At 45.0% G+C, this 140,844-nt stretch overlaps 10 protein-coding genes across 15 annotated transcripts in view; 3 read left to right on the forward strand and 7 right to left on the reverse strand.

Moving 5' to 3' along the window:
• The window catches only part of LOC119212439 (cGMP-dependent 3',5'-cyclic phosphodiesterase), a 111,217-nt gene extending 110,994 nt beyond the window's left edge, over positions 1-223 (reverse strand). The window contains exon 1 of the mRNA XM_037462830.2: positions 1-223. This exon is cut by the window's left edge and continues 237 nt beyond it. The gene's annotated coding sequence lies outside the window, so the exon portion shown is untranslated.
• Positions 224-20,948: 20,725 nt separating this feature from the next.
• LOC119209412 (arf-GAP with Rho-GAP domain, ANK repeat and PH domain-containing protein 1-like) lies at positions 20,949-56,634 on the reverse strand. 4 transcript variants are annotated; one of them, XM_037458763.2, is made up of 34 exons: positions 56,498-56,634; positions 51,159-52,311; positions 47,329-47,540; positions 46,284-46,372; positions 46,121-46,203; positions 44,397-44,549; positions 43,722-43,791; positions 43,096-43,216; positions 42,757-42,941; positions 42,394-42,500; positions 41,281-41,480; positions 41,021-41,106; positions 40,296-40,478; positions 34,734-34,908; positions 34,421-34,555; positions 34,168-34,303; positions 33,835-33,937; positions 32,958-33,150; positions 32,546-32,591; positions 32,209-32,372; positions 31,712-31,924; positions 31,047-31,152; positions 29,591-29,738; positions 28,760-28,843; positions 28,569-28,646; positions 27,949-28,066; positions 27,127-27,240; positions 26,903-27,042; positions 26,726-26,808; positions 26,399-26,458; positions 24,727-24,790; positions 24,345-24,420; positions 22,678-22,715; positions 20,949-22,218 (listed from the first exon to the last, which is right to left on the reverse strand). In XM_037458763.2, the coding sequence occupies exons 2-34, from the start codon at positions 52,235-52,237 to the stop codon at positions 22,189-22,191; spliced, it is 4,872 nt and encodes a 1,623-aa protein (XP_037314660.2). In that variant the 5' UTR covers positions 52,238-52,311; positions 56,498-56,634; the 3' UTR covers positions 20,949-22,188. The 4 variants fall into 4 exon arrangements, with proteins under 4 accessions (XP_037314660.2, XP_037314651.2, XP_062417104.1 ...); XM_037458754.2 differs by having other exon boundaries at positions 24,262-24,420; XM_062561120.1 differs by lacking the exons at positions 20,949-22,218; positions 22,678-22,715 and having other exon boundaries at positions 22,724-24,420.
• Positions 56,635-59,311: 2,677 nt separating this feature from the next.
• On the reverse strand, positions 59,312-69,195 carry stard10 (StAR related lipid transfer domain containing 10). Its single transcript, XM_037467345.2, has 6 exons — positions 68,348-69,195; positions 63,909-64,056; positions 63,667-63,770; positions 61,154-61,274; positions 60,739-60,791; positions 59,312-60,219 (listed from the first exon to the last, which is right to left on the reverse strand). Exons 1-6 carry the CDS (start codon positions 68,504-68,506, stop codon positions 60,013-60,015), a joined length of 792 nt encoding a protein of 263 aa, XP_037323242.1. The 5' UTR covers positions 68,507-69,195; the 3' UTR covers positions 59,312-60,012.
• A 2,595-nt stretch (positions 69,196-71,790) lies between these two features.
• On the forward strand, positions 71,791-97,102 carry clpb (ClpB family mitochondrial disaggregase). 2 transcript variants are annotated; one of them, XM_037462746.2, is made up of 16 exons: positions 71,791-72,489; positions 72,761-72,812; positions 74,979-75,065; positions 80,393-80,496; positions 81,844-81,972; positions 85,906-86,003; positions 86,961-87,075; positions 91,016-91,093; positions 92,939-92,994; positions 93,245-93,289; positions 93,629-93,790; positions 93,911-94,067; positions 94,238-94,311; positions 94,423-94,542; positions 95,639-95,743; positions 95,853-97,102. In XM_037462746.2, the coding sequence occupies exons 1-16, from the start codon at positions 72,018-72,020 to the stop codon at positions 96,048-96,050; spliced, it is 2,052 nt and encodes a 683-aa protein (XP_037318643.2). In that variant the 5' UTR covers positions 71,791-72,017; the 3' UTR covers positions 96,051-97,102. The 2 variants fall into 2 exon arrangements, with proteins under 2 accessions (XP_037318643.2, XP_062417106.1); XM_062561122.1 differs by lacking the exon at positions 91,016-91,093.
• A 7,584-nt stretch (positions 97,103-104,686) lies between these two features.
• Positions 104,687-107,672, forward strand: phox2a (paired like homeobox 2A). Its single transcript, XM_037465479.2, has 3 exons — positions 104,687-105,352; positions 106,615-106,802; positions 106,960-107,672. Exons 1-3 carry the CDS (start codon positions 105,130-105,132, stop codon positions 107,452-107,454), a joined length of 906 nt encoding a protein of 301 aa, XP_037321376.2. The 5' UTR covers positions 104,687-105,129; the 3' UTR covers positions 107,455-107,672.
• A 1,840-nt stretch (positions 107,673-109,512) lies between these two features.
• Positions 109,513-128,825, reverse strand: inppl1a (inositol polyphosphate phosphatase-like 1a). The gene is made up of 27 exons (XM_037465465.2): positions 128,265-128,825; positions 123,360-123,423; positions 122,565-122,712; positions 122,399-122,480; positions 121,376-121,522; positions 120,975-121,065; positions 120,028-120,117; positions 119,528-119,623; positions 118,186-118,336; positions 117,688-117,794; positions 117,200-117,302; positions 116,818-117,014; positions 116,561-116,678; positions 116,052-116,148; positions 115,804-115,942; positions 115,616-115,715; positions 115,395-115,483; positions 115,223-115,304; positions 114,980-115,069; positions 114,549-114,662; positions 114,005-114,181; positions 113,760-113,915; positions 113,373-113,457; positions 112,894-112,980; positions 112,020-112,767; positions 111,720-111,853; positions 109,513-111,569 (listed from the first exon to the last, which is right to left on the reverse strand). Exons 1-27 carry the CDS (start codon positions 128,465-128,467, stop codon positions 111,464-111,466), a joined length of 3,801 nt encoding a protein of 1,266 aa, XP_037321362.2. The 5' UTR covers positions 128,468-128,825; the 3' UTR covers positions 109,513-111,463.
• Positions 128,826-131,938: 3,113 nt separating this feature from the next.
• folr (folate receptor) lies at positions 131,939-134,022 on the reverse strand. The gene is made up of 5 exons (XM_037465362.2): positions 133,862-134,022; positions 133,222-133,352; positions 132,903-133,091; positions 132,509-132,644; positions 131,939-132,386 (listed from the first exon to the last, which is right to left on the reverse strand). Exons 1-5 carry the CDS (start codon positions 133,884-133,886, stop codon positions 132,112-132,114), a joined length of 756 nt encoding a protein of 251 aa, XP_037321259.2. The 5' UTR covers positions 133,887-134,022; the 3' UTR covers positions 131,939-132,111.
• Positions 134,023-134,723: 701 nt separating this feature from the next.
• anapc15 (anaphase promoting complex subunit 15) lies at positions 134,724-136,734 on the forward strand. 2 transcript variants are annotated; one of them, XM_037478969.2, is made up of 5 exons: positions 134,724-134,805; positions 135,163-135,284; positions 135,383-135,442; positions 135,588-135,728; positions 135,878-136,734. In XM_037478969.2, the coding sequence occupies exons 2-5, from the start codon at positions 135,165-135,167 to the stop codon at positions 135,923-135,925; spliced, it is 369 nt and encodes a 122-aa protein (XP_037334866.1). In that variant the 5' UTR covers positions 134,724-134,805; positions 135,163-135,164; the 3' UTR covers positions 135,926-136,734. The 2 variants fall into 2 exon arrangements, with proteins under 2 accessions (XP_037334866.1, XP_037334857.1); XM_037478960.2 differs by having other exon boundaries at positions 134,733-134,852.
• Positions 136,735-137,065: 331 nt separating this feature from the next.
• tomt (transmembrane O-methyltransferase) lies at positions 137,066-138,226 on the reverse strand. The gene is made up of 4 exons (XM_037472404.2): positions 137,965-138,226; positions 137,689-137,885; positions 137,399-137,521; positions 137,066-137,263 (listed from the first exon to the last, which is right to left on the reverse strand). The coding sequence occupies exons 1-4, from the start codon at positions 138,224-138,226 to the stop codon at positions 137,066-137,068; spliced, it is 780 nt and encodes a 259-aa protein (XP_037328301.2).
• Positions 138,227-139,346: 1,120 nt separating this feature from the next.
• Positions 139,347-140,844, reverse strand: part of sfrp2l (secreted frizzled-related protein 2 like) — a 2,507-nt gene continuing 1,009 nt past the window's right edge. Inside the window, exons 2-3 of the mRNA XM_062561614.1 lie at positions 140,715-140,794; positions 139,347-140,511 (exon numbers count right to left, since the gene is read on the reverse strand). Of these exons, the coding sequence (XP_062417598.1) occupies positions 140,092-140,511; positions 140,715-140,794 (500 nt within the window). The 3' untranslated portion in view covers positions 139,347-140,091. The remainder of the gene's footprint in view (positions 140,512-140,714; positions 140,795-140,844) is intronic.

Consider the following 140,844-nt stretch of genomic DNA (forward strand, 5'->3'; position numbering starts at 1 on the left):
TGTGCCGCCTCCTCGCGGGGTTGTGACCGCGCACGGGGATTGGTCGGGACCCGGTAACTGATACTCGAGCAATGGTGAGCGAGGATACGACGAGGGCGAGAGGGTGAGAGAGAGAGAGAGAGAGAGAGAGACCACACTAAAACGCTCCACGCCACATGGACACATCAACAGTCTGAAGAAGCGTCAGTCAAAACGGAGCACGTCACCATACGTGCGCGCGCTGACAAAATACCCCCCCCCCCCCACCCCTCAGGTCACGCATGTGCTGTCCCATGAGTACCGAAGATTCATCCGTCGGAATGAAAGTCGTGTTGTGGGAATTCAACTTCCACGGTCCAGCTTCACGCACCAGCTGCGCACTTTGACACAACTCCCACGGCGCGCGCGCGCGTCTCGCTTTCTCTTCATGCGGCACGCGCGGCTCTCTGCGGGACGCGACGTGAACTTCTTTCCCCTCCCGAACAGAGGAGACCTTATCGGTCCGTGCCGCCAGGGTTTCACAATAAAACCACATGTTGCACTAGACTCCAGTGTGTCTATCACGGGACACGGGTCTCAAGGTCCAATACAGAGCTTCTGACCTTATATGGCTTTCCCCGTGTTACCCACACACACACACACACACACACACACACAAAAGGGTTTCACTACAAGATAACTGCCTGGTGAAACAGGAGCCTTTCAAATGTTCGTTGACATTCAAGGCCTTTAAATATCCCCGAGAGGCTTCAGATGTCAGTCGTTTTAAACTCTCGGGGCCAGGTGTGCATTTTTTTTTTACAAAATATATTGCGTAAGACGCAAACAAAGCATCTGAAAATATGAAAGCCCCCGGTAGCCTGGAGCCACGGTGTACCGACACAGGCGTTCGCGATTGTGTTTGCTGATTAGACCTCTACTCGTGGCTGACAGACTATACGCAGACTGTGATTGACAGCTCGTGTCACACGTGTCACACTGATTTGTTGTCATCTCCGTCATTATTAGAAGCTTTTGATTGGCAAACCCCAGGAAATGTACACCAAATAGCTCCCGCGTGAGCTAATCAGCCGATCAGACATAACTGCAAACACCTGTGTGTTGTTTGGAATTAACGCCTTTAATCCACTACTACTTTGCTACTGTAAAACAACGTTTTCCCTAAATGTGCTCTGTGTTCCGGTGGTGGGGCAACAATTAGTCTGTTTTCTATACTGCTCTATAGATTATTGCACTAGTCAATGGGTCAAGAATGAAAACTATAAAGGTACATTCAATCTAACTGTGAAAGACTGAGGCTTGATTGCAAGTCAAAGTCTAACATTACAGTGCAACTAACATTTGTAATGTGTCCATTCAGTGTTTTGGTAAGGTATGCACGTACTAGGGTGCCGATATGCACAAGAGCCTGAAACAGGCCGTCATTGTTAATATTATCAATTAATCATCAATGAAAACGCCCGCTGTGTAAAAGTCATGTTGCAGTGTGAAGCAGCTTCCAGTGAATTACAGCAGGTCTCTGAACCACAACAATATCTCTGACAGGCTCCTGTCAGGGGTAAAACCAGCACCTAGATAACGAGGGACGGGAATGGACTTTGCTTACATCGGCGGATTACTCATTCTAAATGTGTTGTATATATTTAGCATCTCTTTAATCATCTCGAGACCCGTTGCGGAGGTCCTCATTCTACCGCTCGGTCAAAACCCCGTTACAGCATTTGAACTGGGATTTTCTACATCTTTTTTTTTTTTGTTGCCTTACATGGTTTGCTTGTCTACACGTGGGTTACATTTGATTACCCTGCAGGTCGTTTATTTGATAAAGTGTGTGACGAAAAGAACGGATGAGCTCCACATGACTGTCTAAACAGAGACAATCTGATTTAAGCCAGACGATCTCACTGTAAAAGAGAAAGACCAGAGGGAACCCAAAAATTAGATCTGTTGATGTAAATTTATCCCAGCATCTCTGTCCATCCCCAAAGCTCCATATGCAGCTGCGGTTCTTGATGTAGATTCATCATCACATTCAACCTTAGTAATAATTGATAACAGTATATTAGAAATAGAAAAAAAATGTAAGACCAATGATGACTTTGTCTTTCTCTGAGCACGTAGGGAGCTACCAGCCGGAGGTATACAACACCTCATTTTACAAAGCCCTAATCAAGATAATGCAGAGGGACAATGCGACGTGTCAAAAACGCCCTGAGCATCTTAGGTCGCCTCACAGACAGGAAGCTGCCAGTTTACAAGGGGGGACAGCGAGAGAAAAAGAGAGCTGGGAGGCGAAGAGTCAAATGGACAAGTGATGTCACGTTGACGACACCCGTTTCCTACATACAGTCTACGGGAAGAACTTACCCCGATGCACAGCTGATGGGAATGGCTTTGGTTTGTCATCCTGTAAAGTAATTTCACTTGATGATGGCGACAGAGGAAAGGTCAACAAGATCCACGGACGATCAATGCCTGTGGTAAATGTTGTGGTTTTCTATTCAACAGCTGAGATATTTCGGTCAAACCAACGTTGCCGGCATTACACATTACATTTTATTCATATTCATTTAAACCTTTAGCTTAAAATTGTTCATCAACCATTATTTCAGTGAATAAAGCTGCTATATTTTCACTATAATCTCAGAAAAAAAAGCAAAAGACTGAGGTACGTCGGATTCAGAAACCCCCACTAAGAGGCAGCAGCTGTAATGTGACAGCAGTGTTTGACCAGTGCTCTGCAATAAAGTGCGGTGAAGCTTATTTTTATGAGAGCTGAAGTTCCTGTTGTTCCAGCCTCTCCTCAAACACACAGAGTGGAGCTGCTGCTTCAGATGAGATAAGACACAGCCGCAGCTACGCTGACGATATGTGACAGTAACTGAAGCAACCTATTCATTCAAACCCCTCGAAACCGGCCTTTACTCATTAAAAAACAATTTCTTTGTTACATAAGTTTGGAGACATTACATCCCTCCGGGCCCCAAATCAAAAAAGTAGACACGTATCACGTTTTGGGTCTTTCAGTGAAAAGCCAGAATCACAGCGCGAGATGTGATTCAGTCTGCGAGCTCAGTGGGATAAGTGTCACCACCACTCTCGGTGTTCGCCTTCAGCGTCCCGCGGCGTGCTTTAATCAAGGCCTGTGAATCAGAGGAGAGAAGAGCAAGACGAAACGACTCCCCTGACACCGACACGTGGAAGCTTAGTGACCGTGAAAGTAAAAAAAGCACTTGTGGTGACTTAACGAAGCTGTGCGGCAGAAAAGAAACCACGTCACGCTTCGGTTGATTGAGTTCCCCAGTTGCTCCCGTATCAGCTCCTTGAGTTGATTACATCAGAACCTGATTAGACCTTCTGTCCTCTACCTGGAGTGTTTACTGACATTTATGGGCGACCAAACCCACCAATCGTTAATACTTCCTGGAATTTGAAAGCGCGGACCGTACAGAAGCTCAATTATTTATGATACTTTCTGTGCCCGTGGCCTGATTGGTAAACAACTCTCTGTTGAGCCATAATATCAGTGATAATGGCATCTTCCGACAAGCTGTGATACATAAAACTAGGTTTGCGACATTGCTGTGAGCTATTATGGCCTGCAGCAGACATATGGAGTGACAATATGCTTGTGAGTGTTGGGCTGTAAGGCCAAGAGAGGATTTGGGGGAATTAAAGCGTTTTGAAAGCGGTTGGTAAAATGTAACCTGTGCATCTCGGCTCCTACCTGTCATGTACTGTATATAAAGATTCATATGCTCATGCCCCGGCCTCCATGTGGTATAATGGAGTAATAATTCATACTAAATATATATATTTTTTAATGTAAGTGGGTTTTTTACACAAAAGAGACATGAATTATAAAACACCAAGTTAAAAACACACAATTTGAATAAATAAATAAATGCACTTGAGCTCCTGCTTTTACATACACACTAGCTAACGTTAGCTTAGTTTGTGCAGCTAACGACAGCTAACAGCTAACTTTGTTCATTCAGAAACATTCATTAAAACATGCTAAACTGGCAGAATTCGGGTAAACGGTCATGTGGACATCTGAAGATATCAGTCATGAGAGAGGAGAGGGACACAGAGAGAGAGAGAGGCGATAGAAACAGAGAGGTGAATACACGTTACCGCCACTAAAATGCACTGTTTGTATTCCTATCTGTTCTGCGCGTGCCACTATTTGTTCTTTAAGTGGTTTGTGGTACTGTGTTTGAGTCATTTCAAATTCCCCTTTCTCAGACGATCAGTCGTGACTATAAATGGTTAATTGTAAATCAGGGCGTTTTCACACCTGTAGTTTGTTTAGCGGTCTTCCGATTCAGGATTAATACACAACTTTGCAGTTTGCCCTTCACTCTCTGTCATTGGTCCAATTTAAATGCAGCAATAAATAGATTTCTTTTTTTGTTTTTATTTAAGTGTAGGGGATTGGGGGGGGGGGCACGAACCCATTCGGGATGTAGAAGAGAGCGCATGGCCTAAACAGTTTGATAACTCTATTATGAACTCAATGATAATACGTTTATATTACAAGACTTTAGCTCAGATTTTCCACTCGCCAACAAGAAGCCTTATATTCTTTAAACCCTCGAGCACCACGTATGTGTGAAAAAGAGGGGTTTGCTGATGTGTCCCAAACGCTTTTTAGATATCCAGCATGCTGTTTGCCGTTGAAACAGCCAATTAGAGCGTATGAAATGTTGTTTTATAAATGTCCAAGCACCAAAATTGTCTTTTCCAAAATGCTGGATACAAAACCGACTGCCCGCAAAAACAGCCGCTCCAGTTGAGCAAACATGCTTTTCAGACATTTCTCACTTTTTCTATTTATCCCTCCTTATCTTAATCCGCTCCTTCCCATATCTGTGCCCCCTCCTCCTCCTCCTCCTCCTCCTTCCTCCCTCCTTCCTCTCTCCTTCCCTACTGTGATTGCTTTACCCCCTTCCTGTAGCCCAAAATCCCTCTCCATCCTCCTTTACATCCTTCCCTTCTCTTCCTCATTTCACCTTCCATTCCCCGCCACTTATAAGCCTCGCAGCATTAACTCGAGAGCCTATGGGCGCTGCCATCTTCACTTGATCTTTCCCGGTTTTATCTGAAAGAGATGTAGCTCAGTGTTATTCTCATCCAAAGGCTGAGTTTTCCCAAAACTAATTAAAACCCTTCTCAGGGTGTTCATCCTCCACACTTAAATCCAGTTCAAGGCCAGTTAGCTTCAGGCTAAACCCACAGCTGGTCCACTTGTCTTTGTGAAACTGTCCAGATTGACGAGTTCCACATGACTGGTTCTACGTTACATTATGGTTAAAGTTTATTTCATCAGCCTCCACGGCGAACAGAGCACCAAGCATCCTGTTTTTTAAAGATTGGGTTGTATTTTGAAATGCACGGACACGTCACATAATGTATGCACGTGTTTGCTGCGCCGTGCATACGCTACTCCTGCAAAATTTTTCCCTATCATCTTCAAACGAGCAGACATTACTCCGACCCTTCTGACTACCCTGGAGAACATTGAGTTAATTGCATTATGTCAGCAGACACAGAAGGAAACACACAGAGGAAAGCGATGCTTTGGCGCGGCGTTATACTGTCTGTGAACTGTTTTCTGTTTGCATATTTTAATAATTTCACTTTTGATGCATAACTTACCAGAAAGGACAAGCAGAATAGCAAATCAAGTCTCAGGCTAAGCTAAACTTTGCTAAAATACATCTCAAAGCAGGACACAGACTAAACTTAAATATGGATTTCTTAATGCACCCGTCATTTCTGTTTCATTTTTCTCTGTTGGAGCTGATGTTTTATTAATCTTGTTTTTCGTCTGTGCTGTCATGTATTTGCAGTTTGTTGTTGGGGTTATTTATGTATTATTTTTGTTTACCTTTAGCACAGACCAACAAAAAGTCCAGTCATTGAAATAATTAAATGAAGTCGACTGTAACAACTCTGAGTGTACGTTCTACACTAGACAGTTTTTCTACTCATTTATTCACGCTCACAGTCTTTTTCGTGTACCTTCGGATGAGTCACACGCAGGAAGGTCACCGATTCTTTCGATAGCGAGAGACTGAAGCTCCTACCTGGTCAGGATCATTAGGCGCTGTGGATTGTACAGTCGCTCAAATGCAACCTGCTGACTGACTGGTGTGTGTGTGTGTGTGTGTGCGTGTGTGTTGGAAAAGGGAGACCATTGGCATAGTCAAACGAAGCAATGTCACACAGGCCTCCTTTTGAAATGGAAACTTTTCTGAGCATGTGCCACGGGAGACTTGCAGAACATTATTCAACAAAACCTACAGTGTCCGAGCTTTACGTCAGCACCGAGCCGGCTGACCTCGCTTAGTCATCTGCTGAGCCGCTCGATGACACAGCCCTGCATCTTTTTCACGGCTCTAAGGGTGTTACATCTCCTTCTCTTTGCTCAGCTTGAAAAGCATTTTCGGCCACGGCGCCACGTGTTGTGCTGCTGGTCTTTAACATGTTATCAGGGAAATCATTTGAACCCAGCAGAGTTTCACCCCGCCATCACCAGGAACCCAGAGGCTGGCGTCTGAGTTTATTTCATTGTCGTCCCCGATGGACGGGGCAGGTTTGGTGGACTTATAGCCCCCCCCCCGAGAGGCATTTCGAGAGCCTTGGATGGTTTTACAAATGCCTGGAAGACAATAAAATACACAGGACTTGATAAATGGCTCTATTCTGTGGGCCTGCTAAAAGTAGAGTGACCAGGTTTTTGTCATCACTTCGTCAGTAGTGAGTGTTTGTGTGTACGTGGACGTGAGCGAGTATGAGCGTCTGAATGCTCCATCAGCTGGGAGTTATGGTCCAGCCTGTCATAATATCCTGACTGCATGCCCTCAGATTGTCATTCCCACTGAGTTTGGTTTGGTGTGTGTGTGTAAGTGTGTACGTGCGTGTGTGTGTGTGTGTGTGTGTCACGGGGCACCAGATGGCTGCTGGCTGACTTAGCAGCATAAATTAAAGGAAATCATATGAGACAGTTGTGCTTATCTTTCCATTAATACACTTCAGAACGAGTGAATGCACTCACACACACACAATCGCACACACACACACACATACATACACGTGCTGTCTGCATGTGCATCAGGTTTTTATCCTCTTCTCCACATTTGTTATTTTATTTGACAGCCTTATCTCTAGCTCATTCATTTTTTTGTTGTTGCTCGTGATTTTCACGAAGCCAAATTCATGATTATTGATTAATTAGATTTACACAATCATACAAATGAAAAAACAAGCAATGACTCTATTTTCAGTCTGTTATTAAATCTACTATCTCTATTGTTGTATCGCCTCATCACTCATGTCAATACAATATGTTCTTTTTGGGCTAAACCTGATCTCAATGTGCCCATTGGCAGACAGTTCAGACCTTTTCCTCCCTGCAGTCTGCATCTCAGCAGTCAGTGTTGCTTTTTCTGACAAAAGAAAGTCATTCTGTGCGCTTCGGCTCTTTCTGCAACAACGAACACTTCAGAGCCATCATTGTTTTCCAGTTGTTTTCAGTCAATATTTAAAACCCAAGTGAAAGAAGGAAGAAGGGGTTAAAAAAGTGAAGTAAAATCTTGTAAAACAGTTGACTTGTCTAACAGATTTTAAACTTCTTTCAGTATTCAAGTTATTTATTTGTTCGCAGCACAGTTTCATAGAAGCAGCCATTGGCAATGGCAATCCTAAGGAATAAATACTACAATATTTAACATTGCACCGTTGTAGCCTTCCTCAAAGTCCCAACAATTCATCCGCATCAAATAATGAAAGTAGCAATGATCCCTTGAGTAGAAACACGACATCCGCAGCCATGCAACAGGGACCCAGTATCGCACAGATGGAGGCATTTGATGGGAGAAAAACTGATATGTCTCTGCGGCTCAGTGGAATCCTTTTGCTTCACACGTCCACCAGTGTGACGCATGTGCATGCACACCCGCATTAAGACGGCGCACAGTGGAACCATCAGTGACGTCGGAGGAGAGAGAGAGAGAGAGAGAGAGAGAGAGAGAGAGAGAGATGGATCATTTGTAGAAAAGGCAAATGAGGATAGAAAAGAGGATTATGTTGCGTCGAAAGTAGTGCCCACATTAATAAAGTTTGGTGATGGTCATCATGGGAATGGGCTGATGATCCTCCCTGCGTGCTTCACAACGTGTGCAGTCCACAGTTCAGTCCTTTCTCCAAATAGCTTACGTAACTCAAGAGAGCAGAACCCAGGAATACGCACGCACGCACGCACACACACACACACACACACACACACACACTCTATGAAGGCCCTGTGGCGACATCGTCTGCACAGTCTCTCTATTTTCTCCCTACTTCGGAGCCAGTGTGGTTTTGTGCTCAGAGGGGCGATCCTGCTGCAGACACAGTGTGCGTGAAGGCTTTGTGTTTGTGTCTTATTTTTTAGCAACGCGGCTCCACCACAATCTCACGTGTCGTGATAATGTGATCGAGGCATTTTATGAAAGATGCAGGTGGAAAGAGGCTCTGTGAGTCATTGAATGAATGAACGCTTTATTTAGTTGTATTCAGTCAACAGTGCATCCATCCAAGCAAAGCCGACGCCGTCCTGTAAAAAAGTGACCGTGGGCTGTACATGTTTGTTATTGTCATTCATTACAATCTCTTGAAGTATCTCTCAAACACAGTTAACAAATGTTTTTACTCAAATCGATGCCCCCCCCCCCTGAACACGGAGCACACGGCACACAAAGTTAAAATGTTAAAACATGTGACTGCATGTAGCTCTTAAACAAATGATACGTTACATTCATTTTGTGCCCCTCGCTAAGAGAAGCCTATCCACACTTCTGTGTGAAATCCATGCATGTCCAATTTTCGGGGGACTATTTTTGGACAATGGAAGGATTAAGTGTTCCTTTATGGGTAACTTCTCCTACTTCTTAAGCTAAAGAAGTCCTTAAACCCCCTCAAAAGATTAAACAAATGTTTGGAACAAAACAGTGACACTATTGATGTTACCAAACGTAAACCTTCCCAAAACCAAATAAGGATGCAATGATATGTGATTTCCAATTATTGGGAAGGGTCCAAATCGGATTTCCTGCCCTCTTTCATAAACACTTGTACAGATTCATTGTGAGTATGTGAGAAAGCCTGTGAGCACTTGACTGCACAGACTTTGTGCCAGCATTAGTTTGTGATGACAGTTGCTGTCCTGCGGTGTGGAGGCGGGGGCCAAAAAGGGGTTTTAGACGTCAGACAAACATGCAAATTGTATTGTTTCATTGTTCGCCCGAGGAGGACAAAATAAGGAAAATAGGATAAAAAGGATGAGAATTGAAGTAATTTGCTTTTGCAATGTTAAAAGAGTAATTCATGCGATAGTGTCAAAGGGATAGAATAGATAGAATGTATCTGCTGACGTATAGATGACGCCACTACAGCCACAGCTGCCTGTACAATACAACGCAGTGACATCATCGGCCCTGCAGTGTGTGTGTGCACGTTCATCAAGTCAATCAGGTTTAATTAAACTATAGTGATTAAGGGGGCAAATTCCTTAGTCTGTCAGCGTGTGCACATCCCGTTCCACCCTCTTATAAATTCATACACACACACAGTGTGTGAGTGACTGGTGTGGCACAAGCCCACAGCATCTTTAGAGTGACTAATCTACTATTAGCACTGGTCTCCCAGGCCCTCCCTTCCTCCATCCTTCTCACCACTCCCTTCCTTCGCCCCCACCATCGATTTCAGCCCGAGCGGATTCCTGATGGTTAGGGTTTGGCATCTTTTGGAAAAGGCTTGTTGTCAAGTGGTGTATTGAAAGGACAAATTCTGGATTCATTTTTCATTTATCAATCTCTAGCCTTCTTTCTTCTTTCAGGCTAATTTGCAGCACATTTTTGGCCTCAGTATCATTATTATCTCAAAGTGAATCCGGGCTCCGAAGGCTGGAGGTGGCCACTGATGATTATTAAGATGCGGGTGATGGATGTGTTAGCGGTGGGGGTGTTGTATCAAACAGGGCTCTAAAGACTGGGATGAGTTGGTCCTAACGGTCCCCTGCCTCCAGGTATCTGGAAAACATGACAAACGACACATCAGGAGTAAAGGACAGAGGTCATCACTGCTTCTTCCTTGCATTTCCTCACTTTTGAACCGTTGTTCACCTATTTTCCTCTTCTTCCTCTCTGTTCTGTGCCATCTCTTAGCCCTTTTACACCTCTACACTTTGCCATATTCTCCCTTTCGTTCATCTTTCTGTAATTTCTTCGCTTCCTCCCTCCAATCCCCATTATTCCCCTCCGCCTCCTCCTCCTCCTCCTCTCGAGTCTCCGTACCTGCATGGTGATTGTATCTGTTAGATAAGCTGGGTGTCAGACACAAAATGTTCTCCAATTTATTTGTGTCTGCTGCTGGTGAGCAACAGGGAGACTGAAAGATAAAGTGAAAGAAAGACAACAAGGCTTGGTCTCGGGAGGGAGAAAAACAGGTGGAGGGGACAACTAACACAATTCATATCGTAACACTGTAAGCCATCACTCATCGAGATTTGATTGATTATATATATATATAAGTCTGCAGAAATAGCTTGAGATTTGGGGATTTACAGGTATTTGGTTTCTTGCAGATAGTCGGGTGAGGATATTGGAAGCTAAAGTTAGCTTCGCTTAGCACGGAGATTGGGAACAGAGTGATTTTGCCCGATTCAGCCCAAAGTTTAAACTTCCAAAACTGGACAAAAATAATCTTAAAACTGAGACTTTGAGATGCCGGTTTATCCCATGTTTATAGTCTTTTTTTTCTGCTAAGCTAAGCTAACCAGCTGCTGGCTGCAGCGTCAGATGGACTGAACTGGACTGCAGATGTGGTCCCATCCAACTCTCTCAGCAGCAAAGTAGAAGATCAGGCCATTCCTTAAATATGCAACAGTCTAAAGATCAGTACATGGTCAGGATAAGCAAAATTTTGCGTAACATTAACGTACCATTACGAAACAGGGCATCTACATTTCGTCAGCATGATGGTTTGGTTTTGTCAGTTCAAACAAGCAGAAAGAAGGCACCGAGCCTGCGAGGTAGCTTTAATATCTGGTCCCTGCACCTCTTCTCTTTAGCCGGACTGGAGCCGGGCCACGAGAGAGACAAAGTCTGATTGACTGCGCGGAAATGAGGAGAAGAGCTGTTGCCATGGGGACAAAGAGTGCGGCCTTTTCACTTTTCTTTTCACTTCGGGCAACAGTAATTGGTGATAAACTCGAGGGGAGCGGCTGCAAGGCGGTAATCGGGGAGTGTGTGTCTCAAAGTCCGTTTGTGGTTAAAGGAAGGGAAAGTGAAAACTGTGTGTGTGTGTGTGTGTGTGTGTGTGAGAGAGAGACAGAGGATCCCACAAGTTCACTGCAACTCCATTTTTATTTACAGCCTGCAGGAGGAGCTACAGGAATAACAAGGATTACACACACACACACACACACACCCTCGCGCACACACACCTAGGAGCCGCGTACAAACAACTGATAAGAGGAACATCATTTTGGTGTCAGAACAAGGAAACAAAACAGCTACACAATATACAGTATGTCCCTGCTGGCCTTTTTGCTGTGTGCTTTTGTCATTTCCCTTTAAAATGTGCTCCAGATTGAATCTTGAATGTCAGAGAGCACGCAGCCAGTCGTTTACTGCGTTCAGGACGTAAATGTCGCTGCTTAAAAACCTGAAAATCCTTGGCTTTTTCTGAGATTCAGGATTTTCCTGCGAGACATTCGAATCACCAACTGTTTTTGACAGAGTAAATGACATCACAGGCCATTTATTGCTGGTCTATTCCTACAGGCACGGAATCAAGGTCATGATGGAATCCATTCAGGAACATTGTGTTGCACGTTTCCCCGTCTGTTTCTCTCTGCCGAGAACAAAAACGCTCAAGCTGTGATGAAAGCGCCCAGGGAGTGAGGTGTTGAGGAAATCCTTTAAGGCACAGACACTACAGGTTAGCTGTTCAAGCTTCTATTTCTGCATATTTCTGCAACATTGCTGCCATTTTTGTGTTTGACACTTTTCTAGCGACAGTGTTTCCAGTGTTCCTGCAGCAAATATGAACGGTCCATAATTGCTCCACTTAGCACATACATTGTATTTTCTCTTGGTAAAGATGTCAAATTCTTAATAATTTCACATGCCGGCTAACTTGAAGGATGTTTGTGTGATTATCTACTGCGCACATAAATCATAGTCTTATGTAAACATCATTTGGCTGATTCCTGCATCAGTATTTTGCTCACTGCCAAGTGAGTCTCTTGGGATGACCTCCCTTCCCTCTCCTCTCTCAAGCTGCTGCCACCTCTCCTCCATCTTGATAAGGCGTTCTCGTGATGGTGATTTTAAAGTGGCTCCAGACGTTTGTTTTTTTAAAATCTCAAAGGCCCTTTAATTGAGGGGATAATGGTATTCACCTCGGCTTCGTTTAAAGGCAGATAGCCACGATTTGGAAAAGGAAGCATCATGCGGACACGTGTCAGAGATGTTGTACACAGCAGCCTGGACCCACCAATACAATTCCATCTCTTAACGCATTAACGTAATGAGAACACGACAGACGACAGCTCATTCTTGTCATCCTCTTCTTGGTTATTCGAGGATCTGGTGCCGCTTCATCCGACGTGTGACGCAGACCCACCAGAGACTACGAAGAGGCACATGCGACTTTAGAAATGCGTGAAGCTCCTGATGCAGTTTGACGCAGCCTACTGATCTCAAGAATAACATTAAGTAAAACACAGCATGGCCTCTGACAGTTGGGCCTTTTAAGGTATAATCAAAATGCTGCCGAGATCAACACCTTTGATCCTCGATCGGCTGGTTTCCGTGACAACACAGCACAAGGTTTCTAAAGCTGAAAGGATTTGGTCAAAAAAAGGGGGAAAATGTGAAATGAATATGAACTGAACAAAGGTGTCCAGTCTAAAGCTCACCAGTGGTGGAATTAGAAAGTCTTACAGAGGATGGCAGCGTGAAAAAAAAACTCAGAGGTCAAAGCAATTATACAAAACTGGACTGATGCCTCATGCGGCTAAATTTAGATTTACAAGAAGCAGTGAAAGACACATGGTATGATTTTAAATGGCACGCCACTGATGGGTGGAGCACAGTGCGTGATGGTAAGGCTTTGTAGACAATTAAACCACTGCTCTGTGTGGAGTTTTGTTTGCTTTTAGAAGGGGGACATATATAGCTCCACTTGTATTTTGGTCGCTTACTAGACGATGTGTACATGAAAACAGACGAGGTCTACATTTCATACTGTCTGTCTGAATAAATCTGTGTTCACCCTGTCAAAGAGCTTTAGTGTAGAGCCTGTTCCTTTAAGCCCCAAACCCCGAAAAAAAGCCCAGTCTGCTATGATGGCTTTTCTAGGAAAACATAGTGAAACTTGTTTGCAAAGGCACATTTCAATCCTTGATTGGAGATAGCCAAAGGAGTGCTGGGTGTGAGTGTGTTTTCATGAGGGTTACTTGATGTGACATAAATGAGAATGACTTGTTGAATCATGTGTTCTGTGCAGCACCGTGTGTTTGAGTAGTCGGAAGCAGAGCAGATACCCAAACGCATGTGCACAAGCGCTGAAAAAGGGGATTTATCACAGCATGTCCCCTTTAAAGACCACTGCATGGTAGAGAAGAGAAGGGGATTTCACATTAACATAATAATTACACAGTTTGAATGAGCAATTGACAATGAATATAAATGCTAATGTGACATGAATTACGGATTATTATCAACAGAACCAATTCTCCCTTCCTCGTGTAAAGGTGTGTAACAGGTGGAGGACAGGGAGAAACGTTGTAACAGAGGCAATTAACCTGCAAGCAGCCAAAATCTGTGAGGTCTCAACCCCAGCGTGACGGCAGGAGGCCACTAGGGGGAGCCGAAGAACGCGTCCTCCGGAGTCAATCACCGGAATTCTAAACACCTGCGAGAGAGAGATACCTATAAAAGCAGCCCGACGCAGCGGGCTGGTTGTGAGGTATTGAATGTACACTTCTCTGCTGAACCGCTTTTGATTATCTACCCCTAAACCCCTTAGAACCTGTGACTCGACCTTCCGCCTGCCTCTGACCACGAACCTGCCTATTCCCCTGGACCAGAACCATCTGTTGCCTCCCGCGTTGCCGACCTACTGCCTGTCTTCGGAATTCCCACTTAGATTTGTCCCAGAACATAATTACTACCTGTCCTTTAAAATAAAGAAAGATTGGAAGCTCTGATCCTGAGTCCGTATCTCCTTCCAGGGTCCAGACGTGACAGAATACCTCACTCGTATTCAAATGGAACCATCGGAGCTCCAACTTCGGCTCGCCCAGCAGGAGGAACGAATTGAGGAGCTATGCCAGCTCCTACGCCAGTCCGCCACACCGGCGGTTCAACCCGCCATTCCTTCGGCATCCACCGGACCCGCCCCGATGGCTATGCCGGGAAAGTATGATGGCTCTCCTGGCAAATGCCTGGGATTCCTCATGCAGTGCGGGATGTATATCGCCCACCACTCTGCAAACTACCAAACGGAGAAGGACAGAGTCGACTTTGTCATCTCCCTGTTAACAGGAAGAGCCCTCGATTGGGCAACGGCCCTCTGGTCAGCGGGAGCCCCAGAACTTCTGTCTGAGCAACATTTTCAAGCACAGTTTAAAGAGGTGTTTGACCACCCCATTACCGGGAAAACCACGGGAGATTTGCTGTGCGAAATCCGGCAGGGCTCGCAAACGGTGTCAGATTACGCCCTGAGGTTCCGGACCCTCGCCGCGGGCAGCGGGTGGAGCGAGACCGCACTCCTGACCATCTACCGTCGCGGTCTCCGTCCTGAACTCCAGGCCGAACTGGCGTGCCGAGGGGATGTCACCCAGCTTGGCGATTACATCCGGGTGTCCATTAGCGTGGGACACCTCCTCGAGTCCCGACGATCCCCGCGAGCCAGTTTTCCATCTGAGCCCACCTTTCCGGTAACACCTCCTCTGGCCGACGAGGGACCGGAGCCGATGCAGTTAGGTCGCCTGCCCCTGTCTCCAGCGGAGAGAATAAGGAGGATCAGGGAGCAGTTGTGCTTGTATTGTGGCGAGGCGGGACATCTCCTTCGGAACTGCCGACTCCGACCCCCCCGTCAGAAGGATGGCTGGACCTACACCTCTGCCAAGGTAGGACTGTCTCCAGTGTTAAACATGTCACGTCAACAACTAACCCTACCTACTGTTTTATCTTTGGGGAAAATGAAGCAGGAGGTACGTGGGTTGGTGGACTCGGGGGCGGCAGGGAATTTTATGGACCAACACTTGGCTCACCGTTTAGCTGTGCCCCTCATCCCAGTGCGTCCTCCACTCCGAATCAACGCCTTGGATGGGCAGCCCCTGGGCACCGGAATGATTATGCACCAGACGGCTAACATCACTCTGCGGGTCGGAGCGCTGCACGAGGAGGACATAAGGTTCTTCATAGTGTCCTCTCCCCGGGAACCTCTGATCCTAGGACACCCGTGGCTTGTGCTCCATGACCCTGTGATTTCGTGGAGACAAGGTGAGTTACTGACCTGGTCTCCTGAATGTATGTCCAGATGTCTGAACGTCACCTGCCGAGCCACCTCGGTGGAGGCAGCCACGGCTACAAAGACCCAGGCAGTACCCCCCTGCTACGAGACACTCCAGGAGGTATTCAGCAAACAAAAAGCCGCAGAGCTGGCTCCCCATCGACCATGCGATTGTGCTATCGAGCTGCTGCCAGAGGGACCGCTGCCGAGGGGCCGGATATACGCGCTGTCCCTACCAGAGGAGGAGGCCATGAACCAGTACGTCGAGGAATCCCTGCAGCAGGGCATCATCCGCCCCTCCACGTCCCCGGCCGCTTCAAGCTTCTTCTTCGTGGGAAAGAAAGATGGAGGGCTCCGTCCTTGTATCGATTACCGGGCATTGAATGCGATCACAGTGAAGAACCGGTTCCCTCTGCCCCTCATCCCCGCGGCCTTGGAACAGGTAGGAGGGGCAAGCATATACACTAAGCTTGATCTCCGTAGCGCTTACAACTTGGTGCGCATCCGGGAGGGCGATGAATGGAAAACTGCTTTCCTGACGGCAAGAGGGCATTACGAGTACCTGGTGATGCCCTACGGGCTCACAAACGCCCCCGCAGTATTCCAAGCCTTTATGAACGAACTCTTCCATGACATGATAAATCGGTTTCTTATTGTGTACATTGACGATCTGCTCATTTACTCACACAGTATGGAGGAGCACGTCCAGCAGGTGCGTTTAGTGCTACAGCGTCTGCAGGCCAACCAACTCTACGTGAATGCGGAGAAAAGCCTGTTCCACGTCTCAACGCTCACCTTCCTTGGATACGTGCTTTCGCCAGGAGGGGTCGCCATGGACCAAGGCAAGGTAGACGCGGTGCACAACTGGCCTACACCCAACACCGTAAAGGAGCTCCAGCGGTTCCTGGGGTTCTCCAATTACTATCGGAGATTCATCCGGAACTTCGGGGCAATGGCTGCTCCACTTACCGCCCTTACGAGCCAGAAGAAGGGCAAACTCCCATGGTCTGACGCAGCCCAGAAGGCGTTCGACACCCTTAAGCTGGCGTTCACCTCAGCTCCCGTGCTGACCCAACCGGACCCCGACCGCCAGTTTATTGTCGAGGTGGACGCCTCCGAAGAAGGGGTGGGGGGTGTTCTATCCCAACGCACGGGGAGTCCCCCCAAGGTGCACCCATGTGCGTTCTTTTCAAAGAAACTGTCCCCGGCGGAAAGAAACTACGACGTGGGCAACCGGGAACTGCTAGCCATCAAACTCGCCCTGGAAGAATGGAGGCATTGGCTAGAGGGAGCTCGGCACCCCTTCATGGTCCTGACTGATCACCGGAACCTGGAGTATCTGAAAGGGGCAAGACGGCTAAACCCGCGTCAGGCCCGGTGGGCCTTGTTCTTCACGCGCTTCCAATTTACCGTGTCGTACCAGCCCGGAGAGAAGAACGCAAAGGCGGACGCACTCTCACGACTATACGGATCTCCGGCGTCTATGGGCGATCCCGAACCCATCCTACCGGACTCATATTTCGTCGGCCCCATCCACTGGGAGCTCGAGTCCGTCATCCAGGACGCGCTCCGCACAGACCCAGCACCACCTGACACCCCTGCCAACCGGGTCTATGTCCCCGCATCAGTGCGACCTCAACTCGTCCAGTGGAGTCACACCTCGTTGGGATCAGGACATCCAGGCATTACCCGAACCACTCAGCTCTTGTCCCAGAAATACTGGTGGAATTCGTTGGCCTCCGACGTGCGGGACTACGTGCTATCCTGTCCGGTCTGTGCACAAACTAAAACCCCCCGTCAACTCCCCGCCGGGGAGTTAGTACCGCTGCCCACTCCCCAGAGACCGTGGTCCCATGTGGCAGTGGACTTCCTCACCGACCTACCGGCGTCAGAGGGGTTTACTACTATTTTAGTATTAGTCGACAGGTTCTCTAAAATGTGTCGCTTTATACCCCTGTGTAACCTTCCTTCAGCCATAGAGATGGCAGAGTGTCTGTTCCTCCAGGTGTTTCGACCGTTCGGCCTTCCAGAAGAAATCATCTCCGACAGAGGTCCTCAGTTCACGTCTCAGGTCTGGAGGGCGTTCTGCAACCGGCTGGGAATAAAGGTGAAGCTGACGTCCGGATACCATCCAGAGACCAACGGCCAAACCGAAAGACTCAACCAGGAACTGGGGAAGTACCTTCGTGGTTATTGCTTACAACACCCACATGATTGGTCCCGGTACGTGGCCTGGGCAGAATACGCACAGAACTCAACATTCCACTCGTCATTACGATTAACCCCGTTTCAGTGTGTGCTGGGATACCAGCCCCCATTGTTTCCCTGGGACACTAGGCCTGGTCCCGTACCGGCCGTAGAGGACTGGTTCCAACGCAGTGGCGAAGTCTGGGAGACCGCCCATCGTCACCTCTGCCAAGCCGCCAGCACGCAAAAGAAGTTCGCAGACCGACGACGCCGGCCCGCTCCCAGCTACCAAACGGGTCAGAGGGTGTGGCTATCCACGAGAAACTTGAAGCTGCGTCTGCCCTGCCGGAAGCTGTGGCCACGATACATCGGACCATTCAAAATCACCCATCGCATAAACCCGGTAACCTACCGACTGCTTCTACCTAAACATTATCGAATCTCAGCATTTCACGTGTCTCTTCTGAAGCCTGTCCATGCTAGCCCTCTCCATCCATCTCTACCGACACCAACGCCACCTGCCCCACTGGAGATAGATGGGGGTCCGGCATACGCTATCACGGCGGTGCTGGATTCCAAACGTCTGCGGGACGGCCTCCATTACCTGGTGGACTGGGAAGGATACGGCCCTGAAAAACGATCATGGATCCCGGCCCGGGATGTCCTCTCCCAAGAACTAATAGAGGAGTTTCATCGGATGCGCCCGGATCGCCCTGCACCTCGCCCGCGGGGTCGCCCGCCGTCTACAGTGGCTCGACCGTCAGGAGCCGGCCGTGGAGGAGGGGGCTCTGTGAGGTCTCAACCCCAGCGTGACGGCAGGAGGCCACTAGGGGGAGCCGAAGAACGCGTCCTCCGGAGTCAATCACCGGAATTCTAAACACCTGCGAGAGAGAGATACCTATAAAAGCAGCCCGACGCAGCGGGCTGGTTGTGAGGTATTGAATGTACACTTCTCTGCTGAACCGCTTTTGATTATCTACCCCTAAACCCCTTAGAACCTGTGACTCGACCTTCCGCCTGCCTCTGACCACGAACCTGCCTATTCCCCTGGACCAGAACCATCTGTTGCCTCCCGCGTTGCCGACCTACTGCCTGTCTTCGGAATTCCCACTTAGATTTGTCCCAGAACATAATTACTACCTGTCCTTTAAAATAAAGAAAGATTGGAAGCTCTGATCCTGAGTCCGTATCTCCTTCCAGGGTCCAGACGTGACAAAATCCTGCAAAAATCTAACTCCATACTCCCACCACAAGCTAATTTAACGCTTCAAAATGCAACAAAAAGTTACCCGTGGACAACCATTTTTCTTTTATTCTCCAGTGAGTAAATCTGCTCCAGATGTGCTGTCGCCGCCTCCATTGATGCCCCCCCCTTGGCCTTGCACAACTGGCAGTGGTGGTTTTAGCGATGGATTCCCAAGCATCATTGTATCCTACAAACCAAAGCGCTCCCATCTAGTGGTTAAAACGCAAACTGAATTACGATAACAACAACAGCAACATGACCCGTAAACGTGACTCTTCAGTGTTTGTTGTGCCGCCGCATTAGTTGTTGGTCGATATATTTTGAGGACGCGGTTGAGGTATCAGACACCGCGCATGCTTTTACGCTGCTGAACTTCCCGCGAAGGAGGCCTCCCCCGTCTGTTGTTGCGCTGGAGAACACTCGAAGTGTCACTCACTCACGCTGCTGTTGTTGCCGCGTGCTGCCCTGTGGGGGACGAGGGCAAACTGTCTCACGCAGGTGGACGTCCAGACCCCTGCCGCTCGGCTGTCTCGGGCCATTGTGGCGCACAACGGAAATGCCCCGCTTTATTTTTGGGAGCTGGCAGGCGGCCGGGTGCACCATGCGGGTCCGGCACCGAGGCATCATCTATGTGGTCCATTCATGGCCCTTCTCTGGATTGCACTCATCTGTCTTCATCCCTCTGCTTTATGCCGCTGCTGTTGTGACCTATGCAGTAAAGGCCATTGGATGTGTGTGTGTGTGTGTGTGCGTTCCCTCCCCGATGGGTGCTGCGTGTTTGTGTGTGTGAGAATGGTATCGTGGCGGTTTTCCTGTGTGCGATTCCCTCTCGGGGCTCCACGGTGTGTGTCTTGAGGTACAGAGTGACCCTGATGTGTCAGCTCTGCTTAGAAGAATGAACAGAGCTGGTGGACCACTGTGACTCACACACACTCACACACACACACACACAAACACAAACGGGAGACCTCCTCAGGGCTCCCACTTTGATCGCTGTACCCCACACACAATCTCCTGACATTTTTCCTAGAAGCACATCTATAGGCTTCCATTTTAGAGATGTAGCATGACATGCTGAGAGTCCTTAAGGCCTCTATAAATATTTGTGTGTGCAATCTATGTAAATTTGATGTTATGTGTTTGTTTTCACAGTTTGCCCGTGGGGTCGACTGGAGCTGGACTGTGCGTGTTTGTGCAATATTTTCATAAAAGCACAGAAGAAAAACAAGTAAATTACCACCAGGGCGACGCAGAGCTGCAGGACATCGACCTTTTGCAAGAGTAAAATTAACTTTGTGACCAAGTAACTTTATGCCTATTCAGACTATGAATGGCTTTATTGAAAAGAGGATCAGAAAGAGGCAAAGGGAGAGACCTCTAAAATGTCTCTTTGTTACTGTTCTTCAGTCACAGATCTTTGGGCAGTTATCAATGTAAAAAATATTTCTGCTGTTTCCAATATGTTAAAAAATATACATAAAATAAGTGCTTTTAGAAGTCAAATATTAAATGTACACCCAATCCCCCCCAAAAAATGGAAAGAAGTTGAGTGTAAAAAGGGCAGAAACTTCTTAATGATGGCCAGAAGGTATAAAGGTATGAAGCTCACTTTAACATTGGTGAAGCCAAATGGATCGCCAGCCTCAGAAGTTGATCCTACATCTGTGTTGTGACATCAAATGGGCCAGTTTGAACTGAATACTGATCAAACTAATTATTTTGTGATTCCCATTTGAAGCTAATGTTCTGAGAATCCGGGGGAAGTGGTGCACCACCCGCCGAGATGTCTGGAATGAAGAGCTCTACAGCACATCTAGCATCCTCTGCTGTCCAAAAAAGAAAATCTTAAAAATGAACAAACGTGACTGTGCAAGGAGGGGAAGATGGAGAGTTTACGCTGGGGTGGTAACTCAAGTAAAAGAGTTGCTTCATGGACAAAGTGTGTCACCAAGTAAAAGAATGATAGACCAATAGACTTTAATTTGTTTCTTGTGCTTCCAGGTTTTTGCACAAACTGTAGCAAACACAAAGTCACAACAATTGTGCACAACAAAATGTCATAAATACTGCTGGTTAGTGACAAGACTGCCCATGTATGTGTGGATTTACGGTCATCACGTTCAGAAGAAGGCGCTGTGGGAAGCGGTCGGCTCGGGGAGGACGTTGTCTGGTGCAAGCGGTTTGAAACATGACCTACTTAAGATGCTTGATTCAGAATGTGCTACAATGGTACATTAAGAGTTGCTTTTAATTGATTATGTAACGGTGTTTGGCCATGGTTATTTTGCACTACATTGGTCCTTTCCTCTTTCATTAAAAGAAGGAGGAGTTAGCATAAACCTCCCATTCCAATACTTCCCAAAAGCAACGACGTCAGGTGAGATAAAACTCGCACACTCAAAGGTGCACCTGGACACATTCACATATTCTGTATGCACACATGTAGCGCACAAATATGCAACCCTGACCAAGGTTTTTACACAGTGCAGGAAAATGGAAAACAGGTCCATCACTTGTCTTCTCTCAGCTTTACCTCTCCATCCTCGTCTCAGGTCTCCGTGGAACAAACTCGGGACAGAATCGGGTCACGAGCGTCTGTGACATCAGCCGTGCTTACAATGGAACTTATTCCATTTTGAACTGCAGGAAGATCCTGACAATTCTCTGAGCAATAGTGCGGAATAAAAGCTGAAAACTTTACACAATTACACAATACATAATACATACAATAAACTTTATTTTTCTATTTAAAACAAAAAGAATTGAAGCATTCAATGCTAGTGCCTGGAATAACTTGACCCTTAGCACTTTTCTGAAATACAGTGAAGTATTGAAGGTTTCTCTAAGCATCATTTGTGCTTCCGTCCCGTAATGCAATGCAGAGTTTGAGTTACGTGCCACTGATCATTGAAAACAGTTGGGCATCAGGTGAAGACTTGCCGCACATCCATCATGATCCTTCAAACGGTGCTCGTTTGAAGGTTGAATGCCACGGCGCCCGGCCGCTTCCACTGCACAGCGAGTCAAGGAGAATGGATTTGTGCGTGGAGGCTTACATTTTCAGGCCGTCCCGTTTGTCCGTGTTTTAGTCAAGTTCATATTCAAAAGGGCTAGATGGCAGTTTGAGGCAATAATCCACATACAGTAGTGTCCATCATTCTGCTCCTTATGATCGAGGAAAGATGATGTTACTGGAATGTTCAGAGGTCATCTGACGCTGCCTGCCCCCCCTTTGAAGAACACAAATCCACAAAGTTAGGCACTCAAATTGTTTTCCTTGTCAATTAATATGTTCATTATTTTAAAAACAATGGATTCGAAAAATAAAATATAAATTGTAGTAGTCATAATAATAATTACAGAAATAAACATTATAAATACAAGGCGGCACCTCTGTCTGCCATTTATAATCACGTCTGTTAAATCTATATCCAACATCTACACATATATTTTAGAAGACTTTGCTTTGCTTGACTAATTCACTAATTGTTTTACCACTGTTAACTACTCATAGAGGTATTACTTATTATTATTGATTCATTGATTATGTATAGCTTCTTTTTATTATTTACTCCATTCCTAACTGCGTCACTAGTAGCCCATAAGCTCATCTTGTGTTCATCATGACATGTGAATCCAAATTCCTTCGGTTAGAAAGTGGTGCATCTTATCAAAGTAAATGATCTTACCGTTGCTGCAGCGATCATTATCGAACGTCTCTTAAGAACTGAAAGACAGACAGCACAGAGGTCATGACAGGGAGGGAAATTGAGAGGTGTAGAAATAGACAGAATGATAGACTGAAGACTGGAGGCGAAGAGCTTAAGAGGCAAGCAGGTGTTGATGGTATCTCTAAAAGTGAAGTGTAAAGAAGGCTGATCAGGGCAGAGAGAGATGTGGTGAATGTGTGATAAACATTCAAAAAGGCACAATAAACACCACTAGATTCACCTCGGCAGTCATAAAACAGAACCAACTGTCACCCCACACACACACACGCATGCACGCACGCACAAACGCATGCACGCACACACTCTTCACTTCACGTTGAAAATTGGGCGTATCAATATGCAGTAAATCTCTCCTCCACCAACAAACACCTTGCATAAATCCAGCTTCTACTGCTGCCCCATCACCAAAGCAATCACACCGCCTCTCAAGCTCTGAACATTGTTTTTATGCAGTCGACTGAAAAGACAAGGATCAGTAGAAAAATATCGCGGAGGCAAAAGCCACCCTGGAATTGCTTTTTCGCCGACGGAAGTAACAGCAGACGGTGTTGAATTCTTATGTCGCTGCCGCAGTCTGCAGCAGACTAATGAGAAGCATGTGATGGCCACAGAAACACCAGGAGACAACTGCATCCTCGTATTGTGGACATTTGGTCCTGAGACTGAGAGCGGAGTGAATATCTGGGTGGCTGCACTCAGTTTTTCTAGAAAAATAAGCAAACAGATGGCGAGGCGTATATTGACGTGGTTGAACTTGTCTGGATTAATGTCGGTGTGTTTAAACGCAGCCCGACAAAGCGCCGGTGATGGCGTTTGTCTAACTCTCGCCAGGTGTACAACTGGATGCTGATATGTCAGGATCACAGCTGTGAAAACATAAAGTTGGCAAGAGGCCATACTTTGCCTGCGGGCATGAGTTCCATTTAAATGTTTTATTCTTAGTTTCCGGGGTGTGCGAAGCTCTAGCAGAGCCTAATCAGATTTACTATCGCTGTAATTCCTGTTTTGTTTTCAGTTCTAACATACAATAGGAAGATGCTGTCATGTGCTCCTCATCTGGATTCTTAAACATATTTAAATGCAGAAAAAACCTGGTAATTTATTCCCCAGTCTTGGAATCCAGGCAAATGAAAACACTTTGGTCTATTTTTATGTCAAAACAGCCAGTTTAAGAACCCAGATCCTGTCATAGCGATTAAATCAAAGATGAATCATGCTACAGAGATCACTGATTCTGCACAGATGTAACCCCCAACTCCTGTCTTGCTTATGGCGGAAGTGATTAACAAGAAGAGTCGACAAATCTTGAAGCACAACCGAATGTGCAAAGTACAATTTTTCTTCCAAACGGATAGCACATATTGTACAACTATTGGCCATGACTATATGGCCATTACAGATTTGGTCACCTGTCCGGTGAGGATCAGGGTCGAGGGTCTGGACCACCTGTTCAGCATTAATGTCTCTGATGAGCCAGTAGCTTTACATTGAGCTTCCTGGTCCGACTTAGATTAGTTCCTGGTGATTGGTAGTTTCACTCACAGCAAGCGAGTCTTGGCTGAAAGCTGCCACGCTGTTCCGCATCTCATTCTCGCTGCCACGCAGCGGTATCAGTGACACATTACCGTGCCGCGTTTCTGGCAACGCACGGCCAGCTTGTGTCTGCTGGAGTCCGTCCTGAGGCCACACGTTGCCGTCGTACTTTACCGAGGAGTGAACGTGAACACAGGGAGGGAGGACGAGAGGGGAGATATTTAATTACTACAATATAAAAGGTTAAAGGCGGTATGCATGTGGAACTTAAATAGTCCTGGTAAAGTAAACACAGACAGTGATATCGCTGATGCAATGGATCACTGTTTACAGGTCTTACAGATTATTGGTTAAACGGCATAAAAATTCAACAATCTAGATTTATTGCTTGTGTTATAACAACAGCATACATATATCAGGTGTATGAAAGCCAGTAGACATAGTGTGTGTGTGTGTGTGTGTTTGAGATCGCACCTGGATACTTAGAAAAGTGGCATACCACTCCCTCATGTCTGACAGGGACTCACAGCAGAGATACCTGCAAACAAATAGAGGAATGTTAAAGTAAAGGAGGTGGGGTGTGTGTGTGTGTGTGTGTGTGTGTGTGTGTGTGTGTGTGTGTGTGTGTGTGTGTGTGAATACTCCGTGGAAGTGTTCTGGTCTGAGTAGAGAGTAAGTCAGAGAGGGCCATTTGGAGAACCAAGAGACAGAGAGATTATTATTACAAGCACAATTTGACATATTCTGTAATATAGCGCCACGAGCGTAAACACAGAGTGTGAATCCTAATTTAAACTCCCAACGAAGAAAACACACTGATTAGAACCCTCAGTGTTTGGTGGGTGTGCCCGTGTCAGTGAAAAGCGTGTTTGTGTGTCTCTGTAATGTCTGCGTACAAGTGGCTGCATAACTTATACCCCTCCGAGTCATCAGCGATGCCGTGGGGCTGGATAAATAATCTTTATTCATACAATCGTTATTGTTACGAGCAGATTTAGACTACAACAATTATTCAAGTGCCCTCCGCTGAGACACAACAAAACACCGACAGACTTGAGAACTTAATAGGATACTGTATAGTGTGTATAGCACACGCATCCTCCCTCTGCCTAGTTTGTGTTGGTAGGGCCAAGAGAGCACAATGGTGCTCATTGGGTCTCAGGACAGTAACTTTGTTCTGTCGCACACACCTACAGTACAGTAGCCGTTCATGTTCTAGAATACATTTACTTCCAATGCAATTAACTGGGCCACTTATTCAAAACATTAGCAGCTGGAGAAGAACAAATGCTGCTCATTAACATCTCCAGTTTTCATAAAATAGCACAGAATGAAATTTACATAACATTCAAAACCTTTAAGTAACTTAAGTGCAGTGACTGCAAGGAGGTGCCGATAATACTAACAGGTGCTGGAGCGTTTTGATGGGAGGGAAGCATTAACAGAAGAAAACTAAACAACGGTAAGTGTTGGTGGGTACGATTGGGAGGGAGAACGTGGGCTTCTTCTCATCCATTCATTTCTCCATCATTCTAATTTCTACTTTATCTCAAACCAGTCTTCTCCTCAATTTTCATTTACACACTTTATCTCCCTGGTACTTTAACTCTCATCCACATCCCCTTCCGTTTTGCCCTGTCGGGTGTGCGTTCTTCGCTGTGAGCAACATGCGGAAGGAGTGGAACCGAGAAATGTAATGCCCACACTGAGCGTGCAGCGTATTCACACACACAAAGGGATGCACATTATTATTAGAATAAATGCATGGTTACAGGTGTACAGGCGTGTGTCACCCCCCGCCCCCAGGTGGAACCGAACTTTCACACGCCTCCTCCAAACCCTGACACTAGCACGTTGACTGATTGGGACATCAAAAATTGTAGTATGACCGCGGTAGGAGAGACGTTTAAAAGATTTATTTAAAAAATAATAATAATAATAATATAATCTTCAGTTCTAGCCAAACTGAGTGACAGTCACACTGTAAAATTGCTGAGTGAAAGTAAAAATCTTGGAATAAACCACATGTGTGCTTAATGAAAGGGACAACATGAGCAGGACGAGCCTAAGCTTCTATGAGTACTATTACAGCTGTGTGTTGTATATACAAAGGTCAAAATGTAGTGCATACTCAACACCTACTCACCACTGCTGCCTCTCTTGCTTATCTTGTTTCTTACACTCATACACGACAGTCAGTCCCCAACTGGAAACACAAAAGCAGAAAGATTGTGATTCTTGAGCTCAGTCTCCCCCTAGTGGTCATTGTGTTACCAACAGATATTTTATTACTTTATTTTTATACTTCATTATTTGCATTATTCAACACATGCCTAATTTAGTGTAAACAAATAATATATTAGCTTATCTTCATCCCCAGTGGTTTTATAAAGTTTAGAAATTAATACACAAACTCTACAACAAAAGCGAGCAGGATAGAAATCAGCATCAGAGCCGTACTGCACGGACTCACCACGTAGGAGGACGGACTTTCTTCTTGATACCCAAGTAGACCTTTAGGTTTTTCACTGGCCAGTCACGTTCTGTACGGTTACTCTGAGAGAGAGACAAAAAAATCCTGAAGAGCCGGCAGGATAATGGGACATGAAAATTAGATATTTTTCCCCCTGAGTAGATCCGTCCATCTTACTCTGATTTCCTTGTACATTCTTAGTGAGCTGGAATTGAGGATGAAATATCTGTCATGGAAACTTGAGAGGCCCAATCCCAAGATGCTTCGCTCCTCTCTGAACTTCATCATCCCGTGCTTTGATGGCTCGACTTTACTGGCTGGAAGGCAGATTATTAAGAAGAAGGTGACGTGGATGACTAAGAACTCGACGATTGAGGGAGGCTGTTGGTTTGTCTGTTTACCCAGGTACACCAACATCGCCTCCATGGCCAGGTGCTTCTTGATGAGCAGGTGTGAGTCTGTGCCAAAGGAGTGGAGGGTGGGAAGGACTCGCTCCTGATAGTGCAGTGGACGTTCTGAGGGAGGCACAGCAACACACAATGCAGGGTCAGTTTAAAGAATCGCCATAATGCTCAAATAATTTCCCCCCGATCAAAGAATGAACCTCTTGAGCTGTTGATTCCCTGACTGACGCAGCACAAAGACTCCAATTTTTTTTTGCGGTTTCTGTATCCGCAATAACAATAGAACAATAGAATGCAGATTTGCAATACAGCATTGTCGCTTGTCGTTCTTGCGAGCAGTCTGTGCTTTGACTCACCCCGTCATACCAATCTTTAAAAATTGCTTTTGTTATTGTAACAGAAAAGCAACGTCCGTATCGAGCAAGTGGCAGAAAGAATTCCCTCCCCCGTATCATTCTTCCTTCTGCTCCTGTATTCAGCAGATTAGTTATCTGGCCTGTGATGGGAAATCTGCCAAAACTGTTGCGAGTTATATAACCCACCTTAAGGCTTCCAGGTGGGAAACTTGGTGTACTACATACAACCCCTAGCATGCAGTCACATGGTTGGCAATGATCTTTTTGCCCTCTGGGGTTACGTGTCGAGGAGGTAATGCTGCATGTCAGGTGGAGGAAAGCCTCAATTTTGGTTTGCTGCTGGCTTTTTTTCATGATATCTTTAGATATCAATACCCAAACCAAATCAACCAGTATGTGAGCCAATGAAGAATCTGCATCAACATCTTGCCATCTTCCTCTGTCTTTCTCCAATCTTCCTCACCCATTTCCTCCTTGTCGCTGACCTCCCAGCAGTTCCAGTAGTCTTTGTCTTTAACGCGAATCTTACGCCGGTCCAGGACCTCACAGGCCAGCTCCGCTGCTGTCATAGAACCTGGGATCTGAGGGTAAAGAAACAAAGTTACACCACAGTCTGACTCTCTTGAGCAAAGAGGGTTATCGTGGCTGTGCACAGATGTACCAATTCATCGTAAATTGGAGGCGTGTGTCCGTTTATTATTAGCAGCATGCATGCTGTGTGCAAATACCACCAGAAAAAGGCTGTAAGAACTTCACCAACTGTGAAATTGAGTGACTGTTGCATAAACTTGAAAACGGAATGGAAGCCATTCAAAAGATCACCACACACAACAACGAGGGACCTATAGCATTTCTTTAGTCCCCATATTGACTGGGAAAACACAATGGTCTTTTTTTTGTACTGGTACAGAAAGAGTGCTCCCGACAATTTGTAAGATGTTCTCTTACCTCAGAGAAGAGCAAGAGAAAAGACACTAAAAAAATAAGAACAAATCGTGGATACGAACAATAATGGAAGGAAATGTAGTCTTGTATCACTTCCGGGTTGAGGCCAAATGTGTGATCTGCTAAAGTTAAGGTCACCTTGACATGTTGCTCTGCTGTGTCCTTCTTTTCCTCCAAGTACACTGTACAGATGAAGTGCCCTCCAGGCTCCGTACTCTGAAGTGTCCCCCCAAACAAATGTCAGACGAAAAGAAGAATGCATTAAATATAAAAAATAAAAAAGAACACAGCAAACAAGTGCTTGAGTAGAAGCGGCACCGCAGACTCACGGGAAACTTTGTATTGAGTTTCTCTCGCATTTCGATGATAGCCGTGATCTCGTCCAGCTGCTTCTTTAGCTGTTGTTCATCCACCTGTGAACAAGTATGAACACAATCAATCCCACACACCAACAATAAATCAACAAACTAAAGAAACACTTTAATTACAGCATAATGCTAATCCTTAGATCCCTGGTGGAAATCTCCACCAGCGTTTCAACCCTCTTTGTTTACTCATTCCTCGCTTTCTGCAGATGTGGGGTTGCCTTGTGAAAGATACACATTTTGACAAGGGAGGCAGGGATTTAATTCTAAACTCATAAGAGGCATTCCCATCATTATGTATCTCCTCAATCTCCCTGTCTCTCCTCTAGTTCTCTTCTCTACTTCTCTATCAAATAGAAATAAATAAAGTGTTCCTTATCAACACAAAGTCATTTAATGATATTAGTTAAAATAATAAAATGGGAAGGACTAGAATCTGTTCTTGAAGGCTTTCTGTTTTTTTGGAGCTTAATCTTGCAACAACATGCTCGTTCTGATCATTCAAATTTTCGAGCTATGCACTCTGTGTTGAGTTTGCCATTTTCTGATGTCACCCGTCACTTGAGATAAATGACTAAGCTTAGAAAACACATTCGTTTTACGCTTCTTTTATCCCTCTATCTAACAGTGAGCAGGACTGCTTTTGTGCCCTCAAGTCTCGCAAGTCACGCTGGGATTTTTTACATGATATTTGAAGATAAATTGAGACTTTTGCTCCCACTCCAATAAAACAGAGGGACATAGAATGGGAAATAGCCCAAAACTGAACAGATATAACATTATATTGAGTCTGACCTGAAAGATGAATGTGTAGTGCTGTATGAGGTCCTCTATGGCGCAGCCAGCAGTGAAGTCTTTCCCGTCGCACTGGAACAGTGTGGGACCAAAAACTATGGCCAGATTATGGACGTTCATCTGGTTCAGCTCAGAAAACCGCTGCACGCTAAAAACAGGGAAAATACACATGGGTATACACTCACCGGCCACTTTATTAGGTACACCTGTCCAACTGCTCGTTAACACTTAATTTCTAAGCAGCCAATCACATGGCGGCAACTCAGTGCATTTAGGCATGTAGACATTGTCAAGACAATCTCCTGCAGTTCAAACCGAGCATCAGTATGGGGAAGAAAGGTGATTTGAGTGACTTTGAACGTGGCATGATTGTTGGGGCCAGAAGGGCTGGTCTGAGTATTTCAGAAACTGCTAATCTACTGGGATTTTCACGCACAACCATCTCTAGGGTTTACAGAGAATGGTCCGAAAAAGAAAAAACATCCAGTGAGCGGCAGTTCTGTGGGCGGAAATGCCTTGTTGATGCCAGAGGTCAGAGGAGAATGGCCAGACTGGTTCGAGCTGATAGAAGGGCAACAGTGACTCAAATAACCACCCGTTACAACCAAGGTGGGCATAAGAGCATCTCTGAACGCACAGTACGTTGAACTTTGAGGCAGATGGGCTACAGCAGCAGAAGACCACACCGGGTGCCACTCCTTTCAGCTAAGAACAGGAAACTGAGGCTACAATTTGCACAAGCTCATCGAAATTGGACAATAGAAGATTGGAAAAACGTTGCCTGGTCTGATGAGTCTCGATTTCTGCTGCGACATTCGGATGGTAGGGTCAGAATTTGGCGTCTACAACATGAAAGCATGGATCCATCCTGCCTTGTATCAACGGTTCAGGCTGGTGGTGGTGGTGTCATGGTGTGGGGAATATTTTCTTGGCACTCTTTGGGCCCTTGGTACCAATTGAGCATCGTTGCAACGCCACAGCCTACCTGAGTATTGTTGCTGACCATGTCCATCCCTTTATGACCACAATGTACCCAACTTCTGATGGCTACTTTCAGCAGGATAATGTGCCATGTCATAAAGCTGGAATCATCTCAGACTGGTTTCTTGAACATGACAATGAGTTCGCTGTACTCAAATGGCCTCCACAATCACCAGATCTCAATCCAATAGAGCATCTTTGGGATGTGGTGGAACGGGAGATTCGCATCATGGATGTGCAGCCGACAAATCTGCGGCAACTATGTGATGCCATCATGTCAATATGGACCAAACTCCCTGAGGAATGCTTCCAGCACCTTGTTGAATCTATGCCACGAAGAATTGAGGCAGTTCTGAAGGCAAAAGGGGGTCCAACCCGTTACTAGCATGGGGTACCTAATAAAGTGGCCGGTGAGTGTATATGCACTGAGACATGCACAGAGGTAAAAGGGAATTGAAATATGCGCATTTCTCACCAATAGAGGTGGTTGATGAGGGCTTGTAGTGTAGCCTTGTTGACACAAGGCAGTCTGTTGAACAGCTGCTGGTACTGGGAGATTTTCTTGCTTCCATCCTGAATACCTGCAGAAAGAGACAGAGAGAGGGAAAGGAAAAGAGACGTGTGAGGAAGGGTAGAAAAGCACAGAATGAACGTGTAAAAGAACAAAAGGGAGAGAAACGGGATGGATGAGATGGTAGTGTCAGACAAATGCAGCAAGAGCAGAATAAAAAAAGACAAGCTCCTGCTAGAGTTAGTGTAGCGGTCTGAGACGTAGTAGTGATCTGAAGCTATATTCAAACAACTTCAGAGGTTTGTACGGAGTTCTGTATGAAATCATAAGCGGCAATATCGCATCTGGCTGCTGAAATTATTTTTCTACCATTATTTACCAATAATAAAACCTCCAAAGGCCGCAGGTCTTCAAAGGTTCTGGAAGTGAAATTGACTGTGTTTTTAGGACATCTCTTGCTACACCGATATAATGTTACATCTGTTCAGTTTTGGGCTATTTCCCATTCTATGTCCCTCTGTTTTATTGGAGTGGGAGCAAAAGTCTCAATTTATCTTCAAATATCATGTAAAAAATCCCAGCGTGACTTGCGAGACTTGAGGGCACAAAAGCAGTCCTGTGAATCTTACCAGCAGCACTGAGCCAGCTGCCTGCATCCTCTGATGTGAACAGTCCCTCCCCCAACTCCCTGAAGAAGCGCTTGAGCGTGTTGGAGACGTCGTCCACCTGGTGCTCTCCTTCTCTCAGGCGGACACTGCGAGCATCACAACGAAACCTCTCCAGCAGCTGTGCCACGCGGGAGTTCACGCCACTCTTACGATATATCCCCTCAGAGGTCAACCCTGGGGAAACAAAAAGACCAAGCATACACAAGAGAGTGTTACAAATGTCTATGCTATGCTGTGCCTCTCAGAAAACACATGCTGTAGGATTAAAAAAAACTTTTAAATTCAACTTTCAGAACTATAATAAAACATAAAAGCAGGTTGACTAATTGGTATACAGACTCCTGTAGTCCAAATGTGATGTAAATGGAGCCATGTGTGTGTGTGTGTGTGTGTGTGTCCCGTTGTATACAAACACAGCGTGTGAAGTAAATGCATTGGATCCCTCATCCGTCTCTCACCGCACTGCGTGATGTAGCCGATGCAGCTGTGTACTATGACAGGTATGTCCGTCTCCGTCAGCTGCTGCTGGCTCAGTGTGTCTCCTCCACTCCCCGCTGCCGCCTGGATGGCAGCACACCACCCGGAAAAATCCAACTTCCTCTCTCCCTCTATGTACAGAGTTCTGAATAAATGGAGTGAGCGGAGGAGAGATGGGGGGAAACAAGGTGGAGAAAAAACGGGTAAAAATTAAAGGGTTGGCATTTAGATAAGACCAAACATGATTCTGAATACAATTTAAAGGATACCAATTACTTTACAGGGCACTATACAAATCTATACTATATATGTCCTTGCCTGCCTTTCTCCACCAGAACCAGCACCTCATTGTCTTGTTGAATTGCTGTAAAAAAACATACATACAGAATAATTCCATCATAAAAGCAACACTGTTAAACCAAGTAACCTTCACAGTATGTTTGTCCTTTAAACTTCTATGTTTCATACTCTTATATGTTGGTTTTTATTCAAATTATGTTCTGTAAATCATCCCTCGTCACCGTGTGTGTACAGATTACTGTACAAGTGCAGTTAGACATACAGTCTGTGCATCTTGTGACAGTCTGTCGAGATCCGTTTTATTGTTTTTGGTTTGGTTAATTGTTTCTGGGGTGCCAGCCAGGTCTCTCTCCTGACATATAAGATAAGGTGTCGGAACTATGGCTAAGTTGTAGTTTAGTTTTAGGGATCTCCGTCAAAACTCCCTTACAGAGTTCGTTCAGTTTGCGCAGGTGGATCTCCTCTCCCTGGCTGTCCTCCAGGTAGGCGTGAAGTGTGGAGCCCACCAGAGCAAACCAGCCGACTTTGGACGTTTGTAGGTTCAAACCGTCTTTACATTTCAGCCGCCCGATCCGCTCAAAAGCCAACTTCAGTAGCGGCTCTACACCGGCCGGGATAAAGGTCTGCAAATGAAAAGAGGGCATAAAGGCTTTTCAATACACCACACATTAATCATTGTCTGATTTCTCTTTTGTAAAGACAAAATACTTCACCTACATTACTAAAACCCCAACAAAAAAAATAATACTAATTGAATTTTACAGTCTTTTAATGACTGCGGTTGTTGTCTTGGTGGCTAGACTTGCCGGAGCCATAGATGTGTGGAAGGACAATCTACTGTCCTGCCCTTGATGTTCCTTGTGTTGCTGAGTAACACAGAAACAGCCAGGAGATGTAACTCATCATAATCTTCATTGATTCAAATTTCAGATGCAGCATCACTTGACTATAACTCGCTGCAATTATTGTAAAAATAAATGATTGTGACGATTTACAACATTGACTTTCAGCAGTTTGCGCAGAGCGGAAAGTTGCCGCACTTACTCATGCTGCTGACAATGACACCAGCTGCAAAGCATGCTGTTCTGAATGAATAAGAGGCACAGAGGTGAGTCGTCATTAGCTCGCCATCTCATGACCTTTTGGCGGCATTTTACATCTCATCATAGCTGAAACTGCACACCTTCCCCTTACCAGAGCACTCCAATTTCACTACAGAAAACGTTCCCTCTATAAGGCTCCACCAGAGGAGGAAGTCAGGATTTGTGCTTGTGTCTCCAGACCCGAAAAGGGTATTTGGTAGTTACCTTGGCAATAGACTTGACCCATTCCTTGTGGCTGTCTGGGTCATCGGTGCCGAACAGATAGAGACGCTCTGACTCAGAGTAAAGTTCAAAGGTGTTATCGAACCTGTGTGTTAGAAAGAGAGATTATGATGAAGTGAAAAAAAGGGATTAAAAAAAGACATATGGGAAAGGAAAGCGCGATAAAGAAAATAGATACAAGAAACTATCTGCATGGTGAACACATAGATTGCAAATATTTTACTTGGACAGCTGACAGAAAAATAAGACTGATTCAGTCTTGGTTCTGTATATGATTTCAGATTTTATTAGCGATAGTGTAGAGCGTTTGTGTACCCGTGTCTCTGAGGCACGTCAACAGCCAAGCAGACTATGTCTGAAGCCTTCAAAGCGCCGTTAGGGTTGGAGTTCTTGTCACTCTCGTAGTAGCTGAAGGTGCCATCATTCACAGTGCACCAGCGACGACTGAACTCTACACGGACAGACGAGCAAAGCACAATATTAGACACTGTAGTGACTAATTCTGTAGAACTACAGCACAAGGAGGACTCCAAGCAAGTGTTAGTGTTAACTGGGTGGTGTTGAATACCATCTTTGCTCTTGCGCTCTGTAATAGCCCGAGCCATGGATGCCGTCTTGAACAGGAAGCCATTGTGAGAAACACAAGGCGGAGTTGAATAATGTATCGCCGCCATGCCTTCATCCACCTCTGACCGAGGTAACTCTGCAGAAGAACCAACAGATAAGTCATGTCCTCTTTTTGTGTTCAGGAGAAGTGTGTTTACCAAAGATAATTGATAAAGATGTGTTATACAACATCAGGGAATGGCATGGTTAAAAAATGTTGCTGGACGGGATCAAATTAAAAAAAGCTTCCTTGTACATGGAGCGTCTTGCTCTACCTGTGTTGAGATTGTGGCTTATTAACTCGGCCTGTAAGGGTTGCGAGTGTGCGTTGGCCAGGGAGAGAGCAGTGGGCCAACTGGCCATATCAGTTGAACAATTCACATCTGCACCGCAGAAAATCAGGCTCAGCGTTTCCAGCACATCGCTGCACTGGACGTTTATACAGAGAGCCTAGGGAGAAGAAGGGAAAATAAAAATGACACAGTGAAATGTTGCTCGGGGAAAGGATTCAAGAGAGTACAGGATGCTCCCATCAGACCTATGTCAAATATACTTTATGTAAAGACACCATTTGAGCACAGAGAAAATTAAACCAAAGGATTACAGCAAGTCAAACTACCACATTTGGGGGATTGATTACCCTTTAAAGGTTGACCTACTTTAATTACTTAACCTAGTGACTCTAAACTTGGTATGTTAAAATAAAGACACATCATTGCTACTATTGGATCACGCACTGGAAGGGGAAAAGTAACAAGGTGGTAGGGACAGACGCAGTAAAAGTGTGGCAGAGAACAAAGGAGATAAAATGAGCAAGACAGACACTAAACGGACAACTTTTGGAATGTGGTGGTGCAGCAGCTGGCCTGGATTTAATCATGTCACGTGACTGTCAGCTTTGTTGAGAAAGAAACAGCCAAGGTCAAACTGTGAGCCTGTAAGGGTTATTATTATGACAAAAATTACTTGCATATGGTTCTCAAGTTTTTTAAGGTCTGTGCCAATTGCAGAGTTCACTCAGAATCCACTATATGCACATTTAATAATACAGAAGCCTGCAGTCATTTTAAAATGATTAGTCTGTAAGACCCTGCAAACCTTTTGCTCCACTTCAGAAAGGAGAACCAGTCACGTGCACACTGATCTAAGAGCAGATGAACAGTCTGATAACTTTTACTGCTCTTGTGTGTGGCTGCACAATTAAAGAGGTTCAGATGCGATATTAAAGATTATTCTTTTAATTATGAATTGTAAATTGTATTTTATTTTATATTTCCCTAAAGGAACTATTGAGGTATTCATAATATTTCTATTTCATCTAAGCAGACTAATTACAACCTGTGCAACACAAATCCATGTTACAAAAAACAAAAGTGAAGATGGAAATGCACTCAAAGTTGTTGGGTGAAGACTATTTGTCTTTGGAGAAACAAGAAAAGGATTGTTATGAGAAGAGAATGCAGTGTTTTTACAGCTGAGAAACTAAACCGGATTACGCACCCATCCCCCCCCCCCCCCCCCCCCGCCACACCCACCCACAGACAGAACACCCTCCTCTTCTCATACACGCAAATCAACAAAAATTACAAACTACACAAGATGCCTCTACGCCCACTAAAGACTTATACAGCAGTGAAGACATCTGCATGACAAGCTGGCCAGCAGAGTGGTGCCCATCCACGTATGTGTACTGTACAGTTAAAAACAGATTTAACATAAAATGCAAAGCACATGTCTTATTGCTGCACTACGTTGTCATTATTGTACTGTCTTCCGTCATGCACCGACCGCCAAGTCAAATTCCATGTATGTCTAACATATAATGGCAATAAACGTTTCCTCATTCCTGATTCCTGAAAGGATTCACAAAGTAATTAATGTTCATAGCAAAATCTTTGATTTTCCACTTGCGTGAGAAAAAAGCATCCTGGGCTTTAACAAGAATTATTATATGTTGAGAGTTAAGACGTTTTTGAAATGTATTAAACATCTGTCTTCTTTCAACAGGTTCGTCTAAATCATGAATTGACTTACATCACATATTAGACAGTATTCACAAACATTATATTGCAGCATGAAAGGAAGAGAGAAAAAAGGTGTGTTGGAATAGGTGTGGATTGGGACGCACCAATCCAATACTACTAATATTGGACATTATGCTGATTGTGTGTCACAGCTGAGTGGAAGAGTGAGGCAACCAAGGTGAGAGGGTGCAAAAGACTTAACTCGGTCTGAGTACCTACCACATGAAATAGTGGGAAAGTACATGCGTGGCAGAATGCTGATCCCTGGGGCGGCAGGGGAGCGGTCGATCGATACTTTGTGTCTCCACCTTTTTCTACTTCGACACAGCATCACATTTTTTCTTTTCCTTTGCCAAAAACCTACATTGTGTATCTCTCCTGCATTGTTCCACTCACTTTGCAATACTTTTTTGTGCTTCACTTTCCTGCAAACTTTTTCCCCACAAGAATGAACTAACCGTATGTTGTCGATTGGGCTTTTTCTGCCTCAAATTTGGAAAAAGTGTAAACTAAAAATAAAGACATCTTAGCTTAATTTATGTCACTGGAGGCTACATAAAAGATGTTACTTGTATTTCATCCCCTATCCCTGCAGACTGTTGCATGTAGGTCAGTGTCCTGTGATGAATCAATAGCCTACCGTGTGCCTTCTGACTAAGACAATTGCCCCAATCAGAACAACCACAAGGAGGAAAATCTGTGTTGGAAGACCTCACGCCCTCCAACATCTGCTGCCTATGAAACAGGGAGTACTAGAATAACAAACAGACACACACACACACACAGTCAAAGAAAAAAAGAGAGAAGAGAAGGGAGTTCAAGAATCTTACCGAATCTCCCAAGAGAGATTTTATCTGGGTGTGTCTGAAAACACAAGCCTCCATCTGGCCTTCCAGTTATATTGGACAGAAATGGAGGAAAAGAAAGAGATGCAAGGAACAGTAAAAAGAAAATATTGTGAAAGGAAGATGAAAGCATTTAAGTGGGTTACATTGATTATAGGCTAATTGCACTTGGCTACAAACTGAAAATATTACACACTCAGACCTCCATGTACTACCAAAAATACACATTAATACATTGTGTGTATGCACGTCCACATTAAATCCAGATGAGAAAGAGTTATTCCCATATGTTCTGTTATTACCTCACCAGGATCAGTATACAGAGAGATGGAGGTAGAGGTAAAAAGCCGCACTGATAAAGCAGGGGAAAGAAAACCAAGAAGACAAACAGACACAGAAAAAGACAAAAGAAAAAAGAAAGCAGATCCCATCTCCCTGTACAATTGAAAATGATTCATGACCTAAAAACTCCATTGTGACTGAGAAAATAAGAAAAATTAAACAAGTACAGTACCTGCAGGGACTGTGCAGAAAGAAAGGGGCGATGGATCTTTCCTACTAAGAAAGACACTTAAAATCACCAAAACAAGCTCATAAAGAGTTCTTACAGCCTCTCAGCTGTGTTTGCTATAACACATAAAAAATGAGCATTGTCACCGGCATGACGTCATCATAGCTCCATAAACAGAAGCTCTGGGACCAGTCATTGGTTGGGATATTAACTCATACTCGCGACATTAATGGCGGATGGGTTTCAGAATCCTAGGCAGACAGCTTTGCTTTGCATGCATCACAACACATGCAGAAGATGTATGAAAACAAGCTGCACACAACTGTCCATAAATGAACAGGCGTTGGACATATACTTTCTGCCAACCCTTCGCTCTCTGGTGAATAACTGCCACCCCCGCAAACAACAAAACTATTTTAGAAATTTGACATATCAATCAAAAGGTTGAGTTCTCATGAAACATTTTCTCCAACACATATTTCATCAAAACATGTAAAACACTGTGTCTGCAGGATGATGCAAATCCCAACTAATGAATGAAAGAAAGAATATGGAAAGCATCAATAATAAGTACCTAATGCAAAAGAGAGCGGCCACAAAAGCGAAAGGGGACCGCGTGAGGGAGACAATGATGTCCATTGACAGAGGTGAGCGCATTGGTCTGCTCCGATTCCACAGAAAACCCATGGACACACACACACACACACACACACACACACACAAGCAGGGACAGAGAGCAGCACAGAGCAAAAACGTTTTTTAAAAAAGGCAGAGAAACATGCCTACACACACATTAATATGCATGTTAACGTATTTCAGCCCACTCCAAGTGAAAACCAGACGCACAAAAACTTCTATGTGCTCTCTGGCGTAAAGCCACAGAAGCAGTTCAGAAGTATTCAGACAAAACAGACCCACAGACACGCAAGTGTGCGTTTTATTGCACGGAGATAACCTACTGTCAGAGATACAATGTCCATTGACACGCATTCCTATACATGAACTAACCTAAAAGTGATTTTACAAAAACACAAGATGACAAACAACACTCACACCAGCCTCCCCTCACCAGCACAAGTACAACCTTACTTGAAAGTTTTCAGTTCCTTTCCTGGCTCTGTCTGAATGTCAGTCGACACTCAGGCAGGCAGAGACGTCAGCCAGAAAGTTAAGGGAACTTACGAATGAGGAAAAAGGAGCCAGGAGGGAAGAGATTAACTTTCGTGTGCAGTTGCAGCAAACAATGAGGAGGGGGGGAGGGAGGAGGCGGAGTTAAGGCACATTCCAGCTGAAGCAGTGTGTAATGATGTCACATTCAAAAAGAACAAAAAACAACCACAAGAGAGCCTAGAAAGGCAGGACTTGAGAATCAAAGTTGAACGTGAGCCAGAGACGGCATCGCTCACATGGGACACGTCATTCACACACCGCGCTGTTGTAAAAGGCTCATTCCATAAATGCATGCTTGACACTAACCAAAGCACAGTCCCTGTGGACGGTGTAACAACGCAGATTTAAGGAACTTCGAGCATTAGAATCCAAAAGAACAGGTAGAGCAGCATCTGTTGAAAACGAGGGAACGTTCTGAGTTGAGAAATTGTCACGACAGAAAGACGTGTAGAAACAGGAAAATAGAGAAAGCCATCCGGGAGAAGGACTAAATGAGGGCACGACTGGTGGCTGAACAAAAATGCTTTACACCAAAAGAAGAAGTCAATAGTGTCCATGCCCATAATACAACTTCCTCTATCTTCTTCTGCATATCCAAAACACAGTGACTAAGTCTCACACAAGCTTGACCGCTTGGGGGAGGGAAAATAGAGCTCAGTCAGGTGCTAAATTTGACACACACACACACACACTCACGCACACACTCACCCACTCCACATTGTTTGCAGTAAGTGGGTTAAGCAGCTAATGAGTCACCCAGCAGGGGCGGACACACAGCGGAGCCCCAATATAAAACCCCCGACAGGGACACATCAGGTTCACAGGGAGTCCATCCTGAGAAGGCAGTTACTACTTAAGGGACCGTAACTTTATTGTAACATTTCCCAAAGACTCTCTAACACCACTAGAGTGAGTGTGTATGTTTACCAAACACTGAGGATCATCTAGGACTGTGACACTGAGTGATATGCACACAGCTGATGGAATACCAGGAGGAACTGTTTTGTAATGCAAAGGGAGCAGTCGATACTATTGGTAAATTCACCAACGCAAATTAATAAATGAAGTAACGCGTCTTTGGTTAAACACGACAATTTAGCGGATTGCTAAACCAACCGTCTCAGTTGCCTGTAAATCCTTCTTAATCCTCTATTTCCCAAGGTCTGCTGACTGACAGCATTTCCAATGTAGTTTTGTGTATTTAATCTCTATGACTAGTGTGTATATCAAATCCAAATGCTGGGCTAACAATGAAAGCTAACGATGAAAACAGTGATGTGGACCCACATTGTTGAGCTCCCTCTGGTTTCCGTACAGAGGGTGGTACTTCCTGTATTTGCCCTGGCGGTATTTGTTGGTGATGAAGCGCCGTCTCTCTTCGCTGCAGCTTGTGGGCGACAAAGCTTCACTTGGCGGGACGTTGGCTGCCCAAAAGCTGTTGACCCGCTCGTTGCCCAGCAACAGAAACACCTGCATCACAGGAATGATTTGGGATGAGTATTTCCACACCAAGAGGGACAACAAGCATGCTTAGAGGTTAAGAAGTGCACTATTGTCTCAGCACACACACTGTGCAAGTTTATCAAGACTGCCTGAACATTTTCAGCATCATTATTCTTATTTATTATTTTAAAACAAGGCACATACTCTACCCGTATGTTGAGTAAACCAATATAATGAAACAACACCACTACCAGAGAAATGACCATAGTTGAATTTAGCCACTGACAAAGTGTTCACAAAAACATAACATTCTGAGCTTTACACTACATGACTATTATATATTAGACTGCATTACGTTATACAAGTGTCTCAAATAAAAACCCTACCTCAGCATGAATTAATCTGCAGCTCTATCTGGCTGAGGTGCCAAATGAATTGGTAGTGAATAAGTAAATTGGGTCATCGTAGGCATACCACATGTTCTTTTGCTGTGAACTGTATGATCTTTTATTCTGAATAAAAAACTCTGGTGTGTGTGTGTGTGTGTGTGTGTGTGTGTGTGTGTGTACCTGTATAAGCTCCTCTGTCCAGATTTTCCTGTCCATCTTCAGACTACGAACCTTTGAAATGCTAGGACCCAGTCCTCTGTGCTCTCCTGGGACACCCGCACACACATATTTGGAAGATAAAGTATACTCCAAAACTTGCTAACAACAATTTAAAAATTGGTTCAAGAGAAGATATTCAAATTCCCTAATGTTTGAACATGGATGCGCACCACACACGAATGAAACTCAATAAATATAAACCTGAGCCCCTGAACACAAACCTGCGCACCGCTTGCAGACCACCACGCACAAGTTGATGGCAGCCCATTCCGGTTGGGGAGCCTCACAGTCGGCACAAAGACTGTTGCTAGGCTCCGCCCAGATCCTCTCGGCCACCTCGCTATTTGACAGCGCCTCACCTATGGCGTTCCTCATGGCCTCCACCCACTGCTCTCGCAGCTGCTCCGATTCGGCGATGAAACTGCGCAGAGAAATAAACGCGCGGCGGATTGTTAACGCCGACATTATGATGACGATAAGGACTACCAAGTGACGGAAGTGAGAATGCCTGTGTTTGCCCTGCGTGTGTCTGTGGGTGTCTTCTCATCCTCATGAGACCACTGAGTACAGACTCTTGACTCGGCTTTTGCTTTACTAAAAATACTTGGATCAAATGACTGGAAACAACAAGTGCGCACATACACACACATTGAAGGATTTGGGTCTTGACGCACAATCGCATGTCCTTCCTCTTCTCATCTGTCAAATAGCACATCGGTCTCCGTCCTTAAAGCGCACACATTCCCACACTTCTTAAGCTATTAGAGTTACAAAAATGCTAAGTTAGACCGAGACACAGAATGACTCACAGTCAAACTATTGTACAAATAAACAAGTCTTTTCAGATTTCCCCATCCTGTCAAGCTGAGCCCTTTCACTGCAGGCGGAGTGCACTGTCAGCCAAAAGACCACACACACACACTACACTAACAAAACCCTTGTGCACACACACACACACATCTCCGTCAAACACTCACACAGATACAAAGGGCTGTTCACATTTTCCAAAGATGTCCAGCTATGGATAGCTGGACGGTGGGAGATCTCAGTATGGGAACATGATCTTATTTTCTTTGCACATTCTGGCAGCAAGGTTCCGCTCAGCCATTATATTATCAGGAAGAATGGTCATCTATGCTGCTAAATCCTTATGGAGAAACATAAATCGATTTGGCACATGAAAAAAAATCAATCAGACTATGTGCAGTACATAAAATATGCACAGGGTGCTTACAGATGTTACCAGATCAAAAGGTCAAGAGTTTTTCAGCTTACTGTAAATAGAACCGAAAGTCAGTATGCGTGTGTCCCATGTTTGTGTGCACATGCTGTACCTGAATATGCGGTACGGTGTGGTGAGATCAAAGCCACGACGATCTGTGTCTTTAACATTGCCAACATTCATCTCAATGGATGTGATGCCCACTCCTAAACGATAGTCCTGCAACAAACAAAAAACGTCAGTGGCTCAGATTTTTGTTTGAATATTATAGTAAAGTACTACATTACAATAACCTCATTGTTCTTTATAATGCAGAGTAGGCTGGAAAAAAACACTAGTTAATCTACAAATTGAAGTGTTTATCTAATGCATTCTAAGGCCTCTCTAGTTCATTCAACACAAAAATATTGGAAAGATTCCACTACTATTATATGATGTTCACCACTGCTCAACTGCACACACAGGAAGTTCTCACCTCAATGTTTTTGTAAAGGAAGACTTTTTCTGAGGCCACAACAGTATAAAGTTTGGAGCGTAACCCTCTCAGTTCCAGATATCCTTGAAACTCTGCAGACAAAGGTGAGCAGGGGTTCATGGTGCTGCGCAGATGGCGCCCCCTGGTGCAGTCCTGCAATGCATCCACCCAGTCGTTTCTCTCGACTGGGTGGATGTGCAAACACATGTATGAATGAACATGTTCAAATAAACAAACACAGATATATGGATACTGTACATGCAACAGACATATGCACATGGTATCTTATGAACAGTGACATGCATCTTTCAACACGTGACCAAACAGAAACAGACTCACCTTCACTTTCAGCCCTGAAGATGAATGTTCGGTTGTTTGTGACAACCTCAAACTTCAGCTCCCCCACACTGGTCACATGAGTGACAAAGGCAGTAGAGATGATCCCCTTAGAATACACCTCCTACAACAGACAACAAAACCACACACACAAACACACACACACACACAGCAACATCTACTCGGTTAAACAGCTAAATCTGTCTCAATGCAACAGAACGTAAGTTTTGAAGTACCATCACTTAAACCCCTAAAAAAATAATACTCAGACATGTGACGCACATCATCACAGTCACGTTTTACTACGCATGTTTGCTGTGCATCGTAGTTGTTATTTGTTGCAAACGTTTTCAGAATGACTGGCCCCAATGCTTTTACTGAAGACATAACCCACTTACTAAAATGGTGTTGAAAGACATTCAAAATGTATACCTCAATACAATAGGTACACATGGAGTCCACTTGAGCTTTTAAAAACTATAATTTGTGATGACATATCGGCTGTGTGCTGCCCTTTTGGAAGTCGGAGTGTGTGTGGACTGAACAGACTGAGTTTGGCGGGCTGTTTCTTGTGATGTAGACTCCCAGTAACTGTGTGAACACAAGTTCCTGCATGTGTTTATTGTTACCTTGTCATTGTCAAAGTATCTCAGGTAGTCGACATCCAGCTTCACCCATCGTCGCTGATAATAAAGGGCCCTGGGTATGAGAACATACACACAAACGAATATTCAAAATGAGTACAAACTCCTTTTATTGTAAATCAAAAAAAAAATTACATTACTTTACTGGGCAGTAATTTGGAGCACTGTGAGCATGAGATTTGTTATTGCTGTTTCATGTTTGGCCACCATACCATATCCACGCCTGATGACAGCTCATGCTTTCATAACTCGCGGTCTTTGGATTGTTCTGAACAAAATTCTAAACTGATCTGATTAAGATGGCCATGTCACGCACAGGGAAGCCCCGCCTCTTTGCAGTCAATGCGTGCAGGCAGCATGACAGGGAGCTGAGATTTTTTATTTGATCAATTAAAAAAATATGCAATATTGTATAGTATTTAATTTTCAGGTACAGCAGTACCTTTTTAGTGTCAATACACCATGCAACATTACACTGTAATGTACACTGAGTATTGATGCCTTTTAATTAGCCCTTATGTGTGTGTGTGTGTGTGTGTGTGTGTGTGTGTGTGTGTGTGTGTGTGTGTGTGTGTGTGTGTGTGTGTGTGTGTGTGTGTGTGTGTGTGTGTGTGTGTGTGTGTGTGTGAGTGTGTGTGTGTGTGCGTTGCCACTCATTACCCCTGAGGGGGATTCTTGTCCAGCCAGCCCATCTTAATGACAGCAGCAAGCTGGGAGCTGTCGTCTTTAGTGGCCGCTGATAGTCGGCCCGTGTTTGGCAGGTAGACACTTCCCTGCAGACTGCCCACGCTGCCGGCCTCCCACAGACTGGGACTTAGGGTCAAAGAAATAAACACACAAAGAAACCTGAAATATATGTTTATATTATAATTGGGGTATGGGGATTTTGCATGGAGATATTATCGTTTGAGGATGAAACAAATTGTCAAGAAGGTGACGTTTTCCCACTATTGCAAGCTCCCTGATTCATTCATAATCACATTCTACACTGAACAATGACAACCAAGTCAACTCCTACACTAAACTATACTAGCAAGACATGTGATAACAATTGCAGATAACTATATACCAAGTATTGTGATCTAATATAAACTTATATAAAGTTATAGTAAAACAAAAAGTAATTACTTAACCATGCCATGTTCTAGGGTCCGTGACAAGTAGCAGGTTTAAAAAAACTTAAACCCTAAACTCTGAGTTGATTTACCCTGAAATGGAAAAGTTTTCGGTTTCAGAAAAGCTGTTTAGAGTTGGTTCAATCAATTCGGACTAGGTTGAATCAAGAGTTGAGCGCGTGCTCCACCACAGTATAAGGGCAGCATGAATGGAGCCATGATACTACGATTTACCATGGCAACCACCACAAACAATCTGTCGACATACGTCATCCCTATTGAGCTGAAAATATTAATGCAAGCATAGGGCAAGTTAAAAACAAAAAGCAACACCGCTACTGCAGCAAAAGAGAGAGAAACGGCGTGGGAGAAAACTGCTGCTCGGGTCATCGCGTAAGTTCCAATATAGGGTTGTCAGTTAATATTTAATGTACACACTAATCATAATCCATACGTTTTACTAATTCCCTGTGGGAAAATAAAAAATGTTAGAATGCACCACACATGCTCATATTTATATATCCTCCGCATCACCAATGTTGTAAAGGAAACTTCTGTTTGCAAATAAAGTAATACTACACAAGAATGTGCTCGGATGTGAGAGCATGTCCACGATGTGTGACATTAGTTATATAAGGTGATGTTATGGACATATTTGATGGACTGTGAAGAAAAACAATACCGTTCAAACAAGTAGTTATCTGCAAATGACAATATATCTAATCAGAGCCTCAATATTCTCTGCCAACGTTTAACACCCTTCAAAGTAAAACCACTTCCTCATCAACAGGATCGTCCAGAAAATGACATGCCATGTTCGAGAAAAAACTTTAGTCTTTAACGTAACAGAGATCTTATTTCCACATATTCATATGTGGAAAACTGCGCTAAAATCCGCCTGATACAGAGTAATTGAATAAATGAGGAAATGAAAGAGCGCTGTGTCATTGGCTGAATGCTGGTCAGAGGGAGGAGACTGTGAAGGAAACTTGAGGTTTCTTGAAGAAAACCTGCTCCTGACCAGGTTAGGTTGAGAGGCTCAGTTACCATAGTGACTGACCCTGAGGTTTAGTTACCTCTCTTTCTGAAACAGACCCAGAGTTTCCCTCATCTCAGGTTTAACAAACTCTGAGTTTCCACTAAACGCGCTTCTGGAAACGGACCCCTGATCACCACGATTTATTGATGTACTGACTGAAAACTTGATGCTGATTTGTTGTTCAGTCTAATTATGATTGGGTTACATTAATCATTTGTGTTGATACTCACTCATCATCATCCAAATGCTCGTCGTCACTGTACAAAGAACTGCGGTGTACTTTTGCCCTGACAGGCACTTGCAGGGACATTTCCTATTGGAGGATATGGTCGTCATTCATTGTGGGGACAAGAAGAGGTAGAAGAGTGGCACCGAGGGCACGCTCTCACTTACCCTGTCCTGGGGGCTTATTCGATGAGTCCCTGGGTAAAACAAGTCTGAATCCTCGTAGTCATCAGAACAATCAATGAGTGAATCCAACCCTGAGAAGGGGAAGCAGGGTGGAAGGTGAGAACAAACGTTGTGTTGCTTCAGTTAGTCTTGATTAGTTAATAAGTTTAGTCTAAGTATTTATTTGATTGTAAGATATCTGCTGGTTCGTACCGAAATCGTACTGAATGCAACTGGCAGGACCGATGTACTGAATCAAATAAAGCCACCAAATATTGGAAAAATAACTTGATCTAAGTACGGTGCTACCCACAGATGTCCAACATTACATTCTGTTTTCTGGGGTTTGGCTTCTGAAAAATGCTGCCGTACACTGATAGAGCAGATGAAAGTTTCAGTAAATAGCAGCAGTTCTAGTTACTCAAGTTATCTGATTGTTGGTGTGAGTGTTATCGGTTTTAATCCATGAACACAGAAACTAAAAAGGTCTGAGGAGGACGACAGAAACTGTGGCAAATACCAGAGCGTTTGTGTGGTTGGACTCTCCCTCCCTCACAACAACTAGACTTTTAAGGCAGTGTGACTAAATTAAGTTTTAAGCAAATCATATTATCGGTGAAATGCTAAATAAGTCAAACATATCGAGTTGAAAAAGAAATGGCAAAATAGCTAAATATTGTGACGGACACCACGTTAACATAGAAAAAGTGGAGGACAATGTTCAAGTCCATCAGAGCTTGGCCTACATCAAAATCTCCACAGAAAAGGAAGTATTTTGTCTTCAAGTGATATCTTGAATAAGGCAGGGATTTGAAGCGGCAGTGTTGTTGGCTCCAGTGTTTATTGTAAACAAGATTGTTAACATTTTCAAAGCTCTCTTTAAGTAACATTTACATGACATGAATAATCACAGTGAGAAAGCTACTTTCACTTTGAGAGCCATGGTTCAAAATGACCTATTCCCTGTATTAAAATAGGATTTGTGGTCTACCACAATTAAAGGATAAAAAGCTCCCCTTAAAATTCCTATATTAATTGTACCACTCACTGGACTCTGTGGGAGGTTGAATGACTCTCCTCGCAAGCAGGGCCGGCTGAAGGTCCGGCTGAAGGTCTGGCTGGAAATCTGACTGAAGGTCTGGTTGAAGGTCAGCTTGCCAAGGTGGGTCTTCTAGAGTTTGGGGTTTCCGGATGCGAGGAGGGACCAGTGGACTTGGGTCTTTCTGCATCTCATCCCTGACCCTCTTTGTGGGAGGAGAGCTGTGGATAGAGGGGCACAGGACAGGTCACTAGAGGTTTTTGGAGATTGAAAAATCCCTGCAGAAGGCTAATTCTGTGCATCCTCTTGGGCAAGAAACTGCTTTCTCTCTTTGACCCTCCTCCCGTCTTGTCTTTTCCATGGTGAAAACCACAAAGAGTTTGAGATTTTCTCCTGTAAATAAGTAGAAGAAGAAGTAATAACTCCCCAGGAACATCATGCCACAAAAATAATCCCCATGGTAACCTGATTCAGTTCACTATATTACTGCTGCTTTGTCCTCTTCTGTGGTGTAAGAATGTATCCTAGTGTCCCTCTGCTCTGCTGAGCGTCTGATTGTCTCTGTCTATGTCTCTCTCTCCCTCCTTTGGGGCTATGTAACCAGCCTGAACCCGACTCACCCTTCAAGATTATATTTCTTAGTCAATGCGGCATACCTCTAGGCTATCTCTCTCTCTCTCTCTCTCACACACACACACACACACACACACACAGACACACACACACACACACACGTCGTAGAGATGTGCAGGTAGACCATTTGTACACACACTGTAAAGAAAACATTCCAACGGTAACACTTCAGCCAACAATTTAGAACACTGCAAACTGGTCCAACTGCATTTATTGTGCAATTGTAATATTTGCCTGAATAATAACACAATGTGTTTTCCACATTTTCTTCACAAGAGGGTTTTTGTAAGTTGTTGCCTACTGTTAGGCTGCTTATGAGCAAAAGGATGTTGAACTGCCCAGCGAGGCAAATATTTAGATTGTTGACCTTATGAACTAGAGTTAAACATAATGGCCAAAATGTCACAAACTGTCATGATTTAAAATGTTGTATTAGTAAAGTCTACTAGCTATTAGATGATAAATATTTTTTTTTTGTTAGTCATCAAAACATCAGAGACTAAAAATTGTCGAATGAATCCATTCATACAATGTTGAGCAGTATATATACACTATTTCCCGGCTGACGGGAAAGTCACAAATGAGCACACAGGCCTGGTTTCTACCCATAAAGCATTGTGAAAGTTCCTCTTTATTCCTACCTCTTTTTTTCCTGATAAAAAGGCCAAACAGAAAGTCACATACCACATTACACTTAAGACCAAACACTCTAAACTGAAGACCGCTTTGGAAACAAAGTGACATGTAAATATATATTCACTGTCGGCATACATCGGTACATTTATACAATGTACCCATTCAAGATTAGTTTTTACTTTCAGTGTTTCCCCTACCATTATAAGAGGAGGGCGCCACACCCCCCCTCCCCCAAACCCGGCCCCGACCCCCCGCTCAACCAAACCGTTGTTTTCCTGACTAATACCCTCCGGTTGGCTTTGGCCGACTAATACCACGCACCCCCTCACCCCTCCTAAAGTCGTGTAGCTTATTGTCAGCTGATGGGGACAACGTGTACAAATAAGTTCACATGAGCTCAGTGTGGGAGTAAAAGGAGCCGTGATTGTTTCATCAGCCTTCTGTCATCTACTGGTAGCAGAGAGAAGGCTAATTATAGTGTCCAGCTAGCAGGCCCCTCTCTCCGCACTCTTCTTCTGAGTAAAAGGCGGAACTGTTTAACTGTTTCAATGGGTCAGTTTCCTGTCATTGTGTATTATTTTTTGGTTTATTATTAAACAGAGCGCAGGAATAGAACATGCAGAAAGTAACCAGTTAACCGTAAAGCATACTTTGTAAAGTCTGTGTTTCCCCTAGGTTTACAACTTTGTTGTTTTGACAAATGAATGTATTCTAGAATTGCATGACCTCGCTGCCTGTTTTACTAAAACTAAAATACAAAACTAAATGTAGACCAGCAGCCAGCTATTGTACACTGTGGGTGACACACAACCTGGTGTTCCTATGTAAACCTCTGTATGAAACAGTCTGTGTTGTTGCTGGTAGCGAGAGCCCACACTCAGGCTAACGGCACCGTTGTTTGTCTGTCACCAGTTTCACGACAGCCAAACATGCGAGGTATGTCTTTGCAAGAAAACATTTTTTCTATACCATAGGCTCACCGGTACAACAATAGCAGTGAGTACACTGAACGCAAGTCCGTGAATAACCCCACAAATCCTCGCACAGGATCATCAAAACATGCAACTCTCCGACTGTGTTCAAGTTTAAACTGACGACTCACACCAATAAAACGGGACACAGCTTGTATGAACAGAACTTGGTTTTGTATTTTTGGAAAATAAAACCTGAACACTGCAATTAAGGAAGGCTTTCTTGTTTGCAACGCTGCCACAGAACAGAGTGAGGAGGAGTTTTAGAAGGTGAGAGCCCATGCCAGAAAACAACTACCGAATGAGACGAGAAAAGTAGAGAAGTCATTAGTGACGAGCTTACCTGTAGCAACACGTTCAGACAGACTCCCCTTTCATGGCAATACAACAATCTTTAACACAACAAAAAACGCATCGGTAGAAGAAGGGATGTGGGGGAGTTGAGGAGGAAATGACCACTCAACTCAAGATGGGAGGTGGCAATGAAGCATGCACACAAGGAAATAAGTGAGCATGTGAATGAGTGTTGGTCGGGGCTACAACTAGTGTGTCGCCAGTTCCTGGTAACAAATCACTTTAATCCCTTTCTCGATCTTAATTTATCTGTATCATCTCCTTGTGAATCTCTCAGAAGCTCTTAGTTGTTAGATTGTTTCCCCTTACAATACAGAAGGAAAATGGGCAGCGCAAATGTGCATATATTGCAGTGCTCATAGTACTTTAAGGCCTAAAAATGAAAGAGCTTCTAATCTGTCATAGGCCACCATGACCAGGAAGTAAACAAACAGACATATAATAAGTCAGGGTCCCATCAGTGCAACTTGTGGAAGGATAGTGTGCTCTTATAAAGTGAACCCACATTTTGCAAATGCATCAATGTGCACAAAGAGCAAACAAGTAACAAACAAAAAGATCTTGTGTAATCATTGAAAAACCGCAAAAGAAATGGGTATTGTATAAAATGTGTTAGTAGAGCATTTTTATGAGACATAACCGTCACAAAGCCTCTGAAAAAACCTAGACATGTAGTAAAGCCACCACAAAACAAACTACAGCTTCACGGTTCAATTCTCTCTCAGAGGAAACCTCAACAAGTTTTCCGTACTCAACAGGCCTCTGAGCTTTAGGTACACTCTGTAACTCAATTTGCTTTGGCCTTTTAGTTTCAGGAAGTGTCTATGTTTCGATTTCAGGAAGTGCTTAAAAGTCGGCAATAACATTTTTGCTTTTAAATTTAAGAACAGTTGCATTTTTTCAACTCGTCCAATAGGTGGCGGCACAATCCTCTAAAAAGAGACTGTTGCTTAATTACATATAACTCAACACAATCAAACATGTGTCTGGACGTTTTGCCTCCAATACAGCGACCTCACGGATTCAGGGAAACAGCATATTCCCAAATATGCTCTTAAAACTCCTGAAGCTTGTTCTGTTGAAGCAGAAAGGCCAGAAGGTTAACGAGAATAAACGTTATTCTGTTTTGTTCTGCTTTTATATCATATCACGTATCGGTAGAGGTTATCTCAGAAGGGAAAGAAGAATTGTTTTAGATCCACAAAAAAGCTGCATCCACAATCCATTAAACAATAGCAGTCTTACCGGTGTGGGATTGGTGGAGGGCCTTTAGGTACCGCCCCTGCTTTGGGTGGGAGAGGTGGAGCATTTATATCATTGTTGTGGGAAGCACTGGGGGAGACGGATGAAGATAATCTGTTACCATTACCCCCCAAGTCATGGGCAGGTGGCTGAATAGCCAATGTCTGAGGCCGAGTTTGAGTCGGGAGGACGTCGGCAAGGTGGAGGGGTGCATGTGTGGGGGTGAGCGTAGGAGTGGGGGTGAGCGTAGCGGTGGGGGCGGAACTCTGGGATCTGCCCGGTCCATCCTTTGCTTCAACCGCATGCGTGTCCGGTTTGAGGGCGGCGGGCGTTCGGCTAGGGGGTGAGGGGCAGGGGGGGGCGGTGAAGCGCTGCGGCGGACAGTTGGGGATGCTTCGCGGAGGGACGGGGGGCAAAGAGGCATCTGAGGTTGGAGAGACGGCTGGGCTTAGGTCACAGGCCACGGCAGCACTGGGGCGAAACCTAGTCCTTTCTTTGGGCACAGGCTTCTCCCTCTCTCCATCCATGCCTCCATACGGCTCTTCCTCTTTTACTTCTCGAGCTGCTGTTCGTCTTTGTCCAGGAACGGGCTTCCTCTCTCCCCCTTCTCCACTTTCCTCTTTCATCCTGGCCACTTGTCTCGCCCTGGGGACGGGTTTCTCTCTCTCCCTGGGCACCGGTCTCAATGATTCCCCATCTCGTTTCTCCCTTTCCTTAACAACGGGTTTTTCTTCCTCTGGGACAGGCACTGGCCACTCTCTCTGTAACACCATGGCGTGTCCAGTCTCCTCCAGTCTCTGATCCCTCTCTGACTCTACGGAGTGAGAGTATGTATGAGATTCTGTGTTGCCGTTACCATTTGTTTTGCTCAGGCTGGCCAGGATGCGCCTCCGGTGACCCGGCAGAGTGATGCCCATCTGCTCCAGCTGATCTGGTGTGAGGTTGCGACATTGTCGGAATGTTGCCAGCCCAGCAGTCCGAAATGCCTCCGAATACTGCTCCAGGCGGAGGACACACAACCAGTCCCCCACAGTCGCACGGGGCTCAGACTGAGACATGGCTGATGTGTGTGAGTGTGGCATGTAGGTAGGGCACGTCTGCGTCGTCCACACGGGATCACGTAGACTTTAACACCTCAGATCATGGCTTACACAACCTGTGTAAGAGACAAAGCACAGCATTTAATGAAAAGCATCTGTAAGGTCTAAACAAAATTCTCAGCAGCCACGACAACGCAAGTTGACTCATAATGTGAGTTTGTGTGTGTGAGTCAACGTGGGAAAATGTAGCCCCGGAGAACTGCAGAGGGCTGTTTGGATATTTTGCCTGTCTGTGACTGTGATAGCATTGCAAAACATGTAAGGTGAAGTTTTGCGAAACCTTATTGGTGTGCAGTTGAGATCAAATTAAGGTAGAGTTAGGTTGTGGCTTCAGGAAGGTGGGAGGAGGGGGGAGGGGGGATCTTTGGCTCACAGACCAGATAACAAAAATACTTGCTACAAACTGCACTAGAAATTATGCATTGGGAAATATTTTGTGGTGCAAAAGTGCAAGGCTAGTAATCTGGCAAACGGCGGTGGGGGGGTGGGGATTTTGACGGTGTCATGTATTGCTCCTTTGATAATAAAGATCAACTGTCAAAGTTGTGTGTAAAGAAAACAGGTCAGCTGACTACCTCAGTAACAAAAGGAAGTTGCACTAATGCCTCAGCAGTGAGATCTCATAGGAACAAGTCATTTTAATAAGCACTGATGTGTATTACCATATTTAATGTTTCCTAAAAATCTAACTAATCACAGAGTAAAGCATACAAACACAAATCTTTATTATTATTATAACATGGTTAAATATATTATTTGTTTTGAGCTGCCAACACACAGCGAGTACTGTAGCACTGTCACACAGCACAGCAGTATGGGAGCAGTGTGGAATTGACACAGCACGTATTGACACACACAGCACGTCCACGCTGACGCCCTCACTTCTCATCACCTCTCAACACACATTTGAATGCTGCAGAGGTCGATTCAAGTCTAGCTTCTCCATCTCTTTCCATTGGAGCTCCCTGAATGCACCATCCATTCAAGGTTATGGTTTTCTAATACTTTTGGGATATCTTTTAGAATTTGTGAGATCTGCGTTAAGTTTTGTAGCAGAGTCTCACTTGATTAGCAAACAGCCGGCATCACCAGTCTGAGTGGAGCCATTTCATTTCCTGTCAAACGCTTCCTCTGACAGGTCAGAGACCACAGAGCACAAGGACATGGCGAATCTTGATCAAATGCACTTCCTCTATTTGAATTGAGGAACTTAACTCACAGATACCATGAATTGGTGCGTTAGGCAAGATAATACATTGAACACCTACCCTCACACGCCCACATACAACACCTTCTTGGTAAAGGCTAATGAAGAGGTGGCTGCACGAGCCAAGGTGTGAAAACATAAATAACCTCTAAGAAGTCGTTTACTCACAGAATATTTTCAGGTGATGAAAACTTTGAGAACATTGAAATTTGTTGCAAAGGACTTGTTTTTCGATCGAATAAAGCAATCGTGTAGAGAACCCAAAGAACTATACTGAGCACGAATGTGTGTCTTCTGCATAGCAGTTAATACAGATGCAGAAATATGTGAGTGTTTGTTGGCAAAACAGCCAACAAACACTCCTTTTGTTTTGGTCTCTGTCAAGCAAAAAACTTCACTTGGATGGAAACAAAAGTGGAAGGTCATCGTCATTGCTTTAAGCTCCTCTGTTCCAAAGAAAAATGGGAATGGTCAACATCCATTGGCAGTGAACTATGAATCCTGCTTTTGTTTTTACCTCTGTACTCGGAGAGAGGGATATAACGGTTATTAAACTCTTCAACTGGCGGTCAAACAAGAAAATTTTCAAAAATGTAAACATTCCCTTCACTGCTGATATCCACTTATGTTTCCTCCTGAACACAAAGATTTACAGAAAACTGTGGGTGCTTCACACATTTGGTATATTTGGTTTATTTGTTCATCCCCTGCAAAGTTGTTTTTTCCTGAGCTTTTATTCAGTTTCCTGTTCGTCAACTAGCATTTTGCTGTCTGCACATTTCAGTAAATGTATCTCTCCACCCTTTCTAGCTTTCTTTGCTCTCCCTCCTCCCACTTAGAAAGCCGCCAATAACAGGGTCTCTGTGCTGCCTTCACAATGGGGCAGTCTGTTGCCTAGGAAGGTTCTCACACACACATACACACACTGGTCACCCTTTCTAAAACAAGTGCTCACCTAATAACAGTGTTTGTGTGAGGGTGGTAGGGACGGGGGGCTCAGGAATTGTGTTTCAGGCTTATATACCCTTTCAATTTGTCACACAAACAAACAGCCGGATTGTTCAATCTTCACTGTTCATGCTGATCACTGCTTGCTGGAGTCTACCTGCTGCGTCCTCCGGTCAGATTCACATTATCTGCTTGTGGGATGGAAATAAAGTTTAAGGGATTTTTTAAAATGGAACAAAGAGTAAAATGTCAAACAAACCGGATATCCCATTGATGTTATGATTATGAGATGACACCTTAGCCTAGTTACTGACACCAAAAACAGATGACCGTATGACAGAATCTCCAGATCTCGTGCAACACATCTACAGCGACATGGTTGTCACAAGACTACAGTATGTCTCAAACGTTTCACGTTTCATGTCATTTTGGCTGACGCTTTTATCCAAAGCGACTTACATTGCATTATAACCCATGTAATAACCCGTTATATTTTGCCTGGGGAGCGATTAGGGGTTAGGTGTCTTGCTCAGGGACACTGCGACATGGCACACGGAGTGGCCCGGGATTTGAACTGCCAGCCTTGCGGCTCCCAGTGCACCACAGTACTCCATGCGCCACCATTGCCCCAAAATGGATGAAGCTGTCAAGTCTCAGAGATTTTACATGCTAAGGGACATTACAAGTAGAGTTGAAGACATTGTCTACTCACAGCTGCTGCCGTGACACGGATTTGAACCGGGGTTGCTGAGACCACAACGCAGAGTACTAACCACTATACGTTCACGGCTGCTTGTGACGGCTGCACATATTCTACCGTTTTAGGCCAGCCTGTGTCATTTTATGAGATGATTCAGTAGCGATTAATCATGGGAATATATGAGACTGACGGAGAAGGAAACAGAGAGAGGACGAGAGAGGGGGGGGGGGACAAGTAAGAAAAGTGAAAGACAAGTTGAGGATAAGGACAACGATGCCATTTCATAGCATGTGAATATGGGTCATATTTTGTGATATCCATTGGCAAAACACAGGTGCTTTCAATGCATTTATTTGGTCCTGGCTGGTTGTATACTGTGCTCAACATCCCTAATTTGCATTAGCTTTGGGACAGCAGAATTATATCTGTCGAAACAGAAACCATCATTAACGTTACTTACTGAATTGGGCATAACTATGTAGTAAGGCTTTCAGCCCCACTTGTAAAACTGCTAAATACCCCCAAAACTACTTTCCGTAGATTAGATTACCACAAAAAAATTGGTTGTTACAATTCACACCTATTTCGGGAACTTTAGAAATAACTAGAAAAACGAAGCCATACCAGATAACATAGTCAAACTATTTCACTATTGTTCTCATATCATCATTGTAAAAAGATACATCCCAAACACGACCTCTGCCCCAAATATGCAATAATTAACTGTCATGCGCTGGGATCTATCAATTAGCTGTATGGGCTGTTTGTGTCCTTCCTTAAAAAAAGGGGGTAGAAATCAATCTAAAAATGACCACCTGCCACAAGTCCACCTGCTCGTGGATTCACAAATCACGATGCGGAGAAAAGAGGCATATGAAACACTCTATTCCCTATTCAACCCAATGCAAATTCCTTTCAAATAAATGATTAACATGTTGAAATGGTCCATTTATCCAGGCGTCGTCCAGTTTAGAAATGACGACTTTCACTGGGGATCAGACAGCCGCGACGCGCGCTGTCCCATTTCCTCCCCGCTTCTACGACTCAACGACAGAAAAACACCATCCGACCAGTCCATATCGAGCGGCGCACGGACGGAAAACATTGCCTACGAAACGTAATTGTGAAAAATAAATCACATTTGGGATAAGCGGTCGAAGGACTTCTAAAAAAGCGTTGTTGAGTTAAGCTAGGGACGTTAAAAGGTATTTCTCAGCAGCGGATAAGATAACGGTCAGTGCGCGAGCGTCCCCGTTCCGTTTGAGCAACTCCGGCTTAACGTGTTTAAGGTCAATTTAGATTCCATTCGTATCAGCTGTTCTGGAAAAGTCTGTCTTTACTTTAATTTGTATTTTTGAAGTTTGAAAAATGAGTGCCATTTACTCACCTTTTCGAGTGTTCAACGCCAGTAAAACACACTGGTGTTTGTTGCCGAGGTGAAGTTAGAAACCGCAAACGGGACTCCAAAAAGCGGATAACATTTTTTTTAAGGGCAGCAACAACTCACGGGCGGACAGTGTAAAGCTGCGGTAGAGGTAGGAAACCACTTCTGGGAATGAGTTTCAAAATACACACACACAGCGACCCTTCGTCACTGCTGAGTTTTATTTTGAAGGTCATCAACTATGTGTTTCTGGTGTCTCTATGGGAACGTTGGTGCGGTAAAATTCTAAAAACTTCCGGACGGCCGTCATGTGACCACTGTCTGATATCGTGAAAATGCCCTTAAACGATATCTCACTCACAGAAAATAGTCATGCATTGAAAACATGCTTAGCTTTTACGAGGCACGAATTAAACACTATATACAAAACATAATTCTATTATGAGAGCAATAGTGTTAGCTAACTCGTTTTATAGAGAAGCACACAAGTCAATATTAATGCTATTTATTTGCAGAGGTTCCAGTCCAGTAGGTTGTATATTCTAGTCAGCACTGTGATCAGGAATATAAATCATCAGACATTTGTATGAGAGGTGATGGTTTTGTGGAATTCAGATGAGTAATAAATAAGAGGCTACTGATTTGTTCCGATAGGAACCAGAAGAGGGCAACCACTCACTGCCACGACATTGAGCCTATAGACACAATTTCCAAGGATATCACATAAAACCATACAAAATAATACATGGGGACATAGTATTTGAATTAGCAAGAGAATGTTGCAAGTAAATATTTCTTAAATTATTAGGATTCCTCACATTGTATTTTAGCAAGAAGTTGTTTGTTAGACCAAATTGAAACCCATAACTTCACAGTGGCACTGTACATAATAACGTACCAGATGAACCCAAACATAAAACATTTATGAATTAAAGCTGCAAGCAGCATTAGTTGGGCCCTCGCACATGCACGCACATCAAGGGTACGTGACAGAAAAAGGTATTAAGTGGAAAATGTCATGGATACAAGTCTACAAATATTCTGTGAAAAATGTTACTGAAAAATGTGTTATGTCCATGTACCATACTATATAAATATGTTAAAAAAAACTCTTATTGAGTGGTGAAATGTCCTTGAAAAGTTAAAATTAGGTGTAACAATGTGAAAGAAAACAAAGTCAGAATATATTTTGACAGTCATGAATTTGGTTTAAATATTGTCAAAAGTAAAAAATGTAAAAACAAAAAAGTCAAAATATGTCTTGGTCAAAACATGACATGGGGAAAAGTATGAGGTGGGAAAATCCCAAATATCTTTGGTTAATAAATACATGAAAAATGTGTATTGTAGTGTCGCCTTATATACGAGTCGAGGTACTGTGCTCCTTCATTTCCCTCAGTCAGTCCAAAAACTCTATGAGACGAGTAGAAAATGTGGAGCAGGAGGGGAGGAAAGAACTGAAGAAGGAAGGATCACATAGAAGTGGGGTCTGGACGAAAAGTGGATGGAAGGACGGATGAGATGATGAAGAGATGGAAAAAGGACATTGAAAACAAACAACGACACGGGGGAAGAGCATGGAGTAAAAGAGTAGGGGTAGAATACAGTGGGTGGAGGGAGATCGGGTCAGAGAGGAGATGGCGGGGTGGTGATGAGTCATCACTAGACTATCAGCCTTGGTGGGTCTGCTTGCTGTGTGGGTGGCAGTGTGACACATGCAGAACCACACACACACACACTCACACACAGAGGGATGCCTCCAATCATGTGGCTTATACGTCTATTCCTGCTGCAGAAGCAAGTGGGTGGAAGACAATGGGGGGAGGCCACTGAGACACGCAGTTCACACTTATGGACATGCAACGATTTCCTCCGACACACACACACACGCACACATACACACACACGATGATTATTGAGAGGTCTCATTAAGACTCGGAAGATGGATGTATGGTGATGTACAAAGGCAGAGGGATAAAGGGCCGATGCAGCGGCAGGAAAGAACATCGGAGCAGTATACACCTTGTCCCTTTTTGCATCACTTGCATACTCTTTCCTTCACCATTCATAATTTATAAGGTGGTGCATATGCAGAGGCGGATGTTGCAAAAAGGGAACTGTCAGAGAGGATGACATGCAAAATAAAAGAAACATGAGGTTAACGTGTACAGTAGGGTGCTTTGCTCCTCTTACTGAGACGCAGATAGCTTCATGGACTTTCAAATAATTATCTCATCTTGTTTATCCAATATGTTTAATGCAGGATTTAGTCATAGATAAAGACAATGTAACTGTGTCAGTACGTGCTGGGCAAGACCGGTGTCATGTCGTTCAATAGGTTCACCTAAGCAAAAGAGAAACTGTGGCTGTTATGAATGCGGTTCATTGACAGTATGTGGGCTCTGAAGTCGGATCCTGCATAAAGAAGAAGGGGCAGAGACCATGCAATAAATCATTTCTACTGCGACAGGAAAGCTCTCCTCGCTTTATGGCTCCCTTTGGTGCTGAGTCGATCACAGAGTTGCCATGCCAACAGATTGTGGGGATTCCAACTCCTCATCTAAGCGACACATGCAAGTGTATGGGTACAAGCAACCAAACTAACACTTTCCAAGAGGGAAAAAACATTCATTGATGGGTTGTAAGTGATTGTATTTTCCTTTTCTAATGTGTGTGTGTGTGTGTGTGTGTGTGAGTGTGTCACCGAAACACTGTCACTGAATAGGTCCAGATCAACCATACTTCAGCATCAGCATCATCAAGGAAATATAAACATATTTATAAACAGATACAGAAGAAATGACTCAGCTCACAAGCGAAATTTGAAAACCTTTGTAGGAATATGTTTAATTTTCAAACTCTACATACATTCAAACATCTCTCAAATAAAGTAGCTGACGGTACGTGTGTAACATCTGTATGGGTGTGTGTGTATGAAAGGGTTGCAGGTTAGTGGTTCCAGCTGCCTACTGCACACCTGCACATGTATAATGTGCTTACAAAATGTCATGGAAACCCATGAGTGACGGAGAGACCACTTGGGCAGAACGTATTTAAGGGTGTGTATATTTGTCAGAGTCCATAGTTTAAATGAATGATGAATTACTGTCTGTGTACTTGCTGTACACACGACCGTTCGGGGGATACACAGAGATGTTTTTCCTACTAAAAAAGATTGTATACATAACTTGCAGATAAAGTATAATTCTGAAATCAACTCTTCATATTTTGAATGAGAGCACCTTTCTGATTACCAGGAATATGAGTTCACCCACATGTAAAGCTATGTCGTTTTCTGTGTTTCTGGGAGTGCATCTATGTGGCATGTATGAGCTTACACACACGTGCCTGTGAGTATGCCTGCATATGCAACAGCATGTGCATACACACATACTTATATTTGGAATCACATGTACATAAGTGTAATTGTGGATGTGTACCAGGCATGCATGTAACCCTGCATTACGGTTTGTGTGTGCATGAATACATGGTCGTGTGCGTGTGGGATTGAGTGTGCGTTAGTCGCTGTCTTCTCTCTCCTGGGTCTCAGCCAGGGAGCTTTCATCAATATTCTCCAGGCTCTCTGCATGCTGGATGCTGAGCTCAGAGAGGGGGATGCTGGGTAATGTAGTCTGTTCGGGGTAGAGCCAGGGTTTGAAGCCAGGGTTGTGTCTCTGCTTCCACTCGGAATACTTCAAACAGGCTTTGTTGATCTTTTTCATAGCCTTAAAGGAACAAAATAGATTAACTACACGGGTAAGATAACATCTTTTTTTAAAGATTACAATTGATCATTAACAACTTCAACTAGCCAAAGGGAAATTATGTATTGACACTTGAATGCAGTGTCAACATTTATTCATGCTCAATGCTCAGATAACAGACTATTTGTTTAAATCATCAAAGGTAATCTATAGGTAGGCTACAAAAGCCAGGCAGAAAATATTGTTGGGTTTATCGTGGTGAAGTCAACAGCCTGGTTTATTCCAGTGTGATTTGTGCATCTTGCTTTGCTGTTATTTTTTTGCTATTTTATCATCAAGGGATTGCTCCATCCAAGGCAGCTCTCCAGAGAATCCTGACCTTATTTCAACACACACACACACAGTGAAAACAGTGTGTTTCTGGAATGTGTTTGAGAAATGATTAGTGGGCGATTACTGATTGTAGATCCACATGGATTAACACTTTTCTAAATGGACAACTCGACTCTGGGAATCTGGGTTGATTTGCAAAAGACTTACATGGGGAGCAAAGAAGTGGGAAGACTTGTTGACAACCCACTTGGGTAACGAACCTGTAGAGAAAGACGGAGCAAAAAGAAGAAGTATGTGGTTGACAGATGATTCAAGTTAGAATGAGAGATTGTAAGATGAGCGTGAGGAAGATATAAAGAGTTCATGTCGTCAGGAATAAATAGTAAGCCTAGCGCCAGAGTGAAATAGATTCGGTCTTTCGTAAGGTTACTATGGCGACTAATCTTGACATAAAGGCAGGTGAATAAAACATTCAGTGGAACTTTGAGCCTGTGCAAAGCGCCTGCTTGTGCTCCTGTAGCCGTGTCCTTCAGACTTCAGTGTGTACTTCTATTTATTCGTTACGGTCAAGGTTGACCTTGTGTGCCTTTGATGTATGTGTGTGTGTGTGTGTATTCGTTACCTCGTGGATCTACTTGGGCCATGTAAGTGAGAGTGCAGTGGTTGGTCGGTCCCTGGCTCTGGATCAGGTAGCCTGTCTGAATGGACACAGCGCGCACCATGTCCTTTTTAGGAGGGTATTTCTGCAGAGACAATAAAATAGGTAGATTTGTGATATTGTGTTAAGCAAATAAAATTGAAATTCAATAAAACGTACACATGAAGGCTTGTATGGGACTCAACATCCTTATTAAGTGCATAAATGTATCCACCTTGAACAGGATGAGAACACCTGTAAAACCCTCATGGATTTTTTGTACATCCATATTTAATCAACCTCTAATGTAAAACACACACAAACTACGGTAATAAATTTGAAATAAGATTCAATAATGGTCAGATTAATGTTCAGAAAAAAGTTAGTCAAATAGATGAACAATGATAATATATAAGCATTAAGATTCTGGGCATTTATTTCTCTTTGTGCCAATCAATCCCACTGTGTGCTTGACTGTCATATTTCAGATGCAAATAAAGTCCACATGACTCAGTATTAAAGGGCAACTATTCCACTGCAGCTCCTTTGACTATATATCGGAGATTATTATTCATGATGATAAAGTACAGCACTGGTTAGCCAGCGCTAATTGGGACATGAACCCATCTGAGCAGAGCACAGCGAGGCAGTCTGCGAAGGAGCCTTTATAAAAAGGAAAATGTTTTACAGCTGACTCATCGTTTGCCTAATCTTTGTATCTATGTAGGAATTTCTGTAGGAATAAACTTTAAAGACTTCTTTCATTAAATCTGCAAATTCCTGGAAAATCGGCAACAACAGCCTGATTTAAAGCCTCCGACGCCTTTAACTCGTCTCTACATACTTGTCACATCCGCTTTAACAGGAAATGACCAGATTATCAGCAATATCAGAAAGGATCGACAGAACATTTGCTTAACTTTCAGTTTGGCTTGTCAGATTAACACCGGGGCTCTGGTAACTCACAATATTACTGTTGACATTTTCTAATATTATACAATGAATAAACACAATGTCCAGTAGAGGGTACAGCATGCAATGACAATGCTAAGTAAGCGCTGGTGTCCAGCATGAACAATGTTTACCAAGTTCACCACCTCAGTCAGCACGCCGGTACCAATCCCAAAGTACAGCGGTTGTTCAGGTTATCACTAGTCAGGGGGCTTCATCATCTCAAGACAAAATCCCCTTCCATCTAATTATAGCACCACCATCCCTGGAGCCATGCTGCTAGAAAGTGCTCAATAGATCAATAGAGAGAGTGGTCATTAGCTGTAGCCATGATAAATAAATAAATATATATATATATGCCCCTCTGGCGAGGACAAGTTAGAAAGTTACAACGAGGCAGTGGTAGCTGGATTATGAAGAGTGGTTACTCAAATGATGAAATATGAGAGAGGAAAACAGTTGACACAAAATTGATTTAGGTATATGCAGTATATAAAAAAAGGGCTGAGTCCTGGATCTGCACTCCAAAAGTCATGATCCTAACTTTTAGTGATAGAGAGACCTTAGTTAATCACACACACACACACACACACACACACAACTATGTTTGGAACCACTCGTTGATGCAGGAATGCGGAAGGCGGCAGTCAACAGTTGAGAGTCACATGAGTGGTCTTATCCTTTGGTAAACATTACATTACGAGCAAAACCTTTTCAAAACGGAGATCATGAGTACGAGACAGAAAGGACAGGAAGTCAGATCGGGAGACGTTCAAACAAGGCAATGACTCAACAATAATAATAACTTATCAATAAAGTAATGCTGCTTGTCTTTGTCTCATGTGATACTAAACTGAATTTCTTGAACTCCTGATATTGTTATACACTGAACACACTACATTCGTTGATAAAATAATCAGAAGAAAAAGAAACTAAACGTCTGTAGCAGCCCTGGAGAGAGGCGATGAGTACAAGCTTTTATTAGAACTAGTTCTTGTCCTCCCGTTGAAGAAGAAACAGAGACACAGAGCCAAAGAAAAAGAGGTCTGGCCAGATTCCAAACTTAAAGTCACTCGGCGTTCTCTAATCACTGGTGGGTTTACTGGCCTTTGGCATTCAAATGACTCTACTTCTTATGAAGCAAGACCGAGAGCCCAACTAAGAACACAATGGTTCTAACAGAATTAAATGAACTACCGTACACTTAAACTGAAGCAGTGGCAGCACACAGTATATCAATCATTCTCCCAGTTAACAGCAGGAGGAAGGAGGGTGCTCTATCTCTGGAAAGGTGCCCATCACCTGAGAATACTTCCTGGATGCAGTGGTAGTTTAAACTGGTGCACACAAAGCTTTGTGTTGTTGCCTTTCCACAAATATTTGAGGACTTCTTCTAATCCAGCAGCTTGCTAAACTTAAGGCGAGGCGCACATGAACGCATTTCAAAACGGGGTTTTTACGATGCTCCTTTGAACAGAGCTGTGGCGAGGCCCCACTGAGAATGTGTGAGAGCTGTGTACGTTGTGCATGCGTGTGTGTGCACTCACGTCGTGTTTCACGGAGTAGTTCATGATGATGTAATCTTTCCCCATCGGCAGCCAGGAGCGAAGCGTGATGACGTCGCGGTTCCGAAGAGGACTCGGACACTTCCCTGTGAACGTACAAGATCGAAATCAGGAACCAAACATTCTACCGTAGGTCTATCTGCACTTTGAGTGGGTCTCTGCAGCGTTCCCCAGCCCCAAATGGTATTCTGGGAACGGTTTGCACGCTGCAGTGTCGGACATACACGAGTAGTAACCAACATCCGCGTTGACTGTGAGTTTCCCGATATCGAAGGTCTCAATGACGTTTGTGTCCCATTTCCTTCTGTATTCGATGTCGTGGAGAACGTCGTACATGGTCTCCGCCGACACGTCCTTGCACACCATACGACACTGAGGAAGAGAGACGGAGACAAGAGGGACGGAATGATTAGCATCAGGCACTAAAGAAAATGTACAGCGCGGACATGACTGAAACATTAAGAAATCCAGTTATTGACTTTCGGAAAATAACACACATATACACAGACGCACTGTGCGCATAACTAACATGTAAATGATTAGACATAAGATGGTCAGAGTGTATCAGAGTCAAAGGGCTCATTGTGTGAGAGAGACAGAGGAAGAAAAAAAACTAATTAGCAATAGAATTAAGAGAAAAGCCACTGACGACCGATGAGCCATTACTTTATCAGAGCTTTTAGATGGAAAACCACACAATCTCTACAGGATTGAGACAGACACACACATGGTTGGTGCGTAGCGTGGAGGCTTTGAATGTACTTTATCTACTGATTTAAGTATATGGATCCATTTCAAAGCAGATGAGGGCTCCAATTATTGATTTATACTTGTTGATTTAAAAGTGTGATGTCGTGCGTCACAGCTTACAAACCCGCTCTGGAGTCGACGGCACTGTACATACACCCTGTGTAAATAGAGCGTCCGCAGCCCCCGAGTGAAGCCGTTACTACAGTTACAATTGCCAAGGGGAGTTAGTCTTTATATTAACAACAATGGAGGATGGCGGACACGGAAAGCAAGTGTGAAAGGCTGAGACGGCCTAAAAGGAAAAAAGGAGGAAGAAAAGAGTGAATTCCCCTTTAAAGGAAATGATCAACACATTTATCTGACTTTTGGCTGTGCGGCTTTGGACTCGCCATTTCAAAAACTGTTATCTGAAGTGCTCATTCAGATATGTATCTGTACAATGCTTTAATTCATAATGAATGCTGTCATTGGAAACTGTAAGAGCCTTGTTGGCAGCTGAGGGGCTGTATCTGCACGCTAATATGATGCGGGTATACTAGCACGCTGCGGTTTCACCGGTATAATGTTAACCACCGTTTAGAATATTAACATGCTGGAATTTGGTTATTAATGGTACTGACAGACCCAATGAAAAGGCCCCTGTTCATGAAGACCCCCAATTGAGTGAAGTTAACCGTCCAAAGAGCTTATTTTGGCTTGCGACCCCACTTCTTCAAGAGATGTAATTTACTACCTCTTAATCCAAATTGGACATGATTGCTGTGCCTACTTCTTGCTGCTGTCAAATTGAATTTCACTTATGTAGCCACAATATCATACGGCTTCACAACCAGCCGCATAATGAAAAAAAAAGGGCTCAATTGAAATGCCTACTCCCCACCGAGAACAAAAAACTGTAGGTTGGGCTCAGAGGCGGTTTATATGATGCGTAATGGCGACTTTACCCAGAATTTTAGCAGACTGCCAAATATTAGATTAAGAAAAATAGAATCAAAGATATAGATGGTTTTCCACAGATATAGAAGTCACTAAAAAGAAGTGAATCTTGACCAGGTACCAAATGAGAACGTGGCCTACACTTACATATGTAAATAGATAAATAATGATTATACTGTGAAGGACAGCTCTAAATAAACTTTATTGTCATATGGTGTTAATACCTCTATACTTTATACGAGCCCATTAAATGTTCAAAAGTGATTGTAGAGTCATCTGATGTGATTCTGATGTGCCTCAACTAATTCAATGTCAGTCTATTGAAGACAAAGGTTAAATATAGGTTAATATAGTACGATTGGTTTTTCAAAATAGAAAATACCAAAGACAGGGGTTGCTTCAGCAGATAACGCAATGTAGTATATTTGCAGAAGGCAAAGAAGAGTTCGTCAATAATGATATTATATTTGATGTTTGAGTAAATAGATTGTAGAGGACCTGTAGGTCAGAAAAGACCAGGGAGAATTAATTAATATGTCGTGACCACAGGCAAACTGAAACAGGAATAAGAGAAAGAAGGAAAACCAAACTACGGGGAGCAGACTGTAGACACAAAGCCAGCTCGGTATACGCGTGCTTGATTCTATTATGCACTAACTCAGATGAAGCAGGGACGCAGAGATAAAAAGGCGGGTGAGAGGGAGTTCAGGGAGATAAAGCAGAGACGGAGGGAGAGAAGGCATACAGGTAGGTACACCATCAATACACACCGTGCCCACTCAAAACACCCGTGACCTCGGACCTTTCCACATCCAACACACACCACCTACTACTCATCTTCTTTCTTTTCCCCCCCGTCTCACCGGTTCTTCTTCTCTCCTAGCCGGCGTCTCCCATCCCTCGCACTATTCTCTCGCCTGGGTGCTGATGCACGATAAGACGATTATGAACACGTAAAAAATTTTTTTTTTTAAAAGCGTAACGTGTGACTCAGAGCCGAGCTTCCCTGTGTGTCAGTAGTGAGAAAGCAAACCCAGGAGTTTCCAATGTATGTGTATGTGTGCGTGGTTGTTTATCGCAGAGAGGCAGTCTGACAGTTTGTCAAAACTAATGTAGACACCAAAACCCACCTACACAGTACGCACTGCCACAAATAATACCATGTGACGGTTCCAGCTGGGATTAAACTGTGACACCAGAGGTTATCATTGATGAACATGACGGTGGCAATAATGACAATAATGGGGCTGATGATAATTAGGTTGCTAATTATAATAATTGCAGTTCTCTCTCTCTCTCTCTCTCTCTCTGGATGGAGATATATATATATATGTATTCTGCTGCTATTAATGCTTAACACTGATATTGATAATTCGACATGCAAAATGCATGCTTTTTTCCATTTATAAATAGAAAAGCTGAACATACATACATCTCTAAAGGTTATCTACACACACAACATCTGCCTTTGTAAACACAGAATGGTAATTCTGTCCTCACCTTGTGACGAGAAATAAACAAACGTCAGAGTTTGATTGAAAAACTCATTCTGTGTGCGAGACTCAAAGAAAACCAGATGTAGAGAATGATGTAACCATGCAAAATAAAGCTCCTGTAGCGGTTGTATTTACATAACGATAAAGTGGCAAGTATAGATATGAGCTCCATTCAACCCCCTAATGTGGGCCTGTGTGCACTTTCTACTTCTCTCTGTTTGCAGAGCTGTCCCGAGACAACACACCTATCCTCAAATCGTACACACACACACACACACACACACACACACACACACACACACACACACACACACACACACACACACACACACACACTCTGTTGCAATGACCCCTGCACTGGACGAAGACACACACCCATGCGTACACACACACTTTATTTAACAAAGTAAACACCTGGTGGCTGGCTAGCACTCCTCAGACCCGGATATACCAGCCTCAAGACACACACGCAGCTTACACAAAAGGGCAGGTTTATAGACGTGTTAAATTACAGTAATCACAATAATATGTCAGGTCATAACAGAAAGTACTGTGGAGGTCAGAAAAGTGGAAGCAATCTCCCAAAAACTGTCAGCTGTGAAGCTAAATCTCTCAAATGAGATCAAATATAATATGATTGATGGTACACCGCAGTTTCTCCAGGTCTAAAACGACAAAGCTGCTCCCGATGACGTCTCCACCATCGACTCCCAAGACAAACATTCACATTTGAGACAAACTGCCACGACTGCTATTTGACTAGATAACAGTCCTTTCACATAGTTAGCTCACCTATACAATGATCAGGGAGGAGCAACTTGTGTTACTTTAGTCTAGTGCACAGTTGGTTCCTCATTTAATTCATAAAATACCCACAAACAATGACAGACCACCATCACAAGTTATCAGAGTCAGTTATATTGACAACAGCACGATTTGACCTTTTGTTGACTTCCCTGTACTGCGTTCAATCAATGACAAATTGTATGCAGAACCAACTCCAAGTGAACAAAGTAAGATGAAATATTACACCTATCACGTAAACTAATATGCTTCTGGGTAGAGCCTTGAAATAGTTTCACAGCCAGAGGATAATGGTTTCTACTCCCAAAGGGGAGAGAACCGGACTACTCTAAAATACCAGGGTTTTCTTATTGTGTGCACTAGCCACAACTTTACAACCCATCTATGATACACACATGTATTAATATATGAGTGGATCCGACACAGCATGTGTTCACTGAACACAGATGTTTTTTTTTAAATGGGTCGCAAACTGCAGGCGTCACAGTTGCGTGTGTGACCGCATACAAAAAGCCACCTCACCTGAACACATCTCTTTGAAATGCAAAAAGCGGTTAGTGGGCTTGTAGTTGGCGTCTGAAACTACCATGCAGCAAAAAAAAAAGAGCTGTTGGACCACGTCAGCAGTTTAAATGTGCACACAAGACGAAATGTATACTTTGCTGGAACATAATCACCTTGATCTTGTGGATGGACTTGCCCTCCTCCAGAGCCTGAGTCCACACCGTGATGCCCCCCTTGTTGTGGTTCATGCTCCAGCCTTCCTCGCACAGACCCTCCGCCTTGAAGCTGGCGAACGCCCGGTCGTCCGGGATGGTCACAGTCCGTCCAGACATGGCTCGTTACCGAGGGGGGAGGTGAGGGGGAGAGGGGGGAGTGATGGGGGGGGGGGGGGTGGAAGAGAGGGGTTTCTGGGAGACTCCCGTCGGGCCCTTTAGGACACAAGGTGAATGAAGCCAGTCACTCTCGTGTGCTCCTCTTCCGCGGGGTGTAATTTGTCTTAATTCAATCTCCTCCTTTGCAAGAAGCTCTCGTCGTCTTGTGATGGCCAGTGCGCGTGCACGAGTGCGAGTGCGTGTGCCCGTGTGCGGGAAGGCGCAACAACCGCAATTCCACCCCGTTCGAAGTAATGGAGACAGAGGTGAATGAGCGCAGTCACGCACAGGTGAGAGCACAAAGAAAGAAGCGTCTCCACGGGCGAGACTAACGAGCCTCCTCAGCTGGTCGCGGTGGTTGAATAAGTTTCAGCTCTGGTTTTCGGCGGTCCTCAGGAAAAAAAAAGCCGCTCTTCAGACGAACCATATGTTTCTGTTCTGCGCAGGTCTCTCTCTCTCTCTCTCTCTCTCTCTCTCTCTCTCTCCGTGTCTCCCCTCCTTATCTCCTGCCTGCTGCCTCGGTGTGTGTCTCTCTTCTCCCTCTCGCAAGTCTTGCGTGAAGCGTGAAATCATTCGCGGAGGTTCTCCATCGCTGCGTCGCTGCTGTGGCAGGTGGTGGGGGAGATGCGGAGAGAAATAAGAGGAAGAGGGGGCGGTGGAGGGGGCGGGGGTAGGAGGAGGGGGGTTGGGGGAGAGAAATCAGGCTGTGAAGGGGAGCGACGCAGTTTCGGCTACAGTGGAAACGCCTCCCTCTGCTGCCTTCAGGTGATCCTCGTAAAGCCCTAGGTTATGCCTTGTCAAGATATGTTTGTTCTTTACGGTTTAATTGTAAAGTTATTGCTGAATAAAATCATGTAATAGATTGAAATATCTACATATATATCTATGTGTTGTGGTTGATTGCAATTTTACTGAAATATGCTGAAAACAACTGGCCATTACAACTAAAACCAATAATCCCACATCTGTACGAGCTTGGCCATGACATATAACTCTAATATAACACTGTTGTCTGTGTTTGTTTCTCTTAACATTTGGAAGTGCTTACACTTAAAGGTATATTTAAGTTAACTTGCTATTATATCATGTTACACAAAAATCATTCAGCCTTCATCTTTTTTTGTTATCAAATATAGGTATGGTAAACCACAGAATGAGTTTTTGGAGAAACCAAAATAAGCTAAGCTACATTTTTAGCATGCTAGCTTAATGCTGTTTCAACATTTTGGAAACCTACGTTAGCTTAACATTTTTGTTTTGACAGCTCTTTTGTCACATAATAAGTTGTCAGTGACGACAATAATGTGGCAGTGGTGAAAGAAATCATAAAATGACCATTATGAGGTACAAGCTATGGAAGATCTTACAATTGTAGCTGGAGAAGAGATTAAACCCGCCAACTGCTGAAAGTGTAGCACAACAATTGAAAGCCAATCTGTACTAAAAGGTCAGTGACACGGTGTCCAATTGGTTCCTTTTTGAAGGTCATAAAAAGACAGACATGTTGACCCCAAAATCGTGTGAAAGAGCATAGACCTTTGCTTTCTTTCATGTCAAAAGAATTGTGTGGTCTGAAATGTTCTGAGTTGCTGTGTGGGAACACGGAATGGTCCCCCTCACACATTATTTCCAAGTATGATATTATTCTTATAGATTATTATTCTTATTATCTTCTACAGTTCAAACATGCAATAAACTCCCGTGTGGTCAACCTGTTTGTTTGCCATTTTTATATTGCCGACAGTGTTTGAACGCAACCCGCGCTATCACACCACAACGAGCACTTTCTTTGCTAACTAGGTAGTTCACGGGGCAGCGGGGGCGCGCCTGGCTCCTGTTGGCTGACGTGTAGCCTATTTGGATGTGTTTACTTTACAGCAACACTTCCTGATGAACTGTTCATTACTTCATAAAGTACAACAAGGTTTAAACATATTTACAATTGTTTTATATTGCAACATGTTTGTTGTGTCACTGTGTCATTCGGTCTCCATTTTTTTCCAACAATGTGCTTTCCCATTACTCACCCTTTTTTCATCTTTTAAGGTGTAAACGCATCAGAGCCCTCTTCACTCAATTTGATCTGTGGGTGTTCTCATGGCATCTCAAGGCCCATTTAAACTAAAGAACAACATCTTCTTACAATCTACAAACACTCATTTATGTGAATATATATAAAAAAGTTTGTTCCCTACTGTACACCTATCAACCACTTATTCATGGCAGAACATGATGTCTTCTATGTTCATGTCTGGCGAGACACAGTAATCTTATTACTGGTACTCAACATTCAAATCTAATTATTAAATGTCAGATTGGCTTGACCTGTATTGCAGTCACATGAAGTTACTTTCTTTGGTAACTTTATCGAATGGAAGTATGTGTAGGCACTAGTACAATGATATTTCTGAACAATAAATGCTTCCCATTTCTGCTACTAAATTAAGGGATATCGCTGCCATTAGCCTTCATCGTCCCATTAGAGGAACATTTGGAAAAAACTGGTTGTCAGGTGCGTGGTTCTTGTGTGAGTGTTTCCTGATGGCAGAACAACACACATCATTTCAAGTCTGTCTGGTTTTCAACAGTGACTTCCCTTTTCATTCTCCGTTTTTTACACAATAAGGCAAGTCCCCAATGAACAAAACCCCACTAACCTTTGCTAAGTGGGTTTGCATTGGTTAAGAAGGGGCTTAGATGTGCATATTTCATTCAGTAGATCTCATGCTCTCCAGCAATCATTGACAACTTGCGTGTTGGTTTTTCCCAAATACACGAGAATAACTCATCCATTCCGGTATTCTCAATAATATGTCCCATGCTGAGGGCGTTTGATAAAGATGATGCCATTTGCAAGCAACGCCATGTGTAGCCGCACAGTACGTCAATGCCATCTGGTGGCCGTGGCGAACTATCAAAAGGACACCGAACAAAACAACTGCTTGTGTCAGTAAGTGTAGGTCACTGCGTGTGCTGTTATTCTCAGTTCCGTGCGTGTAGGAAAAGACCAGAAATCCTTCACAGATGTGCTGACACAGTGAACAACAAACAGCTGTTTTGCATGAAACGAATTAATCAAAATCGGAAAAGTCATCCTGTAAATCAAGCGGGTATTATAGACAAGGATTTTAAGAAAACACAATGCAGTTTATCTTAACACAGTTTATATATTGTATTTAAGCGAACACGGAAGTGCGTGACAGATACACATCTTGCCTAAGCGACTGACACAGAAGTGTCCAGCTAAACAGCATATCCCACAATGCCCCGCGCGTCCCGGTGACATCTACGCAACGATGAGTTGAAGCGGTTGTTGTCGTCTCTACGCTTTTAACCAGTTGCCAGGAAACCGAGGAAATAGAGCAGCTATCACGCCGTAATCAAGTAAGGCTCCCATCTTATACCTGTAATAACTGGCAGACGGAGGGATTCCACCCCACGTTTGATTTGTTCCTCGGTGACTCCTTCGCCCATGTTATCGTCCGTTCCCACCCGGCTGATCGCGCGAAGGTCGCGCAGCCTGTCGCCGTGCAGCCGCGTGCTCCAGACCAGCGCGAGCGGCGCCGCGTGCCGGGGCAGCCGCGAGACCCCGGCGGAGCTCCAACGCAACCCAATCGTGTCCACCTCGCGGGTCTCCAGAAGGGGGATTTTGGCCGACGAGTCCGCGGGTACCAGCGTGAAGCCGTTGGTGCAGTACCACCACCTCGCCCCTAGGTGGCTGTCTCACCTGCAGAACCGCCGCGGGTCGTGGGCCGCGTTGGCCGACAGGGGGCGCGACAACCACCAGTACTGGGAGGAGAGCGGGCGGAGCGGCGGTGGTGGTGGTGGTGATGATGCTGGACGGGGGACAGATGGAGGAGCCAGGCGGGCTGGAGCGGCCTCTGTCGGGGTGCTGTCTGCTGCAGCATTGGCCTTCTGCCTGAAGAAAGATCCTGATAACAAAGGTGTAAACTTTGACGATTAGTCGTTGTGTTGTTTGTGTTAATATTATTGTATCAACCTTTTTGTGTTTAATTTTTGTCTATAGGAAACATGAGCTGCAAATGATAAAATTATATAGGACAGTTCTTTTTTGAAAAAAAAATGCAAAAGTATGATATTGGTCAATTGAGTCAAGAAAATATGTTTTATAGTTCTGGCAATTCTTAATTATGAGTACTCTGGTCCTACGTAATCTTCCTTTTTAATGTTTTCTCTATGTGGTTTTGCAATAAGGTGATGCTCTTCTGGAGGCAGCAAGGACCAATAACGGTCAGGATGTGGCCAGGTACTACACACCCACACACACACACACACACACACACAATCTCACATATACACATCACGGAATTGAGGCAGGAATGTTTTGTCCGTCTACAATTAACTACTAAAATGATGAGGCTGCCAATGGTCTGGTTCCTTCTCCAAAGTGTTCTTTGCCGTGCAATGGTACTGTCGACTGGTTAGCAGAAAGACTGCATAATTTCTTCTGAATGATGCTTAATCGTGTACCCTTTAGTTTCGTTCAGAGCTATGTGTAAATCACAGATCTGCTTCGCCCAGTTGGTATAGCAGATACCATCATGAGCAGTTACAAAAATAGTTCTATATGATATTGTTGTCCCACCCATATCCACCAGGTGGAAGAAGAGGATCGTCTGTGTGTAAGCAGGATGGATGTATCACTCGGCCTCTGAGAGCTCCATTCCAACAGTCTGCATGTTTTCTTTTCTCTGATTAGAAGCTTTTTCAGCTCTTCTTATTTTGCATTAGCTTAATTTATTTAATTTATTTAAACTCATCACCCCCTTTGCACTGAGTATTATATATTTCTCAGTATGCTCTGAGATCAACCACAGCAAAACCCCAAAAGAGCAAAACAGGCCTTAAAGTACTTCCTGATCCCATCTGCTCATCTGGTAATATTGCATTACAAATACTGAGTTACTATGGAAACAGAAAGAAGCAAACACGCTGTGGTCACAGGCCATCACAGTCGTACCTGTGGTCACATACAGTACAGATAAGTGTATCCGATTGGATTTCCTTTTGGTATAATAACCATGTGAATGTGTGTTAAATCAGTGTGTGTGTGTACAGTGTAGTCTGTGTGTGGGGTATGAGGCCAGCGTACATGTGTTTATCCATGTGCGTCTCCACTTGCCGGCTTGGGTTACCTGTGGCCGTGCGGCAGATGGTGTGTAGGTGAGAGGGCAGGTCACAGATGTGTTAAGTGCTGTGGTTTGGTTGGTGGAAGCGATAGCGTGTCGGGGTGTGTCTGCAGAGAGGACGGGGCCTCTCGTTTTCACACAGGTCTCTATGAAGGCGCTTCACCCGCGGTGAATTGTTATATAACCGTTTGCCGTAAATTAGGTTTGAAGCAGGGTCCACTGAGAAGGGTTCATGTATTTGTTTATAACAATGCAAAGATGATATTGTTCACACGCTGTGCTTGTTTTCAACATTTTGAAGAGTAATCGGTTAAAATAGTTATATCACAGCATGTGACAACAAATGTTGTCTACTCACTCTAAACCCACATTAATTGATTCATTACAAACCCTGTTTTCAGGGCCGATTTCATTGCTGGATTTACAGATATCCTTGTGGTGTTTCTCTCCCTCATTGGAAGGAAGCAAGTTTAATGTAAAGGCCATGTTTGCCAGATCCCAAAGTCCAAAAACGTACCCCAGAAATGACTTAAATGTGCTTTTAAGCATAGTGTCCCCTCTGTTTGTAGAAATGAAATAGTTGTTTGTATTACTTGACTCCATCCTCATCCCTCCTCACGGAGCAGGGCTCATTTACAATGCCTGTCCGTCCAATTCTGACCATTTATGCGTTAAATACAGCCTCACACCATGTCCCTTCTTTAACTCAACCGTCTGGTGAAAGGACCGGCTGAGTTCAGATGCAGTCGGATGCTTTGCTGGTGAGCTCCCTACCTCCCACGTGCAGAGCAGGCAGTGAAAACAGAGCCAGAGAGACTCCTGGCTGAGTGCAGGCCCGACAGAGGCCACCGTGTTGACTGTAAACACACACACTCTCTGCCTGCTTAGCGCACAGATCACTTACACACACACACACTTATAGGACTGTATGGACCAGTACCTGATGTCGTAGCCTCGGGCAGAAAACTCAACACACACCTGGCGCACACACACAGACACCTTAACTGGTCATGGAGCAAGTGCGTGGCTTCAGATGAGGACAAAGATATCCATGCTGGTGTGTCTAACAAGGTCTGATGGGCGGTCACACGACCAGCTGGACCGTCTCCTGTTTACACATTTTTTGAGTGCTCTTTTCCTTTTTGAGCACAGAAAAAAGTTCTCTATTCCAGCATCATTATGTATAAGATACTGTAGTCACAAAACACACTTGGTTTAAACACAATCTCAATGATACGTTGATGTAAATCTAAAGCCACTTCTCCTCTGTTACTCCCCATCAGGCTGGTGAAAGAAGGGGTCGACCCCAACCACCGCCACCGCCTCGGTTGGACCGCTCTCATGGTGGCCGCCATGAACCGACAGCACAGGTCTGTGTGTGTGTGTGTGTGTGTGTGTGTTCGTCAGTGTGGGAGCATAAGTCATCCGTCTGGCCGCTCAAGTTGTTACAGTAGGCCTTCAGAAGTGCAAAGTGCGACAGACGGTCTTTCCCCGTCCCCCCCATCTCTGTCCAACAAATTAAATTAGCCTCCTGGCCCCCAGAGCACACACACACACACACACACAGAGGGAAAGAGGGGCCGAGGTTAAGGCCGGGCCAAATCCAATTTACAGGGCTTTTGCGTCTCTTTTCAGGACTGTGCGGTCACTTTCTTTCTTTTTTTGTTTAAGGGCCTCATGTGCTTGTGAGAAGGGTTATGTGAAATTTGAATATGAGAATAGCTTAAAATGAGCTTATTTCGAACCCTCCGGGTTACAGTTGCTGCTTACTCAAGTTGTTGAGATGGTTTGAATTGATAATGCAGCTGAAATAGAAACATCTGCTCCATTTCCATTCAGAACTGGAAGTTGGATTGCAACACTTTGCTCCAAATAAAGTCTTATTGTGATGTAATGTTTCTACATTGGAGCTTATAAGTTTAGATTCTTTATTTTCTGTATTTTGCATTCATGTGCTCTGATGCTGGACGTCTTTCTATGAAACTATTGAAGAGTTGCTTAATGGAGTAACAACAATTTGGATATTAAGTTCATGTCATTAATGAACCAAAAACAGCCCAAATATTTGCTGCTTCCTGGTCCTCAAATGTGAGAATCTGCTGCTTTTGCGTGGTTTTAAATGTTCTCCTCAAATAAGTGATTTGTAGACAGTGGGCACCTGGAAATCAATTATAGAAATCAATAGTAAAAAACAATTTGAATAGAAATAATTGTCTTTATATTCACTCTCTGTTACACATTCTCAGGGACAAATATGACAATATGCGGTGATTATGTCACTGCAGATGTTACAGTACACGACGTGAGCCGAGTGATTGTTGGCACGTGCGTACTGACGTGTTTAATGAGCTTTGGATACAAATTTGGTTGCGAGTGTGTATTCATTGTTTATGTGTGTGTGTGTGTGTTTGTCTGTGTCACTGTACTGTCCTGTGTGTGTGTGTTATGAGTGCTATAACTCAGCAGGGCAGTGACACTCCTTTGTGTTTAATCCCGTCCTCCAACCCCCCAGTGAGCCGTCACTGCTGCAGGGAAGACAGAACATCGGTTCACACACATCCGTCACACATGTCTCACAAACACACACACACGGAGGGTGCATGTGTGAACGCACACACACACACACACATACAGACAAGGGAAGTTTATACCAAATATCTTACAGGCCAACTGCCTATTACTCAGTCACACACAACTTTATTTGCAGCCGTTAAGTGAAAACAAAGGGAGCATTACTCACGGACGGGGTCGAGCCTGTAGCTACGATGTCAGCACGGATCTTATTGTTGAATTACCCCCCCCGCCCCCCCCCCTCTCCTTCACACCGTATTCATATTTTCCCGGAGTATAAACGGTGTTTCAAGAATACTTCACCGCGGTGGAAACTGCAGAATCGGCCGGCGGGCCTTCAGCCGCCGGGGTTCGGAGGTCGAGGTGCGGCTGTGCGAGGGAAGTGGAGTAGAGGGGTGCGTGTAAGAATTAAAGGGGTGAGACATCGAGGTGGGGAGGGACGGCTGGGCCACGTTTGTTTGCTTAGCTTTGATGTGGGGCTAAATCGGGGAGGCGCAGGGCCCGGCCTGCTATTTGCACTCTTTAACACACAATGCCCTTCTCCATCTCTCTTTCTCTCCCTCTATCCCTCCCTCGCCGCATTCACGTGCACAATGAGCGCTCAGCCGAGCGTAACGCCTGTTGACCGTTCCAACCTGTCGGCCGAGTGACTCTGCGCGGGGGAGGGGGGGGGGGGGGTGAGGGAAAGCAGAGGGATGCTGGAACGAGAGGAGGAGTGGCTCGTCAAGAGAGTAGCTGTGAGGTAGAGAGAGAGAGAGTGGTGTGGAGTGGGATTATGGGTTCGGGACCGGGATTAGCCCGAGTGAATGGTGGTGGAAATCCAAGAGTGAAATATTTTCGTCATCTGGTCACGATACATCATGATTGTGATGGTGAGCTAATCATCGGGTCTCACAAGTACACCAAAACTCCGCTGATAAAATACGTGGAGAAATACTTGAGTGAGAATGAGTTTCAACAAGTGTACACGCTTTAAGATTTCTACAAAGTTATAATTTCCATGAGAACTGCTGGAAATAAACTCACTAACTACCCTTTGTTTTATTTTAAAGCTCAATAGCAAAAGTGAAATATTTCATTAAAGTTATAGAAAGGCCAGTGATCTTTGACATTTTTTATTACTTTTAAATAATTATCCAATTGTGTGTCTAACTGTCTACCTAATGACCACCGGCATATTTTGACTTTCTTCAGTAGGAATGAGGAGCGACACACCGGGCCATTAAGGGCACGAACATCACAAACCACCTCTGTCCTCAGACCCACGATCCCCATTAGGACATTAAAACCTTAGATGGGGAAATAATGGAAGAAGCCAACAGGTAAAACAACAGAGCAGGGATCCCTGCCCCCCCCCCCCCCCCCTCTCCAAAAAAAAGAACATAGCATCAGCATCTATCTGACCCCTGGTGTGCACCAGGTGAGATGGGGTCAATTGAGGTCCTTCGTCTGGACCAGGTGGTCAGAGACATGGATGGTCAGTTCGGCTCGGGTGTCTATTGTCGTAGACGGAAGTGTCCGTTTCCTGCCTCCCCCTCCGGGGCGGGATGGGGGGAACAAAGTAGTGACACCAGTCACCTGGTGGCCAAGCTCTCAAACCACGAGCCGGAGGGCGAGATCAACCCGCCCCGACGTCCTTTAACGTGTGTTCACCTCAAAGAGGGGGGGGGGGGGGGGGGGCGCTACTAAGGAAACAGTTACCTCTTCATTGCGTGACTACGATTCCATTAAAAATACCAAATAAATCAAGAAAGAGGAGAAAGCTCTTGAGGAAAGGTTCGATAAGGATGCTCCGTCAGCAGCTAGACAGAACGCCTCCTCGCACTGACGCATGTTTAGTCTGCGTTGAGCTGTGAAAGTAGAATAATGACGTCGTTACGGTAGTTATCAGACTGTCTGAAATCTTAACTTTAGCCCCCCTCCTCTGCAATGCCAGTTTAACCTAATTAACCTCGGCGTGCCTCCAGTTTGGCCTCAAATTAGTGAAGCAAACCCCCCTCCTAAATGTCCCAAATACAGTTAGCCACTCGATCATCAGTTGATTAGTAAAACTATCAAGCCTTTTGAAAAGCTCATTAGTTTTAGCACCATCCCGTGTAATTAAATCTCCCTCTTTCATCTTTTTTTAGCGGCACTTCCCTCCTTTCACCCGCTCCTCCTCCTCCTCCTCCTCCTCCTCCTCCTCTTCTCTGCAGTCTTCCCGTCTTTATCCCTCCGTGTTTACCTTTCCGATGCCATTAACCCTTTTCAGGCTGTCTCATTTCTTCACACAGTCCTGTGTGTGTGTGTGTGTGTGTGTGCGTGTGTGTGTGTGCGCGCGCGCATGTGTCTCAGAGGACGGATGCACCGACGTGTTTGTAGAAGTGCTTGCAAGGGTGAGAGGAGAGCCCTCTGTGGGTCACGCCCCCCCCCTCCCCAGCCACAGTGATACAGTAACAAAGGGGGACCCCCCCGATTGTTCTTTATACCCCCCCCCCCCTCCTCCCCCACAGCAAGGTCAGACACAAAGACCTGGCCGGGCTGTTCTCAGCCTCACTCTCCCATAGGAACACGCTCGTCGTGAGGCGACGACCCAAAATACCAGTAGAGTCTGATCAAGTTTGAATCAGGAACAGAATCTTTTCAGAGCGTTTTAACGCAAGAGAATACCAGACTTTAGCTGGTTCCAATTTTCAAATGTGAATATGGGATGGGTTTCTTTTCATATGCAATGGTAGATTAAGTATCTTTGGGTTCAGATGCAACACCTCGGGCTCTGGGATATTATATTCTGATAAATATTTGATTGTGTAGTTTTTCTTGCAAAATGACAGATTCATCTCTAGAAAAAGATCAAAAGCTGCATTCATTTATACATGCTTATATATCTAATATTGCCTCCATCTGTTGTCTAATGCTTGTATACAGATTGTCCTGTTCTTTTAAAAAAAAAGTTTTTTCGCACCTCCTCTTCAAATTGACTGCGTGCTCCTATAGAGAAGCTGCAGCCTTTTCCGTGATCAAGTGTGCTTAGCTCTAAAAACAAAATCCTATGAATTATCCTTTTTGCTCCATTTAAACCCTCTCAGGCCTCCTGCCATGACCATTTAGCCGGAGATGATCCATCACTCCCTCCCATTACAGAGTCACAGGTCTAATGGCGGCCGGCAGCGTACTGGCAGGGTTCACGTTTCGGCCATCGCCCACATTCTCCGTCTCAGTGGGCAGCCACTGGGCTAGTTTTTTTGTTTTTTTTCTTCTCCTTTTTTGTTTTTTGTGCGTCGTCTCAAAGTCAAAGCCACTGCACACGTTCACGGTGGTCAATGCAAAGCGAGCGCGTCCCGTAGGCGGAGAGACGGTACCCGGAATGTCCGTCGGGTCACAGTGGCTGCTGTTGCCGAGGTACTCGTGTTTGTTCTATAAGGCGGTACGCTCCAATGAAGGGTGGTACGCTCCAAACACACAGACACCCCCCCCCCCCCCCCCCCACACCCTAGGCCGGAAACAGGCCCGACCCTTGCCCCTTCCGCGTCCCTGAGCGGGCTGCCCTCGCGGTGAAGCGGCCATTGGAGTGTAGCCACCGTAACGGGCAGCACCAGCGGGGGAAGTAAATCAGGTGGAGCAGTAAATGGATATTTACATATGCATCGGCCGTGTTTGTTGTCACGCTGTGAAGAAGGAAGGAACTTTGTGGGAACCTTGTCCCCCCGTGTTTAATCCAGACCTACTTCCTGTCGCCTGATGAACGTATTTAGGTACATCACAATACAAACTGAGATGATGATGATACCGGGGCCCTGTTGTAAATAAGAAGGCTTCCTTATGACAATATTGGATTAACGTTTTTGCATGAATGTGAGATTTGTTTTTAATTCACTAATTTCCCCAAACCTTTAGTTCATCTAAAAGATTTGTTTCTTAATTGACCTCCAGAACATTTGCTGCACAGATATTGATACAACAGCATAAGTGTACATGTTTTGTGAAGACTTTGTCTGTACCGCCGACTCGTTAACTTGATTATACGAGTAAGTAAAAAATCATTACTGCTGAAAGCCTTGGTCAGTGTGCACCTGGACATTTATTTCCTACAGGTTCCATATTATAAGTATTTTTAAATGTGGGCCCTTTTGTTGTTATGTTATAGCGCGGTGAAGGTGCTGCTGGAGGCCGGCGCCGACCCGAACGCCGGCGATCACTTCAACAACGTTTACGAAACCTCCCGAGAGAAAGGCATCCACTCACTGGAAGGTAAAAGAGGGACGGAGAGGAGGAGGAGGCGGCGCTTTACGACTCCGTGTACATCCGCCGCGCGCATGTTTTGCACGTTACTATATTACACGTATGAATCCTAAGTGTTGAAGCAGATATTACGAGACATTATCATTTGCATAAAGATTTGCATATGTGTACATGTTTCATTTCTGCCGTGTTATTTGTTTTATATGTTCTGTGACAAGTAGTTTGTGTTTTTATTTGTTTTTCTTCCGCGCCGCGACACACACGCACACACACACACACACACAATACCCCCCAGCCTGTGTTGGGTTTCTGCAGACATATTTATATGGGATATGTATATTGCAGACATTTATATGGCTGTCAGGTTTGGGTCCACGTGGGGCCGGTGTAGCGTGGGGAAGCGTTTCCCAGACGCACGCTGATGGATGGGCTAGGGGGGCCTGTGCGACGCTTTATTGGGTTAGCTATGATTATCCCGCTCTGTCTCTCTCTCGCTCGCTCGCTCGCTCTCACACACACACACACACACACACACACACACACACACACACACACACACACACACACACAGAGAGACACTGCAGAGAGAGACACGAAGAAAAAGACCAGGATGGATGGAGGAAGGGAAGACTGATGAAGGAAGGCAAAATGAAGGGAGGAAGGCAGTGAAAGAAAACGAGGGGAAGGAAAGAAGCTGGCGAGTAGCGGCGGACCGAGTGAGGGGGAGGCTAAAGATGGAGGAAGGAGGAAGGAGATGTGGATGGTTGAAGGGAGGGATTGGAGGAAATGGGTGGGATGATGAGGGAGGGAGAGGCGAGGAAGTCAGGAAACGGATGAGACAAAGTTATTGGGATGGAGGGAGCGGGGAGGGAGGAAGTGATGAAAAGAATTGATGGATACCGAGAAGGAGAGGAAGGAGGCGGAAAAAATAAAAATGGATGATCGAGGAGTGGCACGAGATGAGTGCGCTTATGAAAAAGAGAAGTAAGGAGAGAATGATAGACTGCCTCTATTATTATAAGGAGCAGAGCAAAGTAAGCCCTAAAACACTAGTCGCATTATTTCTATCACGTCGGACAGTTGAGCTTAAATCTGTGGAAATGAACAACTCTTGCAACGCTGGTAACAAGAAAGACAATTTTGCAGTCTGCAGGGTTGTCAACGTCCTCACTGTTGTAAGGGGATTAAAGAAAGCTATTCCGGATTTAAAGACCAACAATTCCAGGCAAAGTTGTTCCCTGATTCATCACAAGTTTACTGGTCGCAGATTCACATCAGATTCATATTTGTGCCTCTATATTTTTCTACTTCTCACTGCGATCCTTTTTCCCCGTCTCTCCGCGTGTCCCCCTGCAGTCCTCGTGTCCCGGGAGGACGAGTTCAGCAGCAGGCTCAGCAGCAGAGCCGGCTTCCGCGGCTGCACAGCCCTCCACTACGCCACGCTGGCCGATGACCCCGACACCGTCCGCATGCTGCTGGATGCCGGTAACGTTGCACCACAACCAACCACCCCCCCCCCCCCCTGCCCCGCCGCCACCCCCCCGAGGGTCGCGATAGCTAAACATAGAGCGCAGTTTGACCTCATGAAAGGGAGTTGAATCTGATGGCGGATCTTTTGCTGCTCGTTTCAGTCTCCACTGAAGCACACTGACAGAACTCGATTACGTGGTTCCCCGGAAGGGAAGCGTCCCGGTGGTATAACTCAATATCTTTATCTGTTGTCAATCTGGATAGTGCTCAATATATATTTGATTGACAGTTACTTAGCTTGTTTGGGTTATGTTTTCAAGTTATAGTTGTACTTGGTGGAAAGTTTAGCCTTTCTTTTACATTTACGCTTTCATCTTTAGAGGATAGTAGAGTCAAATTCAGCTCCCCTCGACCATTTTCCCTTTTTTCGTAGCATTTCTCCGATCTTTCCATCCAGTCGGACGTTCTGCTCACATAGGATAAGATTCTGTACGGTTAATACACCCCTCAAAAGGACTCCTTCTAGTGTGTGATTTATTATGTACCCCTTGCGTGACACACGCCAGGATCCTTACTTTAATCTTTGCTGTCCAGACTAAGCGTTTCTCGTTGTGCCTTCAGCTTCAAACAGCTTTCCATGTATCATCATCTCATCGGTTCCACCCCCCGAGTAATATAAACAGTATTACAAAGCTCATCTCAAATTGATCACTTGTTCATACCCCCTCTCCATTCTCCCCCATTACACTCGCACCTGTCGTTGACTCAGCTCCACGGACACACACACACACACACCCACTCTCTCATAGACCCTCAGGGCATAATACACCCCACCCCCCCTAACACCCCCCCCCCCCCCCCAGTATCCAGGCGAGCAGCTCTTAAACAAGCTCTTCCTAGTTGAACTGTGACCTCCACACAGAACATGCCCTTGGGGTAACTCCACAATCACAGGATGTGAGTGTGTGTTGTTGTGAGTGTGTATTTATGTATGTACATGTCTTTGTGTCTGTGTGTGCGCTTTTCTTCTTTTTAATTAATACAAATATTGAGGTATGCTATTTTTTTTTACCCTTTTTGACATATTTAAGTTTGCACACGCACATTTGTAGCTGTTGCGTTTCAGGCTGACGCGTTTTTAATCTTTTACATTTTCTTGGATCAAACACCCAAACCTCCATCGCTATGAACACACTCTCTCACACACACGCATACACAGGCTAGTATTAATGTCTTGTTTATGTTTATGATGGATGGTGCATCCAAAGCTCTCTGCCCGTCTCGCCCGTCTCACCCCTGCGTCAGTAAGCACTCTGTAGGCTTAAACAAATCACTTGGTCTAACTCAATCAAATGTTCCGTAGACGCACTTTTGAATTAAAAAGGTACGAAATTTCACAAAGCAGGGACATTTGTTTTAAGTCAATCAGATTAAAGAGGCGGTGGGCTTTCGCTTGCCCCGACTGGGTCGTTGCCGTTTTGGCGCCACCATCACAGCCAATAACAATCCCAGCGTCACACACTCTCCATCACCAACACATGGGAGGAAAACTAGAGGCCCTTATACTCGCTTTTTATGTATTTTGATTATTTTTGTCCAAGTTTGAGTAACTTGTACCTTTTTTGTTTTCTCTTTAATGTTTATCTGTCGCCTCCAATCATTCATCTTTTTCTTTTCACGTAACAAAAACATTGTATAAACGGTCACAGTTTTGTGACATCTGCGTGGATTTTGGTTTGTGTGCGTGTGTTTGTCGTCTGATTGAGCGTCGCCTTCCCTTCGTGTTCAGGCCCGGTGCTTATGGGCCTGCATGGACGTGCGAGCATCCCGCACTTTGTTATTTCCCTTGTGTTTGTGTGCGTCCAAGTAACTCCACGAGCCGCGGGTTTGCTCTTTTGGCCTTAGCCGGCCCCGAGACTCACATCCCCATCCATCACCGTCTCCAGGCCCACCCTCAGGCCTCCGCTCGCCCCTCAGTCCCTCGCCCGTCCTGCGGAGGCTCTCTGGCTCCTCCCCAGGCTCCACGTCGGGCTCCGTGGCCACAGGCGCTCAGTAATGGACGGCTCCGTAGGTGGTAGGAGGCCAGAAGAGACACACATGCTCACAGACGCACACAATGCAGATACAAGGACACACACACACACACACACACAAAGACCAGCAGGGGCTCTCTCCCACCAGCTGCAGTGAAAGAGAGGGAGGTGGAAATAGGAAAGAGGAGGGCACTCCTAATAGGCATAACTAAAGCACTCCTAATGAAGGGATCCAGTGTATGCGAGTGTGTGTGTGTGTGTGTGTCTGCGTGAGTGTTCAGCTGGGTGTGTGTGTGTCTGTTAGTGTTGATCCTGTTATAAAGTGCTATGGCCCAGAGGGTTGGTCTGATATTAAAGCCCTAAATGATGCTATTTATTATGTCCAGTGTCTGCGTGTGTATGTGTGTGTGTGTGTGTGTTTGGGGGTACTTTATTGCTTTCCTCCCGCATGTCTTTGTGTGTGTGTGTGTGTGTGTGTCTGTGTGGAGAGGGGGCGCGGCGGTTGTCAGGATCAATAGCTTCGTGAGCAGGTTACAAAATGTGGAGGTTTATCGATAATCACCCCAGTGATTATTAGTCTCTGCGGCCGGTGCTATATGGGATCATCTAGCACTCGTAGTGATTGCAAACTCTGTTACACTCTTCCTGTCTGCTGCGCTCTCCGAAAAACTTCAGATGGGTCATCAGGTTTTTAAAAGCTGCATTCAACAACCTGAACATTAACTGTAGAGGCCATTAATGGGGTTTTAAGCATCACTTTCCTCTCATCAGCTGAAAGGATACAGTAGAGATCTTCATATACTGTTTATAGACCCACTTTATATACTATTTATATATATATATATAACCCTGGTTCCTTTTGATCTCAAAAGGAACCAGGGTTCAGTTCACTTCCAGCGTGAAAGCATATTTTGGGATGGTTTGAACTTTCGGACCAACTCCAGGTATTCTAGAAAAGGGAAACGCAATACTTAAAAAGTAGCACACAGGGAGGCTTTCAAATGATCAAATGTTTGACATTTGCTCCGACAACTTAACTAATGTCGTCCCGGAACATTCCGGCTCTTTAAAATGATTTATCGAGAGGAAAAGAGAGGGAGAGACAGAGAGGATACAATGGGACGTATAAATACTGTATTTTATTATACTCCGGAACCAGAGCCTCTTGAACTTCTTTTATGTTGAAAAACTGCAAAGAGCACCCCCACGGTGCCTTTAAAACCTCTGCTCACAAAACAAAGATGCTCTCCAGCATGTTTTTGATAGTTTGTGCCATGGAAGCACTTTGGTCACTGCCAGAAAAGCCTCAAGGTTTGAAACCTTGAAGAAGGCCTGAGTCGTGGAGCGATGGAACCCATCACTCTTTGGTGCAGAAGCCCGTGTGGGGCAGGTCAGGGCAGAAGGCGCTGCTAACCGTCCCCACCGTCACGTCAGCCCTTCCTCGTTTATACTAACGTCTGTTTAAGTCTTTCCTCCGTTTGACCCTGTCGTGCTGTGTGTGAAGTGTGCGCGCCCCCCAGCCCGGAGCAACCTGCGGAGTCTACAGATTGCATAATAGTCCGGGGTGCCGGTGTCCGGGTCATCGGCACGCGTTGCAGATATGAAACCCCCCCCTGCAGAGCCATTGCAGCGCGTTTCTGCTTCACTGCAGTTAGTCTCTGTGACCCCTGAACCGGTGTGACCTCTCACCCTAACCTCTACACAACCCATCGACGCGTTGGCCCTCCTGCTGAGGTGGTGTGTGCATGTTCCTGCAGCGCTTGCCACTCAAAAGATACATTTTTCTGAACAAGAGAATATGTTTGTCATGAAGTTATAAGTTTTAAAAAACATATTTGTCTGCAGCTACTAATGCCTGACGTGTGTGTGTTTGTGTGTGTGTGTGTGTGTGTGTGTTTTGCATTCTTGCATACAGGTGCCAACCCCCTGCAGACCAACGGATTGGGACACACGCCTCGGTCCTATGCCAAAGAGGGGGAAGCGAGCAAAGTGCTGCAGGAGTTTGAGGGCAAGGTTGTGACGCGCTCACGCAGACACACACCGCACACAGCGAGCGCAGCATCAGTTTCCAAACGAGTGTTTGGAGGCCGTAGTCGTGGCCTGTGCGTGAAAGACGTGGCGCTATTCACTCAGTGGACATCTGTGTGATTGACTTGCCACAGACGCTCTCCTCAGGGGGTCTGTGTCAGTCTGCTGACTGAGTGACAGGTGCAGTTCAGTATTGGAGCGATAAAAGCTGCTTGAGGTCCACGGGGGTTAAAAAACATGCTGAAGAATACGTAACAACTTCACATTTTATTGTTATATATATATATATATATATAGACTAGACATAACACTCAAATGTCTTAAAGTATGTGAGTATCTTTTTTTGGAAAATGGTCATCTCTAAAATATTACAAATGATTGATATTCTGTGTAAAGTACATTAATAAAATATGTTGTGTTTTTAATTGCACTGCATGACGGGTTCAGGGACTCCTCACTACTCAGCTCTTTCACGGGTCTGTAGTAGTAGCGGTGGGATCAGTTTTCTTAAATAAAACTTGAGTTACCCGTAGTTATCTAGCAGCTTGACAGCGGGCCAGAGCTAAGCAAGATGGAGAGGGAGAATAAACAGCCTGCCTCCGGTGAAAACCAGGAGTCTGAGAGGACAAGGAGGGGAGGATGAATGAGTCATTGGGTGGCTGCAAGAGAGAACGAATAGCAAGCGTGGAAATAAGGGGAAAGAGGTGGGAAAAGAGATCAAATCAGCAGAAAAAGAGTGTCAGAGAAATGAAGGCAGAGACAGAGAAGTAGTAGTGTGATAACGAGGGTGGGAATTGAAGGTGGGGAGAGAAAAGAGACCAAAAAAACGCTTCTAGAAGGAGTAGTTCCGCACAAAAGTCTTGTGGTTTTGTGTTTGTCCTTCTCTTTCTGTTTTATTGACCGTCTCATCTGTTTTCCTGCATCTTCTCTACCTCCATCTAGTTCCAGGAGGTGCAGGAGAGGCGGGAGGCGGCGGAGAGGCGGAGGTTCCCCCTGGAGAGGAGGCTGAAGGAGCACATCATCGGACAGGAGGGGGCCATCAATACGGTGGCCTCAGGTAAACAAACACACGACGACACAAACAGAACGTTATAGAAGCAGCAATAAACAACAATGCGCCACACAAATACATAAACATAGCCTTGTTTCCACGGTGATTTTCGGCACGTTTCTGTTTGGCGCTCCCCTCCTCTTCCTCTCTTTCGCGGTCCTCCCCTCCCTCCCACAGTAGGCGGGTTCAGATGGACCGGCGGAGGCTGTAATTGGTTAATTGTGATGAATGAGCTGTCTGTCAGGCATACACAGGTGCTGTGTGTGTGTGTGTGTGTGTGTGTGTGTGTGTGTGTGTGTGTGTGTGTGTGTGTGTGTGTGTGTGTGTGTGTGTGTGTGTGTGTGGCAGCTGAAGAGGCCAGGCTTGGAGCCGCCAGTTAACACGATTACAGAGAGAGGAGACATACTACAGACCCCCCCCCCTCCCCTCGTCTTTTCTCTCCCCCCTTTTTGCTGCCCCCTCTCTGTCTCCCATCCCCTTTCTCTCCTCAATGTCTTCCTCCATCTCTCTCTCTCTCTCTCTTTACCCCTCGATCTTAATCACACCCACCCTTTCTCCTCCACCCTTCCGTCCTTCTCCTACTTCCCCTCTGTGGCCTTCTCCTTCTTTCCGTCATCCCTCCTTCGTCCGTCTCCCGTCCTCCAAAACGCAAGAGTCGGAGATGGACAGGCCAAAGGCAACGAGATTGAGACCGCAGAAGAAAAACCAATGAGACGAGGGGAACAGAAAAAGAGAAAAGTGGCTCAGAAGCACAAAGCTTCGCTGCGCATTGAGAGAAAGACGAAGGGAGCGAGTGTAACGCATGGAGGAGGGTGGATGAGTTAGAGCACAATAACACAGCCGACAGTAAAGAGCTGATATTACACCAGGCATCCATGGAGGGCATGTATTGATCCGTGGATGAGTGTGTGTGTGTGTGTGTGTGTGTGTGTGTGTGTGTGTGTGTGTGTGTGTGTGCGTACGCGTAAAAAGGTCTCTGCAGCAAAGGAAGAGGCTGTGTGTTATTTTTATGATCTCGGGACAGATTTGTGAAAATAATCAACTCTCTCCCAAAGCTAGAAACGGATATTATAATCTGTAATGGTTTGGTGGGAGCAAATACTGCTGTTTATAACCAACAGGAGAACAACTTAGATGTTGTTGATGGCTCCAGACACCAGGAAAAAAAAAAAGTAGATGTCCATAAAGCCCAATACTGCCACCCGAGTGTTAAGTGTCATTGTGGGTTTTGCTGGGGGTCAATGAGGGAGGAGGGAATGGTGGGACTTGTAGTCTTTGGCAAGGTGATGAATGATTGTTGTTATCAAGGCAAATTGTCCTGAAAGCCATAGAAGACGTCGCCACGGTGATACAGCTTATTGATTCCTGGGAAGTATTACAGTGAATATATCACAGGCGCACACACACACACACACACACCGAGAGCGAGAAAGCGAGCACGCGGGACGCCTGAAAGAGGGCCGAGAGGCTGACAGGAGCATCCATCTGCAAATGTAGTTTCAAAACGCACGCCATCCGCTGCGCACGTTTACTGTGAAGATGAGCCGAGCCGGAAAGAGCCTGAGCCTCTTGAGTCCGAGTCAGAGAGAGGACGTAGAGATGAGGAGATGGACCAGGAAAGGGCGGAAGGCGTGTGCTTGATGTGCTTGCATGAGCAGATTACGTAAACGCAGGCGACAATGTGTACTTACTACTCCTCATGAGTTCTTCTGTAAAGGGTACAGTCGTAAATGATCAACAGGGGAGGAAGCCTTGGTCTTATGTCAGCGTAAGATCTCACTATATTGCCACCAAAGTGACAGGAAATATATAAATATCTCAATTACCACATTTATTAAATATTTGTTTTTTAAAGCAAATCCTCACATTTAAGAATCAGGAACTAGCAAATATTCAGCCTTTATTCTTGATAAATTCTAATTTGATTTGTATCTATCCACCATTGATTGCTTAACTAATTGCTTTATTCAACACTTCTTATTTATTTGTTTAGCCTTTAGTTTTCTTAATATTTGGGATTTGGCGTGTTGTCATGACTCCAAAACGACTGTTTCCATCAGCTGGCCTGCAGCAAGATAAACAACCACACACAAATACACACACACACACACACACACACACAGGAAGGAAGTTAGATTGATCCAGGTTTAGCTCTCAGGGCTAAGAGTTATTGAGGAGAATCATCCCTCTGTAATCATGTTAGAGCCAACCAGACCTGCCCAATACACACTGCTGTGTGTGCGCGTGTGTGTGTGTGTGCGCGTGCGTGTGTGTGTGCGTGTGTGAGAGAGAGAGAGAGAGAGAGAGAAAGCTTTCATTTGTTTTGTGTCTCCTTTCTTTCCTCGTCGTCGTCGTCAGGGTCCTCTGAGAAATGTCAATGTGCCCTTCTGTCAAAGTTGGTCTCATCAGCTAAAACCCAAACGGAAGGTTACGCTGTCATTCACACAGCCGTAGATAAAGCCGGGCCGAGCTTTGGAGCCCCTCTTGTCACTATTCATCTCTGTGTCCATCTCTGACACACTCGTTTGTTTCTGTGTCTCCTTATCTCCATCAGCCCTCTCTCTTTCCCCTCTTTATCTCCTTCCACGTCCTCCTCTTTCCTCTCGTTATCTTCACTCTTCCTGCCCTTTCCCCGCGCACCGTGTCATCTCCCTCGTCCTGCCGCTCCTCGTCCTCTCCTGCCAAGCGTTGCTTCTGTATGATTATCAGCCATTAGTACGCGGTTTAACACTCAGATCTGGTGTTTGAGCTTCACGTGAATTGAACTGTTTGGGATCCTCTGTATTTCTCTTTGGCAACTTGACCCCGGGGATGTGAAATCTGATTCTTGTTGCATGTATCAACTGCTTGAAATGACGATCTGCATGTTCTGAGTGGTCAGCATTGACATTTGGAATCATTAATTGCAGACTTGTATTAAAGTTTCTCTGCCTGAATTTATCTATGGCCTCAACATGGCTCTCAACATGGTACCTTTTCATTGATCAACAACATCAAAATTGCAGTAATCTTTTGGCTGTACTCGGCAGCTCCAAGAATTTATTAGCATTGCTTTGATTTCGTGTAGTTGTGGTGAGGAGATAGTTTCAACGCTAACTGCTGCAACTTTTATGTCAGCTTCGTCCATCTCACGGCCAACCCGGAAAGAACCAATAAGAGCCACTTCTGGTTTCCACTTCTTCTGAAAGGAAAGTCTTTGGACCGATGGAGCACACGTCCTGCTAGTGGATTCAAACCCGGAGCTTTTTGCTGTTGTTGTTGTTGTTGCTGAAAGCAACCAGTAAGCCACCGTTAGCTTTCGTCCTGCTGGCGTGACCCTTTTGGCTCCGGGCCTCCTCATCAGCTCGGGGGTTTGGGTGAGTTTGTGCTGCTGTCTGCTTGTTCGTCGAGTGGCTGAAGCCACTGGGCCAAATACACTCTTTTACTACCCTCCGATCCACCTCATCATCTCGTCTTTGTGTATGTGTGTGAGTGTGGTTGCTGGGGTGATGGCAGGGTTGGGTAGGCACTCCTCTTTAAGCAGGCCTGTGTGTGTGTGTGTGTGTGTGTGAGGCTGCGATCCATGCTAAACTGATTTCGCCATGGCCGCGCCAGGGAGGCTAACACAATTACCGCTGGCTAATGGCCCCACTGACTGAGGGGGGAAGAGAGGCAACGTGGGTAGCTTTCTGGAGGTCTCTCATCTTGCTCTCCTGCTCTGTTTTCTCTCTTCTGTCTCTTCCCCCCCCCCCCCCCCCGTCCCCCCCTCTCCACCAAATGTCTTGACCCTTTTCTCATCCCTGCTCTGAGGCTCTTTCATCATAGTTTCTGGGATACCAGTCGGCCTCGGGTCAGCTAGGTCCAGACGGGGTGAAACTTCAGTCCAAAGGCAAAGTCAACACATGCAAATGATTGCAATAACGGTCGTGCTTTTCTTTCTCCTCCTATCTGCCTCTGCACTTCGTAGCCATCAGGAGGAAGGAGAATGGCTGGTATGACGAAGAGCATCCTCTCGTATTCCTCTTCCTCGGCTCGTCGGGAATCGGTAAATCACTCTCTCATCTTTCAAACATGATGTCAGGAAACAATGGCAAAAAAACCCCCCAAAACCTCTTCAGTGTGGTGAAAGTATCCCCTTTATCACTTCCTCCCACAAGTCTGCTGATTCCAAAAGAAAACACACAAGACAGCAAATGAACATGTCGTACTGGGAAATATAAACAACAAATTAGTTAGTGAAGGAGTTTGTCCGCAAGGCGTCAATATTTACCGTCTTTAAACCAACATTTCTGACCGTTGCACACATGCACAGAGTAAGGCACAGTAAGGCTGGCTGGCTGGCTAACGTTGATGGGTAGCATATGCAAATCATCAATGATTGTGCTGGTCCAATGAACAGGCCATTTTGTGTGTAAAAACACTTTGGGATTGGTAAGGGCGGCAGTGGTTATGCATCTACGGGTTACCAGCTGTTTGTTTGAGAAGTTATTAACAAAGGCCTCTGCAAACATTTGAGATGTCCCAACCTGTCTGCTGGAACAGCTTTGGTCCCGCCCACACAGGCTCCGATTGGCTGGCTTGTTCCTCAATCAATTTGCCTTCAGGGGATAATAAAGATAATCGTCCATCAATTTCCAACCAGGGAAACTACAGACGATCTGAAATCACAGGGAGACGTTTGTGATGCGGGCGGTTATTCTGAGGTCGTGAACCGGGCTGGTATCTGGTGTTTAGTAAGCACCCGTAAATTAATACACCACACGCGCCATAGATATGGTCATGACAGCACGTCTGATCCAGTTAAGATTATACAGAGTAAAAATTAAAAATGCAGTATGAGCAGATATTGAAGCATAGAAGTTTAGAGCTAGATGTGTGTGTACATTTCGGAACCAATCAAAATCAAACCGATAATATTTTCATTGGTCAGTATTGGCTTTATAAAGCGACATTCCTTTCTAATCCGTAGTTTATTGCAGCTCATCGAGCTCTGGGTGCGACCGGCTGTCAAAAACTGCTCATTGCACTTTAAAACACCGGAGGAAACCTTCTGGTGGCGCACGGCGTTAAGAATGAACAAATCTCAGACCAGCACCTCGGCCGTTTCAATTAAAGATCTCCACCGGGGACGGTGGGGATGAATCGACCCTGTCTGAATGCTGCTACAACGGATCCACACTGACAGTCCTCAGTCTCAAAAGGAGGAAGTGTGAGAAAAGCCTCAAAGTAGTGTGTGTGTGTGTGTGTGTGTGTGTGTGTGTGTGTGTGTGTGTGTGTGTGTGTGTGTGTGTGTGTGTGTGTGTGTGTGTGTGTGTGTGTGTGTGTGTGTGTGTGTGTGTGAGCGAAGGAACGAGGCAGACGGAGGGATATTAAGGGCCAGATAGATGGCTAAAAAAGAGGGAGATGGTGAGATGACAGGCCAGGGAGATGGATGAAGGAGAGACGGTGTTCATATTCTCCGTTGCCTTCAGCTACAAACAGTGGCCATGAGACATCAATATTAAACACAGCAACAAGACACACAGCCTTCCACACACACTCACACACACACACACACACACACAATCACCATACCCATTCGCATTCCAAACACAAGACATCAATATCGTATATGAGCATTTATATGCAGAATATTTTAGCTACAAACATAATGTGTGCTTCTGGAGAGCAGGAGATGATTGAAAGCTTTGCAGGCCAGCACTGCCTCCTGTCTGAAACAAATGAGCTGGTTTTTCCCCAAAATCTCTCATACTGATGTATTCCCCAAAACCAATGACGTTTCTCTATGTATACTTTATATATATATATATATATATATATATGGCGATGTTCTGGTTTAAACTCAATAATTAAACAACGTCTCTGTTCTGTTGATGGCGGGGCGACACAGGAAAGACCGAGTTGGCCAAACAGGTGGCTCGCTATATGCACAAGGACATCAAGAAGGTATGTTATGTTATGTTGTTAAGCAACACACACACACACACACATATATACACTGATGTCAAAAAGTAGAAAAGCAATGTCTTCCCATAGATATGAAACACAGACATTTCATTTAGCGGCTCTTGCCGCGGCGAAGAAATGAGCAGATAATTAAATTTGTGTTGGTTTCCACGGCAACTATTAGCAGCATGTGTTCAACACAGAGGTACACACTTGAGCGGCTTGTGGTTAACCCGTCGTGTGATTGCAGGGTTTCATCCGTATGGACATGTCAGAGTTCCAGGAAAAACACGAGGTGAGACGCTTCGTCCTCCGCTCCAAATACACACGCGTGTCACAAAGTGGCCTGGATCACAAACACTGTGTGGAATATGTTTCACCCACAGAGCGCGCGTTGCAGATGGATGGCACTGATACACTGGGTTGATTTTGTTTATGTACTCATAATGGACACATGGGCCCAAATGAATGTTGTATTTGCGTGTGTGACGCTATGGCGATGAATACATTTAATCAGTGAGCATAAGTGTAGCTCATCAACTACCTCGAATGATTTAGGATTTCAGCCTTTTAGGTTAGGTGTTAGGCTATTTCGGCTCCATTGTTGAACTTCTGCTTCTCCCTCATCTCTCAGGTGGCAAAGTTCATTGGCTCCCCGCCGGGATACGTGGGACACGAGGAGGGGGGTCAGCTGACCAAGCTGTTGAGGGCGTGTCCCAACGCTGTGGTCCTGTTCGACGAAGTAGACAAGGCCCACCCTGACGTTCTAACCATCATGCTGCAGCTCTTCGATGAGGTGTGCGTGCCGACTACTCCGCCCGTGGTTCCGTTTGATCAGACATTCGCAAATGTGACATTCTGTCCTTTGTGCTGCTGGCTCTCTCTCCCTCCCTCCCTCCCTCCCTCCCTCCCTCAGGGTCGCCTCACCGACGGGAAGGGGAAGACCATCGAATGCAAAGACGCCATGTTCATCATGACGTCCAACATCGCCAGCGACGAGATCGCCCAGCACGCCCTGCAGCTCCGCGAGGAAGCCGAGGCGGTCAGCCGCAGAAAGCTGGCCGACAACCTCGGTGAGAGAAGCACACACACACACACGCACACACACACTCACTAACACGTATATGCGCATTCAAGGGGCAGTCACATGGCGCACGGCAGCCCTCAACACTGAGCCACTACTGAATGATACATTCCAAGCAGACTGTAGTGAAATGAATGTGGAAGTTGTGCTTTTCCACAGAGGAAGTGCAGAAAAGTGAAGACGTCAAAATCTCCCGACAGTTCAAAGAATCTGTGATTCGTCCGATCCTGAAGGTACGCAAACTCGCAGGAAAGAAGCCGCCGAACTCGTTTGTTTCTCCACGGCACCGTAGGCCGCCTGAGAGGCTTCGGTTGTCTTTGTTCATTCTTTGGTTCCTCTCCCAGGCTCATTATCGGAGGGACGAGTTTCTGGGTCGGATCAATGAAATTGTTTACTTCCTCCCGTTCTGCCACTCGGAGCTCCTTCAGCTGGTCAGCAAAGAGCTCAACTTCTGGGCCAAGAAGGTGCGTATTAATGTTCCCGCCCCCCACAGCGCACAATCTTTTAAGGTTACATCATAGCATAAAGAAAAACTACAATAAATTGTTGTAGAGAGGGACACTGGATGTGCATTCTTAGTAATGCCCTTAATTGGCCACTGTGTGTAGGCGGTAAGTGCTATTTTACACAAGGACATGCTCGGATCAATGAATCAGATCAATGGGCTGGTGCTAGCTTTGCTCTCCATTGACGCTCACATCTATATTTTGTTGTCTTTTCATATGCCCCGATGATTGAGGGCTGATTGATAGGACTGATCGGAGTCCGAGTCCTTTGAAGGGGGAGTCAGGGGAGGATGGATAGTGAGTTTTGAGCTGGGAGCGGACATTTGGCCTGTTTTTCTTTTTTCTCTCTTAGTCCAGACGCCGCGTGGAGCGATAATCTCGTGGTATATTTATATCATGGGTGTCCTCCGGTGGGGCTGCAGGCCCCGCCCACTTCACCCAGGAACACACGCAGATCAATATTATGTGCCACTACTACTCACTATAATGTGATTACACTATTTAACATCTGGAGCCTTCATCAATATTTAATTAATAATATTACATCTGGACCCTGCAGGCGGCTCGTAGGAACCTGACTCATGGCTCCGTGCGAGTGCGTGCGCGTGTTCTTGTGCACCTATTTGTTGTTGTTTGTGTTTTCTTTCATTTTCGTTCGTGTCTCACAATAACTGGTCTCGGTCTGAATGTGGCGGCGGCGCTCCCAGCAGACTTCTCATTATCACAGAATCGTTATGAGCCATTTGTTTGTCACTCGCTTGTGTTCAATATATGAAATGTTTAGTGGCATCATTATTGCCTTAAATATGGTATTTGTAATATTAGGGGTTCTATCTCTGGAGCAACGGGGTGTTAACATGGGCGGGTAATGAGCGGCTCTGATCGCAGGCTATTGACCGGTGTTTGATTAAAGCGCATTAAGAGCTGGTTGATTAGCACCGTCAGACATGCGGCGTGACGGTATCTCCTCTATTCGCCAGCACGCATGTTTCCTCATCAGACCGTTTGAACACACACGATTAACCTCTTCCTTTCCCCCCCCCCCCGTCGTTAGGCCAAGCAGCGCCATGACATCGATCTGCAGTGGGAGCGCCCGGTTCTGGACCTTTTGGCGGGCGGGTACAACATGCACTACGGAGCACGCTCCATCAAACATGAGGTACGCAGGTGCTGTGGCAAAGGGCCTCGAAATCGACTAGCGAGTGGGGGAAGCTTTGCTTGACCCGGTCCAGGTCGGCGTGACATAATCGGAGACATTGATCCGTCAGGTGGAGCGGCGCGTCGTCAACCAGCTGGCGGCGGCGTACGAGCAGGAGCTGCTGCCCAAAGGCTGCACCCTGCGTCTGTCCGTCCAGTCGGAGGACGAGGAGGACCGCAGCGCGCCCAGTCTGCGCCTCGAGGTGGTGGGTGAGGACAGCTTGTCGAGGACGCTGGACATCCGTCCACCGCTCATCCCTGAACACTAAGAACACACAGAGGATTTATCCAGATGGGCATGTGTATGTACGGATGTGCACTCATCTCTCTCTCACTCACACACACACACACACACACAATATCATCATCATCATTGTGGTGTCAGGAGGAAGGATGGCTCTTGAGAAATGTTATCAATAAAAGTTCCTCTGATGAAACACATCGCTGCCTCAGTTTCAGTACACACATGCAGTGATTACATGCCAACATTCCGCTATACGCAGCATAATGGAGACGGCCTAGTTGACCATTAAGGTTCATGTTACAACAGACTTTCATATCAGCTGTGACTCATTATAGAGTGTAGGTCAAGTCAGTGTGTTGCATGTTGTAGAAAGCAAAGAGGCTGGATCCATCGGATCAGTTAACACAGAAGCTCTGCATCAGTAAGATCAGCGTAGCTGTGACCTCGTGACCACAAGCCACACATAATTGTATATTTATTAAAGATACTTATGTTAAGTTAATGGCAATGAACAGGGAATATCTTGAAAGTGGAAGGATGAACGGCAGGTTTGTCGTTGCTTTGGAGGTGAAATGGGCAATAAATCATAATAGATATTTATAGGAGAATGTTTAGTGAGTAGCAAAACTTTAAAAAGGAAATTTGGTTTAAGATCGACAATGTTCTGCCAAAATTGGACAAAGAACAGCCGCTTTGCTGTGAAGGAGATGGAAGTATTAATGACCAAAGATAGTTTGACAGATGGTTACCTGTGTTACTGCACATTTCACTCACCAGCAGAACATCACTGATAAATGTTAGACACCTGCTTATTCAAGTGGAGAAATAGCACGTGTGCAGCAGCCCAATTAAATGATGGGTAATAAAACTGCCTTGGGAATAGTTTCTGTTGATGCATGTCGATGTAACAGAGTCTGGTCCTAATAGAAGTCACCGAGAAATTATGCTTAGTGTTTCATAAATGTTATTAAAAAAAAAAAGCATGTTGACGAGGTGCCGGATGTAACTGAGCTATTGTGTTAATTCATGTATCCCAACCTCCACCGTGTAAATAAAGTCATCACAACAAAAAGGGAATTCCTTTGTTTTTTTTCTTTCTGTTTGTGTTGCTTTGACACTCCTGATTGATTTGTGCGTGTGTGTGTGTGCGTGCATGCGTGTGTGTGTATGTGTGTGTGTGTGCGTGCCTAGTTCTTGGGTGGGAATTCTGCAACAATAACGCTTGTCCACCTTGTGAAACAACGTGACAGGGGAATTTCCTTGGAATCCCGGTCAGTGTGGGGGTCCGTGTCGGACGCCAGAGGGGAATGCAGCGCGATAAATGCAACAGAAATCTAGAACACATCTCACACACAGAGATACACAATCAGCCTGCAGGAATGTTGTCCCTATAGGGAGGAATTAGCATGCAGGAAAAAGACACATGGACTCTCACTGTGCTCCTCCTGGACCCCCCAACAACACACCCGCGTTTGGCCGCCTCTGCACGGATCTGCAGGGCCGGAGCTGTCAATCCCTGCTGGTTTGCAGCAGGAACGCAGGGATCCTTTTCTGTGGGTTTGAATTGATCCGCCAATCGGTCAGCACTCAAATGAATAGCCAACATTTTTAATGATCAATTATTCATTTTTTTTTCCCAGCCCATTTACCCAATTTAGTGTTTTTGAGCCTTGCTTTTCCATAAATGCCATTTGAAGATGTGATTTTGGGCTCTGGCAACTTGAAATGGGCACTTCTCACTATTATTCAAATATAAAGACTTCCTGGAAACTGCAACCTGTGGTTGTATTAATCGTAAACCGCAGTGTAAACAAATGGTAGAATACTATGTTATCTGCATTTTGTGAAGAGCAACACACCAGCAGGCGTTTCCAGAGGTGGGACTCTTAAAGCGGCCACATCTGGACAGTAGATCGGGTTTTGCTATGATACCGCAATACCCCCCCCCCCCCCCCCCCCTAGCTGCTATACCCTCGAACACATCTGCACTTTATGGTTTTAGGAAGTCGAGCTGGCATGTGTGTGTGTGCTTGTGTGTATCCATTTACCCTCCCCGAGGAGGAAGACAAGAATAAGAGGAGGAGGGGGGGGAGAGAAGAGGCTCTTAGTCTGTCCGTCAGGCTATTTCTGACTGCTGCCATTTCTCTGATTAGATTATGGAGAAACAGAAACCTCCAACCCTCCATCGTCCTAACCTCCCTCTCACTCTATCTCGCTACATTCTGCTTTACCTCTCCCCTCCATCCTCAGCTTCTCTCTCTCTCTCTCTCTCTCTCTCTCTCCTCCACCTTTTCCTCTCAGTCCCTCCCGCTTCCTCAGCTCTCCACGTGTGTCCCTCCCTCCCGACGTGTCTCCTCCGCCTTCTGCTGCTGATGCAAACGGAGGAGAGTTCAAGGTGCGACGGAGAAGCAAAACAGAGAGGTGAGCGGGATGGCGGAGGTCAAACCTTTGGTGGGGGGAAAAAGGCGAGAAGGGATGGGAAAATGTTTTCATTCAAAAACGCCCGCCTCAAAGTATGTTTCGTTATGAACGTCTCCCCATGGTCAAAGACCAGCAGCAGCACACACCACAGATGGAATAATAACGCATGAAGAGAACCATTATCAACAATATTACAAAAAGAACATTTGGGGGGGGGGGCGGGCCGGGGGCCTCTGGGTTCAAGGTGCTGACCACGAATCACAACTGGACTGCACCTCCTCCAACTCTCCGGTTTCCTCTCACCAAATGCAAATAACGCCTGGAGTACAAAGGTAATCACAATGACTCTGCAGTCAAACTGTGTCTCGAATCACAATCATTTCATGCAAAAGGGTTTCCAGTGTGGTTTTGAGATCTGGCCCATGTGATCTTCCATGTTCCACGAGACGCAGGTAAAGACTCTTGGGGACACTGTACAGCGGTGGGCAGCAGCAGCAGCAGCAGCAGCATTCATTCCTCCTCAGGGAGGTGCAGCGGCCAGGTGGAGGTGATGAATGATGGTACCAGAGGCTCTCCCATTATCATATCTGTCCCTGCTCTTAACGGGGGGGGGGGGGGGATTTTCATCCGTGTCCCCTGCGCACTCCTCTCATCTCTCCCTCTCATTGTGCTCCCCTAGGAAAGCGATCGATTTCAACCTCCATTACCTCAGTCCTCTCAGCTCTGAGGATGCTCCTCGTTCAGCTGTAAAGCCTGCAGAGTAATCACAGCCTGCATGAGGCTGTTATTGGGTTTTTTTACATCATTTGCCCAAATGAGACGCCAGCGGGTCGTGCCGCCTTTGTTGCGTTTCGGGGATGGACCGAATGGACAGGGGTTGCATGCACACATCGGATACACCGTCCGGTTACGGAAAGGCAATCACGTGACAGTCCCCTGGGAGAATTAGCGTAAAATACGTTTTAAAAAAAAAGCGGAGCCCACCAAAAAACACAGCAGTCTGCCATACTTTCTTTTAAAGAAAAGGAAAGAATCCATTCCGCCTAATTCGAACCTTGCTCAGGGACAGCTCGCGTGGCAGATTGCAGCCTAATTAGTTTAGAGGGAATTTAATTCAATTAACTTTCCACAGCTCCGCGCGCCCCGCCGCTGGGCTGCTTTCAGAGCGCGGGGCCAGAGCTCGAGATCTAATTAGCGTGTTTGGAGAAGCTCTCCTGCGCGCGGCCATCCCTCGCCGCTCCAGCTGTGGTACGTGTGCGTGCGCGTCCGTGTGTGTGTGTGTGTGTGTGTGTGTATGTGTGCGTGTGTGTGTACCGTGGTCTCCCGGGACTTTTTTTTTATCCTAAAAAGCTTCTTTTTTAAGTAACATGCCGCTATCCATTAGGATAATCCAGGTCTGGTGCCGCAGTGGAGAGATGTCCGCAGCATGTGAATAAGCGCAGCTGCTCTGCGTCATGTTCCGGCTGACGAGTGCGTGTTGAATCTCTGTTTTTAGAGTGGACTTAAATTAGTGGGAGTGCAAGCCTCTGTGCTGCACGATGATTATTATTTCATGTCGCTGGACTGCGTGGCGCTTCGGGAACGTTTTTGATGCAATCTGTTAACAAGTGGCTGAATGTTTGCCGCTGTGTGCTCCTTTGGGCAGAAGTGATGCTCCTCTGCGCCGCATGGGGTTTATCTCTTTGTTTTTTTTGGTTCCCAACAATGATATTTGGACAATTAAAAAAAAATTCTGAAATTTTGAAATTTTACATCCTAGAATGAACGATTTTCCACCAGACCCTTCCTCCAAACTGATCTGGTGGTCTTTACGGGGTATTGTGTGCCATATCAGCCTGCTTTGATGATGCATTGCAGCGCTTTTAACAACTTCTCTTCGATGCCCTTTGTTCCAGATTACAACCGTGACCCACACAAAGGTCACATAATATGCGACATAGAAACATATTTCCTCTGGCAAACGTTTTTTTTTTTTTTTTTTTTTTTTTTATCAGCGTCGTATTTTATTTTCCTCCCGTGGAGAAGGCTTTAAGGGCCCACGCTGATTTGGATCAAGTGTATCAACACCACGTGAGTGAAGAGTTTAAGGGTAGAACTCCCACACTCGATGCTGTCGCTGCCGCGTCTCTAACCCGGTTAGAGGTGCGCCGTCGTCTCGAGCCGGAGCGTCACGGTGCATTCCGGTAATTGGGGATTGAAAGGCGGGCACAGGCGCACCGACGGGACCCCCCCCCCCCCCCCTTCTCCCACCCCTCCCACACCGTCTCTCATCCATCACCGGGCAAATCAAATGCACCGGCCCAGGCTCTGCTGCTAGGGAACGAAGGGCCGATGTTAACGGCGCTCTCTGGGATTTTCTCTTTATTTTATTTTATGCGCAATCAAATTCACCCTCGGGAGAAGAGGCTCTCGGGAGGGGGGGGGGGGGCGATGACACGACACATTTCACTGACACTGCAGGTGAAGAGAACCAGCTGCTCGCCTGTGCGCGCGGCCTTAGTCAGCAGCAAATAAAAAAAAGAAGTATGGCCCGATTCATTCAATTATGGAATTATTAGTCTTTGCAAATATCTAAAATTCGTCGAGAATACAGTTTATTCCAAATGATTGAAATTATGTTACGCAATTAATCTACATAGAGGTGCTGCGACAAATAAAATGAATAACAAATAAAACGTTGCAAATACAGGATGAATATGAGGCTGTGTGTTTGTTTGTTTGAGAGGGAGAGATTTACATTGTATTTTACGTATTTTGCACATAAATACAGGTGGCAATTAAATTGTCATTAGAGGACTCCTTTGATGCAGTGAAACGAAAACAGACTCCTGTTGTATTCAAGCTGTCCACGTCGTGAATGGTTTAACGATTCCGCTAATTCCAAGGAGGAGAAGAAGTAATGTTATTGGTCGATTTAATTTCAAACTAACAGACAGCATGAAGGTTTTTATTATAATTTATTGATAAGCTCACACGATAATTGATAACGATAATTTTAAAGTGATTTTAAAAGCCCAAAATGAGGTTATTTGTTCAAATGATTGCTTCTTTTTTTTATATAAAGCTTTATCACATTTACTAAAATGCAATCTGAGAAGGAATCAAGCAACCGTGGAGGGTTAATTCATTACAGAGAAAAAACACTCAACACGACGTCAGATACGTGCCGATTATTATGGAATGCAAACTCAATTTGACTTTACGACTAGTGGCACGGACTTCAATCAACTCCCAATACGATATAAATATAATAAAGTACATTAATAGTACTCTATCTACAAAAACACGGCTTTCCCCTCATGTTGTCCTTTGTGCTCCCGTGATGGATGGAGCTGCAGCTCTGTCTCCCTCTCTCTCTGACCGACAGCTTCACTTGTTTTTCAGACCACACCGCTGCGTGTCACGGGACCGGGCTGGCGGGGAGGGGGGTGTGGGTAGGGGGGGGGGGTCCTGCGTGGTCTTTTCTCGCCGCTGTCCCGTCTTTTACTCATCCCTTATCCCCACGTCTCTATCCAAACACCTCTCCATCAAGACCATCCAGCCACCCATCCATCCATCACGCGGACACACATACACGCGCGCGAGGCCAGTCTCCACGCCGCCCCGCAGATCTCCACCCCGCGTCTTACGATCGGGGGGGAACTATCACAAACAATTACAGGGTGCGGGAAAGATGGGAGCAGGGAGGGAACAAATGTTAGGAATTGAATTAGGATTTTTTTTTTCTTCATACAGATCGTGCCCCCTTCGTGCTTGAAACAAACTAGGACAGACAGGACAATTACGGGGTGTGAATACATGGCCTATAGTGCTGATTCTTTCGTTGGTGAAAGAATGCATTTTTGCAACCGCAGCGCAGAATATAGTGTCTCTCAGCAATAATGTTTAGGTCAGGCATCCCACCCAGTTGTTATTTGTGATGCATCAGAATCGTTAAAGCGGGCCTATTGACGTTAAACGGAGCGGCCAACAATCAAACGAAGCATAAGGGCGAATCACTGAGGAAATACGATTTCCGGTTTTATTATAATAATAAATAATAAATTCTGTTTTAGTTGATTGAATGATTGCCTTATTCTTTCATTACCAATATACAATTTAATGTTCGGTCCTGTTTTAAATCGAGGACACACTGATCACTGGGGGGGGGGGGGGGGGAAGGGATTCAGCCTTTAATGTTAACTATATCATAACTCCGATTGGAACCGAGCAGCCTATGTTAAGTGCGTCCATTTTCCCTGAATAACCCCTCCATCGGCCCATAATCCCTATAGTCGGGGTCCCTCTCTCAGGGGCCCTCAGGAGCCTCTAGGGGACCATTGTGCCCCCCTCTGTTGACTCAGACGTCATGAATGCCAAAGATCACCGCAACTGTTTCCGTCAAATCGCCCCATGAATGTAAAAGTCCAAAGTTAAAGCCTCCCCAGAGGAGAAGTCTCCCCCTGAGCTGCAGCCCTGTAGGGCGGATTAGTGGCCTGGAAGAGACCGGTCCCGTCTTTGAAGGGATTAAAGTTTAAATGCCTAAACGCAGGGGAACTAGGGTCGCTCATGGCTGCTCTTTTTGAGGGGTGGGGGGCAGCCTGGAGAGTTTAACTTTGAAACTGTTTAAGTTTCTCGGTAAACTCACCTCTGAACCCACAAAACCCAGGACTTGGTCGGTTAAATCAGGCTTATGAAATGCATATTTATTTAAGTTACTTCTGGATCCGTGTTGCATGAAGCATGGCCTTGTCTTATCCGAGTCCCTATGTTTGGGAAGGGAAACTTGAACTGTAAAAATATAAATATGTGGTCCTGGTCACGTGACAAGACAAAAATAAATAAAAGCGAGTTAGGGTGTTTGTGGTTTAGAACTATTTACCCACAGTATACTGGGCCCTAAAGTATTTTGGGTCTCAATTGTTGAGGCCTATTGTCGTTATCTCCGGGACAGGTGCATACCATTTGGTTTTTCAGTGTCATTGTTATTGCGTGTGGATCGATACGTGTCCGATAACTAACCGTCGTGTCGTGTTCCATCCACGCAGGGGATGGGAAACGTCACATTCCCACTGAAGGAGACGGATGCGTGGTCCGAAACTCAGACACCCCTCGTGTCGTGGAATTGATGAGCCGGTAGGTACAGGCAGCGAAGCAGGAAACGCGCATGCGCAACAGCGTGTGCGCGTTTTCTGGTTTACTGACGTCAAGGCGCGTCACGCGCAGCCTCTGCGGAGTTAAAAGCACGAGACAAACATAATTCATTTCGCGCGTAAAACGTAATTTCGGTCCACTAATAAAACGCCTGTTCATTTAACGCAGAGGGTGTGAAAGGCAGACGTGAGGATTCGGCGACCTGCATCGGGGCGCGCGCGCCTGCGGTCTTCAAGTCCTTTCGGTGCGCGTGCGAATGTGTGCGTGCGTGTCTGCGACGGGGGGCCGTGTGGGATATGACTTATCACATTGTATGACACCGAACAATAAACTTAAACCGATTTATGAAGAGTCAATGCCGGTTCACTCCGGTGACATCTCCGTAAAAGTGATCGGAATCAAATCAGAGCTTTTAATCTCACCAATCACCGTCACATCTGGACTTCTCCCACCACGTAAGGAGTTGTGTGGCTGACTTGTTTCAACGGGTCGTGTGTGGGGCGGTGAAGCTGTGTGGTGAACATTTTGGGGCTCCAGCTGCTCGTGAAAAGCATCTTAATTGGATGCAAATAGGCCAATGATGACCCTGTTTCAGCCTATAGCCGAAATACCAGAATCTTCCAGAACGGTTAAATTGTAAGTGTAAGGTTTTCTTCGAGATGCGTATATTATCGGACAGAATTCGATCCCTAAGAAAATATTGGACTTATATTATGATATAGCCTGGCTGGGCTAAATAGGGCTAAATAGCTCGAGTTCACCTAAATTAGGCTGAAGCAATACGTAAATACAAAATAAAATGTCTCTTCCATTTCCTCCCGGAGAGTAAAACGCAGTTCATAGCTTTATTTAATTGAAACAGGAAGAAAAAATCGACGCCTTTGGTTTTTGGTCACACGTGTTCCGACGACAAAGGAAACGCTCGCATTTCAGCAGCTTTAACGAAGAAGCATATTCTTTTTTCTCTCCCAGATTCAACTCCGCAGACACCTGCGAGCTCGCAGCGTTGCGGAGAGGGTGGGCGGTGCAGTGCGCGCTCTGGGAGGAGGGGGTGGGGGCCACGCTCACTCACTGGTGGCATTGTCATGGAAACTAGACCACCGCCTCGCTATTGTCTCGTTATAAGTTTATTATAAGCAGCGCGCGAGCCGCAGCGCACTGTCAAACGGAGCGCGAGGAGGAGCAGGGAGCGAGCTGCAGACTGCGGGTTGGAAGGAGAGACACCGAGAAGGGAGAAGAAGGAGAAGAAAAAGGCGACGGACAGGGAAGAGAACAGAGGGGGGAAAACATCTGGATTATTTACCGAAGACACAAGAAAAGCAGCCCGCGTGAGTGCGATATATATATATATATATTTAAAATAAGCTGACAGGAGTTTGAAAGAGACCAAAAACCGAGAGTCCCGGGAGGTACCGGGGACACAGAACAACTCTGACTGCTTCGAACAATACTCACTATTTCCTAAGAAAATAAAAAAAAGCGGCTGAAGAAAGACCAGAAGCTCTCGTTTTGACCCGCAGACCGGTGTTTCTTTGCACCGGCTCATCTCCATGTATAAAATGGATTACTCCTACCTGAACTCCTATGACTCCTGCATGGCGGCCATGGAAGCGTCGGCCTACGCGGACTTCAGCTCGTGCAGCCAGGCCAGCTCGTTCCAGTACAACCCGATCCGGAGCGGGCCGTTCTCCAACCCGGGCTGCACTCCGCTCAGCACCGCCAGCTGCACCCTGGGAGCGCTGCGGGAGCACCAGCCCACGCCTTACTCCTCAGGTACAGGACCCTGGGTGCTTTTCTCCCGAGAGGCTCTGCGGGGACAAGATGTTGTGTGTTATCAGCTAATATTTGGAACATTTATTTGGTTTGTTTTTTTGGTTGTTTTATAATCTATGGGCCGACATTTAGACGACGTTTGCTCTGCCTGGACACGCTTGTCACAGTCGGTATTTTAATAACGAGGGAGAAAAGGAACATTTCTGTTTTTCGTTTTGATGAACCATTTATGGCCTTAATGGGTTTACGTGGATTTGTATCTTAACACGGGCCGTTGCGGATTTAGAATTTTAAATTACTGCAAAAATGCATTTGCATGTTGAATCCAATGTGATGTTTTACAGGTAATGTGTTTACATATTTTAACGATGATAGATGAATAACGTTGTATTTCTATGCAAATTAAAAATAACTTATAATAAAATATCCTAAATAACAACACTACCAATAATAATAAATAAAATGATAACAATAAGTATAAATACACAATAAAACCGAAATCCCACACACACTGAAACCTGCCCCACCAATACCAGAAAAAAATGTTTGATGGGGTAATTATTAATTTGGATCCATGGGCTGATTTATTCCAATCGATCAATTTATATACACGTTTTGAACTCAATACCCATGTTGTTGTTTTATTTTCTTATAGTTCAGATCTGTTCCTTCCTGATTGAGTTCATATTTGGCCTATTGCAATTTTTCTAGAAGCCGTTAATACCAAAAAACAAATACATTTTTGTGACAAATTGTCCATATGTTTTTGACTAATAAAGGTACACCTGCTGGATTTGTAAAACATTGAATTAATTCGATGGATAAATTAAAATATAATAGAATCATATAATATAACAATAAATAACCAGTCTCATTTGTTTTTATAATATTACCTCTTCTGGCTATAGACGCATATTACGAGGAGCGAAACTGTAAACATTATAAAACAGAAAAACGTTTTAGGCCAAATTTGTGCAGCTTATAATTCCCTTTCAGCGTTTTGCTAATTTCCTAAACAGTCTTATTTATCGATACATTTATCTTTAACAAACCGGTAACCAGGTCCGTGAACACAGTCCGATTCCATTGGGGCAGATTTCCCGATGACGTCGTTTAAAAGTTTTTTCGGTCCTGCTTCTTTTCATCCGGGTCGTTTTTTATCCGGGTCCTGCGCTGTTATGAATCGCCGGTCGGACCTTTTTTTTTTTTTTTTTTTTTTAAATACTGCTTTAACAAACCAATATGCCTTTTTCTCTCCACAGTCCCTTACAAGTTTTTCTCGGACCCTTCCGGCCTGAACGAGAAGCGAAAGCAGCGGCGCATCAGAACCACCTTCACCAGCTCCCAGCTGAAGGAGCTGGAGCGGGTCTTCGCCGAGACGCACTACCCCGACATCTACACCCGCGAGGAGCTGGCGCTGAAAATAGACCTGACGGAGGCTCGGGTACAGGTGAGAGCACCTGATGCTTTACAGATATAGAACACACCAAAACTTTAACTTTATTTAAACCGTTTTTACTTCTACTTGAACCTCAAATCATAACTCCGTCCCCCATGTCCTCTCTTACCTCACAAATTAATTCCACCGTTTGTCCGTGTCCCGACAGGTGTGGTTTCAGAACCGGCGCGCCAAGTTCCGTAAGCAGGAGCGTGCCGCCAACGCCAAAGCCAACAACTCTGGCGGCACCACGGGCAGCAGCTCCGGCAGCAGCTCCGGAGGCAAGAAGGGCGGCGAGCTGAGGTCCTCGTCCGACGACGACGAGTCCAAGGAGTCCACCTGCAGCCCCACGCCGGACAGCACGGCCTCCCTGCCGGGCTCGGCCAACGGGAACCTGGGCAGCCCCGCCAGCCTGAGCCCCAGCCCGGCCCCGGCCAACGGCGGCTACATCAACACCTCCGGCTCCCCGGTCCTCCAGGGGCTGAAGCCGCCCAGCTGGTCCAGCCTGGGGCCGTCCAACCCGGCCGTGGCCCAGCCGGCCGCCCAGACTCAGGAGATTCTGAAGGCCTGGCAGCCGGCGGACAGTATGACCGGGCCCTTTGCCGGAGTGCTGTCCTCCTTCCACAGAAAACCCAACCCGGCCATCAAGACAAACCTGTTCTGAAGCTGCAGGGAGAGAGAGAGAGAGAAAACAAAAAGAAAAGAGAAACAAACATTGTGCTGTTGTGGAACGGTGGAGAGTTTCTGTAGCTTTTTGTTGAGGGTCAGGGCTCACCCATCATAACACTGAATTCACCGGTGTAGTCGGCTGTACTTCTCGGAGGCCCGCGGTCCTTCCACATCAAAAAATAATCAAATAAAAAAACTCTCGTCTCAAACCGATTCACAGCTCAGACAATAGAGTCAAAGGTTTGCTCACCACCCCCCCACCCCCCCCAAACTCTACAAATATTATGCAACTGCACCTGATAAACTCTGGACATGTGCAGTTTTCCTACCTGCAAACAACTTTAATGACTTTAACTCACTTCTACCCTCAAATCTGCTGTTTGCCCACTTCGACAACCGCTTTGACTGACACACACATCAGCGACGCATTTACACAGCCTCTCATTTCAGACCCCGCTCACTTATAAACTCCACATTCCCACACTCGCTGCGCCACAGCGCCCCCCCCCCCTCCCTCGGACCACCACAGGCCCCCTGATGAGCATGGCGGTCAGGTACCGACGGTCTCAAAGCAGAAGTCCAAACATCACGCTCCAGTCTCTGCTGGGGGAAACCAAACAAACTTCTATCCTCAAGCACAACATCCTTTAAGCTGCCCTGACACACACACACACACACACACACACACACAGAGTCCCACCAGAAAGGGGTCACCGCGGCCCCCCGTCCCCTAAATCTCTCCACCGAGCAGACCAGAACAACCCAAAAATCCAATTAGAGCAGCCGGGTCCAGACCCGACACCCTCCCCAGTTCATCCCTTCCTCCTCCATCTCCTTTACTGTATCAAGTCCTGACCCCCCCCCGCTGTCACTCACAATGTGGACCCCTCCCCCCCCCGGCCTTCCTCAGGCTTTACGGTCCCATCCCTTCCCCTCCGTCCCAGCAGGCCTTTCTCCATCAAACAGAGGGCACTTTGTTAACACTCTGCCTGGGGAAAGCAGTGGTGGAACTCGCTGTTTGCCCCGTTCTTTGGGTGGGGAGAGGTGGAAGAGCAGCGTGTGACCCACACATGTGTCGATCTAAATATTACCGGCTGGTACTGTTGGGTTCACGGTTCCACGACGAGGTCGGCACGCGTGCCGCTGACTGAAGAGCCGTTTGAGGACTCTCCCGCCGGACCGAATGAACTCCAGAGGACGGGCACCTCGTCGGCCCTTTTTTGATCTCCCACAAGCCCACAGATGAGGGTCTCTGTCAGAAAGAGAAACACAAGCTGGTTAAATGTTGCCAATATATATGTATATATACATATATATATACATATACATAAAGAGAGATGCAGAAAGTTGCTGGAGTTTTCTACTCCAAGTCCCCAATTTCTTTTTTCCTGTTGACCTCCATGTTTCTTTAGCAAAAAAACGAAGAAAAAAAAAAAAAAGAGCAAAGTCACTTGTGTATCATCTCTATTTAATTTTGTAGCAGATCCCTGAAAGAAGACGGATTTCAGAGATGACTTTTTAAAAGAGGCTTTACTCCAGTTATCTACTCAAAAAGGCGGGAAAAACATGTATTTATTAATATTCTTTATTATGTCAGTGAGGAAACCAACACATTTCTTTGAACTGCTCCTGAAATTTTGTGACTGTAAATTCCGTAATTAGTAATATAAATATTAGGTAGCCCTTTGTTTATTCCTCTCACGTTGCTTTACAGATTTATTTCATCGCGGAGCATCTGTCTGACAGACCATGAAAACTATGAATCGACAGAAGCTCCAGCGAATGAGAAGTTATAGCACTACTCTGAATATTCTAATAAATCGCATTATGGAAGCACTATGTGATGCGTTTAATGACCTGGTTTCTTGTGTGATGACACCTTAAATGACACCTTTAATCGATGACACGCGTTTTCACAAAGACGCGTAAACGAGCTGCTTAAACCAGTCAAATAAAAACTGGACCGACCGCACACTTTCCCTCCTCTCCTTACACAAAGCAAGTATACAGTTTTATCCTCTTTCCCCAAAGGGGACAAACAGAACATGTAGAAAACTTGGAAAGTATTAGATTTTAATAAAAAAAATTAAAATAGAAATGTCACGGAAAACTTACATTAACTTAACATAGCCAAAAAGAGGTGACTACACCAAGGAATAAGATACAAGAGCATGTGTCGTCTCCCTCATACAGACAAACAGAGACACACAGACACACAAATTCTCTGCATCGTAGCCTTTGGGCTGTTAGAAAATTAAACAACTTGTAATACGCACAAGCAAAAACATGGCAGAGGTGTGAATGTGAGCAATGTAATTCAAGGAAGGTTTTTTTTGTCACAAGTAAAACTAGGAGAGAAAAACATGAATGAAACTTGAAACAAAACGAACACATATTTAGTCCCAATAATGAAACAACACATCCATTGAGAGTTCAGAGATTTCACATCAGCGACTACAAACTGGCTTATCGGTTTGGCCTCTCGTCTTAAGAGGCAGTGGAGGAGGCAGGATTTAAATTAAGAACAAATAAAAACAACGTGAGCACTTACAAGTGAGTTAACAGCTAAATAACAATACACAAACAAAACAACTTCTTTCACTAAACACGACTTGGTTGCGTCTCATTTTCCACAAAGTCCGCTCAGTCAGCATGAAACCTTCTGGTGAGGTTTAAGGAGAAGCAGCACCACCTGCTGGTTACATGAGGGAACATCATCAGCCTTCAACCCTTCAATGTGTGAAACATGGGAGGGGACATGTTCTCCCACCAGAACTAAATATACAACGTGTCATGTAAGAAAATAAAAAAAATAAAATCCGCTAAATCCTCGGACAGTATTAAAGGGTGTCATGGTTTCCAAGACAACAGTAAGATGGCTAAGTAAATACTCGTCTGTAGAACGTTATCATTGGTTCATGTGTTTAGCCAAGCCAACCATTCCGTTAAAACAATTAAAAGAGAAATTAAGGACAGACGTGTTAAAATAATGTCCGTCTTCTATCAATGTCATTTTAATATCCTCATGGACAACAAAAGGGTGAAAATAGTAAATGTGCTGGATAAAACCTTCAGTTTACCTCATGTAAAATTGTATTGACATAAAGCCTTATGCACTTATGTGTTTACAGATTTCTAAAATGAAATTCTCATCTTCCAACAATGCAATCAACTTGTCACAATGGGCAGGCTTCATGAAAAAAGCTGAACTGTTGGTGTTGAGTGTGAACTGATCACATTGCAGAGGTGCTGAGGGCTGACAGGTGAATGTTGTACCACAGCAAAACAAGCACTCTTAGTTCCACCGGGACCGGTTGGGTTGGTTTGCTCCACGTATTCCCTTTTATCCTTAAAAATAAAACCATAAATATGTGCAGAGACACTGAGCCGATGGTTGCCACCATTTAAACAACGTCGGCCCACACATCATGACAAAAGTACAACATATGAGAATTGCAAGTTGACTTAGCTTTATCTTGACACAGGCCCGGCCTAACCAGCTGCGTGCTGACACCACCCTTCAGTGCTCTCCCAAAAATCCCATTTAGTGTCCCCAAATGTGACCATTATTGGGGGAACAAAACAGAGACAGGGCCCCTTATTTCCCATAAAAATCAGTTTTCATTTAGTTTTCAATTTGGAAATCTCCTTTCCCTTGATTTGTTGTTTTTCAGGACACAGAAAGACGAGCTCTGAAGCTTGCTGGAAGTGATGGTACGACATTGACGCGCACGTCCCATCTCCAATTCTCTGTGGCCAGAAAAACAACGGGATCCCGTCGAGGTCATGTAGTGTGACGTGAAGGACTGAAATGATTCTCTTTAAATAAGGCCACTTCTGCGACAAAACACACACTACAGTACATCTGAAAAAGATGGTGGTTCTAAGTGTTTTCAACAACAAAAAAAAAAGAAAAGTGCAATTTCACTCGGAAGGCACAGTCTGGCATCATTTGGCACGTTTCAGTTCAGTTCAGCTGGGGTTGAGCCTCTTGGACCCGAGTTTTATTTCTGCTGCTGCTGCTGCTGCTGCTTGAGGCTCTCCAGCAGGATTCTCTTGTGAGCGGGGTCGAGCACTCCCGCCTCTTCCAGGTCCTCCTCAGTAATATCACTGAAACCGCCCCCCCACCAAAAAATAACAATTAATATTGAAAAATAATGATGTACCAAAAAGAATGACAGCAGATTTTAGTACAGTAATAGTATGCGTACAGAGGTCTGGAGCAACTTTTACTGTCTTTATGTGTGCGAGTGCATGTACCTGAGGAACTCCAGGTCGTCCCAGCCGTTGTGCAGAAGGCCCGGCTCATACCTCTCCAGTCCCAGCCTCTGCAGCCACTCCCCCACTGACGACTCCCCAACAGACAAGGACGAACTACTGCTGCCCCACAGCGCCTGTGCAGGGGAAATGAAACAGAGGATCGGCATTAAAAAAAACACATCTGTATGAACATGGTCGGCTCCTCACAGATCCTCACACGCCCACAGGACAAATACCCATGCAAAAAAATCTCTGCCAAAGTAGTGCGTTGCTGCGCGTTACTCTGAACGGCCTGCTCACCTCCTCGGGCATGTCCTCTGCGATGCTCTCCGTGATGGCATTTCTGGGCGGGAAGGTGCGGCAGGCGTCCAGACCCGAACCCATCGGCTGCCCTCTGAGGGGCGGCGGCGCCGACGGAGCGCGGGCGGGCTGCCCGGGAAACTCGCTCTCACTCAGCGTCTTCGCCATCTGGAGGACGGAACACGACTGGTCGTCCAACGGTCCAGCTCCTCCTCCTCCGCCTCGTCTAAAACCCTCCCCGAGGCCCGGCGGGGCAGCATGGCTGGCTGCCGGGATCCTGACCTCAGCTAGGTCCGGGTAAATGGAGCGGGGTTTGGAGAAGGGGGATTCTGCGCCCATCTCCAGGGCTCCCTTAGGGAGGGGAGGAGGGGGGAAGTCGGGAGGAGGTCGGTTCAGTGTGCTTCCAACCGTCACTCCGACACCGCCCCCCTGCGCTCCTGCCACACAGGCGCCTCCGTCGTCCTCCGAGGAGCCCTCCTCGCTAATAGCGCGGACCGCGTGACCCATCACGTGTTTGCGCGGGTGAGAGGGCCCCGAGGCCGCAAACGACGGTTTCGTGCGAGCTCCGGCCGGGGGAGGAGGGGGGGCTTTAGCTACCTGCGGGTTTGGGGAGGTAGGAGACGGGAGGAGCTCAGGAGAAAGAGCAGCTGCCGACTGGTTGGGAACGCCCTCCAGGATGTAGTAGGCGGGATTATTGTAGCTGTTCTTGCAGATCGACGGGTCACCGTCTGGTGCCTCCTGTTTGAGTCTGAAGAATATACAGAAAAAAAAAAGTTAGTTGATAGCTCAGCTTTTGGGTTTCATGTTTATTTTTCTATATGAATACTCTGTCCAAGAGGTGGAGAGTTTATAATCTATAGAAGTTGATCGGTACCTTGCAGCAGTTTCCTCTTTGCTGGTCCTTTCTCCTTCCTCACTCACTTTCCCGAGTTCTCCAACCTGTTTCCGAACTACATGCGGCCTGCACAGAGACCACATCACAGAAAGTCAGGTCTGGTGTGACAAAATAGAGGATGGGCAAAGGTGCTTTTATGCACATTCCTAACGAAATATCTGATATCAGATTTAAAAGAAGATTAAAAATGTGGAGTCCCAAAATGTAGCATTTTATCCATAATGTGTCTTCATCAGACAAATGGCCAAATATAATCAAATGATATTGTGATTATTTCCTAAATGGAACATGATTATTATTTACTCCATATTAAACCATAAAAAGATTGATACAAAGAATAAATAACTGTAAAGGTTACTTTGGAAAACAATAATCTTCCAAAAAAATTATTTAAAATTATTTTTTGATTGAATGATTATTCATTTATTTTCAAAACTAAACCAGTAGAGAGTACTGACTTGACGTATTCATGCCCCACTTTGGATACCAAAGTGGATTTCCCTTTAGGCCCCCCCGTCTCATCCTTGTCCACACTGATCCACTCTGAAATGCAAACATAAAAATACCACTTCATTTAAACATCAGTCACACTGCATCATTTGGTCCATTTACAGCTGCAAATTCTTGAAACTGAGAATGTCTTTCATTTGTCACGACTGCTTCATTTACATCTTTAATCTTCTCTGGATAGATGCCCTGCTGCAGTTCCTTGTGTGTCGGAACACACACACACACACACACACACACACACACACACACACACACACACACACACACACACACACACACACACACACACACACACACAGGAGTATCGGCATGCATTCACATGGACAGGGCATTACCGTAGAGTCTCTCCCTGGTTCCCATTCGTTCGGAAGGGACTCTGACCCTCATGGACCCCCTTATATTCCCCGTTTCCTCGCCCCGGTGGGACAGGTAGGTGTGGAACTGCTGTGCTGTGCTGCCAATCATAGACTTCAGAGCCAACACACACTCTCCTAGCAGGGAAACACACACACACATGTTCATTCGACTAAAAGTCCACCTCAAAGAATTTCAGGGCCTCACAAAAGGGGAAGAAACGCACCGTAGGACTCGTATCCATCCAGGGATTTCACTGTGAGCAGCAGATGTTGGTCCTGGAGGTACTCGATGTCCGAGAGAAGAGGTTTAAGCGTCGTTAGCTGCTTGTTGGACCAGCCCACGCGCAGGAAGTTGACGTTGTCGCTGCTCTGACTGTCGTTCTCGTAGCTCTTCTTAAACTCTAGAGATTGAGAGAAAAGACAAAGAAATGCAGGGTGGGGGGAAGGCAGGGCGGGTCGGGGGGGGGGGGGGGGTGGCAAAGGGAAATGAGGTTTGGGAGGAGGAGTGGGAAGGAGATAAGGAAGATGTTTCTATTGCATTTCATTCAAAAAAGTTCGGCGGACAGGAGGCGGGGATGCGGCAGAGGTCAAAAGTGGATTCAAGCTTAAAGGAATACTGACTGCCTGAGAAAGGGAGGGATGGAGAGAGCAACACAAAGAACAAACGGATGCAATTTTTTTTACTAAATCCACTGGGCGTCACAGAAACCCGCTCAGCACTGCAACTCCCTTGTGGATTTTGCATAGGTGCATGGGTGCTCCTCTCACCTTCCAGACACGTAGAGTAGAATTCAATGAAGAACTTGGTCCTGCTCGCCGTCTTCACAATGGCCTCAATGCTCTCAAACTCAATGTAGGCCTGCTCTGACGTCTTCGGCAGACCTACAGAGAAACAAGCGGACAAAGGGACAAGGGGACAAGGGGACAAGAACAAATTCTGTTTTAACATTTGTAAATGTGGGGAAAGATGAAACAGTTATGCACTTAATAACTTACATTAAGTTGCAATACATGAACCTAAAACAGAAGCTGTGATGCTACAAAGGATGAATAAAATCGAACAACTGGGTGCTGCTCATAGAACAGACCACAGACACACAAAGTGTGTGATTGAGCTCCTGATAGCTGACATGGAGTCCCCACCACTTTATAAATATAAAACAGTAAAAGTTAAGAATTTTTACTTAATTCACTTGCACCTTTCTTGGAGACAAACTGGGAGGTCACCCCCACCTCAAAGGTACCAAACACAGGGGAATGATCACTGGTCACTATATCGTCCGTACAGCCTGACAAACACAAGAATACACAAGTTTCAACATCATGTTACGGCCACACAGAGGTTTGAAATGATACTGTGAAATTCCCCCACTAGTGTATCGTTCATGAATTAACTTCCTGTGTTACACTCAATTAGAACTTATGTATAAATGATTCCTCACCATAGGAGTTACAGACAATGTGTGTCTCTGGGTACGACTTCCACAGGATCCTGTCACACCAGGATGGAACATTCGTCCTCATCTGGGACGGACAGAACAGCAGAAGACAGTCGAGTCATCAGTTGTCAGACATGGCTGGTGGGAAGGGGGGGGTTTGAGTTACTAAACGTACCCCAGTTGCCTTCTGCTTCTGCCAGACGTACGTGTCCCTTGAGCCACGTTCATAGCGGTAGGTGGGTGGGAACGAGATCTCTTCCTCCCCTGAAAAACAAGCAGGCACCTGGTCAGTACTCGTAGACTTAGAGACTGATTTGAAGTCTTTTGGAGATTGATATATTAAACCCACGGTGCATGAGAGGAGCTCAGCAGCACTGTAATCCCAGGCAAACTAACCAAAGCGTAGGAAGACTTTGTTCTTCTCTCTCTCTAGGTTGAGCTGGTCCACCTTCAGCAGGGGCTCAAACTCCTTCCTGTTGATGTAGTTTAAAATCTCCTGCTCGCAGAGACAAGAGAGCTGAAGGTGTCATGCACATCTGCTGCATTCAATCAATGTGCGCACGCGTGTCTGGGCTCTGCCTCACCTGTATATCCATATCCAGCCTGTAGTTGAGGTCTCCCAGCCAGAAGAGGTGTGTGAAGCGCAGCGAGATGTCGAAGGAGCTCAGCTGTTTGTCTCCTAGCGACAGCAGGCGGAGGATATCTAGGTAGTTCTGGTTCCTCCTGCAGGAGGAAAAAGGTAATGAAAGGTTAATGAACACGAGCAAAGCTTGTCATGTAAACCACAACGTAAGGTACTAGATCCCGAAATAAAATGGTCTTTGGTGGATACCTGGCAATCTTCTCATTCCCTGACGTCAAGTGACAGTTCACAAAGCCGAAAGATGTCCCGTTGAACATAAAGGACACGCCCACAGCTCCTTTGTTACCTTTGACAAACAAACGTCAAAACAAACATAGTTAATTAGACTTAATAAAAGCAATGTATCAACTAATGACCACCACCATTATGTTACTGAGCAAAAATAATCCTGTTAATCATGATAATAAATCACATTAAAATGTCAAGACAGTTTGGGTGAAATAATTAAATGTTAGTTCAATTTCTTGGTTTTGAAATTAACAGCTTTAAAAAAATGATATGGCATTTTAAGTAGATGCTATGACATTTTTTAGTTTGATCACAAGAGTCACGATAAAAACAAGAATATATCCTTTAACTAGCCCTTTGTTAACAGAAAAAAGTCAGTGTTTGAAAGTGCAGTTATTCCATTTCTTCATATTCTGGGAGGACAGTAAAGCGTGTGAAGCGGTAAAGAGGCGCCGGGTGCTGCTTGGTACCCAGCGTGTTGGCGATGCCCGTCTTGACGCTGGACATTCCCACGTGGCTGATCCGGTTCTCGTGTTCCGGTTTCACCAACACAGCAATTTTTATGTTCCACAGAGTTTGCACTGCGATCTGCGACCAAAGACAACAACGGAGAGTTGAGAACCAATCAGTCGCCGTTTCTTTCTTAATCTTCAGCTTCGACAGGCGAGCTCAAAAAGATCATTTGATTTGATATTTACAGGAAATCTTTTTTTTTCGGTCTGCTCACCGGTTTGTAATCCAGTTCGGTCTGTTCTTTCAACATGGCGCGCAGTGACTCCACCCATTCACGATCGCACACAGAGTTTTCTTGGCTTCCAAACACGTAAAGGTCGTGGGGGATGGTGACCGTGATCTCGTCGAGAGTTTTCCCGAGACCGCGACACAACACCCACGAGGCCTGAGACTTGGGCGCCGGCACCGAGCCTGGAAACCACCAGCAAAATATTACATCCTGATTTTCAGAAATACTAATGCCAAGCTCTGTAGATACAGACATGGTTCCCTTTATGTGCACGGCAACCAGATACGTGATTCAGTGAGTGTTGCTGTTAACGTGGGTCGTGTTGGAAAGAAAGGTGTTATTAACACAATGTGTGTTTGTGTCTGACCCATATTCCAGGAGCCTATGAAGATGGAAATCATGTCTGGCTCGTCTTGGTTGGAATGTTTGTTCTTCATTAACTGCAGCAGCTGACAAAATGCCTCCCGTTTCTGAAAAACACACACACACACACACACACGCACACGCGCACACACACACATACACACACACACACACACACACACGTGAGTAGAAGTTGCCATGATAGAGAAAGCCGAGAATACGTGCCTTTTATTAAACCAACAAATATACACAGCACTGAGGGAAGACAAATCTTTTTGATATTTTTACATTACAATGTTCCTTGTTGAAGAGAAAGGATCCAAGATGAATCACTTTTCAGAAGGAGTATGAGTGGAAACTGAATTTATAGGTTTGTGTGTGCGTGTGATCAGAATATTTAGTTAGTTTAGTTACTTTCTTGCATCTAAAAATGTTCATTTGAGGTAGCGTGTGAGTTTGGGTCTGTGTGTGTGGGTGTGTGTGTGCGCAGACCTTAGCACTGGCAAAGATGAAGTCTCTCCTCTGGTTCTTGTCCTTCTCCTTCTCAAAGACAATGCCCAGTTTATTCTGCACTCGCTGAGACTTGATCAGCTGACGGACTGAGACAAACAAAAAGACGGACATGCCGAGGACAGAAAGGTCATTGATATGAGAAAGGCCAGGAGCCATAACAATATCATGTATTTGATCAACAACATGAAGAAAATAATGCAATCACACCATTCAGAGACCTTTAAACAGAGTTCCTGAAGCAGCTAAATCTGACATATTACTCAAGGTTAACGACACTTTAAAGCACATCCAAAAACTAAAATGATTTCACTATTTGGACACAAACAACCAGGGAAAAGAGTGAAGGAGGTGCTGCTTCACAGGGAAAGGATCACACATGTATTGAGAATGGCACTAAAAACGCTGATCTGAGACTGAGTGATGAGTTATGTCACTATTTCTGTTAAAAAAATAAAGTTGTGCTGATGACATGCTCACTTTTGTCGTGCGTGAAGGTGGTCCAGTCCTCCTGGCTGTCCTTCACCTTCTTCATCACTACCAGACGCCCCCCCTCCACGTCCACAGACAGAGTGTACTTCTGACTCTTTCCTATCTTCGTCAGCTCTGCCAGATACATGTCCAGCTTTACCTGGAGTGTGGATCAGAAAAGGAGAATAAAACACACGCCCACGCTCAGAGAAACTGCAAATGCTTGTGGTGCATTTCTAGAAGTGTACGTGTCCCCAGTCATGTAGAGTCCTGAGGCCACCAGGGGTCTCCACAGAAAGCAGTGGACTGTCCCTCTACTGTCACAACATACAAAACAATCTGGCTGCTTCCATAGCATCAACAGGTTGCGTTGCTTCCAGCTAGATTAGAAATATCAAAAGGAAAAGGAGGAATTTTGAGGTTCATAAGACAATATCCTGTATTCTCTTAGTTGTTGTTTTCGACAAAGGTTCAGGTATTTCTGCTCATCAGACTTAATCCATGCATCACGTAAAGTCATGATTGGGTTTTGTTTGAGAGGCAGTGGGTGAATCAGGCTCCACGCCTTAAATATTTCTCCTCATCTTAACAACCCTTCTGTTCCTGTGCAACAGGAAGCTGCAGAAAGGAGGTCACCACAAAGGATGCAGACGTAATATTTGAAATCATTCAGCTCGACCAACTCCTCCGTCTCGCCCTCTGCCCCACGCGTTTTCCTTCTGATAATAATCCCGCTTTACCTTTACACCCCTATTAGCAAGCGCTTTCCTAACTTCTCCTTTTTTTCTCTGCATGTTTATACATTGTGTTCGTCGCCACTCTTTAAAACAACTATGATCTTGCCACCCTTCACAGGGTCAGTTATACGCTTTAACTTAAAACTATGATACCAAACCAGACAAATACAATATACTATGACAAAGCCACTAATGACGTTACAGGAAGTGCATCACACACATTCCTGTGGTCTCATGGCAGCTCTGCTCACAAACTTCCTGCAGAGGGGAAAGGAATATGTGACTTTACACGCTGATTTACTGTAATTCGGTTTCAGCCGATCTTCTGTTAAACGAAACCTACTTCAACTACATCAAAGAAAGATTGGGCTGTATATATATACACTTTGATAACTCATAAAATGCAGATATTCCTCTCTTTATTCCTCCCCAAAAGGGTTAGTCATATTTTCTACAGTTTTTAGATAATGCGCTTTAGATAAGGTTTAATGCTCAGATCTAAACATCGCTCCTGTCTTAAAACTCCTCTTCTACATATCGCCCTGCAGAGACAAGCACTAATAAAAACGAGTGTGTTTAGGAGTTTGCAGGTGTGTGTGTGTGTGTGTGAGAACCTCAAAGGCCTGCACAGGGATGGCTTTGCTGTGACGCATGGAAAGAGGAGGGAGGGAGCATGGCGACAAACTCAGTTCCTGGAGAGTTTTCAGAGCCTGAGGGGGAGAAAAGAAGAGCAATCAAAAGAGTGAACAAGAACAAAGAAATTAAAGAAACACAAGCGAAAAGACAACGGGACACAACAAGAGAATCTGTGAGGTGTTGTGTCGACAAAAAAGAGAAGCAAATGCTGTATATACTTTATATTAAATATTGACATGGCAAAGCAGGTCAAACTCTAAATTTAAATTCGGCAGAATGGCAAAAAGTCTAATAAAGATATCCTGCTATGCTTGACAATAATTACTTCCATGTTATAAACTACATGGGCTTTTTTATTTTGCTTTCGCAGTATTAAACTTTACACAAATATGTTAAGGGTTGCCTGTCTTTAAAAAAAAAAAAGAGCCAAAGTGATCATATGCGAGGGTCAACTTATACATTACATATTTCTGTGTACCTTCTTCTCTATGGAGGACAGCAGGTCTTTGAGAATTGCCAGCTTGGTCACAAGGTTCTCCAACGCCTGGTCTCCACCCTGATTCACCGACTGATGGAGCGAAAAAATTGCACTCAAGTCAACAGAGCAGTTTGAAAAGAAGAACTAGACGCAAGAACCAGACAGGAGGAGATCTGTTATGTCCTGCTGCCAAGCTGGCTTTTAAAGAGGAAAACGCAAATTGCACTGAATGGATGGCACTTTATTAAGACTTTTAAAATAAAAACCATGAAACCCCCCCTACAAAAAAAACAGACATTTGAACTACAATTGTATTTGTGGCTGCATGAACCCATTTATGGATGAGTCAGATTGTATTAAAACAGAACGAGGTGTGAGCGTGTGCTGGATGAGCGCAGAACTGATGCCAGCACAATGACGTGCAACACAGTGGATGAGGATTCATTTTCACATTAACTTGTGTCTGAATCCGTCACTGGTTCTGATTGGCTGCTCTGTGCAGGAGGAGCTTTAATAGTTGGCGAGGCTTAAAAAAAAACGAGGTATCAACTTGTTACTTAAGGACATTATATCACATATTCCATTGCTAAACGCTCTCATGTGACACGCGTCACGTTAAATGTGAGCAGTATCGCCCGCGAATTACAACGAGTGTTTTTTTTATTTTTTGAGGAGAACAGAGAAGTGGCTGTTTAGGAAGTTGGCGGAACATTTTGTTTTTAGTCTGGAGAAACAAGACTAAAAGGAAGCAGTTAAAAAAAGAAAATCACCGTCCAACTATCCATTAATGTCGTCTCACAGCTTGGAAATCAAACAATCAGACTATTGCCCGCGGGTTGGTGGTGAGGGAGGGCCTACATGCATACTAAGGTAAGCATTATTTTGTCTAGAGGGAATGAGGGTGCACGCACACAAAAAGACTCACACTGAGAGTCACCGATGCGTACCTGTTGGATCATCTTGGAGACCATGAATGAACTCTGCTGATCAAAAACTTTAGACAGGATCTCCAGACCCGACAGAACTTTATCCACCTCCCTATTGGGCGAAAAGGAAAGAGATTCACGTCTAACTTCATTTAGATACATCTAAAAGGAAATCAGATATTTAGTGCTTTAATGTTTGCATGTCACAGGTGATAAATAAGTTACATTTGTTACATATAAATACAATTATTTTCAGTATATTTTCTGAGGCTTATAACAATGTTTGAACGTGCAACATGTGCCGCCGTGACCGCAACAAGACATGATTGGAAGCATAATTATAATTTAACAATAGCACATTCAAAATGTAAAATAATTGCTCTGTGTGAGCAATATGTGATGTCTACAGATGTCCTTCTTACCCATTTAGGCCTTTGCAGGAGGCCAATAGCGTCTTATTGAGGTGAGGCAGGGAGCAGGCTCCCTGTTTTACCGCCTCCAGGTCCAGAGCGTAGCTTCCCTTCAGGTACTCATGGGAGATGGTGCTGAGGCCATTAGCTGCTGGAGCACTGAAAAAAATACAAAGAAAGTCCAATGAGTATTTTGAATGCTTTTATGCTACTAGTCCATGAACAGAACATTTTCACCTGGACCTTTAAACAACAAGTCCGAAAAAGCAGGTGAATGAAATCTCTTGTACCACAAAGTCATGGACTTTTTAGTAGCCATAACGGGTGCAGGTGTGTGAGTGTGAGTCAGGATGGTTTGAATCACACGTTTCCGCTTATACAAAGAGCTGACTTGTGTCGACCCTGCCACCCACAGACACACAAACCTCTGACACTAAATCATTAACTTGTTTTGTGGTTACAATCCTTAATTACGGTCCAGATTGTGGCCTCGAGTAAACTTCCTTGTACCTTATTTTTTAACATGCAAAGTCTGCCCAGCAGCAGACTGTCAAACGGTCTTTAGTGCACATTGAGGTGGATTTGAGGAATCATACGTGGAATACATTGTGTTTAAGCAGCTTTCCATGACGACATGGCAAACGAGGACCACCGTGACTAAAAGGACGAAGACGCTTCATTAATTTCACCTTCAACTGAAAATGTGACACAATACTTCCCGACGCACAAACCTGGGTCGAATGTTTAGGAACATTCGACCCAGGTTAGTGCGTGAGTCTGTGTACTTGTGTTGGTTTGTTCATAATATATCTTCCTGCGCTCACTATTTGGAGGAGACGTAATTACATTCACATTTAGGCAACATCCTTCCTCGGTGTGCGTGTGTGTGTGTGTTTGTCGCTGTTGTGCGCGTAACACATGTTAAACACATTGTCGAGAATCTCTGCAAAGTGGTTTGTGGTTTGATTCAGAGTTTTCACATTTTCATATCATCAACTGGACACAATAAAGAGGCTCCTCATAAAGACATGGTACCTCTCTGTTGGTGTGTCTGGTCCAGGTGGGGGGCAGCTGGAGACGGAGCGAGGGGGCAGCGGCGGCTTCTCATCCTCCCCGTCTGCCGATCACAGAACGGGAGGTGGGTTACCGCGCGACAAGAGGACGAGTGCGAGTGCGCCTGTTGGGGGGCTCTTGTCGTTACCTGAATAGTCGCGGTCGTCGCTGACCGCGGCCTCCTCCCTCTCCACCGCGTACAGCAGCGTGCTGACCAGACCCTGGCTGGGCTGCAGGTACAACGACACCAACTCCAGCAACGTCTTGAACCGCTTGGGCTGCACGCCCTGAGATGTCTGGGGGGGGGGGACAGTCAAGGAGGGACACACGCACACAGACGCACACCATGAGACGGAGGAAGACCACGAGGTTTTTTTTGAGCAGAACAATAGCATCCAAACTCCTTAAATGCGAGTCGTTGTGTTGTTGGAAGTCTCTGGTGGCCCCTATTGTTACACATTTTATGTTGTGTAAGCAAATATGACCCAGTGGGCTAAATTGGTTTCAAAACCAGGAAGAACTGCTTCGGTAAACGTTGCTCCAAATTGTGCTCACTTCCAGGATGCAAAAGTAGACTTCAACATATCAGCTAAGACCCCAAAATCACACAGATGTCTGCGATGTGGCCACGCGGATAGTCCTAAGTGTGCATGTGTCTGTGTCAGAGAGAGAGCCAGAGCGTGTGTGTGTGGCTGGTTGTGGGGACTTCACAGCTGTTGGAAACAACGCACAAAGAGGCTGCTGTTGGTGTGTGTGTGTGTGAGAGAGAGAGAGAGAGTTCAGTGCCAACAAAAGCATCTCTGCCTGCCAGCTGCTACTGAAGCAAATACAGTTTTTGCAGCACACATGCACGCACACACACACACTTGACCTCAGCAGAGGGAGTGACGTGCGTGCTTGTGTGAATGAGTGTGTGTGTGTGTGTGTGTGTATTTTTGTGTACCTGTACTGCGAGAAATCCTTCATCGTCAGGGAGGATTCTGTATGTGTGGACATGCTTCTGAAACCTACAGAGAAAGAAACAACAAAAAGGAGGAAGAGGGTCAAAAGATTGAAGCAAATGGAAAATGGAAAAGTGAGACACGGTTTGGACTATAGATTGATTAGAATGAGAATTAGAATTGTCCCGTCCCGACTGGCGTACATCCTCTCGTGCTCCTGAGCGCAGTGAGTGTGTGGCTGTATGAAAATGAAGGGTTCAAACGGCGCAGAGCTTCAACCTGTTGCTGTCTGTCACAGTTGCGAGTCTCCTTTCTCCTCACACAGTACAGCAGATCAGAGGTAATCCTAGCTTCAAACCATGTGCAATAATAGTAATGGCACAAAATGAAAGGAAGAGGAATAACCATTACAAGTTGTGAGATAGGATGGATTACAGAAAAAAAGGAAATGACCAGGTTCATTTTTCTGCATCACTCCAAGAAAATGTGGCAATTGCTTTTTTTTCCTTATCAATTGCAGCTCAACGCTGTGACATTGTTCCTGCACCGCGCCTGCAGCCGCCAGCTGGACTTTAATGATTTTCATGTCCACACTTCATGTCTGCTCAGTGGCCCGGACACAAAATGTTCAATTTGCCAGTCAGATGTTGTGGTTCATGTCCGTTGGTGTGTACACTGCAGGCGTGTGTTATGGTTGTGCGTCTCTCTCGATGTGTGGGTGTAAGCGTGGCGGGCCTATGCAAAACGCTTAAGTAATGCTTCTACTGTGCTTATTTACAGTGTGTGTGGGTCTGTGTATACTCTGTATAAATTTAGGGAGGGATACATCAATGACTGGAATTCATCGGGCCGTGACCCTTCCGCTGTTTTTCCAGGTCAGCGTAAACACTAAAAGTAAAACACGGACTGAATGCCCCGCAAGAAGCAAGGCCAGCTTCTAATGGACTTCAGCAAATGAGTCACATTTAATTGAACTTTTAAAAGAGAAATGCATCTATTTCTGATCTGATGAGTAGGACAGTAAACCAGGTTCCTCAACTTTGAGCCGGACCACAGATCAACGCAAATCTGATAAGTATCAGAATATCACCAGTAACCAGATTATGTCATTCCAAACGGTTTTGTGTGCATCTCTGGATGAATTTAAAGTTTTCTCTAATTGCGTTTTAACCTTTAACCTGTTTCCCTACTGGGGAGGGGGAGAGGGGGGGGGGCAGAGTTCAGTATATCAGGCCTCCAACATATACCTGCTAAATATTTAACCCACGGTCGGTGGTTCCTGTTTGTCCGCCTGGCCTCGGTAACCATATCCCCAAGTTTAATCCGCTCACATTTTAAACACATGCATTGTGGGTCCGGTGGCGCGGCGTCTATGCACAGGAGTCACTGCACTCAGTGTGCAGCAGAGCAACAGTGTGCGCTTGCTTTCCTGTTGGCAGCTGAGGAGATTTTCTGCGAGTCTGCGGCGTAAATACTATTGTTTCACTAGCAGCAAAGCTACGACAGGGGTAGATAAGGAGAGGAGGGGTGGGGGGGGGGAAGAGGCTTATTGCGGGATCGAGCTGCACACAATGAGTGTGTATGTGATGTCAAAAATACAGGTTCTTGAGGATAATGACCCCACTGGCTCCCCGTGGCTTATAGTGCCTCCTCCTCCCTCCTTGTCCAATTCCAACCTCCAATGCAGCAGGTCAGTCAACCCCCCCACTAGTATGAAATAGATATAAATAGTATGAAAAAACACTCCATTGACCGGGAGATATTAATGATTAAAGAGTTGCTTTATAATGCTACTGCTAAATGTAACCTGTGTGTCTGCTGTAGCTAGACAACATATAGTACAAAGTGTACAATATAATAAAGCCCCAAATACGAGGGAAATGTATCTGCTCACCTAAAGGTTCACTGAGAGGAGTCCAGGTGAAAGCCACTGTTCTCTATTGATTTCCCTTTTCTATATAAAATCAACCCTGAAGCAGACAATGCCGGTAAAGAACAGCAGGGTTGAGTTCCAGAAAGGTATTTAGCTTTGAATTGTGACAATGTCGATGAAGATGCGTGAAAAGGGGCTCGGCATTGGGTTCAAAACCAGTATTTAGATCGTTTAACGTGGGGAGGTAGGGAAGAACCGAACAGAAGAACGGTCAAAGGTGCATGAAACATGGGAGTCTATTTGAAGATAAATCATGGATTATGAAAAAAAAGGAATATCTAGGTGCCCAACACACAGAGAGAATTAACAGGGCGCCATGCATGGACCCTGTTGACGTGTTTGGACGCGCTGCACTGACACACAACAACATCTTTCCATCCTGATGAAATGTGTTTAACATCACATGCCTCGGCTGCCTTCTCCCAAAAGTTGGTCTAAAAGGTCTCACATCCTGGACGTTATTCACAATCCTTCATCCATTAAACACACACACTATATGTATATAAATATATATATATAAACATCCCTGGTAGATAAACACTAAACACAAACAGCTGGTCAAAGTGGGCACTTCCTACAAAAATCTGCATGCAGGCACACAAAATTCTGCAGACGGAAATGTCCACAAAGAGGAAGTGAAAGGCCGAGAGAGACGCAGCGCCCCGGGAGTCCGTCCCAATGCTTCTGTAAACTTGCCGGCACAAAGGCGCTTTCCACCCGTCTATTCTCAGACGGAAGCAGAATGGAAACTCTTCAGATACGCGCCGGTCCCTCCGAATCCTTCAAAAGTGAAGTACAAATATCGGTTTGTGAGAGTCACGAGGGCATGGTCAGCAAAACACCATGACTGTTTCTGTGAGACGGGATCGGAAAGAGGTCCCCCCCCGATGTTAAGTGCCTGAAATAAAAAAAGCCTACAAAAGGTTACACATCAGTGATTGATTCAGCTTAAAGACGATGTTGTTTCCTCACAAAGACAGCTTACTAATACAATTGTAGGGCAAGCTCACTAGCTAAATAGTTTTTTTAAACTTTAGTAGTAGTTAATGAAATTGTGTGAGGAATAAACCGTTACCGATACTGGGTCAATACTGACCGCTAGCTGAATTGGATATTGACAAGTCATTCAACCCAATTCCATGTGTGTATACTATATACATTACACACTGAAATTTTAATTCCTGCTAAAGATTGGACCAATTAGTCGCAGCGTTAAAAAGGTTACCTTGAAATGGCCAGTTCCTTTTGATGACTTTTTACCCATTTGGTGGTAAATAATTGCTTATTTTAATGATAAATAACACAGTGAGTCCTGCAGCTTATTAAGTCTGCGTCAGGACTGAATAGTCACATCTGTACTTAGGTATGATATTTAATATTGAGATATAGAACATCAGCCCCACAGGCTCCAGGGCGGCACACTCGAGGCTGTGACTAAACACGGCGCGTCACTCAGCATTTTGGAACCTTCTCGCATTCAGATTGTTTTTCCTGGAGAGGATCCTTTACTCAGTAATGTCCGCACAAGAGAATGAGTCAAATGCTTGGCCGAAACTGAGTCATGAGTTTTTCTAAAACATAACCGTCACAAGGACAGAGAGCGTATTTCTTTGATATTGCTATAAAAACACGACCTGTGAGGATGGTTGTAATACTTCTGCCAGGTTATTTTACTGTTTTTTGGGGGGTACATGAAAGCAAAACTTGTTGGTAAAAGTCAGTGACGTTGTATTCTTGAGTAAAGTTTGACAAAAGCCTGTCCATTGGGTCCTTTGGGTATCGTATAGGTAAAAAGTCCATGATGTGAAAGGTGAAAGGGGAGAGGTGGAGACTGGAGTAAATACAGAACCAGATGCTGCATGGATGTGTGGAATGTTGTTGGAAATAGAGTGACCTACTGAATTAAAATGGATCCACAAGAAAATGAAAACGGCATCATATTTCTATATATTTATTTATGAGCTAGTGGCCAAAACTGGGATGCCGTCTTATTTTCTTTTACAGGAAGAGGAGTATTGAATTTCCAAGAGAGTGGTCCTAGAATACTAGAATATAGCAAATGATGCAATAGTTGATCAAAAATGATAGTTGTCAAAACACACAATGTGTACTGCTGCTGGTGTGCATGTACACAAACACACAATGAAGTCAGCCTGCACCCTTGCATAGGGGATGTAGGTTGGGCCAATGTCACAGCACAATATTATGCAACTCATTTTGTTCCATTTTTAAATTGAACATCCTTTTTTTACCCCACCGGTTATTTAAATTCATTGTCAAGGGTCAACAATGACGGTGTTGTCTGAGCATCAAGTCACCAAGTGGTGAGATGATGGATGTGATTGGTGCCAAAATCCCGAAAAAGACCCTCTAACTCCACCTAAAAAACATACTGGTAATTTGTAATTTAATAAAATATTCTGGAATACACCAGCTGCTGCACTGCTGCACTCATCTCACATCTTTAAATTAAAAAATCAGCCAGGCCAAGGCTTATATTTACCTTCACCACCCATCCAGATGCAGTGGCCTGTAGAAGAAAAAGGGTGGTGCAGGGCCACCACATCACAGAGACGATACACACACACACACACACACACACACACACACACACACACACACACCTAAATCTGTGTAGCATGCTGGGGTTAAACTGCCTCTCACTGCCTGACTTACAGTGAGAAGGTAAACTAACCCTGTTCGGCCCAAACTGGTCGAATTTGGTTGTATGGACTTCTAAAAGCTTGTTTGGCTTGGCAGAGCAACAACAACACCCCCCCCCCCCTCCCCCCCGCCAGGCGTGCTCTGGTTTAAAATCTAACATTAAACTAAAACGTTGACACAGTTAACAACTTTTCCCCCGAGGCCCCAACCCCCCAACACACACACGCAGACACACACACACACACACACACACACACGCGCGCGCGGTAAAAGTTCCAAGAAGCGTCTCTTTCCCGATGGAGGTACTCACAGGACACACAAAGCGTAAGCCCCGTTGACGCTCTCGCTGTCCCGCACCAGGAAGCTGCCGTCTCTCCCGGCCCGGGCCAGCAGCTCCTCGGCGGCCGCCCGACTCAAGTCCCGGTGATACCACGTCGGCGGTGCGGGCCCCAACGGTGAAACACCTCCACCAACACCAACGCCTCCACCCCCTCCACCCCCGGCCATGGCCATGGCCACAGCCCCTTCGGAAAACCGGGCTCAACTCCCAAGCTGCTTCCCCAGAACTTCTCCGAGGACCTTCCGGCCCTTCTCCAGGCGAGAGAGAGAGGAGCAAAAGTCCAGCGGCGGCGGGGGGGGGGGGGGGGGAGTCGCGTGGACGTTACTCCGTCGCGGGTCGGGACGACGCGAAAGAACCGACGCGAGGGCTAAAAGTTGGAATTTGTCAAGTCGTAACGTGAGCGTCGGTTTCCTCGGTTCCTGAATAGCTCGCCACCCTCTTCTTTCGCTTCCCGGCCCCACGGAAATCGGGGTATGTAAATCCAGAGCGGAGCCCGGAGAGCGACAGCGGGGACGGGCCACGTCAAGCGGGGCGGGTGTTACAAGCGCACGGCGTTTCCGGTAGCACTTTCAAAATAAAATAGTCTTTTGAAGAAATAGATCACGACACTTTATTTCCTAGGCCAAGTCACCCGGGTATTGTTATCATGTCTCGCTAGCTTGATGAAAATATCTGGACGGGATGGACCAAGCGATAAAGGGACGCTTGGATGGAAAAGACAGGAGGAAAAGGGGATGAGAAAAAGAAAATTACCAGGTGAAAAGGGGCAGTGTAGGAAAGTTTTTACATTTACCCTACAGTTATGAGATACTTTTATGCAGTCTTATACTTATGCGGCTACACTCAAAAAACAAATATTGTATAACTGCCATTAATTTATCAGCTTTAGTTACTTGTCGCTTTGCAGATTTCGCAGATTTTACGTACAAAATAATTAATAAACATTGATTGATTGACTAAACCGTGTATAACGTAGTTAGTGGAAAAACAATTGTCACCCTGAACACCATCAACATTGACATGTATTATTCATGCATCGAAAGTAATCAGTAATCATAATCTTAATAAAACAGTATACATTTGTAACATTTTAACTTTACACTTGTACTTCAATGTTATTACAAAGTGGTATGATTAGTTTTACTCGATTAAAGTATGCAAGGCCTTCTTCTTGAAAACAAGAGAAATAAAGTTCAGCTTTCCTGGTTGAATATCAGTGTGACCAGCAGCCACTGAGGAGGTCAGAATGCTGTAATTTCTCAAGCTAAAGTCAAGTTATACAAACCTCCTCCTTTCCTCCTTTCCCAAAAGAACACATCCTGCACAACTGTCAACTTAGGGGCCAGACTGGCAAAACACAGAAAACCGCCAAGGCAACATTTAGAGGTTTGTGTTTTGAATGTATTTTCATCTTTAGTTTCCCACAAAAAGTCTGACTCCTAAAATCTGGTATGGACACACACACACACACACACACACACACACACACACACACACACACACAGTCACAGTCCTACACCTACAGTTCAGTCAGGAGAGAGGGTGTGAGTTGTGCAGGGTAGTGTGTATGTGTTTCCAATGATCTCAGAGTATTAATAGCCTCATGGGGAGACAGCCATCCCAATTCTATTTCTGACTATGCCATCACACTGTGTATGCCTGTGTGTGTGAGTTGACTGTAAAAGTATCCGGCTTAACAATACGTCCGCATGCAGGGGTTATACAGTTGTGTCACATAAATGTGGGATTTTAAATAAACTACTTTTACTACTATAGATCTTGAGAATTAAATATTTTGCACATTTAGTTTCTTTTTCATCCTGCCGTAATTGTCTGGAAACTCTGTAACAAAAGTTAGTCTGTGGCCATGCTGAGATCCCAGTGAGGCTGTACTGCTCGTTACAAACCCCACATGAGGGTCAGGCCAGAAAACAGGCCATGTTGTTATGTACAGATGACCTATAAGAGGGTCCCTTTAGGTGAAGAAAAAGAAATGCACAGTTTGTTTGCCAGTTCATGACTAAATTAACACGATTACACTGTTCATGTTGTGTGAAAATGACTATTTACATGTCTGAACACCATCCTGCAGAGTATGAAATTACATCAAGTTTATGTTTGATAATCTTACCTTGATGTGTTAACTAATGTTAACTAATGGGATTATCTTAGGTCAATGTTTTTTATAGAAACATCTTCCGTTGTTTAAACCTAGATTGGATAATGTTTTACTATCTTCTGCTCACGGAGACTGTTGTTATGCCCATGTGTGAGTTGGATAAATCCTGGCTTGGGCATTAACAAACTTCTGTGATGATATAGTCTCATTCAAATCCACACCTCTCTTTGTTTAGCAGCTTTGTGCACACATTCCATGCAAAAAAAAGAGACAGGAAAGACTGGCCTTGGGTCACAGCTGACCTTGCAACGCTAAATTATCAGGAAGGATGTTATTATCGGCCTCAGAAATGGAGCAGAACTTTGACAAGTCTGATATTAATCAGAAAGTAAAGCCACATCTTCAAAGATACTATAGACTATACATCTGTTTTTTATGTATGTTCTTAATGAATTATCTCAGACCTTTTACATTATTATTACATGTCATTTAGCTGACGTTTTTATCCAAAGCGACTTACAATGTATTTCCACCGTAGAGATACAAACTCAGAAGAACTTACTTGATCTTAAAAGTGCAGAATGTACAAAAGTAGGTATCTCAGAGTCATCTTTGACTCATGGTCCTCTCTGGCCATGTCTTGTAGCCAATCACAAGACTTATTCAAACACCCAACAGAGCACATTCAGACGTGGCACAGACGCGCACATATTTAAACTCACGCCCAACACACACACACACACACACACACACACACACACACACACACACATATAGTGCCGATGTGATGCAAAAACACACTTAAACATAGGGGCAGGAAGAGAGACACTAACACGCCAGTCTTTCTCTCTTTTTTTCTCTGTCCTTTACTACCTCTCTGTCACTGCACACACACACACACACACACACACACACACACACACACACACACACACACACACACACACACACACACACACACTCGTGGGACTGGAACTCTTAGTGGAGCCCACAAACCACTATTTGGCCCAGAGTGGTCATGTGATGTTGTGATCACTGGGGCCCAGGACAGAGAAACACTTTCCCTCCACACAGATTCTGGGTCAGTTCTATTGGTTCCCCATTGGTGGTTGATGTTATGAGGGGGGGGTTAATCAACTGATCCATAGTCAGGGCTCATGGGAATCTCATCCCACAGCCATGCAATAACACACCAGCCCCGTGTGGCTCCATGCCTTCCCCATAAGTAAAGTTTTTTTTATTTTTATTCACCCCCGCAGATTTTTCACATGTACTATTCTCTCAGAGACACAGAGCTGTGCTTTCCATCAATGTTTTTCTGATTTTAACATGGAGCGGATAGCAATAAACTCTTTGCTGTTTTACATCACCGTTAAGTGCTTTAACTTACTGATTACTGATGCCAATTATTCACACTTCAAGGACATTTTCCAATGTCCATGTAAAGGGCAGCATCTGATGATACCGAAATAAAGATAAATTAATCAATTAAAGAAACTTTGAGTTGGAAGGAAATGTACAAAAACACAAGGAACAACAGAAAAATTCTAGGCCCAATTACAGGTTTAATTATGAAATATACAGCAACAAATCTTGCACTGTCCAGTGTCGTTGAACTATCTCGTCAAAAGGAGGTGAGAAAGCTACAGAGGCAGAAGATAATTTGGTAGCTCTGAGGCGATACAAGAGGTTAACATTTTAGTACATCATTACAGAGACACATGCAACAGCCGGGAGAAGTAGCGCTGTCAGGGCAACGCTTTGGTGTTGCTGTGCGTTGTTGAGGTAGTACTCCGCTACCTTCCTGTTGGGGTTAGACCCCGTGAACCAGAGCTGCATGCAGCGGCCTGAGGTTTTGGAGTGAGTGGTGTAAAGGTAGGAATTGGACCAGATTTGCTCACACATGGACTTGGGAGTGGGGAAAACTTCGGTCCACTTCCTGCACTTGCTGCCATCAGGGCATCTGTTAACACCTGTATAATAAATTAAAAGAGAAATGTGAAGAAAAAAAATGTGGTTACATACAAAAATGCAAGCAAATTATTTTTACCTCACCCACTGGTCTGGGGTTGTGTGTGCGTGTGTGTGTACTTACCTGAGCTCCAGTCCCATCCCTTGTGCCAGTCCGCCTTGCAGGTAAATTCATTCTTGCAGTCTTCCCACCAACTGTGGCAGTCCTCCTTACACAATGGCACATCCAAGATACGCTCCTTACGCCAGCTCTGATCCACCTACACAAATATCTTTTATAATGATTGTTTATGAGCGACCATTTCAGAACACACTTTACTCTTTAAAGGAGTTGCAGCCGCATGATGTGTCGGTTGAGTAATAAAAGGTGTCCACAAAATAAACCCACATTACAAGGCCTTTTTTTAAAGGAGATAATATTATGCATGTGGATAAACTGTCCTGATAAGCCTTTCTTATTCTGCCATCTAGTGGTGCAAGTACACACATACAACAGAGACCAAGTGAACAATACACACTGGTTGAATCCAGGGTCCCAAGTGAGGCGAGCACTCATAGAAGCAAGTGTCCTGGGTGAAATGTTTCTTGCACTCGGGGCTCATGACGCCACAGTGGTTCCAGTTGAAGTTGTACAAGTACGAGGTGTCGTTGTGGGCTTCTATGGTGGTGTTGGCAGTGCAGCATGCATTTTCACGCCAGGGAGCACACTGGAAGGAGGAAAGAGGGTTCACTTTACGCGGTTGAACCAAAAGCCTTGCTCTGATGAGAGGGGAACAATTGAATCTCCCAGTATCCGCCTTATTCGATTGAATGTTCGTGGACGTTTGCGTTCATCACCTGGAAGTAAAGTTTTCCCTCAGGGCCAGGGTTGACTTTGTGGTGTTTGGCGTCCATGCACATGTTGAGTTTGTCCAGCGACAGAGCGCCGCTGGAGAGGGCTAGTAGCAAGGCCAGGACACGCCACATGGCTTTACAGCAGGGAGGCAGTAGCATGCATCAATGATTATGGTTTGATATATAAAAGTACAACAACTATAATCTGAACAAGAAGGAGTCTTGCGATTTGTCTTCATTTCTACAAACCAGAAGCATCTAAAAGTGTTCCAATCAAAACCTTCAGTATTTACATAAATTATAAAAGCAATATTTAATGGGTGTTGAAGCTAATGTGGCTTAATCACTTAACTCACATAAAATCTGATGGAAACTGGTCCATTTAGTCCACTGCAACATCTCTTATTCAGGTATAGTGCATTGTAACGCTTTACTAACCTTTTAAAACAAATTTAAAACTTAAAAAAAAGATCTTCCTTATTTCTTAATTACAAGAGGAAATCATTAAAAAACTTAAATATGTACCCTGCAAAGACTGTTTCAAATAATAATGCAGTTCTCCTGGAAGTAAACTTTAAAACAAAACGGTAAGCAACACCCAAAATACTTGTAAGACAATTTCTGTAAGTAACAGATTCATTACCTGGTTGGCTTCTGTGGTGAGTCATTCCTGAAGGGGTGAACCTTTAAATAAGCGTCTTAAGTCCAGTCACCTCTTACACAGTCCACAAGACCAAACGAGACATCTGTGCATGCGCATGTTTATGTCTCCAAGTTCAAAGTACGTGCATAGTGTCTGTGCTTTGGCCGTTTGAGATAGAGAAAAGGAATGAGAAAGAGGTTTTATTATATCCTTGCATATGGGGGAGTTGTCTTATCTCAAGGCTATCCGGTTCTTTATTACATAAACATGCACACGGGTTAACATCTGGTATAAAATGGCACTGTGACCTCCTGGAAGGCTAATTCAGAAGAAAAAGTAGGGAAAAGTAAAATACGATTTTGCCTCATGTTGAAGTTCTCCTGATTCACCAAAAAAAATTGCATTACAAGCACTTTAGAGTTGGTTGGTTAATATGTAAACTTGTGAATGTGTATGTGTAGGTGTGTGTGATTCTTAGAAGTTACAGAAGTCACGAGTCCACATTAGAAGAGACTTTAATGTCAATGTCTTTCATGTCAATGTGGCGTTTGATTTCATTTTTCATTTTTTAATTATTGCATGCTTTAGCAGCCTTACGTTATCACAAGATTTAGTGTTACATTCCAAATAATCTATGTAAATTGTTTTAGCCTTTGTGTTTTGCAAATAATATATGAATATATTAATATGGAGTTTTTTTTGCGATTTACTAGCTAGAAATATTTATCAGAAAGAAAATACATCAGGGAACATTACTATTCGTACACACGCAAACTACACGAACACAAACCTAAACATTGATCGATACATAATAATCAAACTAGATTTGTTGTTATCGCCACACCTTCCCTTCTCTACTGCGGCCACTCAGCCGGAACAATTGTGCAGGGAAACTCCACCGCGGGACTCCGGACACATTTGCCGGTGAACACCAGCAGTTTCCGGTAAACTTGTTTTGAAAATTTTGAAAGCTGGAGCGAGACGCTGGCAGGTACCCGGGTTGCACTACCCACGATTAAGCTTTGATGTACCAGTAAAATATCACATTTCATTCACGTCAATTTTGCGGAGAAGAATAGTGGGGTTAACTTTACACAACAGGAAGACTTTAAACCGCACACCAGCAACGGGTTACGTTGACGTAACCTCCATCGCGCCAAGTCGTGTCGGTTTTCGTGTCTGGTTGACCCTCATTTTAACACTATTATTTTATTTTCGGTGGGAAAGAGTCACACACACACGGACACACAGACACGGGCTTGCTGATTGACGCCTCGTTGGTTGTTGTCCCCGTGAGACAGACATGTCCACGCTGTTCCCTTCGCTCTTCCCCCGCATTACGGAGTCGCTGTGGTTCAACCTCGATCGACCCTGCGTGGACGAGACGGAGCTGCACCAGCAGGAGCAGCAGCACCAGACCTGGGTGAGCACCTCCGCCTCAAATGCACTCTTCTCCCCCCCCCCCCTCGCTCTCTCTTTTTCCTGCCCATGTTGTCACGCTGTCTCCGTCTCCACCTTCAGCTGCAGAGCATCGCCGAGAAAGACAACAACCTGATGCCCATCGGGAAACCTATTTTTGAGGTAACGTGTTGGCGGCGATGACTTTTTTTTTTCTTCCAAGATATAATCGCTGCTGTGGAGTTGCATCAAGCCACAGTGTGAAACAAACACTGGTAGGACGGCTCTCCCCCATTCATTCATGTCATCTGGTTTCCTGTGGCCGCAGGCGGGATACGATGAAGAGGAAGAGGAGGACGACGAGGACGAGGAGGACAGCGAGGAGGACTCGGAAGATGAAGAAGACATGCAGGACATGGATGAGATGAATGACTACAACGAGTCACCCGATGACGGCGAGATCAATGAGGTGCTTTCATTTTAGGATTTGTAGAAAGTCTCATTATTGGATAACTCATACACACATACATTATTTCTCTTCTTAAATGTTTTTTTAGCTGAATTTCTTCCCCCCCAAGCATATAAATCTGGTCTTTTTTATTTATTTACTTCTGTCAGGTGGACATGGAGGGAGCAGACCAAGACCAAGACCAATGGATGATTTAAGACAAATGACCGGATTTCTACTCTCCACTTAAAACATGACTGCCGACCCTTTTGTCTGTGACACAGATATATCTGTGTTTTATTTGTGGAAGCAGGATAATAGTATAGTTAAATCAAAGCTTATATCCCGATGTTCTTCAAAGGGAGTGAATCCAGCACAAAGTGTCCTGTTTTCAAGCTGCAGGCGGCCCCTGAAGGCCCCGGACGTTGTTGGACATCACTGTGAGTGCTTCTACCTGGCACATACGACCACACACACACTTTCACACAGAAAGCCCTGCGGTTTTGTAACCAGTCAAACACCCACCTACACAGTGGTGGCAGTAGGCATCGGCCTAGTTGTTTTCTAAATTGAACTTTGACCTCCAGCTGCGTGCCACTTCTCTCAGAGAACCTTCAAAAAGCTGACTGAGCTCGAGCAGCAGTTTAAATAGCGAAATAATTTGTTACCTCTGACTGATCGATACTAAGCTGTACGGTTCTGTTTCGTAGTGTTGTGTATGCTGCCAATCTTTATTTACTCATATCATACTCCCAGCTGAACCTTCATAAATGCTTATGAAGTGGTAATATGATCTGACAATTCATCAGTTGGTCTTTTTTGTTTTAACTTTGTCAAAAAAACAAGCCGCCGTTACTTTTGAAGAATGTCAATTGAAATATCGGGACACTCTTAGTGTGCATACAAATACTCTCCTGATGATCTGAACGCATTGCTTGCAGAGATTTTGGGTTTTAGTGCTGAAATGAACAACATGAATGAAAAGCCTTGACATTTTTTCTACTAAATTAAATGTTTTTTATGAAAACATGTCTTTCTGTTGTCTACATTTCAAAAACATGGTAATGTAACATGAATCCAAAGGGTGCATGTCAGATTTAGGTAGATTTGAAGTCTGAAAAATAATTTCAGGTTATAATGTCCACCATGGTCTTTGTTATTCAACATTTCACAAAGAAAAGATTTGATCAGGCAATGGTTAAATTTCACACCTGAAGGGAAACAGTTTAAAATTAAACTCGTACATAAAGGACATTTATCATGAGCTCTTTTTTTTAATTAGATCTTTGTTTTAACACATAGTATGCCATTATCTTTTCATCCCTTGCCACACAAAATGTATATCCGACTAGTGCGGTCTACTTGATTCCCTGGTACACCAGCTCAGCCATCCCGTCCCTGATGCCTTTGCTGTACTCTAGTGTGGCCCGGTGGACCTTCCACTCATACAGGCCGCTCTTGCGGATGTGCCTGAGGAACTTCGGAGCCCCGGGGAACAGCACGTTGTCGGCCACAATCATGGAGCCTTTCCCCAGCAGACCAGAGCCCTCCAGCATCTGTAACACACAGGGTCGAGGGAGTATCATTCAGCTCAGATGTTGAGAAACGGGCTCATGAAAACTCAGGGGACATATTAATCTTGATAGCATCCTATTATGTAAATGTCCTTTCTAGGGATTTATTCGAGTCACCTGCAGATCAGGGAGGTAACATTTCTTCCAGTGGTCCATGAAGACAAAATCCAGCCTTTCCAAGCCATACTCTGACCGCAGTTGTGGGATGACCTCATCAGATGGATTCACAATGAGCTCCACCTGGAGACCATACCGCGGGAATGTCTCAGAGGAAAATACTCTCCATATTTAATACGTGAGATCAAAATGTCCTTGACTTATCTGTAAACAAATCATGGTAGTTTGGTGCTTTTGTGTTCATGGAGTGAGATGGATGCGCAGTGTTCACATGCTTCCTGCTCTCTCACCGTGTCGTCGTCGAACCCCGCCAGCCGGATGATTTTCTCAGCGACAGCGGCGTTCCTCGGGTCCATCTCCAGGCTGTAGATGCGGGCGCCCAGGGGCAGGGAGCGGGCGATCCGCACCGTGCTGTACCCGCAGTGGGCCCCCAGCTCCAGCACAGTCAGAGGGCTCTGCTGCGCTATCAGCCGGTCCAGGATCTTCCCTACACGCCGAACACACGGTGTGTTATCCTGCTCCTGGACGCATGTCACATTGTTGTGTGAGGTGAATCGTCCTCTCACCTTTTTTAGGCCCAATGTTGCTGATGAACTCCACTTTGCTGCACCAGACGTCGAAGGCCTCGAGGATGCTGTCCGGGTCTCCCGGGGTGGCGTGAGTGAGAACGTACTGGTAAGCACGCTCCTCGCGGCTCATGCCAGTCATGCAGTCCCTCCATATTCTGACCAGGACCGCCCGGTAGAACAGCACAAAGTAGAAGCGGCATCTTATGAGAACTGTCAGCAGGAGGGGAATGAAGGCCAGAGCGATAGCAGGAGAAACCATCCTAGCATGTGCAAAGAAACAAGTTGTTCGTTTATTGTTCTGTAAGTGATTTAATTGGATTGAATCATCTTCGAACTTCGAAGGTAATACGGATAAGGAACAACTTTCTCAGTCAACAAATCACATCATATTGAGCTAAAAAGATATGGTAATTATTGTAGTCACATGATGCCTTCTGATACAGAGCATTTATTGCCGGTATTTAGTCCCAACTCTTGCTTCAACCTTCCATTAGTGCTGCAAGATCATTCAGCCAATTTATATTTCAGTCGGTTAAGTTTAATAATTACCAGAGTCACATAGTAGCTGTCCTTCGATGGTGTGACTCCACAATTCCCATGTGTTAAATGATCAAAGCCATTATTTAATTAAGTTACAAAGGATCTCTAACACACAGATAGTAAAGTATCTATCAAATGATCTTTTTGACATTCCAAATAAATGAAACACATTTTGAGACAAACCCTCTTGGTTCTGAATCGCGCAAGATCTACACTCTCCATATTCCTGTAGCCCCGGGTAACGGTCGCCCCCAACACAACATATAATCTGTTAATATAGATAAGTGCTTGAAGCAAAATTAAATATCTCACAGTACCATTAAAAAAACTCACCTGTCTTCTAAAAGGTCTTGCGAGCGCAGACCGATAGCGCCGGTGATCAAGAGGAAAGTGGCACTCCAGCCACATAAAGATGGAGGTGTTTTTGTGTGTGTGTGTGTGTGTGTACAAGAAAAGGTAAGAGGCCCGGGGGTATGAATAATTTAAGCACCACACGCTTGACAGTACACGTCCTGTAATTGTTTCCAATAACAGAGAGGCGGTGACTGTAACATCACTCTAACTCATGCTCAACAGTTTTTGGCGGTTTTGATAGGACACAGAGGCAGCTTCTTGTGCTGTAGATCACAGCCATATTGTGGGTAGAAGCCGAGACAGTGAGACGGCGAGTGTGGGACCTCTGACGTATCGAGTTAACAGGCGTGGCATCAGATTTCTGTCTTCTTTACGGAGTCATGATGACGGTCAGGAGATACAAATGATGGAACGGAATGTAAGATCATTGAATGTAACTAAATTGTATTTATTTTAAATGTATTAAAGTTTGTTTAAATGAAAGGAATATAAACCAAAAATGAAAAATACTCCAGTAGTAATGTTTGGAACAAAGAAATGTAACAAAATGCAAAAAAGTTCTTTCTTATTCACCTCACATTTCTTTTATGGTGTGACCGTTTTATGTTGAGTGACATCACATTTCATGTTTTATACCTGAAGTGTGATGACTCATAAAACGACTGAAGCTGCTGTAAAAACACAATGAGGCAATATAAATGTGTGTATGCTTCATGAATACAAAACGGTAGGTAGTATAAGAAAACATTTTTATCATTTACGAGTAACAATAAACTGCTTCAAATCAAATGTGATAACTTGGGGTGAGATCAGTACAAACCTTGCAATCAATACCAAACACTTTGACTTTGATTTAAGGGGTGTATTTTCTCTCTCCTATTTACAAAAAAAATACTAATATTGCTCTTTCTTGGAAGCATATCAGCATTTGCACTATTTGGTGACACTTCCTTATTATCAGTCATGGCGGATGCTTTTCAGAGCCAATCAGGAACAGTTCATCAAGAAAGTGGCGAGTTTTAAGATAATCAGATAACATCCAACACATCTGGGTCATTTGCATGAATCTAACAATCAGCAATCGAGTGAAGTATTCACTGTAAGTTGGGAACTATTTGTCAACTGTTCATTATTAAACGATGTAGCAATCAGAAGCACATAGCTACACTCTGCATACAACCGAAAAACAGCCTCATGGGGCAGCACTGCGGTGGTCGATGACCCCTCCGTCTACAGCTCTGGACAGGGCTGTTTGAGGAGAGCTCTGATGAACCTCTTCAGCTCTTTGTCCCCTCTGGTCCACCTCACCAGCCGAGTCAGCTGCAGCCTCCCCTCTTCAGCCTGAGCCAGGGCCAGAAACCATCCGCCCTGGAACCCTTTCACCTCTTTTCCTTCTTCTTGTGCTGGTCTCACGTCCATCTGTCCCTCCTCTAGGCCCCTGTCTTTGTTTGTCGTTGCAGAGTCCAAGCCGGGACAAGCGCAGGTGCCTCCGTCTTGCAGCCACAGAGCGCTGTGGGCCATTGCGCCTCCGACCCCCTCTGCTCTCTCCGCACCTCCCCCTGCCCACCTCAGGATGCGGCTGCGGGCCGTAGGCACCAGCTGACGGTCCCCTCCCACCGCCGACGCACTGCCCAGACGCATCTTAAAGGCTGCAGCGGAGACAGAATGCTAGTTAACAGGTGCCGTTTCAGACACATTGTAAAACAAGATCATCTGTTCTGTGGCCCATGTTGTTCTTAATTATAGGTATCATACCAAAAGGGGTATTCTGTGTTCTGCTCTATTGTCAAAATACGTTTTTTTTTAAGTTTGCATTTTTCGGGTTGCATTCTCTACAACGATTTGTTCTCCCCGTAAGGACTGTGGCAGAAGTTTTCCTGGATGTCGGTTTCTCCTTCAGCAGCCAGACTGCAGGCATCGCAGATGACGCTCCCTGGAGGGGGTAGGAAAGGGGGATTAGAGGACTGTGGGTGGGGATGTAAA

This window comes from Pungitius pungitius, chromosome 3 (genome assembly GCF_949316345.1).
Source record: "Pungitius pungitius chromosome 3, fPunPun2.1, whole genome shotgun sequence".
Classification (NCBI taxonomy): Eukaryota; Metazoa; Chordata; class Actinopteri; order Perciformes; family Gasterosteidae; genus Pungitius; species Pungitius pungitius.

What these genes read in the sequence shown, in the direction of transcription:
- LOC119209412 (XM_062561120.1), bottom strand. Translation starts at nt 52,237, where the DNA reads ATGCCACACTCACACACATCAGCCATGTCTCAGTCTGAGCCCCGTGCG. An exon ending in TCCTTTACAAAAACATTGAG is followed by an intron (nt 42,501 to 42,756) that starts GTGAGAACTTCC and finishes TGTTTGTTGCAG; the next exon opens with GACTATCGTTTAGGAGTGGG. An exon ending in GACGTGCCTCAGAGACACGG is followed by an intron (nt 33,938 to 34,167) that starts GTACACAAACGC and finishes TCTAACACACAG; the next exon opens with GTTCGATAACACCTTTGAAC.
- stard10 (XM_037467345.2), bottom strand. Translation starts at nt 68,506, where the DNA reads ATGTCTGGACGGACTGTGACCATCCCGGACGACCGGGCGTTCGCCAGC. An exon ending in GGCCCAAGTAGATCCACGAG is followed by an intron (nt 60,792 to 61,153) that starts GTAACGAATACA and finishes CTTTCTCTACAG; the next exon opens with GTTCGTTACCCAAGTGGGTT. An exon ending in CCCACTTCTTTGCTCCCCAT is followed by an intron (nt 60,220 to 60,738) that starts GTAAGTCTTTTG and finishes TGTTCCTTTAAG; the next exon opens with GCTATGAAAAAGATCAACAA.
- clpb (XM_037462746.2), top strand. Translation starts at nt 72,018, where the DNA reads ATGTTATCGTCCGTTCCCACCCGGCTGATCGCGCGAAGGTCGCGCAGC. An exon ending in GAAAGATCCTGATAACAAAG is followed by an intron (nt 72,490 to 72,760) that starts GTGTAAACTTTG and finishes TTTTGCAATAAG; the next exon opens with GTGATGCTCTTCTGGAGGCA. An exon ending in CCGCATGCTGCTGGATGCCG is followed by an intron (nt 81,973 to 85,905) that starts GTAACGTTGCAC and finishes TCTTGCATACAG; the next exon opens with GTGCCAACCCCCTGCAGACC.
- phox2a (XM_037465479.2), top strand. Translation starts at nt 105,130, where the DNA reads ATGTATAAAATGGATTACTCCTACCTGAACTCCTATGACTCCTGCATG. An exon ending in GCCCACGCCTTACTCCTCAG is followed by an intron (nt 105,353 to 106,614) that starts GTACAGGACCCT and finishes TTCTCTCCACAG; the next exon opens with TCCCTTACAAGTTTTTCTCG. An exon ending in TGACGGAGGCTCGGGTACAG is followed by an intron (nt 106,803 to 106,959) that starts GTGAGAGCACCT and finishes GTGTCCCGACAG; the next exon opens with GTGTGGTTTCAGAACCGGCG.
- inppl1a (XM_037465465.2), bottom strand. Translation starts at nt 128,467, where the DNA reads ATGGCCATGGCCGGGGGTGGAGGGGGTGGAGGCGTTGGTGTTGGTGGA. An exon ending in CGACGACCGCGACTATTCAG is followed by an intron (nt 122,481 to 122,564) that starts GTAACGACAAGA and finishes TGTGATCGGCAG; the next exon opens with ACGGGGAGGATGAGAAGCCG. An exon ending in CAGAGGACATGCCCGAGGAG is followed by an intron (nt 111,854 to 112,019) that starts GTGAGCAGGCCG and finishes TCCCCTGCACAG; the next exon opens with GCGCTGTGGGGCAGCAGTAG.
- folr (XM_037465362.2), bottom strand. Translation starts at nt 133,886, where the DNA reads ATGACTCACCACAGAAGCCAACCAG. An exon ending in TCACCACAGAAGCCAACCAG is followed by an intron (nt 133,353 to 133,861) that starts GTAATGAATCTG and finishes CCTGCTGTAAAG; the next exon opens with CCATGTGGCGTGTCCTGGCC. An exon ending in AGGGAAAACTTTACTTCCAG is followed by an intron (nt 133,092 to 133,221) that starts GTGATGAACGCA and finishes TCCTCCTTCCAG; the next exon opens with TGTGCTCCCTGGCGTGAAAA.
- anapc15 (XM_037478969.2), top strand. Translation starts at nt 135,165, where the DNA reads ATGTCCACGCTGTTCCCTTCGCTCTTCCCCCGCATTACGGAGTCGCTG. An exon ending in AGCAGCAGCACCAGACCTGG is followed by an intron (nt 135,285 to 135,382) that starts GTGAGCACCTCC and finishes CTCCACCTTCAG; the next exon opens with CTGCAGAGCATCGCCGAGAA. An exon ending in ATGACGGCGAGATCAATGAG is followed by an intron (nt 135,729 to 135,877) that starts GTGCTTTCATTT and finishes TACTTCTGTCAG; the next exon opens with GTGGACATGGAGGGAGCAGA.
- tomt (XM_037472404.2), bottom strand. Translation starts at nt 138,226, where the DNA reads ATGGTTTCTCCTGCTATCGCTCTGGCCTTCATTCCCCTCCTGCTGACA. An exon ending in CGGGGTTCGACGACGACACG is followed by an intron (nt 137,522 to 137,688) that starts GTGAGAGAGCAG and finishes TATGGTCTCCAG; the next exon opens with GTGGAGCTCATTGTGAATCC. An exon ending in GTTACCTCCCTGATCTGCAG is followed by an intron (nt 137,264 to 137,398) that starts GTGACTCGAATA and finishes TGTGTGTTACAG; the next exon opens with ATGCTGGAGGGCTCTGGTCT.